The sequence below is a fragment of the Notolabrus celidotus genome, chromosome 10, assembly GCF_009762535.1.
Source record: "Notolabrus celidotus isolate fNotCel1 chromosome 10, fNotCel1.pri, whole genome shotgun sequence".
Lineage (NCBI taxonomy): Eukaryota > Metazoa > Chordata > Actinopteri > Labriformes > Labridae > Notolabrus > Notolabrus celidotus.
This window is the reverse complement of record NC_048281.1, coordinates 8,354,086-8,498,264: the sequence shown is the minus strand read 5'-3', so window position 1 is coordinate 8,498,264 and position 144,179 is coordinate 8,354,086. Positions and strand designations below refer to the sequence as shown.

Genomic DNA, 144,179 nt, shown 5'->3' with positions numbered 1-144,179 from the left:
TAATTCTGCGATAAGAATCAACTTTAACAGATCTCTGTGGATGCACTTCACTTCCTCAAACACTGCACAGTACATGGACACTAAAGTTTAAAGAATAGGCAGCATCATGAGTGACACCTTGTGTTCATGTGTGTTTGTCAGGTGGTGGATGTGCGCCTTGTGTCCGTGTTTGATGCCAGGGAGTTGGAGCTGGTGATTGCGGGCACTGCAGAGATCGACCTGGCAGACTGGAGGAACAACACAGAGTACAGAGGAGGTTTGTAGAAGCTGCAGGGAAGCATTGAGCCAGCAGAGCAGAGATGTAGATGAAAAGTGTTCATGGCACGCTGACAGCAAGGTGAGACAAAATTCAGCAAAGTCAAATGGAAACACTGGCTAATGTTCAAGTGATACTTTCATTCACAACTGCAGCCTGTGACTTCAACCATCAGGGCTCACTGCAGAACCACTTTGTTTTTTCCCTGGGAAACAAGACCACTGCAGAGTTTTCTTGATTCTTAGTTTAAAATGACACCAAATCAGATTTAAGGTTATTGTTAAAGGGATATTTCAGTGTTTTTGAAGTGGGGTTGTATGGGTTTTATATCTCTAGTAATTGTACTAGCCACAGTGGATGCTGCTCAGCTCTTTCCCTGTAATGAGAAACTGCAGGGAGAAACAGCACGCAACCTAGGCTACAGTTTGTGAAGGTGGGGTCATTTCTGCTCCTTTTGAAAGATTCTGACCCGAGTACTCATCTTGGTTTAGGTGCACACTCTACTGGGACTTTACTTTGCAGCCAGAAAGCTTGTTCGTTTTTGCACTATTTGTGGACACAACACAGACGTGCTCCACCTGCAGCGCATTGATCAGCTAATCTGACCTATAAGTGCATCACTGATTAATTGTCAATTTCTGACATTTTCTCATAATGTGAAGGAGGAAATGCCTATGATCACCCAGTGGACACGAACATGTCTGCAGAGTTTGTTCAGCTCAGTCTTCCCCTTCAGCAGCTAACACAGTGTATGTTGATCGCATAAACATGTTGTGCAGATCACGGGTTGTGTCACTGTGCAATAAATAAACAGTAAGAGTCAACACATACTTTGAAGACAAACTTGCATTCGGCCTTTCTGGTTTTTCCAGATTTAACTCCTGAACATTGAAGAAAGTCAGAAACAAACCTGGGCGTTAAGTTCGGCAGTGGACTCTGGTTGGTGAGCGTCGCAGACTGCAGCCCTGTCTGATCCACTGGTTTATCTTAATTCCCAAAAGTCCAGAAGTACTGTTGTTACCAAGTTTAACTCTTGACTGCAAGTAGTTTTCTTGGTTCCTCAGTTTACACACCTGCACGATATCAGTTAGATATCAGTTACATATTAGTTACATAATAGTTTAATATTACTTAAATTGTTAGCAGAGAAGTTTCTCCTCTTTCTCCTCTGGTGCATTGAATCATCTTTTCCCTGTAAACTCTGGCTAATAAAGGTGTCCACTTGTGGCCGCAGTAAACTGCATGACATTGGCGTGTTCAGAATCACTCAGTATTTAGTTTGGTTGCATTTATGTCTCTTTGAAGATGCAGACCTGAACACCTGATTAATGCGCTGGAGGAGCACGTGTGTTCGCGAATAGTGCAAAAACAAACAGGCTTTCTGTTGGCAAAGTAAAGTGCTGAAAAAAATTCCAGTAGAGCCTACACCTAAACCAAGATGAGTGCTCAGGTCGGAGTCTTTCAAAATTAACTAGATTATGTGGCAGAAATGACCCCGTCTGCAGAGAACTGTAGCCTAGCTTGCATGATGTTTCTCCCTGCAATTTCTCATTACAGGGGACAAGCTGAGAAGCCTCCATTGTGTTTAGTACAATTACTAGTGATTTAAAACGTATACAACCCCGCTTCAAAAACCCTGAAATATCCCTTTAAGTAGATTTCCAAACACTACACAATAAGTTTCTCTCGGTGTTTGGTGCATGATAATAAACTTAGACATACAACACAAATATAAAGCAAGTAAACAGGAGCCATATTGCTGTCAGAAAGCATTAGACAAATAACAGACACTGCAATAGTATGAAAGAATGTCATATAATGTATATATATCCATCCATTTGGGACTATGTGTCTGTTTTCTTAGTGTACTGAAAGACTTACTAGTTTTTGTATTAAGGTGCAATAGTTTACATGTAATATTGTAAATTTACATAGATAATTATCCTTAGGGTGTGTAATGAAGTTATGCAAAAGAGTCAGAAAAATATTTCCATGCACATAAATACATATTTATCTGCAGGAAATACAGATAACAAATGAAGTTAAAGGGAAAAACATGTGATGTAGATATCAGCAGGAGACACGAGAGGTCACTTTTACAGCAGACAGTGTAGCATCAACCAAGTTTAGATGTTTGGAGAAAGATTGTAAAATTAAATGAAATCATAATTCAGTTGAAGTGTTTTCAAACTACAAGCCTGTGTTTTTGAATCACAATCAGCTGATTCATCTTGTTTTCTTTACTGCATTCATCTCTATAATTGTGTCTGTTACTTTGAATACTTCTCATACAATACACAGAGAGTTCTGAGTTTGAGAATTCATTTCATTCAATATTTAACAAGTGTATCCGTCTGTGCTGTGATGCACTTTGTAATGAGTGTTTGAATCTTCAGGGAGGTCTGCTTTTTAATTATTGTAATAGATATTGTGTTCAGTACAAGCATGGAAGCGGCAGTGTCCAAACCATTTATAAGAGATCACATTAAAAGGCTTTTTAAAGGTCTGGCCAATCCCAGTTGAGAAGCCGCCAGCAGCAAGTAAGACAAGAGAACTCAATCTGACAATCGGCTATGACTCACTGCGAGGCTCTTTTAATAGATGGATCGACTGAGACGGACCAAACGGCTCTGGCCATTAAACATTAAACAGCAGAGCCCATTCAAAAATCACAGTGGAGATGTGAGGGAGAAGGGAGGTGGAGAGGAACAGAGGGGACGGACGGAGGCCTGATTTGTTATTCATCTGACTCATGCACCATCATCATCTATCTCCCCCCAGGTTACCATGACAACCACATAGTGATTCGCTGGTTCTGGGCAGCTGTGGAGAGGTTCAACAATGAGCAGAGGCTGAGACTACTGCAGGTATGGCACGTGGGTAACCGCATGCACACAGGCTGCCCCCGTGTGGAGGCCCGGGGAGCTGCAGGCACTGCAGAGTCGTGCTGAAGACTGCAGAGAGATGTTACTCTAATCTATCCATTATGTAGTCTGAGTGTTCAGTCGCACACAGTCGGCTGTTTTCATTAAAAACTTTTGATTTAAGGGAATTAAAAGTCCTAGATTTTTAAAGACTTACACACTACCAGTCAAAAGTTTGGAAACACCTTCTCATTCAAGGGTTTGAGTTTATTTTAATTATTTGAAACACTGTAGATTAATAGCAAAGACATCAAAACTATGAAAGAACATATATGGAATTATTTAATGAACAAAAAAGTGTTAAACAAAGCAGAATATGTTTTATATTTTAGATTCTGTAAAGTAGCCCCCTTTTTCCTTCATGACAGCTTTGCACACTCTTGGTATTCTCTCAGTCTGCTTCATGAAGTGGTCTCCTGGAATGGTTTCTAATTAACATGAGCCTTGTCAAGAGTTCATTTGTAGAATGACTTGCCTTCTTAATGTGTTTGAGACCATCAGTTGTGTTGTTCAGAGGTAGGGTTGGTATACAATGGATAGCACTGTTTGACTACTGCTGTAATCCATATAATGGCAAAACCAGATTATTTCGCAGTTTTGATGTCTTCAGTATTAATCTACAATGTTGAAAATAATTAAAATAAATAAAAACATAGAATGAGAAGGTGTGTCCAAACGTTTGACTGGTAGTGTATATTCTGAGGTCTAAATGATTAATAAGTGGAAAAAAAGTTTTGGAATAGTTTGCTGTAATCCATCAGCTGTAGTGGCTACAAAATAATCTGTGCAGGGACGTTCACCTGAGCAGTGTGTGTCAACACTGTGTTGTTCAAACCAGAAATAACCGTTACCTTACTCTCTTTCAAGCCTCCTGGACTCCATACAATAAAATATGACATTTTACCTCATAGATCCAGGAGGTTGCTGCTCTGCTGATTTGATCTGATGGTTTTTGTGTTATTTGAAGTTCAACTAATACTGAGGAGGGTCAAAACAGAAAAGTTGATCACTTTAATCTGTCAGCTGCTACACAGCTGTAATATTTACATGCTAACCTTTGTAGAGAAGTGCTTCTAGACAAAGTGTGTACACTAAAAGTGATTACATTAAGTGTCAACAACACAACTGAAAGGATCGTAAAGGCCCCAAACTGAAATGGGCCCCAACAGTCGTCCTAGCTTTTCTCCCTCAGAAAGCACCCCTGAGTATCTGTCATATTGTCAGACATATAGAATAACAATCTGAGTCTATTCGTTGCAAAAACAAACTCTTCAGAGGGTGTACTTTGATCTGGCACATTTGGTGAAGTGGTAGTTATTAAAGCACCTAACAGCTGCACTCAATCCTACTGATGCTCTTCCCCTAATGGCCTGAACCGTCTACTTATTTACACACAATACAAGTAAGCCCTGTACGAGTAAATACAGGGCTCGGGTTCATGATGGAGTTTCTTTGTTCAAATTCTCATCAAATATTTTTATAGATAATTCCATTATTTTCTGTTGCTGCTTTCAGATTTTCATGTGACTTGTATTCCCCTCTGTCCATAGTTTGTGACGGGCACCTCCAGTATTCCCTATGAGGGGTTTGCCTCTTTACGGGGCAGCAATGGACCTCGGAGATTCTGTGTGGAGAAGTGGGGAAAAATCACCTCTTTACCCAGGTAGGTTGTGATGTGGGATCAATATGAACTCTGAAGAACTGTACATCAATCTGTTCCCGATAGTTCTATATTCATCTTATTTTCCTGGGGTTACTCTGCCATTTTATTCTTTACCCTTCAAATATATATTTGTGAGCTTTTGGGAGTTAAATTAAGAATTACAACGTGAGACTAAACAGTGAGAGAGTGATGCCTCAGAGTGCACAGTGGGGAAAAAAGGTTATCTTTGCACTAAGCACAACCACTCTCTATCTTTGTTAAGGCTTCACAGTTTTCAAAATGCCCTCTGCTAACTAATGTGGCCAATATTTCAAAGAAATACTTTATAAATACATTTTGTATAAATCCTGTTGACCTACAATAAAATTCAGACCTTTGAATGCTTTGCATGTATTTAAGGCGTCATCCGGACCTGTTACATGTATCTATGTCTTAAGTCTGACCTGCACGCTTAGTCATGTTGTCTTCCATCTGGTAATCTTTCTGCGTGTGTTTGTGTCTCAACAGGGCTCACACCTGCTTTAATCGCCTGGACCTCCCCCCGTACCCGTCCTTCTCCATGCTCTATGAGAAGCTGGTCACTGCTGTGGAGGAGACCAGCACGTTCGGTTTGGAGTAACGTCATATCAGCTTTCACACAGGTTTACCTTTGGAGACAGAACAATCTGGAAATCCACCATTAAGACTTAAAAGAGACCTGGAAAAATAAAACTAATATCCTCAAAAGGCAACTAACCCCTCCTGTGGATAACTCTGCTGTGTTTTTAAGCTGGCTTTTTGTCACCCAGCATGCAAGCTTCAATCGATTCTCTGCCTTTCTCTCTCATATCAAACAGAAGCCGATGACATGAGCACGGTTTAGAAGAAAGGCAGAAAATCAGAGGTCGGTTTGAAAAGCTCTGTAGTACAATTTCTTGTTTTCATGGTTACCTTTGTTCATGGAGCCACATGTGTGCTTTATCTCTTCAGTTAATGGCCTTGTTTACTGGATTTCTAGCACCCCCCTCCTCCTCCTACTCCGGACTGCACCTCAGAGACAGCTGCTCAAAATCCACTAAGCTCCCTTCTCCCTCTCTGGACCTCTAAACTGTGTCCTCTCTGCACTGAGGCTGCGTCATTATGAACTATAATACACACACCGATCACCTTTGCACAAAACACACACAAATATGGAACATGCTCTTTTTTTTAAATGATGCAAACTTGTGTTTCCCTTAATATTTTTCTATCAGAATGGAAAGAAATTACATTTTAGATGTGACTTTTAGACGTTAGCTGGAGGAGGGGTTACACTAGTTTGCACAAATACATGATCACACACACAAACATAGAGAAGATATAAAAAAAAAACTTGTTTTAAGAGTGAAAAGATTCTTCTTGCACCGTTCTGATTCCTAAAAAAAGGAAAACTTCTAAAAACAAACTGTAGTGACGTTCATGGACAGTGTTAGCAACACGTTCTAATGATGGCAGGTTCTGGTCAGGACTGTTACCGTACATGATGCCACATCAGAGCTCTTAGGACTCATCTGAGACATAAAGCCATGTTTCTGCATTTACTCAACAAATAGTTTGCTTAATACATACAGTATTACAGCATTAGCATCGATGCTGTGATAGAACTTTCTTACAATGTAACTCTCACTACAGAATACAAATACATTCACTTACAGTTAAATAGAAGTGCAGGGTTCCTGTCGTTGAACAGTTCCACACATTCATCATGAGCAATAGAGGCATTTTCTCACACTGACAGATGAAGCCCGCTCATAACTCTGACACAGCGTCCTTCTCACTGATCTAATCGCCTCCCACCTCATGAAAGTGATGAATGTACCAAATAAGTGACTGAATGTATGAACCTCAAGCAACTGTGTTTTGCCCTTTGAGGAAGATTTGAAGAAGAGGAAACACAAAGTTTGAAGCAGAGGGGGAGGAAATCAAAGGTGACAGTTGCTTGAGAAACGGGGACGCGTTCCACTCTACGTTGGCACCGCGAACAGGCCTTGAGAAGAGCTGAAAGGACATAAGCCTGGAGTCACCCAGGTTGCTAGTTTCTGGTGCATTGGTGGGACCTTTTTTAGTGCCTCTTTGGTTTTCCTGACCGTGAAGTGAAATTTCATAAGGGAAGCTGTTTTATTTCCTGTACAAGTTTGACCAGATCCATGTGACCCACAAATCAAAGATGGAGAAGGAGCTGCTGTTAAATTCTCACACAGATATCAACTGCACGGGGCAGTAACGTGTGCTCTTATTACTAAACTACATTTATAGCAAAGAACTGGTAATTTTGTCCTCCGTGAATGACCTGTCCTGGTGTCAAAATTATGTTTAAGGAACAAGAATCAGCCATTAGGGCTCAGTGGATATCGTACTTTAGAACTATTGGCATACAAGTCCATGCCAGACAATAGTTTTGTCTTGAAAGCATGTGATAGAACATTTCTCTAACTCTTAAGTGCACGACCCAAACCCTGAGGACCCTCACACACTTTCTTACATGCACACAAACACACCCTCTAATACACATACTTCTTTTCTATGGGGTGCATGCAAGATTACACCTACTGTACAGAGTCCTGTTGGAGTTTGACCACAGGGGCTGGAATAGAGACAGAGAGCTTCACAGACTTTCCTATCCCAGCCCCCCCTCTCCCAGTCCAATACTGCATGCGGGATCTCCTCTGTCAGCTCTGTGAGCTGTGCTGGGGCAGAAACCCCTAGATGGCGTTGTGTACTAGCTCGATATTGCATGCTGAAATAGTGCAACACACTGTCCTTACTAGCTTTTTTTGCATGAGGATTTCGCTATCCATTCAGAAAAAGGGGTGAGGAAGCTGGTCAAGTTGTGTCACTTTGGTTGTGGCGCTCACTTGAGGCATGTGTCCTTATGCTTACCTGGCACTGTCATACCCTGAGTGTTATGCTCATGGGAGCAGGATGTAGGGAATAGGTGCTTTAGTCACTTAGTTTTTGCTCTGGAATCTGACAACGTGTGAATGCTGTAGTTTGTTTTCTCTATGACAGTGTAACGGCGAGTATTTCGGCAGCATGTTTCAAAGATGTTGTTACTTTCACATGTGCGTGTCTGCCTATCTTAGTAATAGGTTGATGGTTATGGTTCGTTGCTGGTGGATCAGTGATGAATCAATAGGGCTGTTTTGATTTTGTGAAATGTGAGAGCACATGTAAGTGTACCATGTGTGCGGTCCTGTTTGTCTCTTTGTATATAAATGTATATGTATGTCTGTCCTCGTGTGTGTGTATAAATATATATTTTGCACCGAATGTACCAAAGGTTTGGGGCTTGCAAAGTCAACCATTAGGCCTGCTCTCTGTTTCAGTCTAACACTCACATCCCACCTGTGGCTTCTGCCAAACCCTTACAGAGATCCCTCATGTTTGCTTGAAGGGCATATTCGTGGCATGAACAACAATGCTTCACATTAGGATAGAGCTCATTCACCTGGTCAGTGGGATGTTTTCTGCTGCAGAAGACGCAAAGATTGATGACTTGCTTCACTTTCAAATGAAGACAGCTGAACATCTCATTTTTCCTAGATCATTTCTGACAGGACCCGGCTCCAGTTTTCAGAATTCCACTCTATGCAAAGCTCCTGTATGTGTGTCTCCATCTCACCCCAATGATTGTAATAAAAGAGAAAATATGGCAAATTTTGATTAATGATACATGAGTCTTATTTGTCTTTTTCAGGACTTTTCTACCTAAAAAACAAGGCAGTGTATGTCACACATCGCGTAACTTAGTGTGTAAGGAATAACTCAACCAGTAAGTCACCAATATCCCTCACTGAAGAAACTATTCTCTCCTAAACCACATGCTTAGACCTCTTCAGGCTGTAAGAAAATGAAAAGTAGACTAAGAACAAGAAAGATCATAAAAATCTAAATGGAAAAATATAAGAAAAAAGTTATAGTATCCCTATAAATAATTTGTAGTTGAAAAGTTTCATTAGAGGTTGCCTTCATATGGATAAAATGCCAGGGTCATTGTTCCATCCTCCAGATGCTTTTCCAGATGTTTACACACCAACATGTGCATAATGGGTGGATTTATGTTGCAGCTCTTTTCTGCCAGCAAATGAAAAAATTAATAATACTTGTTATGATAACGGCCGGTTAAAGTAACATTATTACAACATGGTAAGAAAAAAAGTTTGATTTGATTCATAGAAAGTATATCAAGTTATGAAAAAAGGCATAGTAACTGATTCTGGATTTTGACTCATAAATATGTTAATGACACATTTTTATTATGATCTCAAGTCATTACTTGGTAGCTTAATAATTAAATGTTGACCTTTTTAATGAATCATCTCTGGGTAGTCATGATTGCAAACTGAAGCCTAAATTATGGGAGAAGTTTCCAAATGCATATTAATAACCTACCTTGAGTGTTGTTTCTTGTATTCATGACAACTTAGTATCAATTTTTAATCAGGAATTCACTGTCATAACTTTATCTGTCTTAAAACCTTCTTACATTATAGTCATAGGGAGTGAGTATTTACAGGTTAAACACCAGTTAAAACATGAGCTTAGGTGTAATCATTGACAAAAATACAGCGGTGAATCCAACACATGCCAGGGGTTGAGAAAAAACGAAACAAAATTAAAACTATTAGAAAAAGTGAAACATGAGGGAGATAAAAAAAAAAGGAATGAGTCAGCAGTTTCAGACTGTTTTAATTTGTTAATAGTTTAAGTCTTGTGGTTTAAAGAAGTTAGTTTTTATGTAGTGATGCATTTAATTAACTCAACTCAACTTTATTTATATAGCACCTTTCATAAATGCAGCCCAAAGTGCTTCACAAAGTAACAGAGAGACAGAAACAACAGCAATGGTAAAATTATAAAAGGCATGATTAAAAATAAAATTAAATCAATGCAGTAAAATTAATGGAATAGGTAACATTAGAAAGAAAAGTTAAAAATAAGGTAGTTAAAAAGATAAGATAAATACAATAAATACATTGGTGGAAAAAAGTTTTCGGACACCCTTAAAATTTTACAGTCTCAAATATTGCCATGAAATATTTGTGAAAAAATCATTTTTGTGTTTCAAGCATTAGGCAGACATAGACAAATAAAAATGATAATTTTTTTTATTGTTTACAAAAAAACTAAAAGCTGAATTATTGACAGTTCCAATATGTCAGTCCTCAACATTGTCGGTATCAAAGTTACCAAATAACAGAGAAGGTGTTCAAAACTGAACAAAAAAATAAATAAATCTGGCTGTGACTGTACTAAAATAAATTGCACTTGAAGACCTAAGAATGTGATTCTCAATACAATATTTCACAAATGCATGGGGTGTCCGAAAACTTTTTTCCACCACTGTAAATAACTAAATAAAATAAATATATGCTAAAGCAATGGTTATAATAATAATCCAGGGCTAAAATAAATTACCCCAAATTAAAAGCTAGATTAAAAAGAGAAGTCTTAAATTTCTGATGTCCAGAGGCAGAGTTCCATAATTAAATAAATACATTTAAATTGAGGTTTTCTGTTGTAAAATCTACTTGTGTTGTAAATGTATTTATGGATGTAAATTTGAGCCCTTTTAATATAAATATTAAAACTGTGAAATGCAGCACAGTCCATGGTACCAAACATCACAGCTGTTAAAACTATTGTTTCAAATAAACTCAACCCCTCACGTACCTCCCCTTTTTTCAAACCCAATCCCAGTGCGCATGCTCCAGGCAGTGACGTGTCCAGAAAGTGTCAAACAGAAGGATGTAAAAATGATCTAAAAGTCTTCAGAGAAACTTGAGGAGAGATGTAATGGTCACCAGCGTCTGCAGTCTGGATAACTTCCCCTCTGGAGTCACCTTTAGGGTCAGCTTCTTAAGACTAACAAGGCTTCTGTAGTTGAGTCACGGAAAATCGGTTTAACTCACTTTAGTACCCTCGTCATTGACCGTCGAGCTAACTGAGTTAGCGACGGTTGGGCTAACCGGAGTAAAGTAGCAGCCGTTATAATGTTAACCGGAGGAACCGTCACTAACATGTAGCTGATGTTAACCTGAGAGTGTTATCGTTAGTTAGGTTTCCAGGTTAGTTTCACCTCCTCCTCCCATAGTAACCTCAGTAGCTCTCAGCCCGGGCTCCAGCCGGTGTCAGATACCCGACAGAGAGAGGACCATGTCTCGGAGGAGGCTGGACAGTCGGAGCGGGCTGTCTGCGGGGCTCCTGGGAGAAGTCCAGACCCCGATCAGCACGGACCCCATCGAAGGTGTTTATGAAGTCACAGGAGAACTTGGAAGGTAAGGGTAACACTACAAAAACTCCCTTTTTATATAGAAAATAGCTTTACAGAGGGTCCTATAGAGGGTAATGGATCCTAGACTAGATCAAGACCAGAAGCCTTTGGATTTGCATTCTACCCAACACACTTTTACTGGGTACTGGATTTTTGCTCAGACTCGATATGTCGATAATTATACCGATATGCTGTTTTTTAATAGTAAAGGACATCTGGAACCATCTACCCGAGGAGATCAGGTCTGCTTAGTCAGTGAGCTCTTTTAAATCCCTTCTTAAAATATACTTTTATCACAGAGCCTTCACGGATTTTATCTGAATTTTATTTGACTTTACTTTATTTCAACCGTCTTAAGAAATATATTTTAAAATAATTGTATTCCTTTGAAGTTCTTTGAGGGGAATTTTTTCTTTTAAAATATGTTTTTTTTGCTGCCCATGTGAAGCACTTTGTAACTTGGTTTTTGAAAAGTGCTCTACAAATAAAATTATTATTATATTATTATTATTATCAAGTCTCTCCTGTGTTCCTCCCACTCTTACTGTGACAGCTCAAGAGACAGAACACAAGACAAACATGAATTAATAATTTACCATAAGTGATAAATGTATTCTTTGTAAATGTCTGTCTAACATGAGTCTGGTTCTGCTTGAGGTTTCTGCCTTGCTAAATGCTGCAAAGTGCTCTGCTTATGGTGGATTAAGATGAGATCAGACTGAGTCCTGTGTGTAAGAGGGGACTGGATCTTATCCTGTCTTGGGTACATAGAGTACGGTCTAGACCTGCTCTGTGTGTAAAAGCGTCCTTAGATAACGTTTGTTGTGATTTGGCGCTGTACAAATAAAGATTGATTGATTTGAAATATAGACATTCAGAAGTCTGGTGTTCACTGCTGTAATAGCTTTGTGGAATGACTGACGTGGAGGCTGCTGGGAGGTCTTTGCTGACACTTCTCTGTTCTCACTTTTCAGAAACTCTAGGTACCTTCCAGTTTGACGGTTCTTGAGATGCGTAGTTAAATTGTTAGTGTTGTCACCTTTGCTTTAAAAACACTGCAAGAAGCTGCTCTGTGGTCTGTAAACGACACTTCAAAATACTTCCATACAGCTGACAGTTCAAGCTCTTGTTAGTTCATGTACGCTGTAATGAGCCACATTATCAACGTATGTGTCAACGAAATGTTCATACCTGCTTATATGGATAATATTAAAGCTTTTATCCACTAATATCCATATCTTGTTGATACTTTTGCGTCCTTCCTTTATGTCATATTCTTATTGATCTTTAGGTATAAACCAGACTGAACACAGGTATAAAAAAATCAAAGTGTATTTGTGTTGTTATTTATTATTATTTTTTAAAATAATAATATAATAATATTGATATAGCACTAAAAGACACTAAAGGAGAAATGTGAGGAAGACAATGAAAAAGAATAAAAAACAATAACCTGCAGGGATGTGACAGTAAGAAGAAATGACAGAAAGGAAGATAAAACAGGTTCAAATAAAACAATGTTGGAAAACTAAAAACAACAAAATATTAAAGATTAAAACAATTTAAAGATCAGAAATATATCAAATATGACAATATAAAGAGAGAATGCACTCTGTTTTGAGGTTTAGCAGAATCCTTTCCTCATTTTATCTCTCCATCTTGTGTGTGCTTCTCTATAACAGTTAGAAATGATTAAATAAAGCTGGACTGATGTCTGAGAGTTTCTGCTGCTGTCTGCAGAGTTAAAGTTGTTAAAGGTCCCGTGAGGATTTTCCTGCTTGCGTCAGTTTCAAGGTGAATTTTGCTGATTTTGTCCTTCACATTTGTGATCAGTGTTTATTTACTTCTCTGAGAGTCTTAGCTGTGTGAATGTGAAATGAGTTGTCAGAAGAGTGCTGTTATCCACTTGGTCTGACACCTACCTGTGGTGTCAGACATTAAAGATGACCATACAGGAACAGTCACCGTTCTTGTAAATTATCCTGTTTGTTATTTTAGTTCCTACAGAGACATAGTTATTGATTTTAGGCTGCTTCACAACCAGCTAACATCTCATCACTAGAGTTTTAAATGATTCATTTTCACTCCTTGATATCGTAAATCAAGTAAAACGCAACATTATAATGATCCTTGTTTATAATTAGTTATCAGAGAAAGAAAGTTCTGCATCACAAGCATGTTAACACTAATGTTTCATAACCACATTAAAGTCCATCATTAATATCTGCAGAATGCTGGGCAGTGATCCAGACTGAGGGAAGTCTTATCAATGTGACAGTATGGAGCCTGACGGTGACTCACACATACCATCCATCAACACATTCAACTCAGTAATACATGATTACACAATGAAGTTTATGAGACACTCACGCCAACAAAACACTCATAACAACTAAACACTGAGATTCAAATGTTTATCTAAGCCAAGAGTTATTTGAACTAAAGTTTAAACAGAAACTTAATAATGAAAGAACTTTAAAATATCAGATCCACAATGAGAAACATTTAAAGACATCTGAAGAATAAAAGTTTGTTTTGAGGTTAGGGATGTCCCGATCAGCTTTTTTGGCCCCTGATCCAGAGCTGTTTTTTTAATGTTAAATATTTGCCAATATCGAGTCCCGATCGATACTTGTGTTTGCTTAGATTATGTTTGCACAAGAGATAAGAGAGTTGAGCTGCATGCTGTTTTTTCCTTTAACAAAAATAAGTAATTAAAAAAACCAACTAAAATATGTCTTATGTTTATTTCATTTAACTTAATCCAACTAGCATTGTTATAAAACTCTTAATCTGTTTTACAAGCTTTGCTGTATGAGACCCACCCAAGCGTGCCGGATACGACCCTGTTGGTGAAGCTTTCAGCCGTGTGTCTGCCCCCTGCTGGCTGGCAGTATAGGTCAAAAATCCGTCAGTCAAACTTTAAAAAATAAATACACGTCGTACGAATGTTTCTCACTGATTTCTCATCCGTATGCTGTGGTGATATGTAGTTAGTATTTGACTGTTTTGTGTTCAAGGCCTCTTTTTCTTGAAAAGTTTCTTTTCGTTAGTTATTAGAGTTTAAAAAACGGGGTTTTACTTCCGGGTTTCCTTTGATTCACAGCCGCCGTAGAGGGAAACTTCAAAGGACCCACAGCGTCTTGTGACGCTACGCTGTAGGGCGGAGCTTATTACAGTGGCTTCACAGGCTCTGGCTGCACAATGGCGGCGCCCAGGAGCGGGATTTTTTGGCTTCAGAACTGTAAAACGGGAAGAGGCGGAGCAACACTGTCCATTTTTATTTACAGTCTATGGACCCACCAAACTGGTGTGCTTCATTGCAGCACGCTGTAAATCAGAGGCTGCTCTGAACGCAACTCTCACGAGACAGTGCGTGATTCACAACGGCAGCATCCGGCTGTGAGACGGAAAATGTAAATATATTGAAACACGCCCGGTTGCACGCCACCAGCTACAGAGATGAGATCAGACTGAGTCCTGTCTGTAAGATGGGTACATAGAGTAAGGTCTAGACCTGCTCTGTTTGTAAAAGAGTCCTCAGATAACCTTTGTTGTGATTTGGTGCTTTATAAATAAATAAATAAATATAGATAGATAGATTGATTGATTGATTGATTGATTGATTGATTGATTGAAATATAGACATTCAGAAGTATGGTGTTCATTGCTGTAATAGCTTTGTGGAATAACTGACTGGAAGGTTAATGCTGACACTTCTTCACTCTCAGTTTTCAGAAACTCTAGGTGCTTTCAGTTTGACGGTTCTTGAGATGCACTGTTAAATTGTTTCAATAAAGGAGTGTTGTCACCTTTGCTTTACAAGGTACTTTGTGGTCTATAAACAACACTTCACAATACTTCCATACAGCTGACAGTTCAAGCTCTTGTTGGCTCATGTACGCTGTAATGGAGTGCACATGATTAATGTACTTTCTATTACAGTTGGTAAAGTTTAAAGAAAGCTGAAATGATGTCTGCAGAGTTACAGTTGTTAAAGGTTCTGCATGCCACTAGCTACGGAGTGTTATGCCAGTATAGAGAACGGCAGCTGCCGCTAGCCACAAGGTTGCTAATGCTAATGTAACAGACTGTCCTGTTTAATGTTTTGGCCTTTTTTAACCGTATGTCCCTGGAGAGTTACCGTAAGCTGCATAGAGCAGATGTTTTTCAGTTATGTGTCAGGCGGTGCTCATGTGAGTTCTACAATATATTTAAATCATGGCTTGAGTTCTTCATCAATGTCCCATTTATTATTTTGTCATTATGTATACACGATAGGGATGGGCATTTCAAGCCAACCACTATTCGATAATCATTGGCATTTATTTAACGATTATTTGAAGAATAACAGCTTCACAACACTCTATAGCCACCTTCTGGAGGGAATACCGTATTACAACCAGGCACCATAAAAGACGATGACAAATGTTACTTTTAAAATGAGAAAATATTCTTAGTAACTCTTCGATTTTTTGAAAGTGAACAAATTTTCATTGCCCATCCCTAATGCAGATCACCAATCGATTAAAAACGTCCAGATCAGCTCCGATCCGATAGTTGAAATCGGGGTAGGTCTTACATGTTATATTATTTTTGTTGTTGATGATTTCTTAAACTCAACAAACATGTTAAACCATTTGTTCTGAGCAGAAGAAACAGGAACAAAAACAGAAAACCAGGAACTAAACTTCATAGATTTCACCCAAAGTCAAAGAAGTACTGAAATAATGTGTGGTTGTGTTAGCAAGTGCGCATCCTGTCCATGCATCCATGCTTAAACAAAATACACAGAAACATCAGTTATATGAAATAGATATGGCTCCGACAGATTAGGAAACAAAAACATTGTTTTTCCTAGAAAGACACATGGTATCCTTCAGAGGAAAGAGTTCAAAGGTCAACAGGATTTGTGAGATGTATTGTAGAGGTCATGAGTCAGTCTCTCCAGGGGGAGCAGAGACGTGATCTGTTTATCCACACGGTGACTGAGAGGAGAGGCACAGATTTTTAATAAGGGAATAAAATAGTTATTAGCAAAGATTAAAGAGAGACTTTGATGTTCTTAATCCATCCAGATGAACATGAATCTAAACCTGAGTGATCTGATGTTTCTGTATTTTACTGAAATAAGTCATCCAAACAGCTGACTTCTCGTGGACTCTGGACTGTAGATCTAACTGCTTTAAACACACGAGCCGTGCAGTGCCAGGGGACCTGATGTGGTCGTGCTACAGTAGACCTTTGTCATGTGTTTGTCTGTGTGTGTATGTGTGTGTGTTTGAGAGCCATGGCAACAGCTGCTGGTTGATGATGATGCTGTCCTATGATTTCTGAGGTGTGTCTGAAGTAATGTGTCATGCAGCGGCGTGTACTCTACGACTGTACGACTGTACGACTGTACGAACAGGCCAGGAGGAAGGAAGTCGGCGCATGTGGAAACCTGACTTCAGAAAGGAGAACTGGCACAGACCACTTCTGTTAGCTTATGTGTGATTCGTCAAAACAGGAAGTTCTGTGGTGCAATATTTTCAAGAACATGAGAGGGGCGATTGTATGTATACTTTTGACCTTTAAAAGAATTTGTAGTAATCCTGAGCTTTAGCAAACAACATTCTCTTATTGATTAAAACACCTTTGACGTTGTGAAATCCTCGTATAACTGGGACTCTTTCATACTCTGCAACCATCCGTCCTGTTTATCAATTTATCAATCAGTTATGTTTATTATCGCCTTGTTTGAACAGATTGTAGCAATACCTGGAGTAAATGCGACCCGCTCTTTCTCTCTCTCACCCATGGATGCTCTCAGCCTCTCCTTCAGCGCCTACAGTGCTAAACTTAATCAAAAAATGGAGTGTGCTAACTTCAATGAACAACCAGCAACTCTCACAACAAAAAGATCCATCACAAAGCACAAAATGTCTTATCTAGTTCAGAGCGTCCAGCCAAATGGATTGTGACAAGTTGGAAAAACACATATATTCAAAAAGCTTCATTTATTTATTTTGTGTAGACAAAACTAATTAAGGTTTCTAGGTTTCTATTCTAGTCAGTGTGTTAACTTCCACTGGATCTGCTCCGATGCGTTCCGGCTGCGTCTCTGATCCGGCAGGTCGGAGCTCTCTTAATCAGATGCACAAGACTTCTATTTTTGCTGAATACCGGAGCACGACGTATCAATCTCAACAGATTTAGATGGAGCGGGACAGGAAGTCAGGCACCAAAACAAAAAGGGCTCCAACCTGCCGTATCCAACAGAGTGGATCCAGTGGAAGTTAAAGCTAGGGTTGGTAGTCACGGAAAACTAGCATGAATTTGAATGTAGCATTTCCTCAGGACTCCGTCTACTTTCAAAGAACAATATCCTTACAGCTTCAGAAAGAAGACTGTGGCTGATTATCTGTCGCTCTTCCAGTCTCCAGAAGTTGATGATTTATGATTTATATGAATATGATGATTTATAAAAGAAGCAGTGAGTTACTTTAATACATGAAGATGATTGTCTCTGTGAAGAGGAGTGTACCTGATCGGTTAGAACGAGTTGAACTTCGCCTGTTGTGGACAGAATAATGACATAATGAGGTTTATCCCTGCACGCTGCACGTGCCTCACAGAGCTCATACAGAGAGGAGAGGCTGTTAAAGGTGTGGTCTTTGTCTTTGTCACGCAGGGCAGCTGTAAGGAAATGAACTCTGTGGTGATGTGGGGACTTTTGGGAACCAGCAGTGTTAAAGTTTGAACATATCTCTCTCTGAAACTTTGACCACAGCTATTAGTTTTTATCATCTCTTGTAATCCGACAGCTTTATAGCTTTATGATTAAGACTGTCCACGACATGTCAGCTGGTTTCTTTAATATCTCATTGAGTGTGACAAGGAGCACGTACCTGTTTGCTTAGTTTGTAAATGACTTCTGAACACTTTATATATAAACATATTCAGTACACCAAATGTGACTGCATATTAATATGAGTTGTAATCATGATAGGTGGTCCCACAAGGGAGCAGAATATTTTAGTACCATTGTTCTATTCTTATAGAGAAACCCTCAGGGCCTGTAACCTTCACCTTCATGGCACCTTTGTTCTGGTGGTGGAGTTCTTACAGGGTCATTCCTCTTCTGTTGGAGTCATTATCAGGCCTGCTGGAGATGTGTTTCCATACGGTTTATTTGCTAACCTGTTGGTCATTTTGTTGCGGTATAACTTAGATAAACATTTATGGATAAACTACAGACAGAGTGTTAACATGGGTCATGAACATCATTGGTCCTGCAAACTTATAAAAGATCTCTGAGGTTTTGACTTCAGATTCAGCAGGTCTAGCCGCAGAGACATTTGGTTCTTTCCAGTCAGATGGACATTAATAATTCACTGGATAATTAAGTTATTGGAAAAGCATTGACACAAAGTTAAGTAGGAGTGTTTACAACAATCTCTGAAGTGCTGCAGTCTTTAAATATAATCCAGGGCCACAAACACCTGGGTCTGTGGTGATGTCATTTGTTGTCCTTTATTTTGAAAGTACTGCCAAAACGTCCGAACGCAAAGCTGTCAGTTTTAACATGTGTCCTCTCTCTGCTCCTCAGGGGGAAGTTTGCTGTGGTCAAGCGCTGCGTGGAGAAAGTCACGGGGAAGACGTTTGCTGCCAAGTTCCTCCGGAAGAGGCGGCGAGGTCGTGACTGCCGCGCAGAGATCATCCATGAGATGGCCGTCCTGGAGACGGCCCGTAACAACGCCCGAGTGGTCAACCTGCACGCTGCTTATGAGACAGACCACGACATCGTCTTAGTGCTGGAATAGTGAGTTATAACAGAACCAACAACACATTATTTGATCTGTCTCATTGTTTAAAGCACATCTCATCAGAATTCCATATTTCTATTTTTTTGTACTATTTAACTACTATTTTTATAATGTAAAAACTACCTCTGCTACTCACCACTGCACTTTATCATATTATTTTAGCCTGTACATATTAGTCAGGCCTATTTGTTGTTTCTTTGTATTTATAGCTAAGGTTATTGTTATTATATTTTTTATTTTATTTTTTATTGTAGTTGTTATTCTTATTCTTATTCCTATGCCTTGTACAAAGAGAGCACAGTTTACTAAAGTCAAATTCCTTGTGTGTTCAAGAATACTTGGCGAATAAAGCTGATTCTGATTCTGATTCTGATCAGATAGTCTCCTCACCCGGCTGAATGTTTCTAACACAAACAACCAAAAAGGTGCAACAAGCAGCAAGATCTTTGAAATACCTGTTTAGCCGGACCTCCCTCACACAGCCGGAGGAGCTTTCTCTTTTTTTACATAATCCTCATCATGTTGTTGTAAACGAAACTTGTAATAGCTTAGAGCCTTTTGTTTTGCTAACAAAAACCAGGTTTCCTTCCTTCCCATCATTCCTTGTCTCCACATTGAACTCATCATTTGTTTCTCCTAATGTAAAATGTGATTTAAAGTTGTGGGCAGCAGAAGGTGTCTGCGGTGTCACTGCAGGAGAAAGTAGTTTGAAAAATCCTAATTTAAAATAATCTAAATGAAAAACAGTATCTGAATTAACTCCAAGAAATCACATCACTATAAGAAAATAAACCCATGCTAAGTGTTTATATTGCAGATAAAACAGCAAACCAACAGCCTACTCATCAAAGTGATCATATTTTAAAACCTTTAATCAGGCGTTTGATGTGCATTTAAAGTCAAATCTGATAAAGCATATTTTTTTTGTATTTTTCCTGAATTTATGAACGTGTTTCAATACTTTAACAATTTTATTCACTCAGTAATCTTATATTTTATGCAGCGTAGGTATGAATCATGACTTTTAGATCATGTGACTTTTATCTCATCTTCAAAATATATTTCCTTCCATTGTTTTTCTGCAGCCTGATGCTGACTGCAGCAGGTCTGAAAGTTAAACTGAAACAACAGAAGGGAGGGAACGTGCTGGTAACGGTGTATTAGCTCGACGCCCAACCCGAGCAGAGATTAGAGATATAAAATATTTGAACGCCACAATAAGCCAAACCTCAAATGTGAGGCTGGTGGAGCGTCACTGTAGCAGAGTGTTAAGTGTTAAAGGCCAAAGTCTGTTTTTTCCAATCTTAGAGAGCTGAAAACTTTATTATGTAACACTCATTATTTCCAACAGGTTCATCAGGATCAGTCTGAAGCCTTAACGGCCCACTTCAGCACAATTATAAGCCTCATATTTAACAGTCAGTCTCCAAACGGGAACGTTTCCTTTACCTATTTTCAGATCATGTCGTCAGATGATGTGTATGTCTCCGTCTGGTTATCATTCATCTGGTTTCTCCACCATCACAACAGAAACCAGATCCCAGACCTCGATTGAAAACATGAAAACTGAGTAGTTGTCTTGAAGTGAATGTTGTGATTTCTAACCACACCTTTTAATACTTCAGTACAGCCTTAAATCCTTTCCTCTGAGCAACAATTCACTCTGTTGATCTAAGCCTGGACTCTTACAGAAATACATCATTAGGAAGTTGAATAACTTGAAAAGTGATAAACTCAGCTGAACTCAACATTAGGCGTCGTTTGAGTCTTTGTGTTCACTTTGGCTAACACACTTTCCTGCAGGTCTTGACTGTGAGTAAGCAGGGAGGAGGCTCCTTCTTGCTCAACCACAGTTTGCCCGGACATGTCAGCAGAGCAGCAGTGACCCTCTGGCATGGGTTGGCCACTGCAAACACCAAGCTACACTTATATTCATGTTTGTCTTGTTTAAAGTGCGCCCAGATAACCTGCAGTCATTGTCACAGCTGTATTTCATGCTTGTTTCAGGCTGTGGATGTGTGTCTGTGTGTTTACAGTGTGTGTGTTCTCTTTGTGCAGCGCTGCAGGTGGAGAGATATTCGACCACTGTGATTCTGACGAGCTGCTGCCCGAGGCCCAGATCACACGACTGATCAGACAAACACTGGAGGGAGTCCACTACCTCCACCAGAGCAACCTGGTGCACTTAGACCTAAAGGTGCACACATACACTCACTCACACACACACAGATACAGAGACATAGACATGTATGAGTGTAGCTGGAGTCAAGGGAGCTATTTTTACATGTTCACTCGCTTCACCACCAACTTCCCCCTTAAGTGCCTGCCTGTGTATTCCCTTTTTTTAGAGCAGTTGTGCTCAAAACCCCAGTTTCCTGTTTTCATGACACAGTTAGACTCAGAACGAGGATTATAGGAGGTAACTGAACCATCCGCCCTGGGCAAAGTGGGAAAACTCCACATCACAGCCACATAAAAACTAATACATCTTTCTTCTAGAAGCACAACTGTTACTCAGCATGCACACTGCTCTGGTATTTACAGCCCCTGAAGATGACATATTAGTGCATATGTGCAAAAATAAATCTTTTGTCTTTGTCTGACATGTCTTAAAACATGGAAATGAGCCTTTTGTTGTAGCTTTGGGAAGGGGATGAAAATCAAATGAAAGGCTCTTCAACATTTGATGGATGAGTGCAAACAAAGCCAGCATGTTCTGTATGTTCTCCTCTGGTACAGGATGATGCAACATTTAATAAAGGTGGTGTTTGCTCAGTGTGGTATGGTCAGTATATTTCAGCTCTTGAACAAATGATGGTAGAAAGGTAAACACCTGGCCTTGTGAGGATACATATGAGCGCTGTTCAAAGAGAGCATGAGAAAGCAGTTATATAATAAGTTCTGAGCTCAGGTTCAAAGGTCGTCTGATCTGTTCAGTCCCTCTGCTCTGTATGACGCTCACTTCATATTCCCTTTCTGTTTCAGCCTCAGAATATCCTCCTGACCAGCCTGGCCCCTCCAGGAGACATTAAGATTGTAGACTTCGGCCTGGCACGCAGACTGGGTGCGGTCGGGGAGCTCCGGGAGATTCTTGGCACGCCTGAGTATGTGGGTAAGGTGATGTTCCTAAAACATGCTTTGATACTTGGAGACATGAGACAGGATGTCAGCAGTGTGACCACATCAAAGTTAGACAAACCCTCCACAGGCTGTGATGAAGATGAAATGTCTTTGAAGTCCTCAGAGAAGAACTTTCACCAATTATCGCTCATTCAGGATCCACGAGACGTCTTTAACATCGTTCTCATTAACGTGCTTTTACCTGCATGAGTGGAGAGAGGCCTCGCCTGAACCTGATCTCACACAGACCTAGAAGCCTCCGCCTGTGTTGTCAAGCCGCTCCAACTTTTACTCCGTCAGCACCACCATGAGTTAAACCTGGTTGTTTATATAACAATAAGAAACTTGAGCAAAACAAAACAAAACAAAGATAGCATAAACGCTCAACCATCAATTCAAAAGTGGAGAAATGAAACAACTTAAAATGGATCGATCTGATCGTTCACTGAGAGAGTCCACTCACACTTTACCAGAGTCTCTGTGCTCTTTTGTTTTTGTAAAGGTTTCAGCAGCTACAAAAAGAAAGTCTCAAATCAAGCCTTCAGGTGTTCACAGCTCCTCAGACTTTAACTAGAGGGTGATCTTAGCAATGCTAATGACTTGAAAAGGTGAAAGATTTTTGCAAGTTCATAACGCCTGAACAACAGCTGACCTTTAAATCCCTGATAAACATACGTCCTGAAAGCTAAACATGAGACTTGTGTAGACTCAAACAGGAGTTTGTTGTCGTTGAGGTGAACTAGATTTGAATTAAATCTCTAAATCCATAATTGACAGGTACATTTCTGAGCAGGCACAGCCCTGACCTGAGGACACAACACTTCAAAACAACATTCAGATGATAACTGACTTTTTCTTTCTTCTTTCAGCTCCAGAGATCCTGAATTATGAGCCCATCACCACAGCCACAGATCTATGGTGAGTTCATTCTGACAAATCTGCTTCAGTGATGAGCAGCGGTTTACAGAGACATCTCTGTCAGGACTGTTTTCTGTGTTTGTGTCTGAAACAAAAAGCCACTACACAAACACACAGGTTTATTTGTACACACAGGTTAAGATGATCCCTTGTTATGCAAAGCCACAACCACAAAGTAGCTCTGTAGAGGCTAATGGCTGTTTACACTCTGAGAAGTTATTTTCTCGCCTTTCTTCTTCTGTTCTGTGGTTTTTAAACTCTGAGAACAGAAGTTCAGTCTGGTTTTAATAGAATAATGGAGTAAATAACTCTCGGTGTTGAAGCTCTGGTATTCATGTGCTCCTGTGTCTGTGTCCCTCTGTGGTGTGTCGTCCTCAGGAGTGTGGGCGTCATTGCCTACATGCTGGTGACAGGCGAGTCTCCGTTCGTCGGAGACGACAAGCAGGAGACGTACCTGAACGTGTCCCAGGTCAGCGTGGACTACAGCAGGGAGGCCTTCTCCAAGGTGTCCGAGCTGGCTGTGGACTTCATCCGCAAGCTCCTGGTCAAATCACCAGAGTGAGTAAAGACACGACAAACAGCTCAGAATAGAAACACAGTCCCATGATTTATTTTAAATGAGATCAAAAAGGAATGTTTGCACAGAGCTGCGAACAAAGAGATGAGAGATTCTTTTCCACAAGACGACCATCACGTAATGTTTTATTTCAGAGCAGCTCTGCTCAGTGTGAGGAATTCACTTAGATCAGCCTGCAGCTCTGAACTCTGTGATCTGTGACCATTAAGCAACTTTTCATTCCTCAAACAGGCTTTCTATCCCTATAAATACGCTGACATGTTTCAAAGACACCTCACCAGGTCATGCTGAAGCTGTTTTCCTGTCACGTGAAGGTTTTCTCTGTTTGTTGTGTGTAGAATTTTAACCTTTTCCAAAAATGTTTCTCTGATAAACCAGAATCTTAGTTTCTCTTGAGCTTCATTAAAAATTAAATAAAGAAGAGGGGAAGAATGACTTTCACTTTCTGGTCAGTGGTCCCTATCAGAATATTAGTTTGTAACACTTGTATTGTGACCAAGCGGCAACCTCGGGTCTCAAAATATGAAGCCCATGCGACAGTGTTATAAACTGCAATTCATCGAGGATCCACTTGAGGCTGGCTGCAGAAACACAGCACTCAGGAACAGATGAGTGACGTCACGCATACTACATCCATTATCTATACAGTCTATGATTGTGACATGAATGATTTCACAGTTGTTGTTTTCTGACTTCCACACAACCCTACTTGTTGAATTATTCCTCATTTTATTTGTCAAAGTAAAAATGGCTGTAGGTCTCTATTTTCTGACATTTTAAAGATCAAAAACTTGAGTGAGTAATTAAAAAGAATAACCAGCATATGAATGAATGATGAAACAGACAGCTGCAGCTCTCCTGTCCAGTCTTGTTGATATCAGTGTTGGAGTGTAAACAGTAAACGTTGTGTTTTGACCCCAGGGACAGGCCCAGCGCTGCAGAATGTATGAGCCACCCCTGGCTGTGGCAGCAGTTCTACGTGACTCCTGAGCCCACCACCACCCGCACCACCCAGAGGAGCTGTGGCACCAAGTGGGCGGCCCCGCCTGAAGATCCTGAAGACAAGGAGAACTTCCTGGAGTCTCCTCACACAAAAAGGTTTCGCTCTGAGGAGGAGACACCAGCTGGGGACTATGATGTTTGAGTTCCTGTAAAAAGGGGAAGACAGGGGGACACATCTCCCTCTGAGCTTTTAGATTCTTTTAAGCTTCCAGAAAACCAGCGTCCCGTCCCTCAGAAGTACCTATTTACTTAATTCCAAGATCGACCACACAGACCAAAGATGAGCGGCGACATCTTGAGATCTGTCGCTGTTAAAATGTGTGAAAATTGTACAGCACGTCTGAGCTAATACAGTGTGTGTAACCCTAAGTATTTAATACCTTTCTTTGTTAAGTCTCTGGTGTTTTCTCAGGGCTACTGAAGCCCGCTCTGTGTTCAGTGCAGCGCTATGCTGATGAAGGCTAGTGTCGAGTCATTCTAGGGAAATCTATGCAATACTTCTCTGCTGCGTTTTATCTTTTTGTGTAACTTGATAACATTCTGCCTTAAAGCTGCAGGGTAAGTGTTCTTAGTCACCAGCACAGCTTCCTGTGTAGCTGCACTCATGCTCCAGAAGAGATACATAGACTGTATTTATCACTGTCCGTGCGTACAAAGCACAACGAAGTCAGAAAAAAGGAGATGTGGAGATAAGCTCCACTGCAATGAGGAAGTGTGATCATGTTTTTTTTCATGTTGCGTTACAGAGAATAAGGGACCGTGGGACAGCAGCTTCACGTGTCTCTACTGCTGTCTCATCACAGCTAACTGTCTGCCGCAGAGAGGCTGAATTACACCAACATTACATTCCTAATAAGTTTCATTTATTCAAAAACATTCATCCTCTCTCTGTCTGCAGGAACACAAGGGTTTCATGGAGCTCAGGGTTTGACATGCATCTTATTTCAGTCACTCAGACTCCAACACAGCCTCCTTAAAACAGCTGACTGACTTACACCTTTAATAATGAGCTTGAATTTGGGTTTTAGAGGAAACTAATTGAAGCTGAAATCCTGTATCCCCAAACGTGGGCCCTAGTTTCACAGATCTTGACATAAAAAAAATGACTAATATTAATTTATAAGTGTGTTCTCTTGAAGGTCAACAGACTCTGTTGACAAATTCAACAACTTTGCTCGGCCACCACAGCCTTCGTTTGTGTTGTGTGACTTTGTTTTAACACACTAGTCGTAACTTTCAGCAGCACACAAACTGAAGGCAGATAAGAGCTGCTGTAGACTTTATAACCTGAGCTCTGTGAGGTTACAGGGATGTGTTTGTCAGCAGTGTTTGGTAGTGTTCAAGAGAGCCATGCAAAGTGGGGTTACAGTCCATTTTGTAACTGCTGGCTGAAGAAACTCACCACAGTCATTTCTAATTTTTGTACCTGTAAGATATTTTAGACGTAGGTTCAAAAGTACTGAAACAACCCTCTGACTGAAGGGCTGTGAGTGGACATGGCATTCACAGCTTCACAGTATGATAGAAACTTAAACCTGTAATGCCTCACAAACCTGATACAGTCATACCGTCGTTCACATGCCACACCCGCACTTACTCAAAGGATTTCCTCAGCGCGCTCTGAGTTCCTCTTCGTCAGCGGACAGAAATGAAACAGCTCTAGCACTTACTTCATGAGCACACATACGGAGCTGATAAGCAGCACGGGAGCTATTTCTGAAAGTCTGTTTGTTTGTGAGACCTTGAGAGGTTCTCTGTGTGTTCCAGTCCCTCGCCAAAGCCATGCAGTGTGCTTTCATTACAAAGCTGCTCTATTCCTCCGGGGTCAGGCTGCATGAAGTCACTCACTCCTGATGATCTGCTCTCAGGGCGTGCTGCTCGCTCTCTGCTCACTCTGCTTGTCTTAACGGTGTTCTTACAGGCCGATTATTATTATTATTATTATTATTATTATTATTTATGTGCTGGACGTATACTTTATATTTTATGTAAATAACGCTCACGTGTCTGGAGGAGGTGTGGAGGTGGTCACGCTGTTATTGGAGTGATAAAGGGAAAGCTTCAGAAGGTGAAAGGAAGGATCAGTTTTAAGGTGGTTACTCGGAAGTTGAGCTCATGTGGACATGGACGATGAGTCAGGTGGTTTAAGTAAGGAGGAAGATGATTAAACACTATAAATGAGTCAGGAATGTGTGTACAGGAAGTATTTCAAGGAATAGTTCAACAATTTTGGAAATAAAGGAATCAATGTTTCTATTTCTTTGCAGGGGAGTTCTAATATTTCTTGAACGTTGGGCCAAATGAGGAAGATAAAATCTTTGAATTGCTCCGGTAGATTGCTTCAGCCTGCAGCCATGAAACAGGCGGTGGTGCCATTAATCTCAGACAGTTCTTTGAGATGGTTTTGCCACTGATGGGCTCAGATTGTTCATAGACTGTCTGAAGACTGTGACAAAAAAATCTAGACCACTGTGTTGAGGAAAGACTCAAACTAAAACCACAACCAGCCTTGACCCCTCTTCACTGACAAACCAGACTCCACTTTTTATACCACAGTGCACTGAGTCACTGGTTTACTGCATTCAACAGATACTTACTTCTCTGTAACAGTAACCAGGTTCAGTGGCGGCAGACCAACAACTCCTGAGATCTGAGGAAAACCTAGTCGTTTTGTGAATGGAGTGTGGTGTCCTTGACGAGCGATGTATGGGCTGTTTCTGGTTTTAAAAAACATCTTTACACTTGAACAAAATGTCTCTATTAACATTATTTATTGAAGCAGAGCTGCAGACACTAAAAGTAATGATCAGAGTCCATTTGTGGCTAAAAGAAGCACATTAATGTGTTGACTTTGAAGAGGATGATTTGTCTTAAAAGGTCAATCAGCCTGTTTCTCTGCTGTTGGCTGAAACAACCTGCTGGAACAAAGTCAAACGTCTTAGTGGCTGTAAATCACGAAGAGCCCTGAAATATACATTTTTAAAAAGGGTCCAAGTTTAAAAGAAGTACTGGAAGCAGAGTCGTGATGTTGGCATATAGATATGTAGGATGAAGGCTTTTAGGCTGATGACGTTCAGATGGTGAAGTTTCAGATGAAGCGTGACAGATCATGTGAAACATGAGGTGCTGTCGAGTTGCAGGATTTACCACCTTTGTCTGAGTGAAACCCTCACCTCCTCTAACGTGCAGCGCTGGCATCTCTGATTGCTCTTAATCTCCAGTGAAACATTCCTCTCTCTGCTCCGAGGTGCCGAGCACAATGAGACCACATTGTGTTTGTGTTTGTTGTTGTCACCAGCTGGTACAATGGCCTTTGTGCGGGAGATGGGCGTCTCCAGCCACGACCATGCTCTCATCCTTATGCTGTCATCCTTAAAAACTGGAACACCACACTGTAAAAGATTTTCATCTCACAGAGTTTAATCTCATCGAGCTTTCAGTGTTTTCTTTACTGCGCGAAGGTAAATCTGCTTCATAGTGTAATGTATCTCTTAAGCTGGAAGAAAATAAGCTTGAAACTTCATCTCAGTCTCCTCTGCGTGTATACCTCTGCAAACAGGTGACAGCATCTTGAAATGATCTCGATTCAGGCTGAAATATCACAACTTGATGTGAGACTTGTACATTTCTGGAGCTCCACAGTGACACATTCTGTTCCCTGTTGCTGCAGCGCCTGTGAAAACAAGATTTAAGAGTTGTCGAGTCACTTCACCTCAATAGAAGATGGACTTGTTTTGCAGTGCAGTGATGTCAGGGATCTCACTTCGCAGGATGACGAAATGCACAAATGATTTGGGACAAAGTGCTGGCATTGTCTGCCTCCTTCCGTCACTTGAACACGACTTCTGCTGTGGTGTCCGTTTTGTCATTTTGTACAGCTATTGTGCTGTCATCTTCAGCAGCTAGTCACTCGGTGGCCTCTGTGTGTGTGTGTGTGTGTGTGTGTGTGTGTGTAAGTGTGTGTGAATGTGTGTGAGTGTGTCAGTGATCATTGTCTGGCACTCGGATGATGATCCTCTATAAAAACAGAGCACTAGGTAACATTCCTGTTTTTTCTGCGTGCCCACAGCGAGACTGAAGGAAACTGTAGTTTAAGTCAAATCCGACACAAGCACAAGCAAATAAATGTTCAAGAGATGTTTGTTTATTTTGCATTTTATATTTTTTTAATGTATGAGCGTTCCGATTGCATCTGAAATTACTAAAAAAAAAGACTTATTGTATTCTGATCAACTGCAGGCTAATATATATAAGCATCACAAAGCAAACTGAAGAGCTCATTAAAGGTTGTAGAAATACTTCATGGAGTGTTCGATGTCTTCTGTTGTTTTTCAAATGTGTATCTTTCTCCTCTCTGCTGCCCCTGCTGGAGCAAGGATGTAATAGCACTCAAAGGTCAATTCATGTTCGTTCATTTAGACATTTTAATTTTTCCACATATTTTGGGTCTTTGTTTTTAGAAACTTTTAAGATTGACGATTGATTTCTGCACAAGACAACAGCCGTCACACTGCTCTCCTCAAAGCCACCAGACTCCTCTCACAAAGTCACAGTCATTATACAGCCCACAGGACACACTGCTTCAATCTCTCAGATTATTTACGCTATCGAGCGTGACACGACCTTTAGTAATGGCTCTACTAGGGCTGCCAACTTTCTCTGAACTGGAAATGCAGAAAGTGTGTATATTCCCTTTAATCCTTACTGTATCATTATGTAACCTCATATGAATAAACCTCAAAGAAAACACAATTTGGCTCTTTACATCAAAAAACAGGCAAAAGAAAAATTAATGCAAAAGAGTAGTATGACTCACCAAATTTACTTTTTCCATGGATACTTTTTGCTGCTCTTGACTGACTCAAGCAGTCTTTTGTCCTTTTGCACAGCCTGAGTTTTTGCAGGACTTGGCGCATTTGCACTGTATACAACTGATGCGCGTGAGGGGGCCTGTGATTGGATGACAGGTGGTGTGAATGACACTTGATCTGCCACTGCTGTTTTATCTGATCCAGGATCTGTAGAGTGCAGTCTGCTGTATTTACAAGAGTTAATAGTCAATATACGGGACAATTGAGGTCCTGTATGAAACAAACCAATTTAGCCCAATATACGGGATGTCCCAGCTAATACAGGACAGTTGGTAACCCTAGGCCAGGGGTGTCCAAAGTACGACCCGGGGGCCAATTGCAGCCCAAGGTCCATTTATTTATGGCCCCAAGCTTCCATCTTAAATTGTGTTATTTATAGCAAAGAAATGAATCACAGTTTCTTTCTACAAACAAAACTAAAGTCAATCCAGAAACGTCTCAAAAAGCTTCATATGAACTACCTGTCTAAAGCCAAAGCTCTGGGAATTCTGCAAGACGGCAATAAAGAAGAAACACAAGAACTCTTAAAGTTGACAAGTTTTCAAATTAATGTTTTTATCATGATGTGAAAATGTTCTTGATGAACACTAAAACTTCAGAAGACACAAAAGAGGACACAAGACAAGATCAAATTATGAAATTGTGCAGAAAAGGCAAAATTTGGTGCATCAAAAATGTTCAGAACTCAGGAAAATAATTATTTTGTTCTTAAAATGTTGCCTGCTTGTCAGAAAGGTCTTAAAAACCACCTAAAAAAAGAAGTGTGATGAAATCTAGTTCATGATCCTGCCATAGGAAAATAATGATACAATACTTTTTCCCACATTGCCCGACCCTAATTAAAAACATTTTCCTCCAGAAGAAGATAACGTTTGCTCATGTGTACATGGCTTGTGGAGAACTGAGGACTACCTAGTTACTAATTTATTCAGACAAAATTTAAAATGATTGTTATTAAATAAATATTTCATATATAACTTTTGGGATTCCTAAGTCTCAGTAGGAGCCACTGGCCCTGAGGTATTCTGACAACATCATATGTGGCCCTCTTTGAAAGAAGTTTGGACACCCCTGCCCTAGGCTCTACACTCACCATCTTAAAACACATTATCCAAAACTCAACACAAATAACAGCACTTTACAGATCACCGACAGACCAGCGACTCCTGCGTTTGCAAGGTAAAAAGTCCTGTTTTTGTCATTGAGATTTGGTGGTGTTAGAGAAAAAGTATAGAGAAAAGAATCATACTTCACAAAGAGGTCTATGTCTTCAGGGATTATTGTAGTTTTACTGTCACACACTTTGGATAACAATCAGAGCTTGTCAAAGGCAAAAACAAGCATCTAAATCACACATGAGGATGATGTCACAGGGTTATTTGTACCAGACTAATATCAGAGTTCCTCTTTGACTCCTCGCAGGTGAACAGTTACATGAGAAGAAAGCACAGCGACGATGTAAACCAAATCACAAGCAGACGATTCAGAACAGTGCATGTTATCTTGGCAGTGCACCTTTAGAGAACAGTTCATCATCCGTCCTCGGCACAGACGCTCAGGCAGTTTTAAAAACTTAAACGGCACACAGCAAGTCGTAAACATAATGGAATGATTTGAAGTTACATTCAGCAGAGCGGGTTACAGCCATCATCAGCATAGTGCAAAGAAGCTTTGGAAGCTTACACACAGATCATACATAGAGGTACGACACGTGCTGCCACGTCGCCACAAAAACAGCAAGTATGCATATTTTTAAATATATTACAGAGTACAGTCTATAAGCTGTATCCAGGGGCGTGTCCAGACTGAGGACTGACAGAATATCAATTATTTACCTTCTCTGATCCACGTTTATCTAATTTGGCGAACATTAAATGATCATACAGAAAGTTACACGACAGAGCGAGGACATATTCTTGGCATCGTTTTTTAAACAGAAACAGAAACCTTCTTTTAAGCTCCTGTCTTGTGAAACATAAACAAATACAAGTGCAAAGTGTTTCTCTACTATTAAAGAACCAACTCAAGAAAACTGCTTCCTTTAAACACAAAGAAACCTAAGAGCAGCCTGTTGGAATAGAAGCCAAATAGTTGATTTTAACATGAAACCCGTCTCTTAAAAAGATGGGTGGCACCTCAGGTGGTGCACGCCATCCCTACCCGCCCCTCTGGACACGCCCCTGACTGTTATCCCACAAGTTTCTGACACCCTAATAAAAAAAAAAGGATTAAAAATAAAAGAGAATAAGAATAAGTATAATATCTTCTTTCATTTAAACACAACTCATTATAAAATTAGACACTGCTTTAAATGTTACAATTTTCTGGGTAATTTGGTTCAGAGACAAAACAGAAAGTTGGAATAAAGGTGACACACATGAAAATAAGTTGTTATCATGCAGAGTGTTCATGTCTGTGAAAAGAAAATGTCCAAAAGTGTTGTAGTTAAAATAATATTCAATGTTAAGCAACACAGGATTTCAAAATATCTGCAGAACTCAGCTTCTTTATCTTTAAGTGCCATTAAAGCTAAGGTTGGTAGTCACTGAAAACTAGCATGAATTTGAATGTAGCATTTCCTCAGGACTCCGTCTCGATATATTTTGGCTCCTGGTTGCAGGGATTGGTTGGTGTTTTCCCAGGTTAACTCCGGCTGTAGATGGCAGCTTTTTTTCACTCTTATTAAGAACACATTATGTATTGATTGCCATCAGGACATAAAGATCATTTTAACCAGTATAACAAAAAGTGGATCTTAATCTGACTACAAACCCCAGCTTTAAGACATTCAATTTACAATGACTAAATTATTCTCCAACTCTTCTGATAAACAATAATCACTTTGAGTGGCCTGTTCTGAGTTTATTCCCTGTAAAGTAGTCATAAATATCTGCTGTAAACATAAGACATTTTTCTGACATATCATGGAAAAAAAACAACCCAAAGAGAAAACAAGAAATAATAAAGTGAGTAAGCTCCAGTACTACAGTTGACTGTTTAGTTTTTTTAAGAGTGCAACATTTGGATAACAATGTTTAAGAAACAATCAACTTTGAGATCAGAATGATGTAACCACATTTTCTACTTCTGATCAGTTTGGATTCATAATCCAGCAACAAACTTACAATCAAGAATCTGTAATGAGGAGGCTCAGACATTCAGCCGTCTTAAAGTAGCTCCACATGAGTGCAGGTTTGAGGAGAATGTAAAAAGCTTCAGCCGAACAAACAAACATGAGGTTAAAATGAGTCACCGTGTTACTCTTCATCTTCACTTCATCGTTCTAACAGACACAACGTGGATCAGGTTTATGAACTGACAGCTCTGCAGAGACTCAAAGCTGGAGCCTGAATCAGGAGAAAGTTAAAGAAAGAAGAGAGTCCGTTTCATACCTGCAGGTTTCTCTCCTCAGATCCAATACGAGACACCAACTCCTCAGCTCTGTGGTCAGGAGTCTCCTCTACAGGGAGGTGGAGTCAAGGATGAAGCTGCAACTAATGTCATCTGAGAGAGGTGACCTAGTCTACACCCAGGACACTGACCCCTACTCACTGCATCAGACTGTCAGTTTCATACCTGCAAACAAATTTACATTTCTCTTGTATTAATGCTACAGTTATATTTTAGATTTTTTGATGATTAATATGCTGAAATGTGGTGTTATCCCACACAGTTTTCCATGAATAAATGCTCCTTCTGAAGGCTACATATTGACTACATCTCATCCTTCCTCAGGAGCACTCTGAATGGAGGGGTAGGGCTAGCTGGGGGGGATAAGGATGCAGCAAGATATCAGGGAATCATTCAAGCTGGGAACGAGTGCAGGTAGTTTTAGAAAGAAGAAGAAACCAGCCTCCGTCACATTCTGAACTCTGAGCCCTTCGAGTGGTTAAATGAGGTAAGAGCAGAGAAGAAGACAATCTGTGTGATCGATCTGAAGCACTCAGAGAGGTCAACTGAGACTTGTGTGCTCAGAACTCCTGGATGACCCTGAAGTGGTGCTCAATGGAGGGGGGCTCGTCCTCGAAGTGCAGCTTCTTACTGGGACAGGCTCCAAACTCCTCCAGGGTCTTGATGAAGAGTCCGTGCTCACGGCCAACCCAAGCCCTCATGGGATCACACACCTCATACGGGGTCACGTGGACGTGGATCGACACCCCGCTGGAGGCTAGTTCTTTCAGCACCTGCTTGTCGGTCACCCAGGTCTCGCTGCCACCTGGGTGCCCCCCATCCAGCCAGAACATGTCTGTGATGTGTTTAATGAAGTAGGACAGCTGGGGGTCTGCGCGGGCCCCGGGCAACTCGTACACCATCTGGTTCAGGACCACGCAGCCTTTGCTGAAGCCCACCAGGAAGAGGGAGAAGCCTGAGGGGATGCTGTCAGCGCCTCCCTGTGGCTGCAGGGGGTTTGGGAGGTCAGCTCGCTCCATGCCGTGGCTCAGCAGGGCCCTGAAGGCAGAACACTGGTCAGACCATCGACAATATAGAACAATGGAATCATTACAGATCCACTAAACTGAAGCTGAAACATCTGGAGCTCCCCCTGGTGATAGACTGCTGTCAACACAGGTATCATACAGTCGTCCTCCTCAGTGTAAAGTATGGGGCACCGTTTGTAAAGTTGTGCACATCGAAAATAACATTTCTCCACATTAAGCTCCAAAACATCTGCAAGTTTCACAACACGTTTTTAAGTTACGTTTTTATCACATTTAGAGCAATATTTGTTACTTTTTTCACATTTATTTTTCTCGGTACAAATATATTTAAGATAATAATAATACTGTTAAATCTAAATGCTAAATGTTCAACGTTAAATCTAAATGTTAAATATAAATATAAGTGTTAAATATAAATCTTAATGTTCAAAGTTAAATCTAAATGTTAGATATAAATCTAAATGTTAAATATAAATCTAAATGTTCAACGTTAAATCTAAATGTTAAATATAAATCTAAATGTTAAAATTAAATCTAAATGTTCAACGTTAAATCTAAATGTTTAATATGAATCTAAATGTTTAATATGAATCTAAATGTTAAATATAAATGTTAAATAAAAATGTTAAATAAAAATGTTAAATATAAATGTTAAATATAAATGTTAAATAAAAATGTTAAATATAAATGTTAAATATAAATGTTAAATGTTGCTCCTTGATCCTAAACATTTAGCTCATTTGCAAATTCACACTGCAACCTAGCCGAAATACTAAAACAAAAGCTTCATAAAGCGAAACAGACTTAGCAATTCAACATTTAGATTTTTATCTAATATTTATATTTAAATTTAACATTTAGATTTAGATTTAACATTTGGATTTAACAATGATTTTAACTTAATTTATTTTTCACAACAAAATTAAATGTGAAGAAGATCACAAATATTCCTCTGAATGTGATAAATAAGTGACTTTGTAATATTCACTCTACATTTTTATGACGTTTTGGAGCTACATGTGGAGAATTGTAGCTCTTCCTTTCAGTGTGCACAACTTTACAAACTGCGCCCCACAGTAAAAAGAGGACACGGGTCAAACTCAACTTACAGGGCGGAGACATTACTCTCACCCGACAGAGAATCATCAGGAGGAGCGGAGTGAATGATAACACCTCTTTGTCTGCAGAGTGAGTACAAAGAGCTGACATGTTTTCAAGATCAGATCAGACTTGTGTTTCTGCTGCCCCTGAGTTACAAAGTATAAGTTTAATAAATACATCAGATCAATTCACTCTGGTTCAACTCGTCAAAGATCAGAAGGAGGTAAGAATTCAAACCTGAGGTGGAGAAACGCTCCATGCTCAGAGGAGTATGAGAAGTGCTCCGGAGCTCCGAACATGTTGCTCTCCACAAAGTTGCGGTAGCAGCTGAACTTGTGGAGGTACATACGGGAGGATTTGACCACCCAGACATGGCGGTCGGGGAAGCGCTGGCCCAGAATGAGAGCAACCTGCTCCAGGCTCCAACGGAGCCACTGAGAGCCCTCCGGCTGCAGAGCCATCTCCTCCTGAAAGTTCTGCACAGACGACAAAGAAGAGAGACACTTTAAAGATGCACAGTGAGACAACACAAGAAGATTTATCCACATAATGGCTCTGTGTCTGTTTGTGTCTAAAGATATAATGCAACGTCAGCATGTTCATGATGTTAAGAGGACACAGCTTCAGGACATGGGTGCAGCTACTGTACATTCATCAGTTGGTTAGTGAACTAGATTGTTGTTGTTTTAAAGTCAGAGCAATAATTGGGTTTAAAATGACAGAAGATCCTAAATCATGAACCGAGCTGAGGCTAGCTCAGTGTGCAGGATACATCCTTAATCCAGGGAAACTGTGGCATTAATCTGGACGCTTAATAGTGGCATGTTATAAAAGTTTTTACTCAAACTGTCCACAAGAAAGAAGGCAACTTATTGTATAAACAGTGAAGCCCCCGGCCCCTGCTGGTCATTAGAAAGACTACACATTAAGGCCCCCACTGTGTTGGCTCCAGTTGGCAGAGCCGTACATTAAGCCTGTTCCTGAAACACAGTCTGGAGTCTGAGTATAAACACACCCAGCTGAGCACGAGGACGGAGCTGTGGAGAGTTTCTGGGCTTTAAATTCAAGATGAAAAAAAATCCCACACATGAGTTTGTCTTTGACACAAAGAATTCGTTCCATCAGCAGCATCTTCTCAGTGTGCTGTCAGACTGTGTGGTCCTCAACACAATGACCTCATTCATGTTATTTACATGGAGACATCAGCGTGACAGCATCCTGTGCATACGAACGACTGCTGGCCGACACCAGCAGCCTGTGGGAATATTAACACTTGCCTGGAAAGTTGCCTAATGAGTTGCAGACAAGGACAATGAAGAGATGGATTGAACTCTGGAGAGGGTTTAATACATGAAGACATTTAGGAGGATAAACAAATAAGAGGTATTTCATCTCTCTTGGTTTTTTAGTAAGTGTTCATACACTTTCTAAAATAAGAACGCTTTGCATCATCTGACGGCACAATGTGCAGCTGCTGCAGTTAAAGGAAAGACACTACAGGGACAGAACTCAGAGGAGTTTACTCATACGAGTTCAGGCCGCTTCTTTAGTTAAGATTTAATGTTAACAAGGTCAACAGTGAGTTCAGCTCTTAGCGCTCTCCTCTTTAAAACACCTTTGATGGCAGTCATCAGTGAAATGAAAGCCTAGCGTCCTCCTCCTCCTCCTCCTCCTCCTCCTCCTCCTCCTCCTCAGGAGCACATCACGGATGATGGTTAAAGGCAAGTTGCCATGAAGCCCAGCAGAGATGGGGGAGGGGTTTCCTTGTTTGTGGGTTAAGAATAGTCTTTGACGAACGTCTGAACGAAGCTCCTGAGATGAGTTAATAAAAATGTGACCGGTCCTCTAGTTTCATACACAACATGTTTACTTTGTTTAATTTAAAGAGCTGGTTTGACGCACAGTATCGAGGGTTCTTTGTATTATATATTAGACATATTAGACAATGACCTGTGTCATGATAATGTCACTAACACAGGCTGTTTGTATTCACAGTATCACTTATTAGAGCAGTTTTGATCCCCATTCATGTCCTGTTAGCACACAAGGATGTTTTTCTTTTGCTCTTCACAATAATAGGAGAAAAAGAACATTAGATTTCAATGCCATTCATATTTTAATTGCTCCTTCTTACATTTTACAATTTCTACAAGTAGAAAAACACTTTACATGTACAGTATGTTTCAGAACACGTGAATTTGGGGGGGAGGAATGAGTCCAATCCAACTCCGGCACACTATATAACTTGTAAAATATATTTACTGGTAATGTTTCTGTACTTCACCTTCAGAACCTGATGAAGGTACAGCACCATAACAATGCCAATCATGTATTTTTACAGGGAAGACCATGTTCCAGAGTTTGCCTGCAGTCATTCAAATTCAATTCAAAATTATAAAACTTGTCGGGTATTTGCTGCACCAAGGTGTTTTATTTCTAGAGATTTGTAGTCAAAGCATCTCTGCAGTGCTACAGAATGTGATTAAAATGCAGCCTTGTCACAGTTTTTACCTTCCAAGGAAATACAGATATTTAAAATGACTTTGGATCCCTAACTTTCCTCAAATCTCCCTGATCTTTTCATAAACAGCGGCTCACACTCACACTTATCTATGAAAACACAAACAGAAAGTTATCAGCTGAAAGAGTTTGTTCCACCCCGGCCTGATGCTGTAAAGTTTATTTGATAGACACCTTCAGACTTCTTACTGAGCTCAACCTTCTGTTTGTTGATGAAGGTTCATGCAGTACAAATACACTCAGCTTGATATCGGTGCAGGCTTCATGATTTAACAGCCTCTCACTGATCTCATGCTCTCATATGATTTTCTACACTCACAGAATTTGCTTATCACGCTGCTTCAGAAGTGCTGATGATACGTCTACTTTAAGTATGTTGTTACCCACGTACACAAACACACGCAGGTGGACCAGCAGCTCCAGTGGAGGGTGAGTTTATGAAGCAGAGGAGGCTCCGCTGAGCTGATAACCTTTCCTGACACCCACAAGGTGTCACATACTGTTTATCACCAATAAAACCTTTCACCAGGACCATCACCTTACACGTGTCACGTGGTATTTAACATACATGTGAGTGAGCCATGTGGCTGCTCAGGAAACACACACAGAGACAGAATAATGTAAAGCCTCTGAAGTAACCTCAAAGACCCAAAGCACCCAGCAACAAGACAGACTCTTACTTCTGCATTTTAACACCTACAACTTATATTTCACTATTCATGAATTCAATTTCTGATACAAACAAACCCACTCCTACCTGTGTGATGATCAGATAAGCATTAACTTACAAGTGTTTTAGCCAGGTATAATATCTAGAAAAGCAGTTCAGATCTCTGCATGTGATGTTAGCATGGAGGATCCTCATAAAAATTAATAAGTGATGTGTTGCTGTCAAACATAAACTTCTATTTTAATGCTCTTATCAACAGAAGTAGGATTTATTTTTCCACAGTTTATCCAACTTAAGTTGCATAAAAAATTTAGCAAGTTTATGTATAGATCTAAAGATACAACCTCACGCCCCCCTTGGGATCTCTAGCGACCCCCCTTGGGCGGCTCAGACCCCAGATAGGGAACCAATGATCTAATCTATGATGTGAAAATAAATCTGTGCAACAACTGTTCTCATGTGTGTGGTGTCTCCTCTGCAGATTTCACTTTGTCATATGAGTTGGTGAAATCCTTCAGAGTATATATAAAGCACATTTAATCCAGTTTAAAGCTTGTCATATAATTTGTTTTTTGACACATATCACTTGATTATATCAGTCCTTCACTCAGAGCTGTTGTAACAAGTAAATCTACATCAACAGTTCAAAATAAAGTGTATTTTATCCAAAATATAATGAATATTGTATAAAAATAAACATAAGGTGAATATGTAGGTTCGGGCCTGATATATAAAAAAAATATTACTCATATTAATAATCAAAAATGAATGTTTGAATGATATTGAGACTTCAAAAATATAGATTTATAGTCAAATTTGCTTCAGAGATTTCTTAAAGCTCCTCTGAGGATCTTAGTTGTTGTGCTAAATTTGCTGCCTCCTGTGAAATAAGCTGTTCATCTCTGAGCTTCATCTCGTCCTGTTCATATGGAAGTGTTTTCTGCACCTTTCAGTTTAGGGTGTTGTTCACTTCAGTCAGTCCTAACTCGGATTGTTTCTTAACCAGATAAATCCACTTACTAGGTCTTTAAACTAAAACGTAAACAAGTGAAAATGAGTTTGCATTTTCAATTTTGTATAATATGTTGAAGTAAACAAATCAAAGAGTGATCTACTTATTTCATGTTAAAAGGGCTTGTTATAGTGATCCTCAGCTGTCCACAGCATCAGCTAGAAACACCTGTCAGAGGATGCTTGGGGATGAAGAGACATGGATAATGTGTGAACTCTCTACAAGCTATCTCGTTATCCTGTGTGATTGAGTGTTCACTGTGTTGCTGAAAGGAAATATAACAACAAACCAGTGTTAGAAAATCTTGATTACCCAGCACAGACAGTTAAAAGTCTTTCTGGTGGCCCCTCGAGTTCACGTAAGACCACACACCTCACACCCCTCCCATCACTCTCACCTGAATGTCGCCATGAAAGAACACCACATGCTTGTTGTTGCTCTTCTCCTCCTTCACGGTGTGGTCGTCTGCAGCAGGCCGGAGGAGCAGCAGGTCGTTCACTCGGCTCGGCTGGTGTCCGGGCACCGCGAGCAGCTTCTGGAGCCTCCTCTGCGGGCTCTCTGTGCGTGCATCCCGGCTGGCTGCTGCTGCATGCATCCCCCGAGGCTCGGAGGAGGTGGTCGCTGCCACAGAGGTCATCTTGTTGGCCACAGACAAGAGAGTGAAACCCACAACAGCTTGGGCCACTAGCATGGACACTAATGTAATAAAATGTTGATTTGTTTTCTTGTAAAGTGAAGTTACATCATGCTGCTGCTGCTGCTGTCATCGAGCTAACATATCTGCTAGCTTACCAGCATCTTGCTATCAGCAGCGAACGAGCTAACTTTAAAACAAGCAGCTAATGTTGATATTTATTAATATTTGCCGCTGCGCATTGTATGCTTCTCGTATTTAGTCTCACGACGTTGCAGTGACGTGAAAAGCTCTGTAATTATGATTACATGCTGTCAGTTCTGCTTGTTGGTCACGAAGAGGCGCTGTTGTGTTTATGAAAGCGAATATTCAAGGTAGAGCTGATCATCTGCGCATGTCTGTTTTTCTGACACCAAAGATGCGTAAATGACGCCAAGCGATACACTGCTGTGTACTTCCGTTAAAAACAAGACCGTTTTAAACAACTCTATTTTACAAGACACGGGTTGAACATGATCATTTATTGGATAAATTACTTCTCAAAGCTGATAGGCAGCGACGAAACTATAAAATAATAACAATCTAAATTTAGATTACAGGTTACACCAAAATAATATGTTTTTTTTAATGCCTTAACGAGAGGTGTGCTGCAGCATCTGAGAGGCTGAATCATTATGAGTCATTTAATAGTGTTTTTTTTTTATAACTTTTTATTGAGTTCAAACTAAGAAAATTACAATACACAAAACTGTGCACAATACCCCCACCCAAAACCGCTATATAGTAGATCCAATACAAACATAGAGAATTGACTGCATAACATAATAGTAATAAAAATTACAATAATAATACTAATAGAAAATAAATAAAGTAAACACGTAGATAAAAATAAAATCTTAAAAGAAATGAGCAAATAGAAACAAAAAAAACAAACAGACGTGGAATTGAATCTAAATAGACAATGAACAGATACGTTCTCAGGTAATGTAAGATAAAGTAAAATGTTGCTTCTAGTCCACATGTGAGTTTAGGGTAACCAGTCATCAGAAGCCATGTCATGTTGTGTGTCCCACTATTGGGGTTGTAAGAAGGGTCTTCCACTCAGAAAAGTGCCCTCCCATCAGAAGTAGTTTCTTTAGGTCTAAAGGCAAATAGTCTAGGAATGGTGACCAAACCTTTAAAAACTGCTCATTGTTTCCTTTTATGACAGCATGTAGTCTTTCATGAGGGAGGGTGTTAAAATTATCCCTGTACCAGAGGGTAACACTTAATTTAATAGTGTTTTAATTTAAGAAGTTGGTGGAGATGCACAGATACATATATATAAAGCATTACACAAAAACTGTCACTTAGAATTATTTTTTGGACTTGGCTTTATGAAGACAGTAATTTGTGTAAAGACTGCTTGCAAGAAACTCTGCATTGGAAATAAGATGCTGTCAAGTCAGAGATATTTCCTTAAAATTGTGCAAAGTTTATGCAGCAAAAAAACACTAGCAAGATTTAAAATTATACTTATTACTTTGACTTGTGTGGACTCAAAGAAGAAACAATCTACTAAAATATTTTGGGTTAAGTTCAACATTATGCAAGAAGAACAACTGGAAAAAGACATTTTAATACATTTTGAATGCTATGTGAAGGACTATGACATTAGCACTCCTTTTCTGTTAATTTTAATGATAGGAAAATACCACATCAGTACGACAAAGTGGACGGACACTATTCATACTCTGGAGATGGGAAATGCATTAACATGCCACCACAATCAAAGACCTGAAGAATAAAAAATCTATCTTTAGGAAAGAAATATAGATCAAAAAAGTGCATTCAGACAGATCTAACTTCTTCAAAATTAAGAGTAAAATTAATTACTGTTCTATTTGCACCAATACAACAGCAGGACATGATTGCATACATGACATAACCTCAGGGGTAATAAGAAATGTAATTTTCTCTCATTAATTTATCATTTTTTCCTATTTAGGTCAGTCTGCCTATAACCATGTCACACATTCATTAATTAATTAAAACAATTAGATTTATATTATTTACTGGGGTCCCAGATGTCAGTGCTGCTTGTTTCCTTAAAACATATTACCCCAGTTGGCCTCATTTTATGTAACAATTTGTAAAATTTAAACAAATATTTAATAATGCACAATATGCAATGGTAACCTATAGGTGCCTTTTTTCCAAAGCTTAATTTATTCAGCAACTATGAATTAATGACACGTCAAAGACAAAACAGAGAAATGAACTTCAAATTAAGACAAAATAACAACAAAAATAAAGGGAAACATGAATCTTAAATGAAAAGATTGTCAGTCGTTTCAGTAAAGTTTGAAGCGGAGTGAATCCTCTTGACCTGAGCTTTCATCTTTAGCTACACATGCTAAAGTTCGGTAACAGCCTCAGAGTGATCTTGTGTATCAGTCCATGGTGTGTGCTGACAGCGGCTGCACTGAAGTGGTTTCTCAGGTTTTTGGTGTTCAGGTCCAGAAATCCGAACTTTGGTGCAACTTGGCACAAAACCAGAGAATGAGCTGCACGTGTCAGTTCTGAGAGAGGGCTGTCAGGTATGCCACGCTCACTGTGCAGATATCTCACCCACTCTAACATGTTGTTAAACTGCATGCTGCAGATGAATGTGAGGTTGGTTGGGTTTACGCTAAGTTGGACTTTGGTCAACATGTTCTGTAACTCTGCAAAAGTCAGCCACTGATAGAGAGACTGCTGCACACCACACGATTCACACACTATAAAGCAGTTTCAGTCTGGATATAAGGTGACTCCTTAAGGTAACTAAAATACGTACTTTAAGGCTCTCTCAGAGTGCACGACTTTGTTTTTCCATGATTAAGTTGAATGCATGAACTCTGAGCTGTACTTGTCGTCTTACACTTTGCAAACTTTGGGAACAAAAATCTTATTTTCAGATTCACAAGTAGTAGTGTTAGTAATGATGCGTTCAGGTGTTCTTTTAGTTTATTGTAGTAAGGGCCTGTTTAAAGCGAACTCCACAGTCTGTTTGGCCACCGCCACAATGATTCATTTGATATAATGAATGGTTCATGGTGTTCTATAAATTACAAAAAGTGCAAAAAAAAAATCGAATTATTGCCATTTATTGCAATTTATTCAAGGGACACACATGTCATTTAAATAAATAGATACATAAACAAATAAATCGATAAATAAATAAATACAAAATTCTGTTTTTACAGATGAAAGTGAATAACCTTCCCTGTATGGTCCTCATGAGTTAAAGCTTTAACAACAGCACAAGTAGAGAATCCAGGGACAAATATCTTTACAGCAGTGTATTGTCCTCCTGACTTCTGCAATACAATTATCATATTGCTAGCACCAAACATTGATATTTTCATGAAAAAGATGTGGCTTATTTCCCCTCTACTTTGACTCAGCACATCATTCATGAGTCCTGGTCGCGGCGCTTTCAGAGACATGTTGTTATCCTTAATTAATCAGCATGTGTCATTATATATTATAAGTTATTGACGATCATGAATCATGATATTATGATTGTAGTAGGGTGACAGTGAGTACAGTCACACAGCAGTTTATCTGGAGTTTGCTAACATTAGCTACCTCAAGCTTCTGACACCAGAGGCTGCAGCAGTGAAATCTCTGACTAGACTGAACCTCATTAACATTTGTCTTCATGCATGTAGATTAAGACAGTCATAATCTAATCTTCATTCTGTTCAGATATATGAAGGTTAATTGAGATTGTTTCTGTGAATGGCTTCTGTCCATCTTCTCTTCATACAGCGTTCTCCTGCAGCATCATGTCCTCCAGCTCTCTGGGCCGGAGGTTAGTGGCTTGTCTTCTGAATGTTTCTGAAGCTCGTAAGAAAGACCTGGTGGAGACTGTGGCCAAGGCAGCTTTATACAACACTGAAGGCAAGTGTTATTATACATCACTGTCACACTCGAGGACACATCAATCTTATTTATTTATTTATTTATTTAGATCATAAGCATCACAGATTAGATTAAAGTCTCCCTGAATAGAGAATGTCTCCATAGTTTCATCTCAAGCCACAAGACAAAAAGTCGATATAAACCAAATGACAGGTTTGTCATTGGAGCTTTAGTTTTGAGGCATATCTTCATTTGTTTTTGATTCTTTTTACATTAAATGTATGGATTTTCTCAGTGAAAGAGTCCTACTTAACATCAGCAGACCTCTAGCTCTCTGACGGATGAACAGATAATCTACAGTGACAGGAAGTGATGCTCGCTGCGGGTCCTGAGGTTCTGTACGGAGGTTAAAGTAATTTCATCATGAAGTCAGAGGGGTCGATTTTAAACAACTTTACCAGTGTTCAATATTTCATGAATTTATGTTTCTGTGTGTTTTTTAAAAATCTTTTCTTTTACATCGTGGAGTTTTCCTACATCACCTTAATGCTCCATCTGCCCAGACACACGTCCCCACCTGACCTCTGTGTCGCTGCAGTACAGGACTCTAAGGTGGACTAAAGTGACACATTATCCAGAGTTTGGTTTTACCTTTTATCCTTTTTCTAAGTTTTTTAAAAAAATTTGTCAATTTTCATTTTTATATATAAACCAATAACACAAATAAATAGAGAAAGACACTTCCTGTAAAAGCCCCTCTCTCAAGAATGATGTCATGTCAAAGTCCATCATTGTTCAAAAACCACTCATAAGAACGACCCGCTACAAAATCTGTAAGTCTCTCCCACTTTCTAGCAAAGTTTGCTTCTTTAAGTCAGAGAGAGAACGTCGTCTTTCCCAGTGTGAACACTTATTTAACTATTTCAATGCTGTCACAGAGAAAAGGAGGTTTTGTTTATTTCTTTGTAATTACCTTTTTACAATCAATCAATCAATCAAACAAACTTTATTTATATAGCACCAAATCACAACAAATGTTATATGAAGACTCTTTCCAAACAGAGCAGGTCTAGACCATACTCCATGTTCTATTATTAACAAAGACCCAACATCAAGACAGGATAAGATCCAGTCCCATCTTACAGACAGGACTCAGTCTGATCTCATCTTAATCCACAATGAGCAGAGCACTTTGCCGCATTTAGCAAGTTACAGCGGCAAGGACAAACTTCCTTTAACAGGCAGAAACCTCCAGCAGGACCAGACTCATGTTAGACACGAATCTGCTGAGACCGTGTTGGAGAGAGGGATAGAGGAGAATAAGAGAGAGAGAGATGAGACGGATAGTAGTACCACAGCAGCTGGACGTCTACGGCACGTCCACAGCAGCTGGACGTCTACGGCAGAAACTCAGAGGACGAAAAGTGTATTTTACACACACACCAATGTTTTTGTAACTACATCCTCTGTTATGTGTCAGTCTCGACTAAGAGACAGGACCTTCACAGCCCTGAGGAGACTGTATGAATCTTTGAACATGTTTAAAAACAGAAGTGAGTGTCATCCATGTGTGTGCTCTAACTGTGATCTCTTTCTGATGATTGTCCCTCAGGTGTCAGACGAGAGGGGACGACCGTGCTGAATATCTTTAATGACCATGACTACAACCGCTCTGTCATCACCATTGTGTCCAGCATCGACTCCATCAGTGAGTACCGAACCTCGAACTTGTGGTTGAAATATTATTCTGACATATTCCTGCTCCTGAGGGAGGAGCGGCGCCGCAGCAGTGATTCTACAGCAGGATTCAGTCTCTGTCCGCTGCTCACCAATCCTCTGAGAGGAGCGGAATCCTTTAATAAGCTTTGTCAGGGATTTAAACACAAAAAAAATCTGGATGAACAGTTTTGGGCATAGATCAGAGTGAAAAGTTGATCTTATTGAAGGCTTGTAGCAGACACCACCGTCTCACAAAGCAGACAAAGCTGTCGAGGATTTGAGTTATGTTTGTCCAGATGTGATTCTCAAGACAAACACAGAGGGTTAATTACCCAGAGGACTGAAACCTTGTATCTGCATCACATGTTCTGCACACGTAGCTCAATATTTATGCTGTAGGATACATAAAACATGATATCTGAGTGCTTTATATAAAAAGTTTTCACATATTTTGAGTAAGGTGAGAAAAAAACGCTACATTGCTTCAGCCTGCAGCTTCAAAACTAGCTTCACTGAACTGTCGGCTTGCTTTTGCAGCTGAAAGACTCAGATGGTTTTCCAAAGTGTCAGACAAAATGACTTCCTCCTTTCAGATCCTCTCTATGATGATGTTATCGAGTAAGATGCTTTCAACCCCTAAACAACAGCTGTTCACGCCCCCTCTTTACAGCCACCAAACCTCATTTACACAACCTTTCTCTGATGCTGCAAACCTTGAAGGTGCTGGTCTAACACTCCTCCACATGTTAGTGGTTATGCCTTTTATCTTGAAGAAGCTCTGAACCTGTTTGCAGATCATTTACGCATCAATCATATAAAATCATGACCCAGGTTTAAAGATATCAACCTTTAACTTCTCTCCTCTAACATCCTTGGCTTTGACCGTGTGTTTGATGCCATGTGTGTCGTGTTTCAGGGGAGTCCGTTCTGTCTGCGTGTGAGAGAGCCTGTGGGCTCATCGACATGCGTGCTCACTCCGGGGTCCACCCGTGTATGGGTGCTGTCGACCTCATCCCCATCTACCCGCTGGGGGAGGAGGTGGGGGTGGAGGACTGCGCTGAAGAGGCTCGAGGTGAGATGTCATTCTGTGTGTCAGTGTGTGTGTAAGAGAGTATGAGTGCACTCAGAAACATCTCCCTGTCAGATGAATTGATCCTGTATTGGATTTGTTCATCAGCTTTCAGCCCACATGTCATTACATCACAATCCAGCTGCTCTGTATTCAGTGCATCACCTGCTCAGGACATTGATTTATGAAGGAGTGGCAGGACGAGGCAGGGGGAAAAAAACAGGGAGATTTTATTTTATTTGTTTTTTATGTTATTTTAATGTATTTTATTTATTTGCATTTTTAAAAAAGGCTAAATAAATAAAGTCAATCTGTCAGTATTTGGACAAAGCATGTACAAAGTAGAATAATATTTATTTATTTTTGGGAATAAAGATTATTTAGTAAATTTAGTTAACAGGGAAGCAATAATCTCAAACTAAAATTGAGTCTACCTTCAAATGTACTCATATTTTTAACTTTTAAAATTTAAATCAGGTGATGTAATAACAAAATCTGATCCGATTTTTATAAATTCCTTGGTCGAAGAAGAAAATAAACTGGAGTATACATTTTTTTAATGAAGTCATTATGATGAGAATAATGTCAAATATTTGAGAATGAAGTCAAACTATCAGAATAAGTGGTTTAAGAAGAAATCAATCAGAGGATTTTTTTAAAAAATCGTCTTGGTTCTTGAAATTAAATTCAGCATTTTTTAAATCACATTTGGACTCCACTCTTAATATTTCTAACATAATATTAGTTAGATTAAAATAGGATATACTTTTGCATCACATCAAACACTTGCCAACCACATTACAATGCAGACAAATATCTAAACTAATCGATAGATAGAACTAGAAAGCTCACTGTGCTTTCCAGAGAAACGATTAAAGGGAGTGAATCAATACGTAGAAGACAAACGGAAGCAGAAAAATTGAAGGGTAAAGTTAAAATGAGTTAAAATAGTAATAATATGCACAGTGGAGCTCTAATAAAGTTATCTATCACCTTAAAAAGAATAAAGCAGAAACAGTTTCAGATGACTTCAGACAAAGTGGAGGCAGTATAGAGCAAAGATGCCTTCACAGTGAAACCTTGATCACCATTTGAACAAAGCCTCCACCTCAGAATGGTTAATTTACTATAGATGGATATAATATAGATACACTATAAATCAAACTCACGTACATAAATGTGCTTCAATTCAAACACTGAGAGATCATAAAAAACAGTTTCAAACAGTCAAATCTCATGATTGACACAGAGGAGAAATGTGTCATTGTGGCTCAAATATGCTGCTTCGTTATATTTTTATTTTTTTAGTTTAAGTTATATTTCTGGGCATTTTTGGCTTTAATGGACAGGACAGCTGAAGAGAGACAGGAAATGTGGAGAACAGAGAGTGGGGGAGGTAATGCAGTAAACCTCTGCAATGAGGGTTATAGGCTCTATACATGGGGCGCAGGCTTCGACTGCTTGGCCAACGGTGCCCCTCAATAGTTTTTTAATAGAAAATAATACAAATATCCTCCTTTTCTCATTTAGGTCTTATACCTGTAACTTAACTCTTTAACTTTAGAGTTGAAATATCTGCTTTAGTCTCTAAAGGCAAATATAAAAAGAGGTGTATTTCTGCTCCTGCCTGGCCTCATTACTCCTCCATTACCATCCAGTCTGTGCATGTCATCATGGAGGACGGTACTTCCATTATGTTCTAATAGCGTCAGTGGTTTGTTTGTATAATTTAAGTACACATACACCACAGAGGTTTAGAAAGAACTGTATGCATACAGTGTAATGAGTTCTCCAGCAGAGTATATTGAAATGTGTTTGATGATGATGATGATGTGACACCTTCAACTTCCCCGAGCTGTTGATTAGTTTCACAGCTTAGCAGATGACTTAACAGCCATGTTTCCAGCTAATAATGAGCAGTAACCCAGCATGAGGCCTGCATGCCTGATGTGTGCACTCTGTATGCTAATCTGTGGACCGTGATTGCAGATTAAGAGCTGGCTAACTCGCACACAGCTTCATATTTATGCATGTGCTTAATGAGAGGTCCATGTGTCCACACTCTGCCTCAGTCTGAGTTTCTCACAGAACCCCCCAGGGTGTGTTTGGTCTGCCACGCTCTCCCTGCTCTCGTGTTTCTGAAATGGTGTACATGTGATGGCATACGCTCCATTTGCTGGTTAGCTAACATGTCTGTATTGTTGCCGGGGCTCAGCTGTGGCTCAGGGACTCACAGAGCGGGTCCGGGGCACCAGTGCCTTCCTGTTTGGCTGGGCTGACTCCCCCCTCCAGAGGGGACTGGCACAGAGGAGGAGGGAGATGGGCTGGTTCAAGAAGACGACAGACTTGCAGGCGATCACACCCGACATGGGGCCACAGCTGCAGAGACGCTTCGGTCTCACAGGTGAGTCAAAGCTGGAGGAGGAGGAGTGTAAACAAAGTGAAGCCCCTTTCACACCTCCACTCCTGAAACTTTATAGAGACCTACTGAGCTCCAGGTCCTGATAACTTCAGGAACTTGTACCTCACAGGGAGATTTATCTGTCGGACACCCTGTCAAAACTCCTTACACAAAATACCACAAGACAAACACAACAATAGAAAACATGCTACAGACAAATGAGGAAAGCAGCTCGGAGTATAAAACAGAGGAAATCCTCTGAACCCGAATCATGCCATTACCCCACTCAGGATAAATCCTCAGCCTCTTTCACACATGCACTCCTGAGAGTTTCTAGTTATTCCACCTGGGCAGGTGGTGGGAGAGGATTTTAAAAGCACTCTTCTAAAGCCAGAGAGTAATGTTTACAACATGAGAGCAGACAAATCAACGGAGACCCACACTTTGATGAAAATCTTTGCATAATATCGATGCTCCGTGCAAACAGACAGATGTGCAAACATTTATGTCTTGTCTTCAAATGTTTCTCCTTCCTCATCCTCTGATGCTTTTCTTCATCCTGCTTTGTGTTGCTCTTCAAGTTTTGCACCGATCGCACGTTGCTGTTAATATTTCTGAATATTTCCTGCCGCACTCTCACATCAGCTCACCCTGACTTTTTGTGGACATCCTGAAAGTCAGTGGAAAGTCAGGGTCAAAATTTTGTCTGTTTTCTATCTCACATTTAGCTCAATCTGAAAACTTGGGAAACATTTAAGGAGTTTTGTGCATGTGTGAAAACAGCTTTCCAGACTTTCACCTGCTGCATTCACACATGTGCTCACCTTGACTTCTTCCAGGCATCTTCCTCACAGGCTGGCAGGGGAAAATTCCTTATAATTCCAGGGTGAAAAATGGAAAGTTCACTCATGCAGCACATCAAGATAAAGTCTGGAAATTTTCATGTTTTGCATGTGTGAAAGGTGCTGAGTATTTGAGCTTAGATGGAGGATTGAAATAATAATACAGTTCACTTTATTCTTTAAACATTGTGTGTTTCTCTCCTGCTGCGTGACCCTTCAGAGAAAACAGCTGCTCTGTAACTTCAAGAATCACACGACACAGCATTTTTAACAAGTGATTGATTGGTTATTTAAATCATAAATCATTCCTCCTGTCAATACCAACCCTGAACAATGCACATCACTTTTACAACAAACATAATGAGCAAAAACATCCTACAAGAACAAGACCAACACCAGTGTGTTTCATTATAAGGCAGGAGCAGCGGAGGTAAAAGCACGTGAGCACACACTGACCAGGAGGCTATTAAAGCACAAATTTTCATATGTGCAGGTAAGACGCTCAGAGAGCTTGTAGTGTGTGAGTTTGTTTAGGATTAATTATGCTAATGTGTTTTCTAAAATACAAAAGGTCATAAGGTCCAGAGAGTCTGTTTAAGAATAAAAAGAGAGGAGCTTCTTCTTTTGCAAAACCACCAGAAACTAGTCCTTAGAAAAAGTGTTTCTAAGTGAATCTGAAGATGATGAGTCAACCAGATGAAGATGGGTGTTTGGTTTTCAGGTCTTTGTTGTCAGATTGTTTTGTTTGTATTTTTACCTGCTTTTAAGAGGCCAAAGTGACAAAAAATAACTGTTTGAATGCAGAAAGAACACATATAGTCTCAGGTTTCTGTCATTAGCCTGCTGACTCGGCATCATCGCACATCTGTCCTGAACGTATGTGCGAGTCAGAGCCTGTCATAATCTGTTTGTAGTTAATGTGCATAAGTTTGAGTTTGTGGCTAGACGTCTGAAGTATCTTACGAGCTTATTCTAAAGACTTTTTCTCAATAAAGGAGTAGAGAGCGGGGATTACATGTAGCAAAAGGCCGAGGGCTGAAGTTAAACCCTCGGCTGATGCGGGGAGGTCTGAGCCTCCTCTGCTGAACTTTTGAACTCTGACTTTTCACACTGTAGCCACGATACAAACAGCTGATTCATCTCTTTATGAATCAATTTGCCGACCTGATGAGTGGATATTTTATTCAGACAGATCAGTTAATTTGTGATCTTTATAAAAATAATCAGCAATCATTGTCAGCATGGTGTTAAGATGCTTCTGTGTGACCTTCAGGGTAATCCATTGACGCCTCTGCAAATCTTTTTTGCAGACATTCACGAGTCCTCTAAGCTCCTTTCACACGTTAACTCCTGACATTTCCTAGATCGTTTCAGGACAGCATGACCCGGATATTTTTAGGAATATGTCTTCACACGTGTTCCTCACAGCGGAAGATGTCTGTCAGATTCACTCTCACAACCCTGAATACTCCATCTCTGTGGTTCCCAGACTGTTCCTTCAGAGCCCCTCCTCACTCCATGAAAATATTCCCATCGACACATAAGGATATAATATATGTTTACATCATCAGACACGTCCTGCTTCTTCACATTTATTTAGAACAAAGTCTGCAGCAGCTTTGAAACCTCAGTGTGTGACACCGACCAGAAAACCAACAAGCCACTTAAACAAAGGAAGCGGTTGAAAGAGAAACTTCTACACTTCAAATTTTTTATGTGTGGGTGGCCCTGTTCGTGAAGGTCAAGCCGAGGGCGAGCTATGACTCATCATAGTTTCTGGTCTTACTTTTAGAAGCAGTGATGTTGGTAGAGTCACATCAGCCTTATGTTCATCCAGCAGTTAATTTATTATATGATCCATCCTTTTTCAGCAGTTTACCTAATGCTTAATTAAAGTAATGCTACTCCTACGTGGATGTTGGGAGAAGTTTACAGGACAGCTTTTACAGAAGAAGAGTTATTACTTTGGGTCTCACTAAGTAAATCAAAGACAGAGGACGTCTAAGAGTTTGAAGTTGATCTTCTGTTTTTGCTGTTTTCCTTCAGGTGTCGGAGCCAGTCCGTACGTAATGAACTGCAACGTCACCATCGACACCCAGGACATCGCCATGGGACACAGCATTGCCATGGCAATCAGAGAGTCGACCCCTGGGGGCCTACCCGGGGTGCAGGTACTGGCTTTGCCACATGAGGGCAGTGTGGAAATCGCCTGTAACGTGGAAAGTGTAAAGGGGAGTCCACCTGGTCACATGACCACAAGTGAACAGTGGCCATGTTTCATAATTGATGGCCAGCCGTACTGTCACGCTCCAGCCTCCCTCATCACAGCGAGGGTCGCAGAGCTGGCAGGGAAGCAGGGGGTTACAGTAAAGGGCACGGCGCTGGTGGGGTTTACCCCCCGTGAGTGCAGGGGCCTCGCTGAGTTAGCTCTGTCTCAGGGGATCGCTGAGTTTTGGAAAGATCAGCACAGGATCCGAATGTGAAAAACAATTCGATTTATTAAACCTCAATAAATAATTCATCATGTTTGTTTGATGTTAATTAAATACTACAAGGACTGACCGAATGTGAAGCTCCGCCCCCTTCTGCTCAGTAAATTAACTCTGTGAAGCTCTCCATCTTAGTGCTGCATGCAGTTTAATATAACAGTGTCAGATACCTTCAATAATTTAAATGAAAAACGTTTTATTTGTTCACATAAAGATGACAGATTTGATTTGAATTATAACTTCTGATGCACGCTGACTTCATCAGCCACACATTTATTAGTTAAAGCTCAGATCAGGATGTTTTTAGCTGAATATGAAACAAACTGAAATTGATTCTGATGCCTCTTTTAGTTTTATAAATTAATATTTAATGCCATCGCAGTCAGATTTGAATTTTTACTTGCCCCCAAAGGATTGTAATCTTGGTTCAACTTTGAGTCAATTCTTTTCTGTATGTTTGGTGCATCAAATTAAAGCCTCAATTATTTTAGACATTGTTTTCATTCCAAGCTTACTTTAGCTCTCTTCTTGTTGTTGTCAAACCTAACCATTGGCACTATTAGCTAAGGGATGATCAAGTCTGAACAGGCAAACACACTGGAGGACTCCTTCCTTACATTTAGCTGATTTTAGAAAGCTCAATAAATCTAATTCTTTAATCGCAAAGCTAGCTCTTATTGGAAAACAGTGGACTCTGCTGTAGCATGCAGAAAAATCTACTTATGCTGTCACACCCGGATCGTTTTGAGAAGTAGTTCAGGGGGCATTTCCCTCCTCAGCCTGGGTTGTTACGACTTAAGGGAACAAAGCAATCTCACTCTGATGGGGGACAAAACCAGTGCGCTGAGATCTCCTAAGAGGAAGTCTCAGACTTCTTACAAAGCCTTCTTCTTCTTCTTCTTCTTCTTCTTCTTCTTCTTCTTCTTCTTCTTCTTCTTACGGCGTTCCAGCAGGCGGTACACTGTAGACAAATTACTGCTTGAGTCATCACACTCCAGCAGGAGGTGAAGTGGCGCTAATGCAGCTTACAGCTCATTTCAATTACAGCTCTGATAGGCTAATATTACTCACTGTCTCCATCCAGCTCATCATCAGCAGAAGAGCTGGTGCTAACCTCTTCTTTCACCAAGCTGGTCTCTTACCTTCACATCCAGCTGTCTGAGCCTCTTGGCCTTCATGCAGCACTGCTCAGCAGAGCAGAGAAAGCTCCTCTCATTCATGCGCTGCTGACTCACAGGGTTTGTATTTTTTGTGAGTGGTGCCCAACACTTGACAAATCTGCTCATCTGTCCAGTTGTTGATGAGGTGTGTGACCTCCTTGCTGCTTCAAATCAACAACAGCTCATTATGCTTGTAGGTTAAATGGCTGACGTGAGTTGGCTTCTTGAAGCCGGCCTAATGATGCAAAGTGTAACCAGCGTGTGTTGCATTTGTTTACCTACACAAGGAGGTAAACAGTGAGGCGGTGACATCATATTACTCAAGGACAGCCCTATGCTGATGTGTGCTGTGGCCTGATTTACAGTATTGCAGTGTGAACACAATAACACCAGAGGGGAAAAATACAACAATATATCAGCGTATCATCTGAATCAGAACAAAGCAAACAAGCCACAGGTGTGAAAGCACCCTGAAGATAGAGGATAAAATTCAATCTTATTCATACGTTTTTAACCTTTATTTAACCAGATAAGAACCCATTGAGATTAAGACCTCTTTTACGAGGGTGACCTGGACAAGAGGTCAGCAGCACACGTCTAAATAGATAGTACATTCAATAGTATGGAGCATAAATACAGACAGTATATAAAAACATTCAATAATTTAAAAGTGCAACTAATTTGCAAATAAAGTGCAGTTTGTGGTCAGAAAACATCATTTTTTCTAAAACACAGGCACTGTTCAGTGGTTTGTCTTTCTTTTTAGATGGAGCTAAAGGCTTCAGTGAGATAAGATCTGACAATTTCATGTCTGTCTGGAGTGTATTCCAAGCAGTAGGTACAGCAAAACTGAATGCTGTCTTATCGAACTCTTTCCGAACACGGGAAACACACATTTGTAAGATGTCACAGGAGCGCAAGGCATAGTGGCTTTAAGGTCTTTGTAGGTCCACACACAAATAAGCTGGGACCAAGCCAAGAAGAGATTTACAAGTCAGACGTAGCCAATGCGTGTGCCTGCGGACACTTAACCCTGTGGCCAGTCAGCTTTGACATAGTCAAGTTTGCAGTGATGAGTTAGGTGTGTGCAACCCGTGATGAACCTCAGAGCACAGTGATATACAGTGTTCAAAGACTGCAAACATTTAGCTCCCAAATACAACACATCACCGTAACCTCAGAGGCAAAAAGTTGCAGATACGAGAAGTTTCCTTGCCATGAAGGAGAAACAGGATCTATTTCTAAAGAAAAAACCTAGTTTCACTCTGAGTTTGGAGACCAAACTGGCAACATGAGCTTTAAACGAAAGCTCCCGATCAAAAAGAAAACCCAAGTATTTATACTTTGTGACAAGATCTATAGGTTTCCCTTGTGAAGTTACGACCAAGGGGACGTTTTCTGGGGACTCACTTGAGTTTGCGAAAAGCATTAGTTTGTTTTTTTTTTGAATTAATTAATATTGATTGGTTTATTGAGGAACATTTACAGAAAATGCATTTATTTGTTTATTGTTTTTTCAAAAAAAATGTTGAAAGAAAAATGTAATAAATAACTTTTCCCTCAAATATTTTTACTGGGTTTATTTTAGTGTGTGTGTGTGTGTGTGTGTGTGTGTGTGTGTGTGTGTGTGTGTGTGTGTGTGTGTGTGTGTGTGTGTGTGTGTGTGTGTATGTGTGTTATTGTGTCTGTGTGTGTCTGTGTGTGTTAGTGTGGGGGGGTTGAAGTTAAACTGGATCAAACATTTCTACACCTTCTGTAACACACCTGTCTGCTCAGTGCCTTCATAATCCAACACTTGAAGAGATTTGCTTTTTTATTTCTCTACCTAACCGAGAGCCAGACCATAAACCCTGGCATGCCGCCCCCCCAGAGTGAAATCTGAATTTTCATACGTGTGTGTATTTATGTGTGTGTTTTTGTGTATGTGTTTGTCATTTCCTGTTTGCAGCAAATGGGCCACTTGTGTTTACTGATGAATCTCTGCTGATGAGTCTTTTCCCATCATTTTCCCCCCGTCAGCTTTAGTATGCATGACTCTGTGGGAGAGTCACCATCTGTGTGTGTGAAACAGCTATTTTTATCACAAGTCACGGACTGAATCTTCTAGAAACATGCAGCCGCTCCATCGACAACTTACGCTGAAACAAGTTTTGAGCTGTATGAATATTTTATGGTGATATATCCTTCAGTGAGGTTTATTTCCTTTCAGATTCCACACACTGTGTAAGCCCTCCATGCCCTGAATTAACTATTTAATAACGTGAAGGAGAATCTGGCCGGAGGACAGGTCAGGAATTAACTGGGGCGAGATGATTCTACTCATTTCTTGCATAAGGCCAGAATAAAGCATTGAATAGCAGCATATTCATAGAGAAAGGATGTATAGATTTCAGTCATTAGGTATGATAACGATGGCTGCATAGATGTGGCACAAAGGCAGAGTCAGAGTGGGTTTTAAAAGACAGGAAATACTTTCAGAGAAGCTTAATTTTGAAGCATATGTGAGGGAAATTCAGAGCCGATATCCACCTAATCTACATATAGCGTAGAGTGGGTGCTAATCTGTTTAGCATTACGCACATATATCGTGGCAGTTAATCTTCCAGAGAGATTGGCATGTGTTTGCATCAGTGTTTGAATTTACTACCCTTTCATTATGTTGTGTGATTTTTCATTTTTCTGCGTTTTAAGTTATGTAAGGTTTCCCTTCAAGGCAGGAGCGTTGCAGTTTTTCATCAATGTGTGCGCGCTGCTGAGGATAAGCTCTCTTACTGCGCGATTATTCACCTTTTTGTATGTCATCCAGCTGAGGCTCTTAGTCACACACACACAAGCGATGCATCCATGCAGCTTCATCTCATACCCTACTCTCTGCCTCCCTTTCATACACACACACACACACACACACACACACACACACACACACATACACACACACACACAGCTTTCCCCTCCTCTCTGCCGTCTTCCTCTCTCTTCTGCATCCAACCACGCATGCATACGCACTCACTCTATGGATGGCACACACACACACACACACACACACACTAACACACACACACAGCCTGCCAGGCTTGGGAGCATCAAGGCCTAATCTAGGTCACAGCATAAGCCCAGAGGTATCCTGGTCTCCACACACACACAGACACACACACACACACACGCTTTCTGCACGCATGTTTTTTTGCATTTAAAATCCATTTTGACTCGACTAATTTTCCCTCAGCCAACTGTGGAAAAATTTTAATTTTGACAGCAGCGCACACCTCGTCTCAGTGAAGAGAAGATCTGAAGTAAAACCAATGAATTTCATGTTTTCCAAAAATCCCGTCCCCGTTTTCCTCTCCTTCCTCTCCTCTTCCAAATAACCTAATTTGTAACGGCTCTCATGATTGTCACAAGGCCATCATTTCCCTGATTAAGTGCACTTTGGTGATCTCTCTGCGGCAGATCACTGAGTAAACATCCATTTAAGCAACACTTGAAGCGAACACTGAAGCCTGAGCTAAATCGATGATTTTCTGTGTAGTCTGCCTGAGTAAAGACGCGCACTTTCCTTTGCATTCTGCTGCATTTTATGTGCATCTTCAGTGCGGAGGCGCCATAGGATCCCTTTGATCTGACTTCGCCTGACAGCGTACCATCCGAGATGCAACCGTGTGTCACAGCACAGAAATAGAGGAGCTTATTTCTTTACATCAGTCTCTCCAGCCTTCTATAAATATTCCAAAGCTCTCTGTTCTCTCTCTTTTCTTTTTTCTATCTTGCTGTTTTCTCTGTGCTTCCCCCTCCCTCTCGCTTATCTCCCCCCTTCTCTCTGTTTGTCCATTTTTACTGCACACTCTCTGCCTCCCACATCTTCCCTTTTTCCCTCTGTTCGTGTCGTATAATGTGGAAAAATGTGCCTCTGTTCTGTCTAGAGAGAGACAGAACCAAAACCCTTGTGTTGTACGGTTTGTTTTCTTTGGCTATTTAGCAGGCAGACAGAAAACAGCTCCTCTTCTCTTTCCTTACTTTCCTACCCCTCACATTTCCACCAGATAAGTAGTTTGATTGTTGAACGCAGCCCTTAATCACAGCTGCAACTGTGATTTGGATTTGAATCAGGGAGAAAAAGAGGGCGAGCAGATTTTCATCCAAAGCCACTGTCACTTTGATGCTGCTGTTCCCAAAATGTGAGCGCACAGCACAGTGCCATCCTCTCTAACCTATCAGTGTGGGAAGTAAGCGTGCCACCTATGAAGTCAGCAGTCCCCAACCCCCACCCTGAACACATGTTTAACATCCTCTGGGCACAGGCTGAGCACAGCACTGAGACACAGCTGAGAATTGAGGGAGAGAGAGGAAAAAGAGAGAGAGAGAGAGGGAGGGAGAGAGAGAGAGGAAGCAGTGAAGTGGAAATATGGGTGAGCATCAGAGAAAGACAGAAATAGAGCGATAAAGGAGTGAATTAGGCAGAGGCAGAGAGAGGAAGAGGAGGAGGAGAGTGTTTGAGTGAGGCAGCGATGCTTCGTGCAGACTGGCTTGTTTTCTGCTGAGCTCTCGTCGTGCGTGGATGTGAGAATCTCGTGGATTTGAGCCTCATTGGAATTCATTGCATCCGGATTTGAAGCAGCTGCACTCTGAGGATGTGACCGAGGCTCGATGTTTGGATCCATGTGGGCCTGTGACGTCTGCACCCCCCTGAGTGGCTACCTTCTTCTTCTTCTTCTTCTTCTTCTTCTTCTTCTTCTTCTTCTTCCTCTCCCCCATAAGGATGTCTCCGGCAGCTCTGACCCAGATTGTGGAGTGGTGGCTCCTTGCCGTGCACCCCTCCTCTTTGGGTGGTCTGTGAACGTGATGCTGCAGACGAGGCATGCTCTACGACTCGACCGAGAGTGCTCAGCCTGCTGACATCTGTCTCCGTGGTTACACACAGCGAAGAGAAGGGTAAGGATGCACTGCTCTGACCTGCATGCTGGAAATGTCAAGCTGCTGGTGGTGGTGTGAGCGTGTTTGTGTGGGGGGTGGGGGATGATTGTGTGCAAGTGCCTGTGTATTGTGTGTATACACAACAAATCACTACAACAATGTAGCTCCGTTACTCACAAACGTGCTCCTCTTCTCGGGTTTTGTATCTTTCTTCTCAGAGGCTTCAGACAGTGCCATATTGTGGCTGTGATGCTGAACTGTGTGTGCATGCACTATGCAGAATAGGCTCATGTTTAATGTATGACCTGCGAGATATCATGGTCAGCAACAAGTAACTGCGCTTCTCCCAAAGTGCCAAGAAAGTAGGTTAAGGATGACACAGGCAGAGGAGACCTGAATGAAAAATTTATAAAGTCTTTTTGGATTCTGGAAGCATTTGGCTTTCTCCTGCTTGAGAGGAAAAAGGACCTGCAGAGGGGAAGTGTTCTTTTTCATACCAGAAGAATGAAGCTGTTACTTTCAGATATACGTTCATCTGAATCCTATCTGAGCTATTCTAAATACACAAGTCCCCTTCTCCTCTCTGTTGTCACTACAGTCTAGTTTAGGTCAGCTAAGGTTAATTGAATTATATTTAAAATCCTTAAACAAGTAAATAAGTTACATCCCAGATCAGAACGTCTCCAAACACAAAACGAGGAGTGGGAGTCATTGTACTTAAAGGTCAGACACTTTGATCAGAGGTGAGTCAGAGGTCAGTGGGTCAGCACAGAGCAGAACCATCTCTGATCACTCATTGAGCCGGTCTCCTAAAGGTGAACTAAAGATGCTGACTTCAGTCCTTTTAACTGTGATTCTATAATTAGCGTCTTCTCTTTGATGCTGATAAAAGTAGCTCGAAGGAGACATTTTGAATTCCAGTTGGTTAATTAAGCTGAATATGTAAATTCATCAGAGTGGATTGTAAATGAAGGTAGTTGCTTTATATAAATTGCTAATAATGTCATGAGTATTGTGCTGCCTCAGGCCATGTGAAGCTGAAGAGGAAGCAGTTTGTACGCTGTGTTTTCAGACCACGTTAGTGTTTAAAACGCTACAACATCTCACTGAGGCATTTAGATATACCGAGGGAACGAGCCGGGGTACTACACTGAAAGTCAAAACTGAGTCACGTGATGGGCTGTGCAATGAATCGCAATTTCACTGCAATCACAATGAGAGCAAACACATCACAAAGTCTGGATTAGTCGCTGTGAATTCCAGATCATTGCTTTAAATTCAAGGATGAAGAAAAGCTTCCTCACTCAGTGTGTCTACATTTGAAGTCTTTATTGAAAGGCCGAGTTTTCACACTGTTGTCCTGTAGTCAGGTGAAGCTGCTGCTAGCTGTGAGCTCATATAGCATGATGTACCCTCAGATTGATTGGTGCTAGTTTAGTGGTGGGGAACTGCTTTTGGGTTTCAGGAGAGGACATGTTGCAAACACAAGCATAGTGTAACACATGAGGACAGCAAAAACACTCAGAAACTTTGAGCTATAGCTAATATGCATACTTTGATATTCGTTAATTGTCATCATTTTGGCAATATCTTCAATTTTAATCATGCATTGCATATTTTCTCATATATCGCAGGCCTACTCATATGCATGATGTTGATTCAGGAGAGGGTCTGTAGTTTGAGAGAGATATCAATCTTTAACTCCACAAACTGCTTCAAACACAGCCTGTTAAACTTCAGGTACCTGATTATACTCCCCTGTTTCCAGGCAGGTAGACAGATGCTGCAGTGATTGGTTTGGTTGGTTTGGTTGTGGATTAATTGAAAAGGAACAATATCATACATCATACCCTTTAAGACCGCTTCTGTTATAATGGTGCTGTTGATTAAATTAGATAGAGTTGTACTTCTGGCATCACTTCAGCACAAGGATTGCTGAAGTGTTCATCACTGTAATCAGGGCAGTGTAGAGGAACTTAACAGGGTTACAGAGACTCATATGTCAGAGTTTTATTGTGCTTGAAGAAATGAGTTACTCTGAGATCTTTAGGTTTAAATTTAGAAAAATGTGACAGCATAAATAATCAACCATGCACCTAATGGAAAGTGAATCATGCCATACTTTACTGTATTAAAACATATGGTATCACATGGTATAGTATGGTATCTTAAGGATTTACATTATATCGAATCATATTTCGTTTTACCGTATCATATTGTTTTGTTGCATTTCAAATCATATTGTATTTTTTCTATAGACATACATACATATTGTTCATATATCAAACCTTACTATATCATATCTTATCACATCACGCCTTATAGTATCACATGGTACAATATCTCATTTGGTATCGTACCATTTGGTATCGTAGCGTATCCTTTCTTATCCTATCCTATCATTTGCTATCTTATTATATCCTATCGAATCGAACCGAATCGAATCAAATCGTATCGTATAGTTTGGTATGGTATGGATTCCCATCCTATCCTACCCTATCCTATCAAATCGTATCGTATGTAATCCTATCCTTTCCCTTCCTATCCTATCCCATATATTATATCTATATTGTAACCTTTCATATAATATCTCATTGCATGTACAAGACAGTATTACTTAATATTGTATCGTATATAAAAATCTGGACAAATGTTTACTTTTTCATGCACTCAGAGCATTTTCTTTTTCCATTGTGCTCATCACAGGCTTTGAAAAATCCAATTTATAGTACTTTTATTATCTAGACTTAGCAAAGGAAAAAGCATGTCCAAAATCAGTATAAAAATAATACATATTGATAATAAGAAAGTATGGTTTTAGGCTCTGTAGAGTATCATTAAACCTAAAACTGTAAGACTCAAGTGTTTCCTTGAATGTCTAAGCTCCTTATCTTAGGAAGCTTGTTTGTGGTGCTCAACAGAAAGCTGCAGCAGAAAGGGTTAACAGCTGAAGTGTCTCAACAGAGAGCCCATGCAAATGTGACAGCTGACAATTATAATGAATAAATAAAAGTGACCAACTAGGCCCTGTCCCTCATGGCAACACAATCCGACCTGTCACTTTACTGTAATTGCTCCACTGACATGACAATCAGTTAGGAAGTAATAATTTGTTCATTCTTTTAATCTCTCCTTCATACAGCCTCACTTATCTCCTCCACATGCTTTCATACTCCGAGAAGGTTGCCTCATTCAGTGGGAGAGGAACCTCTTGAAGGTTTTATTGCAGGGACACGGCTGACCTGACCTCAATGTAGAAAAAACCCTTCAAACAGGAGAGGATGTACAGTAGCTCAGGGCCAGAGGATAGCCATTGTCTGCTGTTGCATCTCCTCCATGTTCGGTGCATTGAGGCAGATAGTCTAATGCATACGATTGGGGAGCTGGATGATAGTAATGTGCAGCAGCATAAAAGGGGTCAGCATTAGCCTAAAGGTTAAAGAAATGCTTGGACAGTGAGGCTTATTGCTCCATAGTGGTCAGGCAAACATGGCTAAGAGGTGAGTACTGCTCACTTCATGATGCCTCTGTGAGGAGTCACTTAGACCCGCTGTGATCAATATTTCTAACTGTCCTGAGACCTCAGCTTTTGTCTGGTCTGCATTTATATTTAAAGCTCCTGTGAGGAGTTATGATGCACTGACATCAACACTGTTGCCTCTCTATGACCTACAAAAGCAAACAAACCATCGTCAACATGATAAATGATTTTGAAATGGTAATGTTTGATGCATTTTAAATGCTGCCGCTGGGTCGGGGTCAGATGAAGTGAATTAGAGCACGCTGCAGAGATAGTCTTCTTTTACAATTTCACAGCAAAGATTCACATGAAGTGATACAGCTGACTATTAAAAGGCAGCAGGGTGAGATTTTTAGCGGAAACATCTTAAACATGTTCAGGACAAAGCTGGCAAAGAGCTTAGATGTATTGCTTCATCCACAGGGTGCGCCAGAATCAACACAACCCAAAAGTTTAACACAGGAGCTTTAAATTTTATGGGCTGTAGGAGTTCTGCTGCTCACTGGTTCCTACTTTGTTCTATTTGCACTGACTGTGCGCAAATATGTAAACCTACATGAAAATGAATCTTGATCTGACTCTGATTAGTAGGACCAAAAGTATGGAAAACAAGCTTTATTTTGAAGTAGTTTAACAAAAAACTGTCCTTGTCAGGCCAGAAAAATATATTTTTTACAGAAATTTCCACAGTGTGTATAAAAATATGACTGCTATTGTATCTAAATGTCTGAATATTGCTGTACAAAACAAAAACTGCAGGAAATGTAACTCAAACAAAAGCGTCTTGTGTCACTGTTCAAACTTTTGACTGTAATTTAAAGTAATGTACCAACAGCAGATTCTCCCGCTTACTGCTGTCATTTTTATAGAATCCTGCCGCATTTTTGTACCACAGAAATATATTAGAGATGGATATGCAGTTACTGTATTATTATAAATTAGCAGTGGCTACAATGTGATACCAAACCTCTGATTTAGTGTAAACTAAATTTGAATATATGTTGAAATAATTAAAGGACACTGCCCTTCACATCATACTAATTGCTGACTGTTACATTCAGCAAACTTTCTACCATTACCAAAAGAAAAGATATGTCCTGAAAGTGTGTAATATAAGCAGAAAATCCAATCTTCCCAACCTTTTTTTATGTGTGCTTCACTCTGCTGTAACATAAATAGAGTCCTTATATCCTCGTACTCTTAGTATTCTTTGTTGGCAGCATTGTGAGTTCTTATATGCAAAGTTTTGTCAGGTCTATGTGTTGTTTCAGATGATAAATTATTAAGCTTAAAGAGATTCAACCTGGTTTGATTCTGTGCTGTTTTATCCCTGAGATGGTTGAAGGGTGACTCTGCAGTTTGTGCTGCCATCTCATTTTTATTCCAGATATTGAGTTGAGCTGCTGCTTCCACAAGGCAGAAACAATGTCGACGAAGGTACCTTCAGGTCTCTGTTTGGTAGAACAGAATCTGAGTTTATAATGACCCATATAAAGCTGCAGCATCACCAAACTACAGTTACATTACTTTATGTATTATGTATCAGATGTGTTGCTTGGACTGGCTTTGATTTGTCTCTAGCACCAGCCTGTTTAAGCTCATTGCTCTTGAGTTAAGATGTGTGCATTTCAGTCAGGTCTGTGCCCCTCTTATCATCTTCACCATGAGCAGCAGTTAAAGTGAAACAGCTCAGAGAGAAACAACCAGACAAACAACAAACTGCAGAAGAGCCAAGAAACCAGCTAATGCAGAAAACTGACCAGAAAAACAGAATTATTCTAACAGGTTTCAGGAAGCAGCAGGAGCTACCATGGTTTACCTGATAAACTCAAACTTAACACAGCAAGCAGGCACGTTGCTTTGCTGTGCCTGCTTGTTATGTAAACTGTCCGTTATTTGTTGGTACGTAAGCTACTTAATTCAACAATCTCATTAGCAGCTGGTTACACTGCAGGTTGTCTGTTTATCTGCTGGTTTTTATGAGTTTATTCTCTGCTGTGGCAAAATACTGACAGACTTTGAGTCTACTTTTTGCACTGGCAGTTTAACTCTAGACAGCACATTTACCACTGTTTCTTATGCTTAAATAGTCTAATACAAAGCATGTTGACTCACATTAGATTAAACTCATGCACGTTGTAACGCTGTCTGTAAAAAAAAGCTGGAAATATTCCACAAATTAGACAAACATGCTCACAGTTATCATCACTTAGACATGTCTCAGGTGGAAAAGCTCAGGTGTAAATAATGAAAGGAGTCATGGCTGAATTCCAGTGAAGTGCTCTAGTTTTGGGGTCTTGCTGTTATGTTTGTTGGCTGCCTGTAACACATTCAGAGCTATCAGGAGAGTTTAAAAGAACAAAGTTAAACAGTTAATGGAATTAGTCACACCTGTGCTTTTTCTACTACGCCACAGAAACTGTCACAGCTTATTTTACTGCTCGTGGAGCGAAGTGCAACACAACACAACATCACGATATACCCAGTGACATGGGCAAGGTGGAGCTACTTGAAGTTGGAGCTACTTACAGCTCTGTGTCAGTTTTAGCTTTACATTTTTGAAGACAACATCAGGACCCTTAGCTGCTAAATTCTTCTTTATGTCAAGATTTAATGCTCAGAGCGTCGAGTACAATGGGTTTATTTGTGCCGTCTAAAAGATAACATCTGTCTTAGTTGTTATCTTTTAATGTATGACAGTTTTAGTATTTTTGGACATGCACAATTTGCCTTTTTTGGCACATTATCAGTCAGTTGACCGTCACATTGTGGATGGCATTTATTGCAGCATTGAAACCATGTGACATACAGATTCTGAAGGCATGCACATACCATGTCCTGTTAAATGTTCTCCTGAAACTGTCAATATTAACATCAGCATGCTCATCAGATGTGGGCTCCGGTCTTATCAGAGACATGTTAGAGCAGACAGAGAGAGAGCATATCTGATTAGCTGAATCATCCCCGGAATTAAATAAAGTTAATTTTAAGAAACAAAACTGTAATAAATAGCTCCTCATCAAAGATTAAACCTGACGTCTCCATACAAATTTGCTGCAGAACCAGATTAGAGAGTGGAAACGACAGAATGGTAACAACGTTTCTGTGAGTTTGAACCTTTTCAACATCAAGGACGCAGAAAAAATAGCTTTGTGCTAAAAATATCTGCGCCAAGGACTATTTATGGACGGAAGCTGAGAGGGATGCATAAAATCTCCATGTTTGCCAGACAAATTATAACCTTCTTCAATCCTGGCAGAGTTAGACGAGTTTAAGAGTTACACAATGAATCATTTCTAAAGTTGTTTACACTGTTTTTGTTTTTCTTTACATTTTAGTATTTTGTTTAGATCCATGAGTACTGCAGGGTCACAGAAATTTGAAAAGCTCTGTGACCTTGACGTAGATGATTTCAGATGATATGAATGGTTTGAATTCTCTTACTTTGATATATTATGTATGATGTTTTGGTTTTTTGCACATCCTCCGTGTTATGAAACTCATCTGTGGTCCAGACTAAAATATCGTTGTAGTAGATTGATTGTTTAGTATTTCATACAACCTTCATGGTTCCTGGAGGTTAAACACTAAATTTCCTGACTCAGCTTAATCTCCCTCTCTCTCTTTTCAAAAAGAGTTTTTCACTTTAATTAATTTAATGTAAGAATCCTGACAACTATTGGATGGATTGTTATGTATTATGTTGAAGCTCTACAATGACCCTGAAGAGTATAGTCTAAACTCATGGCTTTGTTGATTCCCTGATCAAATTATTCAGTCAATACCTCAACAAGTGCTTCATGGATATCTTATATTTCATGTAATTTTCCCCATTAGCCCTGTAGGAATCCTCCACATGTAATTTGTCACAGCAATTTTGATGGCCAATTTTTCTGACGCTGTGGTTTTCAACACATACCTGCAGAAATAACATTTACTGTGGCTGCTAGCTCTCACTGAAAAAATGCTAGCACTCACTGTAAAGTAGTTAGCATGAATTTGTTAACTTTAAGCACAGCTGTGCCTCAGCTCAGCCTCTCAGAGCTTCGGCCACTTTTACAGTAGAATTAAACTTTTTAAAGCCTCATACAAAAACAGTTTTAGGGATGTAGCTCATTTATTTATTCGCTCAAACTGTAGAGGAGGGGAATTTTTCGATTCAACATCAATTAAGATAGACTTCAGGGCAAAAGTAATACATACATTTGCTAAATTAGGGGCTATACTGAGTTGACTTACAAGTGGGCCTGCCTCATCTCCACTTTTTTGCCAGTTTCTTGGTGAATCAAAGTTTAAGTTGAGTTAGGATTCCCAAAATGAAAACATCCAATGCTTGGCTTCACACCCCTCTCCAGAAATCATTGGGTAATGCTACAGAGACTACGTCCATCATACTTTGTACAGTCTGTGCTTAAAACTAATCCAGGTCACTGGATGGAAGTTGACAGAAACAAACAGCTGTGAAAAACATGAGTGTACAAATGCAATGCAGTAGCCAGTGTTTGTATTTGTAGCCATGGTTCTTGGTATTATGACGTCAAGTTGACCAACTCCAAAAATATCTCCTGTTTCCTGAGCTGTAGTTCAGAGCTGAGGAGGCCTGATGTAGATTTTCCCTGCCTATAACTACTCTCTCCTTTAATTCTGAACCCACCTGAATGAAGGGGATGTCCTGGACTTGTGCTTTATAATACCGTGCACATTTACAGAGAGAACTGCTAAGAGTAAACATAATCAGCATGTTTTTTACCCTATTTTCAAAAGGAGAATGAAAAATGTGCCAGTTTTGATTTGAAGTTTGCAAACATAAGAAGCTAGATTTAATGTCATCGGGACAGAGAGGTCATAAAATATCAGTCATAAGAAAAATCTAACTTAATTTAATCATTCTGTGAGAAAAGCAGTTTATGAGCAGAAAAAAGAGGCCAAATAAACCATCACAGAGAAATGATCTGTTATAAGTCAGGTGGCTTCACATGGTATGAGTTATATTAGCAGAGATGCAGAGAGGGAGATAAAAGAAGGATGTTTTGAACACACTTATCCATCCCCAGCTGTAATAAGAGGCGAGTAAAAACCTCCCTCCTGAGGTCAATGATTACGAGTGTGAAAGTTCCTGCAGTTCCATTTCAAAGCTGCATCGTTACTCATTTCACATTTCAATTGAATGTAACAGTCACAAGACCGGCCTGCCCGTCTATCAGCAGGATGTGATTTAGAGGAGAAGTATGTATTCATTAAATACCCAGGGGGCAAAATCTGAGCGACGTCCTGTCCTAATTCACTCCAACATCAATGCCTGAGGCTGAGCTGCTGCCGTGATTATACTAATTTAGCCTCCCACCCACCCAAAGGAAGACGTGTAATTACACTGTTTACACTGCAGAGCTCTCCTCACCGAGATGTCCACGAGTAAACACAGAGGCTTGTTTTTCTTCTGCACTCCAGTCATCGTGACAGAAAAGTAGAATACATTTCAGACTGTGTTTGTGGAGAACATGAACTGCTCTTACAGAGCATCAGGATGTTTAAAGGCTCATAAATAGACTCTAATACAGACGGGGTAATCTGGATTTAATGTATAGAGTACAGAGCGGTATAACTTTAAAGGTTAAATCACCATCAGATACAGCTACAGCAGCTAAATGCTCAGATGAGAAGATAAGATACTGCAGACAACAAGTCAAACAGTGATAACGGCATGAGCTCATTTTATTTACAGCTAATGTAAAGAATCTGAAACTCCTCTGAGGTACTTTGTTTTGATGTTGGCGCCCCCTGTGGACAAAGTGATAACTCTTATCACAGGCTAGCTCTTCTAAAGATGTATAGGAATTGCTGATGGTCTTGTTTGCTTTTCCAGCTCACAAAAAGGTCTCTGCATTAATCTCAGTCTGTCTCGTAACTCCTCACACGAGCTTTAAGTTTGTTTATCAAATCATATCTCTCTGTTAGGCAGAACATTTAAATCTGTAATTGATTACAAGTCCTCCCTCTCTTTCACTAAATAACAAACAACATCAAAGTGTAGTAGGACCTGAGGCTGTGTGGAGCCACAGCGGCTTACAGGAAAAAAACAGCTTCCAATTCGACATATTAATACTCACCGCCAAAATATGATCAGTAAATTAAAGGAGAGATGATGCATACAAATATATCAACAGCAAATTCAGACAAATGGTCCAAACTTTTTAGATGTTTCTTATTTGTTTCTGTTTGAGAAGACACGATTAAATAAATGATAAATGCAGGGTTTGATCTTAAGAGTAGCATTAATATACCAGTAATGGCTTCACTAATATCAACGTATACAAATTTCAAGTTATTATGATATCGTACAGGTGTGACTGCCCTTTAGACACATTATTGACTCAACTTGGACTCGAGCACTGAGGATTTGGACTTGGACTCAGACTGGATCATTGACTACATTAGGAATTAGAAGGTTAGATTTTTAAGGCCCTGATAATTTATTCTGTTTAGAGTGAGCGTTGATATCTGTGTTCACCTGCATGTGTTTTGTTTAGTTCTACAGTTCCTGCAAGGATGTTGAAAGAAAAACCACTAATTGTGTGTTTTGCTGTCAAAGACTTTACAGTAATTGTAAACAAGAGCAGAGCGACATGTGTGGTGAAAAAGAACCATCGAGAGGAAGACAGGGACAAATGCAAATCTAAGCAGACATCTGTCCAGGATGCACTCAAGTAAAATGTTACAGTTAGCCCACTCAGACTGTTCATTTTGTTACTGTCTGCAGCTAACGTAATGTTAACAGTAAGGTATTTTTGCGTTTACTTGACACCTGCAGTGATTCCACCGCAGCAGAAACGATGATTGTGTCTCCCCATTAAGAGAGACACAGTACATATTTACGCATGACACACAGCGCTGTAATTTCAATGATAATTTAAATCTCCAGACATGCTTACTGGATTAGTCAGAATCTCATGTAAGTGAATGAAATGTGTTGTCTATACATCCAAAAGGTCAACAGATGACTGCTGTTAGCATCTCTTATTACATTACAGAGAATATTTCACCTCTCTTGCTCTCCACATGGACGTTCTGCAAACAGACTAAGCCCTCTGAGACACACAGGGATGAAACTACAAACTGATACCTGAACTGTTCCAAAACAAAGAATCATCTGCTCCCTGGCTCTGTATTCTTATATAGGATCTGTTAATATAGATTCATCATGACCTCCATCCAAGAGTGTTGTTTCAAACTGCAGCAGAGAAATCCCATCCTAATGTGCACTTACTACAAACAGACAGTAATGAAGTGTTAAAGCTCCTGTGAGGAGTTTTTAGCAGTTTTAGGAGCAGGTTCCTTTCCACAGAGCCCACAGTCTGCACCGCTGTACTATAGCACAGAACAGACAAACTAGTAATGACCATATGTGTTCTGTATTTCGTGAGGCTGCTCGAAATGCAGCTTTTGGAAGATGAAGAAGGAGAGAGTGGTTGTTACTTTGCACAAAATAATTTGTACTTTGAGATGATTTTGATTGTGAAAACTTGACAAATATAGGATCATACATCACAGGAGCTCCTTGTCCTTAAAGGCCACTGTCGCCTCACTGATAGGAGGGGGGAGCGAAGGAGCGTTTCAATCAAGAAAATAACCGCTAGATATCGCAAAATATTCCCATTTTGACACACTGTACCTTTAAGTCATGATTATTTTTTACTTTGATATACTTGTGTTATTTAGCTGCTGTGTGTATGTACATTTCTCAGCTTGAGCAGTTTTGTCTCTTTGTCTAAAACAAAATCACAATATGAAAAGTAGTACCTGTCCTTGGCTTAATCTTTAGTGTGATGGGCCTTTACTAGTTTACATTTTAATGCAACATTTCTTCGACAGCTTGCATTTAGAGGAACATTTCAGCCTCAGTTCTTTCATACTGACTTGTTTTGGCTTGAAGTTGACTTTCTTGTTGATTTGTAGACAATAGTTTAATTATCTCACTTCTTGAAGCTTCACTCACTGAGCCGTTTATCTCTGTGTCTCTATTGAGAGTGGAAGTCTTTCTTTCTTTCCCTGTTTGAGATTCATGATTGAATGAAACTGAAGAACACAATCTGAGCCCTGTTGGTGATTGTTAGATAAATACAGTGGAGAGATGTTGTCCAAAGAACCGCTCATCCCTGTGTTTGTTAACAAAGGATTAGGTCTAAGAATGGAGACCTTTGAGTGGACTCATAATGCAGAGCATCAACAGCTCTGTGTTTTATGTACAGTTTATTTGTATACAGGCATTTTCAGACGTCCAAAAGTAAATAGAAGAAGCTGATCTGTCGAAACAACAAATGACGCGTTAAACTTCCTCTTCCACATGAGAGCGTACAGAGCCTGAAGCACACAGCCTGAGTTAACAGAGAAGAATCATCTTATAGTACCTGACCTGGTCTACCTGGACCTCTAGACTATGTTGCATTTTATTTCAATTCAGATTTGTTTGACAAATTTGAACCACAGAGATCATCATCTTTGTTTTGTATGACAACAAACTTCCCTTCCTAAATGGATGATTGTTGTTTATTTTCCACATGAAGGTCACATGACTCACTCCAGCGTATCATGTGACTCAGCAGACTAAAGCAGCAGCATTAATCTGATGTGTAACATGGCTGCAGGCTGCAGCATCTTCTGCTGTTTCCTCTCTTCTCTTCCTGTATCACAGTGCGGCTGCAACGAGAGCTGACACACAAATAAACCATTTTATTTTTTCTTCTATGAGCCAGGTGATTAATGCAGAACGAGGAAAATGAACTAACAACTCCATCTACTGGCCAAATACTGAGAAACAACTCTGTGTTTGAAATATTCTTTGCTGGTGTAAAATATAAATCATAGACTGAGACAGATATGAATAGAGAATGTAAAGGGAGCTGTCACCGTGTTCTGAGTCCCAGATGAAAACAAAATCCAGCGTTGTACATTTAAGTTGAAGCTGTTTTGTTTGTGCAGAATGAAATCATACATTTAATTTTTTTGCAACGTCATGTGGGGATGAAAGCTGTCATTCAGCTTTATGTGAGAGTTGTAAGACACCCTGCACAGAGGTGACTCACACATTGGTGCAGGAGGCCTAGATGATGACAACTTAGACTATAATGTTCAGTGGAGCAAATCTTTGAGGTGCTTAGTGAGAGGCACAAGAACCTTTACAACAATAACAGTTTGTCTAAGTTTAGAGGCAAAAAAAGGCTGGTCATCAAGATGTGCAAAATTCCTAAGATTGTTTTATCTCCTCTATAGTGGCGGCAAACTTCAGCATTACTTTGATATGAATGGATAACTCGATTGAATTGTTGTCTGTCTGCAAGGGTTGACAAATAGACTATATGTAACTGTATTAACCATGCAATAGAAAAATGTCTTCCTTTTAAGAATAGAGATAAGAGATAAGATAAGATATTCCTTTATTTGTCCCACAATGGGGGAATTTAAAGTGTTACAGCAGCAAAGTAGACAATGCAAAACAGTACAAAGTAAACAAGAGCATATAAAGGAGCAATTATTTAAAAGTTATTTGCAATTACAATTAAGTAAGATAAGCATATCTTAAGAAGTATACACACAACTAAATAAGTCAATTTACATATATTTACAAAACCAGTGATGCAGTGAAAAATGTGCACAGACCAGTAACATAGGTTAAAAACAATGTACAGAACTGAGAAGATGAGTAGAAAAATGATATTGCATGTTAGGAGAGGGATGAGGTAATAATTGCACGTTACTGTCTTAGCACAGAAATAAAATAGATTTTTCACAGCAGAAAAAAACCCACAGGTGTAACTTACAACTTAAAGCTCCTGTGAGGAACTCTCAATTGTCAATTTAAATCTCTTGTCAATTTTGGAGTCTCCTGCTGTGGACGAAGTCATGTCTCTAATCACTTTGCTGGTCTTGTCCAGTTCATGCATGAGGAAGTTTTTCAAACAAATAATCATTGCATTCTGTCTATTAAACGTCAAACGTAACAGTGTAAATCTTTGCTATGAAAAAATGCAACGCTGTCACAGGCACTTCAAATACAAGAGTCTTTTCTTGTTTTTCCTCGAGTCCTTTTTAAGAATGTTCCTTTCAAAAATCTAGGTTATTGTCTTGGTTGTTATTGAAATCTTAGATCTTAAAAAGCTTTTACAGTTCACATTGAATTGAAAAGTGTGAAGAAGTAGAAAAGACTAGCTATCATTACACAGGAAACAGAGAGGATGTTCTCGAAAAATCAAAAACACAGATTGATGGAGAACCGGATATTAGGAAAAAAGGACTAAAAGAGAAAACAAAAGTGTCACTGTTAGCCTAAATGCCACACTGTTCACCATTAAGTGTGTAATAAATGTCATCTGGGTTAACATAGAACATCATTTTCATAGTTGGAGTAAAGTTATTAATCATTTGTGCTCCATCTGCATCTGTCCCCTTTAAAATGTCTGATAGATGCCCCAGCTCCCTTCCCAAGATGATATCTGACCAATCAGAACCTTTTTGGCAGACATGATTTAATAGATAGTTCATTATAATTCTTATTAAGTGATATTTGTTTTAAAAAAAAATGGTTAAAAAATGGTGCAAAAGACTGAGACAGAAAATATTCATCTCTCTAAGGCCTCGGATGAACTTTCATTGTCATATTTTGTTGAACTCCGCAGTAATTTCACATCCGAGTGCCTCACTTTGGCACCGATCTGAAGACGCCACTAGATGGCAGTGCTGACACATAGTTCACATCCTCTGGTGAAATAACCTGATAATGCTGTGGAAAGAAATAACCCCCAATATATGCATATTCCACAAATTATTTATCCTTTTGTATGATGTTATGAGTCATGTCATTTTTTAAATAAGGAAACTGAACAAAATCTCACTATTTTTGAGCAAGAGTTCAGAGCTGCTTTTCTTCACTGTGTCCATCCTGTCTAAGTTTAAAGCACAAAAAGCAAAATCAGATAAACCATGTAAAAATGAAGAGTCTGTGGCTTTATGTAGTGGAAAAACTGATTCATATTTGTGAAACACGAATATTTTATTTGTCCCTGACATAGAGAACTGTTCATTTTGCCAATCTATTAAATATCTTCATTAATTTTCAAATACTTAACAACTTTCCATGACTCATACTCTTTGTGGCAGAGTTATGAGACAGGAATCTTCAGACAAATCTACTTTTACATAAAGTTTAATTCAGAAAAGTATCTACAGAAAGTCACTTTCATGAAAACATAAACTGATGTCAACAGGTGACAGAACAGAGCAGACCTTGTAGAGTTTTGTAGCTTTTCTCCGCACAAATTGAGCCAAACAACGTGTTGTGCCAACTCTGCTAATTAGCTATTTTAACTGGATGGCAATATTTATTTAGTTTGTCAGACATTTGTATTAGATTATAAAATCAAGCACAAATGTTCTGTTTTTGAAGACTTTCTTCTTATAAATATGCAGAATACATCAATTACGCTAATATCATCCTAAGAACACTCAAGAGAACATTTAACTTTGACGTGTAGGTAGGATGAAAGTTAAAAAGTTACAGGCCTTTGTGTTATTCTGAAGCTTTGATTTCTGCATGCTGGAGGACTGATGTTTATGACTCATGTTACTCGGGTACTCTGAGGTAAGTGAGTCACAGACTTGTGGCTTTGAAGCTCGGCCCAAAACAGACTGAGAAACGAAAACAACTAGACTGATAAATTCAGGAAGTGAGGACTTTATTGTTTTGATTGACACTTCTGCCGTCCTCTTCACTTCCCTTCACAAACTAAAAAGAAATGTTCTTTTCTTCCTTTTAAACAAAGTTGGGATTTGTTAAGCATGGAGAAAATTAAAGATGACATATGGAAACTTTTTACCAAATAAATGTCAGGTTTATTAAATATTGTGTTTAAAATGTTGGCTTGTAAAAAACAAACACTGACTGCAGCTACAAAACATTTTCCTTCTCAGCTTAGTACCATTCAGACAGGTAAACACCCACAGGACAAGTCAAAAGGTAATGCTCTTATTAAAACATTAACAGCCTCTGAACTCTCGCTACCATAACAGCACGAGGGCATCTTAGAGGTTCTACAAAATACAGGTATTTGGTTTCAATATGACAGCTCACCCAAAGGCTCTGCGTAAATGTCACAAGGAGAGAGCTTGTAAACTCACAACCTGTCAGCTGAGGGGAAAACACGCATGTGGACGTTAATACAAAACTACAGTGTGTTAGGAGCGGGGAGGAGAGGCCGTGTCACGGTCCAAACAAGTAAACAAACTGAAAAAATGTCCTAAAAAATAGAGGAACAGATGTACTGTATCTTTGAAATCTTCAGTGGGATTATAAAATGCAAGATTAACAACAAACTAACTGTGTTTACTTCTCTCCCCTGCAGCTACGCCACCAAAGCTGATCCACAATAATAATCCCCAGCTGGAGAACAAACAGCATCTGGGCGAGGAGAGAAAGGAGCGGGAGAAGTCTCAGCAGGGAGAGCGGCAGATGGTTACACTGCAGCAGCACTTCTCCAGGTAACACCTTCACCACAACACCACCAGGCTGCAGACACAGACAGTTACACACTTGACTGGAGCCTGACTGACAGTGGATATTAAAATGCAAACACTGAATGAGATTAAGCACAACTTTATCGATCTTGCACATCAAGGTCTGTTTACACGACTTGGGAGAAGCATTGCTTATGTAAGAAAGAAAATAACAGTGTAAAGACTTTATGGCTTCAGTGGGAGATGTTAACAGATCTATACATTTTATTAAAACTACATGTGTGAAAATCTTTGCATGGAGTTGGAATGAAGTGCTCCTTATCTTCACCTTAAGTTCACATAAAGCTCTCCAGAGGAGTTTTTGGTTACTTATGAAACAGACTAAATTAGTATTGATGCCTCTTCTTGAGCTGAAAAGAAAGTTAATAAGACCATCATAGTGCCAATTTGTGACAGAAGTTCTCTCCAGACACTTAAAAAAAGAGCCGAGGCCTTGGGATGGATTTGCAGTTATCAAGGTAACTTCAGGGTGCACTCAGAGTTTTCAGTACTACGAATGTGGCTCACTTCTTATGGGATAGTTCACAATGGTATATAAGCTGTATCTAAAATTGCACCAGAGCAGTCTAAAATTGTGGAATGTTCCTTTAAGACAAACTGTGTTTATGAGTTATTAGAGGAGCAACGTCACTAGATGATGCAGTTAGTTTGAGTGGCTCCTGTTTTCTTGTTGACTCTCAGCCATGCGGCAAACCTCCAGCTGTGAGAAGTGAAGCCAAAGCAGGAGTGCTTAAAACTGCAGTTCCACAGGTGTCCACTTGAGGCTGGCTCCAGAATTACTGGAAACCACATACACACAAATCCAAACAGCAGGCCTCTACAGCAACAACAAACATGTTGACAGCCTGCTACAAAAAATGCTTTTGGTCTGAATAGTTAATTTAATTTACGATAATCACACACGGTACGGAGGGTGCATTTTCTCATAACTCAGCAGTTTCGAAGATATAAAGATTACAAGTTTTACATAATTAAAGGCACAACTGACTTGATTGGCAGGCAAGCACCCTGCAGCTGTTAGCGAATAGGCTCAAAGCCCGCCTCATCTCAGTTAGCTTGAGTTCAGCATTTCCAATATGGCACCCGCCGTCGATCAACTTCAAAACAGTGCTTCAGAAACAGATGGGTGACGTCACGGATTCTACGTTCATTTATCATACAGTCTATGCTCTCAACTCAACAGTAATGTTACATTTCATGTGGCTCCTGTTTGCTCATGTATGATCAGAAAGTGGCAGAACAATCAGGTTTTGTAAAGTTGACGTAGTTTATAATGAAAACAACGAGCATTGTGGAAACCAGAGACACGTGATTGTCCGGTTTTGGCTAGCTTTACCATCTACAACACTCAACATTTATCAGCTTTGATTCAATAACTGGATCCCAAACTGTACACACTTACTTATATCCAGTTTTAAATGTAGCTGTTTTTGTGCACAGCCATTTCTTCAGATGACCTTCTTATATCGATGATATAAAGTGATGTAGCATGAGTGATATTTGTAGTTTTGCAGAAAGCCGAAAATACTTTTCTGTTCCTTGTTTAATAGTATTTATGAAATACTTTTGCCCTTCATACAATCATCAGCTCTGCAGCACTCTAGTTAAGTTGATGCAGGGATTTTTCTTTGAGGCACTATACTACAAAAAGTTTCCTTACTATCACATCAGCCTATATCTTGTTGGATTAAAGCCAGCGGCAACGATTTAATGACCAAATCCTGCAGAGCAGCAACAAACACACATCCATCACAGGCCAAACACCAAATGTGATGAACTGCCGGGCCTCTGTGGTGACTTTCAACATTTTCATTAACTTAAGAGCCCTCTTCAAGTAGAGATTGTCTTTAAAGGAAAAAAAATTTCTCCGTTTTATTGAAGTAGCCGACACTTAAACTTGATAGGAAGTGTCAACCTCCTGCAGAGAGACCACTAATGTGTTGCCACTTTATTGATCTTCAGCCCAGCGTGCTATAAAGGGAAATAATAACCAAGCATTATGTCCAGCCAGCTGTTAGGCAGCTGACGGCCCCTCATGATCCGAGTTCGATCCCATCTGCATTTGCTCAGTGGGCTGTGAGATTACCCTGATGATATGTGACTGTGAATTAATTCACTCCTGTCATGCAGAAGATATCTGGACTGCTGCCCAATATTAAGGGAAATTTGAAATTAGAGTTTTTATCTCTCAGAGTGGTTAGCATAAATTGAAGGGTCAGTCAGCTGTGGAGCACAAACTTTACCAAAAAAAGTTTTAAAAGTAGACTTTCATAGACTGTTTAAAGTTTCCAAACATTTCACGTCTTATTTAACCCACCACAACCTTTTACTTTGTAGAACAAATCAAAATGCTCAGTAACAAAAACTTCCAAAGAGGAAACCCCTGTTTTTAGCACAGTTTAATGGTACTGAGCAAAAAAAACAGCAAGTTGGGTGAATGGGTCAACTTTGGAGAAAAACGAGCAAGAGGAAGCTCAATATTTGAAACATCCAACAGCGAAAAGCATCAGAGCATCTCCCCCCAAAGAATGGTGGAGAAGGATTACATTGCATAGTTGTTGTCCTTAACCAATACAGGGGCTGCAGCCTTCATTTCCTAGGCCGCAGCTGAGTAATGCTAGCTTGGGAAGTGGTGCTATGTGACGCCAGTGTAGGGGCAGGAACAGCTGGGATGTAAACAGATAATCTAAGACCAGGTAGTCTCAACTCAGTTCGGCCTGACCCTCTAAGCAGGCTACGAAGGCTGAGTCCAGGGTCCTTGCAGCCCCAGGATAGGGACACAGATAATGTGTGTAAAGGCAGAGCAGGTAAACAAATAATCATCCAAAGGTTGCACAACTCCCAGTCTTAATACAACTGACAGTAATATCCGACATTATGCAGATGATGTGACCCTGTGCTGGTCTGGTGACACTCTACAGACATACGCAGATTATAAAATGTATAAGCTGGTCATACTATTTGATTAATTGATACTATCAGGATACACGGAGAGGCTAATTTAAAACAAATGTATGACAATTGCATCTTTCATAAACGGCCCCCCACATCTTAATTTTAGTTTTGTACACAGGCAGCAGTAAAGGGTGGAAAACTGTCCTGTTTTGGTTTTTTTTTTTTCATCTACAACAAGCAGATAATGCTCAAAGACAGCTTTGGATTCTGGGGAACTCAGCCGACATCACCGCTCCTGTGAGGAGTTTTGAGCTAGTTATGAAACAGACTGTGATTTACACTGATGCCTCTTTATGAGCTTCAAAAGCAAACAAGACCATCAGCAACAAGATGGATTATTTCAATATAGTTTGTATTAATGTCTGAATCCCTGGCATGGGTTTGTGTCAGACAAAGCACCCTGCAGAAAAAAACTTTGAGTACATTTACAATGGCAGTTCTGGGTGAGTGGTACATTTGATGGTAAAAGAAAGGGAGCGGAAAATTGTCCACTAAGGCGACAAACTCAACAGATGGAAAGTTCCTCAAATTAGCTTTAAGCTGACATTTTTTACTCTTCCTTACTGCAGTGAGGCCAGTTTGAGACTGGTTTTAAATTAACTTATTACAACAGAGAAAGAAGAAAAGACTTTCATCATCACTAGTAAATGTGTGGTCATACTTCACAGCAGAATATTGTCTTAAAGGTGACATATCACGCTTTTTTCATCAATATATATTGGTCTAAGAGGTCCCCACAACATGCCTTTAAAGTTTATGCTCAAAAAACACTTTGAAATCAGATTTTGGCATGCCTGAAAAGCCCTCTTCATGAGTCCTCCTCAGAACACTCTGTTTTCTCTCTGACCACGCCCCCTCAGGAAGTGGATGTGCCCTCGGCTCTCCGGCACGTTGATCTAATGTTTACATGTTGGCTGAATATACACGGCTGCTCACAGACCCGCTTTACTTCAACCCTCTGAATCTGATCCAGAATCTGATCCTGACGGAGAGGCGCCTGTAGCAGGACCTTTCTGAAGGATTAGTCACAGATTTAGTGTTTCTTGTTGTTTTATTTATCAGCGTGTAGATGTGTGTCTTGATACACAGCTACGAACATGTAGCTATGTGGCTATGCTAACTAGCGCTAACACTTATCCATGATAAATAAAAATCATCCACTAGATCTTCAAATCTGCAGACGTGGGGAGTAAAACCGACCTCTACCAGAAAGGCAGCAGGGCCTTTCTGAAGGATTGGTCACAGATTTAGTGTTTCTTGTTGTTTTATTTGTCAGTGTGTCTTGGTACACAGCTACAGCTACAGCTAAAGCTACAGCTACAGCTATGAACATGTAGCTATGTTGCTATGCTAATTAGCGCTAGCACTTTTCCATGACAAATAAAAATCATCCACTAGATCTTCAAATCTGCAGACGTGGGGAGTAAAACCGACCTTTGTGTATATTAAGACAGCCTACAACTAGCATGCCTCCTTCCTAAGCTCCTTGTTAGCACACATGTGTGCAGGTAATGAAAAACGGAGGGGGGATTCAGTATTATTTTATACAGTCTATGGGCTGCACAAGCTCCGAGCTCTGACTCCGTGACAGACCGGATATTGTTGTTACGTAACAAAAACACGGAAGTCTGAAACGGCTCGTTTCACACACATTTATAGAAAGGTGTAAAAATCAGAACAGGGGCAGAAAGGATTTTTTTAATTCTCGGGGGGTTCGTAGACATGCCAGGGACACATATTTCAGGTAGAGAACCATTAAAAAGTCCATTTTGCATGATATGTCACCTTTAAGTCAATCAAACCAGCTTTAAGATGTCACTGCTGGATTCAAAAAAGAAAACAACTCAGCGCATAACACAAATCACCACCACGCTAAACTGTATTAACTATAGGTGTCACTAATGAATTAAAAAATGTAATCCTCCTCTCTCTTCCTTGTTTCCTGTCTCCGCTGTCCTGTCCTCAGAATGAAGGCACAAAAAGCCCAAAAATAATCTTTAACAAATAAAATGAAAACAAAAGTCTGCCTTTTAAACAAAAGATAAGATGTAACATGTCATCTCAGTACACTTTAAGGTTCCTGATTCGTCTACAAGGATGCACCTTTTGTTCCTGTTACATCGATGTGACATTTTTAAGCTTTTTATAGAAAACCCTGACTGTCAGTGTTCTGATATTCATTTTCTGGTGGCGTTTCTTTAAGCTGCAGTCTCTGAGGACGCCTAAGTGGTGCTTGTAAAGCTTTGGAGGATGCTGTGTGTCACATATTTTATTTAGAGGATAAAATTTAGAGAAAAAATTGAAATCTACTTCAATGTTTTTTTAATATTTCCCACATGAAGGATCTGGGTGGTTTTAATTTGGTTACATGGATCAATAACTGCTTTGAAACACTCTGAATCAAAACTAAATCATGTTTTTTGAATGCTGCTTGTTTTTCCCTCAAATATATTTTATAAAGTCTCTTTATGAATGAAAAGGTGTTTTTATCTAGCCTCATGTTTCATCGACCATGAATGAAGACCAAAATTAAGTAGTTTAACTCAAGTGTTGTAACAAAACTAAAACTCATCTGTTTACACAAAAACTATGTTTTAACGCAGATTTTCTTTCTGATTCATCATAAAATAAATGATAGATTAAGTATCAGTAAAGTTTCAACTCAAATCATTTATCCCAAATGAACAAAAACATGTAAATTAATGATTAAAAAACTGTTTTTGTACTGCAGTGATTAAAGTAATGATCAAACTACTAAACCTATTTTAGTGCTCGTTTGTAGGAATCTCATTTTAAATGAATGTGGAGATGTACAGTAGAAGCATGCTTTTTCCATAGCCTATGCTTTGTCCATTGATGTAAGTAAAGAGGTTGCTTTACTATATGTGGAGGAATCTAGGCCGTTCATTCATACATTCATACATTGTGTTGTGCCTGATGAACTCAAGGTCCTGATTTGAAAAGTGTAGCCTGTAGCAAAATGTCAGAGAGCAGCAGAAAACCCCTGTGGTATGAGGGAACAGGGTCATCTCCATCTAGTATCCATGCAAAGGCACTGAAGCAATGTTTCATACAGACTGTGAACATATGCACGGCTGCACATTTGACTCTGCATACACAAAGAGCATGCTGTGTTTAAACTGATCATGATAACAGGACAGAGTCTTCAGGAAGGAAACATCATGAACTGAAATGATTTCAGAGATTACACAGGAAAAACAATATTAACACTAAGTAAAAAGATATTTTAAAAGTGAGTTAGATTTGCTTGGCTAAACTCAAATTTAATTCCTCAAAGTATTGAATTGCATGTTTTAAATTGCATTGTGCATGTTCTGTGCATCATTTGGTAGGAAGGGCTTTGCAGACTGATGCAGGGCAGCAGAGGGAAAAGCAGAAGGTTGTACTGTTATAATATTTATGTTTCTTACTACTACTTTAATATGAAATGTTGGTTTGGTCATTTTTAGGAAGAAAACACGCGATTAAGCCAAAATAAGAAATAAGGGGTGGTTTTAACTGATGTCTTGATGCTGACTTGGGTCTCACGCAGGACTCCAGCCTTGGTCTTCTGAGTAAACGTCATTCCAAGTACTACACCCCTATGAACAGCTACTCTGGGCTAAGAGTGACTTATAAGCCCTTTTCATTTTGCCATTTAAAGGCACGATATTGACGCCTCTGTGACCTCTCACCTTCAGTTTAAATGTCACAGAGGTGTGATTGTGGAATTAAGTCGTCTACACATTCTGGCAGTATCGGAGGTAGTAACAAGCGGCAACCTCCGGTCTAAAAATATGAGTCCAATGCGGAAATGCTAAAAACTGCAGTTCATCGAGGATCCGCTTGAGGCTGGCTCCGGAAGTAACAGAAACCACATACACACCAATTAAAAAAAAACTGATCTTTACAGCAGAAATAAACATATTTACAGCCTGGTTCAAAAGACGAGTGCAGTCTGGGTAGCTCATTTCTTGATCGGCACACACTGTACGGGAGGGTGAATTATTTTTATAACGCGGTAATTTCGAAGATATTGAGATTACGACTCTTCCAATGAGAGGCAAGGCTGACTTGATTGACAGGCGGGAACACTGTAGCTGTTGGCTAGGTGGATCAAAGCCTGCTTCTTTGCGTCACATCGCTCAACAGCAGCAATATGGCTAACACAGACGATTGGCCTCAAAACAGCGCTTCAGAAACAGATGGGTGACGTCACAGATATCATATTACGTCCATATTTTGTGCAGTCTATGGGTAGTAACAGCAGCATCACAGAGGTGAGATGGGATCACTTTGAGCAGGCAGGGCAGAACAGCGCTGCGTGTGTGTCTGACTTTGTATGTGAAGCTCCCACTGTGTGCTTACCTCTCATGCTCTTGCTATACACTAATGCAATGTGAACTCACACACTGAGACAACACTATGACATGGTTGCAGGGTCAGTATGGCAGTACAAAGGCATGATGAAGGTGAAGCTTTGTTGCACACTTGCAAATAAAAAGTTAGAATATCTTACACAGATGCTAAAGGGTTAATATGTGCTATTGTATGAGACTGTAAGAGCTGTCAGAGATGTTTATTGACTATTTGAGAGATGAAATGGGACATTATTCTAGTGCTGTTAGTTAACATTAGCTCACTGTGTAGGAGGGTGAAGTGTTGAACAAACTTTATTTGTAACTTCTGCTGTCACATCAGGCAAAGAAACCTCTCATTAAAGTGATTCATTGGATTAAACTGTTTGATAAAAGCAGAATTAGAGTTGCTGTCTTTCAGGCATGTCTTCATTGTATGATGTGTGATTGAATCAAGTCGCTGTGTAGTTTCTGATTCTCAATTTTATCGGAACTTAACTAAACCAGTTTTTGTAATTAAAGGGGCGTTTAGCTCAAGCCTTTAAATGCAGTTTAAATCTGTCCCTGGTGAGTTTTTCATTGTGGCCAGCAACTTGTGGACAAATCCTCGTTCTTAAAGGTGACATATCATGCAAAATTGACTTTTTAATGGTTCTTTACCTGAAATATGTGTCCCTGGCATGTCTACAAACCCCCCGAGAATGAAAAAAATCCATTCTGCCCCTGTTTTGATTTCTACACCTTTCTGTAAATGTGTCTGAAACCAGCCGTTTCAGACTTCCGTGTTTTTGTTACGTAACAACAATATCCGGTCTGTCACGGAGTCAGAGCTCGGAGCTTGTTCAGCCCATAGACTGTATAAAATAATACTGAATCCCCCCTCCGTTTTTCATTACCTGCACAAATGTGTGCTAACAAGGAGCTTAGGAGGGAGGCTTGCTAGTTGTAGGCTGTCTTAATAAACACAAAGGTCGGTTTTACTCCCCACGTCTGCAGATTTGAAGATATAGTGGATGATTTTTATTTGTCATGGATAAGTGCTAGCGCTAATTAGCTTAGCCACATAGCTATATGTTCATAGCTGTAGCTGTAACTGTAGCTGTAGCTGTAGCTGTAGCTGTAGCTGTGTACCAAGACACACGTCGACATACTGACAAATAAAACAACAAGAAACACTAAATCTGTGACCAATCCTTCATAAAAGGTCCTGCTGCCTTTCTGGCAGAGGTCGGTTTTACTCCCCACGTCTGCAGATTTGAAGATCTAGTGGATGATTTTTATTTATCATGGATAAGTGTTAGCGCTAGTTAGCATAGCCTCATAGCTACATGTTCGTAGCTGTGTACCAAGACACACGTCGACATACTGATAAATAATCCGTCAGGATCAGATTCAGAGGGTTGAAGTAACGCGATCTCTGAGCAGCCGTGTATATTCAGCCAACATGTAAACATTAGATCAACGTGCTGGAGAGCCGAGGCACATCCACTTCCGGAGGGGGCGTGGTCAGAGGGAAAACAGAGTGTTCTGATGAGGAATGAAGAAAAGGACTTTTCAAGCATGCCAAAATCTGATTTCAAAGTGTTTTTTTGAGCATAAACTTTAAAGACATGTTTTGGGGACCTCTTAGACCAATATATATTGATGAAAAAAGCGTGATATGTCCCCTTTAATCGTTGAGTAAGAGCCAAACAAAAATTCATTCAGCAGCTCATCTGAAAAGAAGCTGAACACAGAGGAACAATTGGACCGCAGACATTTCTCCTGCCAAACTGCAGTCATGAGACCGGGATGGAGAGTACGAGGCCTTGTTAGAGTGAAGCCAGACAGGGTGGGAACTTGTTTTTCCCCTTTTTGAGAGCACTCAGCTGCACATTATGTCCCACACGGTCCACAGGGAGACCAACAGACCCATTTTCCATCGGCCAATCACAGACACAGAGCAGTGACTAACGCTGAGCTGAGGATGCAGAGGACCCGTGTGGTTCGCCTCACTTTAAATGACCAGCACTGGGGAGAGTCAGTAGGATAGCAGCATGGGGTGAGTGACTACTGAGGGGGGAAAAATGGAAGCAATGACTGAAATCTTCCTGAATTTTGAGAGGGAGCAGGTGGATGTGCATGAGTTGAAGGAGAGTAAACCTGATGAGCCCAAACTCTTCAGGAGCTGAAGTTCTTTAGTGAAAATGATCTGTTTTATTGCAGCAGTTGTTCAGAGTGATATTGAGGCTCAGGTGCTCTGAAATTTAACAAAACCATGCAGACTGTATTCTTTATGAGACATTATTCTCTTTATAAAAAGTTTGACCTTTAATGATACAACAGCCACAGCTTGCTTCCATGTGTAAAATTTAAGCACAACCGAGTGTTGGTCGTAAAAGATGATGGCACAACTTATTGGTTCAGTTCAGTTTGGCAGGGAGAACAAGAGAAAGAGACCGTATGACACAATTACATCAATAATTCTAAATAGTGTTGAGGAAACGGACTAGGTTGGTCAAAAAGGAGGATCTGTTTCTTCTGTGCCTCAGACAATTATGAGCAGAAAGATCATGTTAGCACTGAGCCTGTTTTTGGAGCTGATGTTGGGATTTCATTCAGAAAGATTATCCTGCTTATTTGTTTTAACTCCCATTAAGCTTAACGTTTCCATCGATTGAAAGCTGAACTGGACTTCTGCAGGAATACTGATGTTGACATTTCTGTCTTCATTCAGCTCTCCTTCTTGTTCTCTTTGAAGTTGAGACACCATTAAACATAAATAAGGCAAAATCAGCAACAGACAGCATGTTGCTCCACTTGACCCTCTCAGAGATGGTTTAAGGTCCAGTAGCTTCTCAGGCTGCTCTCACATCTGTGCCCACTAACTTATTTCCCCACTCTCAAGACCTGCCTGAGACCGCACTAACATTTTTACCACAGTGTCAACAGGCAGAAGGGGAATGTGACAGACTACTTTATGAAGATTGATTTGATATGACGTGTGATCAGGTTGTTATAGCTGTTTTGGGGTTTTTACCAATTAGAATCAAGTATGGAGCATCGTGAGTTTTTTCTATGCAATGTTTGTATTGTGAAGGCTGAAATGTTCAGCTTATACAATGGTAGAAACTTTGTGATTACATGTCGTGAAGAATATAGAGTTCTTCGAGTTGAAAAGGTAGAGTTGTTTGCAGATAGTTGTATATTTAGACATCGTGCACTTACACAAAACAGCACTTAGTCAAGACAGGGCAAGTTTGTCTAAAAAGCACATTTCAGCAACAAGGCAATTTAAAGTGCTTCACAGGAAACATTAAACATCAAGACAGAGAGCAGAATAAACATTTGAAAATCATTAAAACAACTTATCACATATCAGAGAAGTTAAAGTTAAAGCAGCAAAACCAGAATATTAAAATGTGTGATGACAAAGTTAGAGGGCAGTGTTGGATAATATAAACAGATATAAAAGTGATTTTTTTTGAGTCATTTAAGAAGAAGAAAACAACTGAGTGAGACGAGTGAGAGTTTCAACACACCTGACTGAGTTTGTTTTCAGATTTATGGAGCATTTGCTCTCTGTGAATCATTTGCTCCAGGTGTTTTCTGCTACATGAGAAATTTAAGTTCAATATTTACTCATAGCAATAGCAATAGCAAATGTATTTATAAAGCACATTTCATCACACGTAAGCTCAATGTGCTTTACAAAGAGAATTAAAAACATTAAAACATTAAACAAAAACAATAAAAACAGAAAAAGAAAAGATACACCAAACATACATCAAACACAGAATAATAATAATAATTCATAGAATTTATATAGCGCTTTTCTTAGTACTCAAGATGAAAACTAAAGAAAGAAAATAAAACACATAAATAAAAACAAACAAAACAGGGACAGAGGTGGGGCGGGGGGAGAGGTCATGTGTGGTATGCTTTTTGGAACAGGTAGGTCTTGAGGTGGTTTTTGAAAGAGAGGAGAGAGTCAGAGTTACGGATGTGTGGAGGGAGAGAGTTCCAGAGAGTGGGGGCAGCGATGGTAAAGGCTCTGTCCCCCAAGGTGCGGTACTTGGACTTGGTGATAGGGGACAGGAGGTTGGCATCTGAGGATCTGAGGCGGCGAGATGGGGAGTGGCGTTTGAGCAGGTCGGTCAAGTAAGAGGGGGCGAGGTTATTGAGGGCTTTGTAGGTGATGAGCAGGATCTTGAAGTGGATTCGGTGCTGAATGGGGAGCCAGTGGAGGTGCTGAAGGATGGGTGTGATGTGGGCTCTGGAGCGGGAGTGGGTGAGTAAACGGGCAGCTTAATTTTGGACATATTGAAGTTTTTTGAGGTCGGTGGAGGGGAGGCCGTAAAGAATGCTGTTGCAATAGTCCAGTCTGGGGGTTATGAAGGCGTGGATGAGGGTTTCTGCAGAAGTCGAAAAAACAACAAGTGTTGCTGCACATGCACAGTCATTATATCATTCACACGCTCTGGAAAATAAACATGTTTTAAAGTAGAGACAGCTGTGATGGACCTGAGGTCAGCAGGCAGTTTGTTCCAAAGAGAAAGACCACAGTAGCTGAAGGCTCCTTCACCAGACTTTGATTGAACTCTGGATACATATAAAAGATCTTCCACCTGTTGACCTAAAGATCCAGGTCAGGTTATACACTGTGCAAGTCAGATATGTACTGGGGAGCAGAACCATTGAGTACTTTATGGACTAGTAATATGATTTTGAAAGTGATTCTGTATTGAACGGGGAGCCAATGTAGTGTTTTGAGAACCAGGGTGATATGATCAAATTTTCTTGTGTGTGTCAGGATTCTGGCTGCTGTGTTCTGGATGAGCTGGAGCCGTCCTATGGATTGTTTGGACTCATCTTTAGGTTCTTTGTCAGTTCCTTACAGCAGTCTCTATTTGTGAGATGCATCCAGAAGTTAGATCGTAAGAGGCTAGCGTAGCCGTCACGAATCCAGTGGTCGTGCAGTGTGGTCTTCATCATGGTGGTTTTCCTTTTGGGAGCCAGACGTGACCATGACAGGATGAGAGGGTGGAAAAGAAGTTTTATGCTTCTATCTTTGTAGACTGGCTGCTTTTGTAGTCTGTTTAACTTTTAAAGGGTTGTCATTTTCTAGATTTCCATCATGCTGTGTTGAAGATTTGAAACGAAGGATTGAGACTATAAACCTGTTAAGAAAGTGTTTATTGAGGTATGAATAACGCAGAAGTAGTGACATTTTCTCATTTATAATATGACTTCTTTAAACAACGAGTCGTGCTGCCCCCTGCTGGTCATGATAAAAACTGCAGGTTTGTTTTGGCTTCACTTTGAAATCAAAAGGCGTCATCCACCAGTCGATGTGTGATTTGAACTCTCACCAAGGACTGTATTTCCTGCATGCTCATACCTCTAATCTCCACATGGATTACGCCTGTATTTATACACTTCACATTTCCTCATTATAAGGATTCACTTTCCCCCTTTTTGGCCTTTAAACTAAACTTCAGAACAGATATCTCCCTCCCACCACCCCCTCACCCGCTGCTTACATTTAGTCCGGGTTTGTTTCAGGTCAGTGGCGGTGACTTGGGGCAGGAATGCCAATGATGTGCTCGCAGTCAGCAACTTGTGCTAATGGCTGTGCTGCATGCATCAAACTGGGGTAAAAGCTGCTCAGAAAGTGACAGGGCAAAATGTCACTACATACAATATTATGAAGAACATGGTCAGTGTCCATCAAGCATGCACCGCTCGAGGGAAAACAATGACAGAATCACAAAGCTGGACAACACGCTGGTACAGTGAGAGCCATTTAAACTAATGTCAGCTGCAGGATTTGGACATTTGAAGCCTCATTAATGCGGCGTCTTAGATGTTGAAGGACAAGTTTACTTTCTGTGATACTAATAAGAAAACTTACACGCACATTTCTTCAGGAATTTGACTTTGTGAACAGTTTGAGGAAATTGTTGTTAATGAATGATGCTAAGGCATACTTTTCACATTAACGTTTGGCCCAGTTGAACCTGTAATAAACTTAAATAACTTAAAAGCCTCACTTCATTTCTCTCTGAATGTAGAAACGATAGAATGAAATGTGGACGAGTTTATTGCAGCACAAATTCAAAAGAAAAAGCTCACCCACCTTGAGTTCTCCCCTCTCTCTGCCTGGGGTTTTATCATCTTGTAGCTGGTTGTTCTGTTTTTCTCACCTGCAGCTTTGATTCACTCTTTCTGCTTTCATCAGTGTTAGGACACGACAGGAAGCTTCTTCATGTTTAAGGTTTCTAAAAACTCACCTTGCTCTCTCTGTCTCACACCAAACAGCAGAAATATAAGTTAGGTAAGGAGTCAGGAGATGGAACAAAGTATTCAGGGACTGAAGAGACAAGTTATTCTAAAGGTAGTGGTAACGACAGAAAAAGAAAGGACCAGGAGAGCTAAAGGAAGTGTGATTGACTTTGAGTCATCAAACGATGGAAACACAATGTAGGATGAAAGCTCATATTGCTCTGTGTCTGTAGAACGAGCAACAGCTTGCTAGGAGTTTTGTCAAATTTATTTTTTAGGAGAGGATTTTGGTCTTTCATCTTGCTCAGTCCCCTGCTGGCAAAGAAGGCAGCTCTTGCATGCTGAAGAAACTGTGTTCAATGTGAGATGTTGTCCTTTTTAAGGTCATATTTCACACAGCAGACAGATATTATAAAATCATTAAACAACTGAACTTTCAATTATTTATTGTTTATTATTTAATTAGGACAATGCACAATAATCATCAATAATGCATCAATGTAAATATGCCTGAATTAGCACAACAACTACATTTCATCCGTAGTCCTAAAGCCGTAATTGTAAAACTACTGAACATGTTACAAGACAGTTTGCAGCTGACTACACAAAATAACTCACAAACAGTTTAATATGAAAAATGGACACTTTTGTTACAGTACAATCTTTGTTTGTCAACCTTCTAACATCTAATAAATTTACTATGCAGTATAATGCATCTGTAAAACATATTTTTAATCTAGTTAAGTTGATATTCCCTCGTCTAGTAATGATTATATTCATACTTTAAAAACTGAAACTACAATTTCAAGTTAATGTGAATTTCACGATGAATGAAGTTTCTGACGGTGTTATTCTTGAAATTCAGTTATTCGGGGGTTAGGTTTTGGGTTTTTTTTGTAGATTTTTTAAGCAAACTTTCATCGGCAGGTTTGTGACTTATTTCTTTTCTCTAAAAGTTATTTAATTACAATATTTTTATATTATCATTTCCACTTGGTCAGTTTCTGTCATGAGTCAACATTCAATCCAATCCAGCTATATTTGAGTTATTTGGCTCGACCGTGAAAAGACACTGCAGGTCATCTCAGAGGAATCTGATCCGACGATCATTTTGACCTTTCACCTTCTCTATTGTCAGGTTCATCAGCTACAACATTCATTCAATTGTGTACCTTTGCATCCACTTATCAGCTTCATCACTGTGTCATCTGCAAAAATTACATTTTAATGCAGGCTTCACTAATCAGTGTTTGCTATGTATTATCATTACACAATTAGGCCAGTGATCTAGATGTAAATAAAAATGTACTCCCAACATTCAAATACAAAACAGAGACACTTGTAGGTGATTTGGTCAGAAATGAGTGGTTGACACTTTACCTCAGAGAAAATGTAACACTCAAATACAGCTATAATCATTTCTGATTCTTCAATCCTCTGGTTATTGATTTGACTCTTTCACAGTTAGAGCATTTTTTCTGCAACAGAAATGTATTTTACTTTTTGACTAAACTTCAATAACTATATAAATCATAATGGTCGATCTATTTAAATAGCCTTTAGCTTTCACTTCTCTGACCAGTTTCCTGTTTTGTTCTTGAACGCAGCATGGAGGAGACGGTGCGAACACTTCTACAGAACCAGGACTCACTGGAGGGGCCCAAAGTGGACCCGCTGGACCTCATGAAAGCTTACAAGGTGAGCTGACTGCAGGAACTAAACAGCAGTGTATATATAAGTGTACCTCCTCTATGTGCAGTCTTTATGTGGAAAGAAGCCTTCAAGACATGCATGCAATCACCTGACTAATGATCACTCCTAATTTGGTGGTCTGTGTAAGCTGACAGATTTCCAGTCCTTCTCTCTGCTCTCTTCATCTCTGCGGCCCTGCACCAGTACTGCTCTCTAAGCCTCTCTCAGCCCCACCACCTCCCCTGCTTCCACCTGTGGGCTCTGATTAGGAGGTTTAAGATGTTGACTCTTTGCTCCTCAAGTTTCTGCATGTAAAATAAATCTGCGAGGAGTGATGAGGTCAGAGCCTGGACGTTAAACACAAACAATGTTTTGCTGCTGCTGCAAGAAAGTTTCAAACACAACAATGTGAGTTAGAGGACAAAAAAAAGAGGAACATTTGCATTTATCTAAAAGAAACTGTCTGTATTGTGTCAGTCACCTTACGGATCAGTGACTGAAGCAAGAAGCTAAAACTGTTGCTGAGTTTTAAAACCTGCAAAGTTAAGCTGTTGTTGTTTTGGTTAGATCAACGTACTTGCCGTCATATTTCAGGGACCATTTGCTTCAAAGATTTGAAGTATGATTGCAACAGCAGAGGTATTTTAAGATGGTCATCAAGTTGTTTTTTTTTCCCATTTCATCTGGAGCCTGCTGTGTTTGAAGAACTTATTCTCAATTTCTTTGTGGCTTCAAGGCGTTTCTCTCTTTTCTGCTCTGTTTCAGGATAAACTCCTGGAGGAGATGTGGAAGCAGCAGGACAGTCTGGAGGGTCCCCCAGCCACAGCAACAGAGATGGCTGCCTCCTCGCCGGAGGCTGGCGGAGGGTCGGAGGAAGACTCAAAGGAAAGCAATCCTCTGCTCGAGCGACTCCGAGCCCTGGAGGTAAGAAGAACTGCACGGTCCACTTCTTACTCTCCCTCCCTTTACTGTTCCCATTCCCCCTCCCACTCAGTCTGCTCTCTGTGTCCTCCTCTTTATCTCTGGAGCGTCACGTAGATCGATGTACAGTATTCAGAGGACAACGTTCTGTTTGATGAGATGCATCACGCTGACATGTATGGAGACTCAGAATAAGTGGGCAGCTCAAGAACAGCAAAGTATGCTGTTTATGTAAAGACTTAACTTTTTTCTCGTTACATGATGGACTCAAAAGAGCTGTGAGCTTTTGTTCCTATTTATTTATGAAATGACGAGACAGGAACAGAAGCTATAGAAAGAGATGGTTGACGGAGCACAAGCAGTGACAGCTGAAGTAATGTTTTGGTTACGTAAGACAAATCTGGCAGTCAAGAAAGTTTGAAAAAATAATATAAAAAGTAACATTTTCAACAGCTCTAAAGAAGAACTGAGAAATTACGAAAAAAGAGAATGGAGAGAGATTGAAAATTAAGGCACATACTGTTGATTATGAGTGTGTGCATGTTTTGGGTTCTTGTATTGCAGACAGAGATTTTCATTTGCGTTATGTGACCAGTGCAACTTTCTGTGAATAATTGGGCGAGAAGTTAGGGAAGAGAGAAGTGAAATAATACCTGAAATACTGAGAAATATGAGCGAAAAATCTGAGAAATAAGATAAATTAAGGATACCTTATAGCTGTGATCATGATGGTCCTAAACTAATATGATATACATATATATAACTTTTTAAGTGCAGTTTGCTGCCTGTTCATATCACCATTATTTAGGTGTCTCTTGCTATAGCATGAGTCAGCATATTGTAGCCTGAAGACCACATTTGGCCTCCGTTCACTGATATAAAATGTTAAACTCTGACTTAAAAAATTTAGGATAAAGGTATTTAAAATGCTGCACCGTTATTTATTTATTTATTTATTTATTTATTTATTTATTTATTTATCTATCTATTTATTTATTCATTTATTAAAGCTGCTGTTAGGAACTTTTGTTTTGTATCGATTCTGGCGCCCCCTTGTGGACAAAGTGATACCTCTTATCTCTTGTGCTATACATGCAAAAGAAGTGTTTTCAACTAAAACCTCATCCTGTTGTGTTCAACAGTCAACTTTATCAGGCAATGGGATTATTTTCCATGAAAACAGTCAAATAAAGGCTGTTTCTGAAGCAAGATGTCCATCATCTGGTCTGACACCTACCCCCCCAGGGCGGTTTCAGGCATTAAAAATTACAAAAGAGAAGGTGCCAGTGTTGCTGCTGATGGACTTGTTTGCTATTGAAGGTCATAAAGAGGCATCAGTATAATTTTCAGTCTGTTTCTCAGCCATTTCAAAACTCCTCACAGGGCTTTTAAGTTGTGTTTTTGGGCATTGTTGCCTTTATTGGCTGGGAAAGATGGAGAGAGACAGGGAATGTGGGGAGTAGAGAGAGTGGGGGAGGACCTGCAGCAAATTGTAGAGGCCGGGAGTACAACCGCTGCATTGAGGACTGTAGCCTCTGTATGGGGGGCACACGCTTAGACTGCTAGACCAACTGCATCCCAAATGGCTGCATTATAACATAGGTAAGGGCTTGCACAGGGACAGTGGGTCATGAAACGTTTTTGTAACAGTATAATTTTTTTTTACATTAGCATTCAAGGTCAAAAGCATGAACTAGTTTCATCTACAGTCTTAAAAAAACAATGTCATGTGTCATTCAATGCTCCTGAGTCTCTGCAGCTTCATTAGAAAGCACCAGTGAGGCATGCAGATGACAAACAAGAACAATCAGGGTTCGGTCATGCTCGTATCCATCTGTGATTATTAGAGAAAATGAGACTCCATTATACTGAAGAGAAGCACCGAGGGCAGAGAACAAAAACAGCAGACGACAAAGGAGTTATTCATATCCAGGAGGTGATAATTAAAATGCTGACAGAGTAGTTAACATTTGAAGTCAGTGTTCCAGTGAATGTTCAGTCACACCTTCCTGCTGAAAGGTGATGGGACTCACCATCTGTTGAGAGGAGTTATTTTGATCCCACTGCTCTTTCAAATGCCGTGCCCCCTGCTATAACACGGTGTAAAGACAGGATGTAAAACCACAATCAGACAAATTCTGCATGTGAGAAACCTATGTATCGACAAATTTAATGATGTATGTTTTTCCAACACAAACTGCAATGCTGGTGCGTAAGTTGTATCAAACTGAAACCTCATGTTAGCATTATAGTGCAGTGTATCTGCATGTAACCTGAACACACCTCAGTGTCACCAGCAGGAAGTACAGAGTTGAGAGACTGTGATCATTTCACTCACTTCTGCAAAATCAGGTTAATAAACATGACTCATATCTCTTTAGGAGTGAGCTTCAAACCTAAAGATGTTCAATTATCATGGGTCAGGTAGGCAGGTGATGTCAAGTGAGAACTACAGACAGGGTTCCCACACGTCCTGGAAAACCTGGAAAACCTGAAAAACAGTTGACCAGTTTTCCAGTACTGGAAAACACCTGGAAAATGGGAGAAAAAGTAAAATGTCCTGGAAAATCACATATAGTCCTGGAGAATTATTCCAACATGGCTGCGTTTGACCTGACCCGATTAACAAAACACATCCCCGTTCATTGAAAGTTGAGTGCACGCTGTGCTGGAAAAGACAGCGACACTGCGCAACTTTTTTCAAATCTTTTCTCCTTCACTTCATAATCATGCATTCACAGAAAACGGGGGTATATTGTTTATGTTTTATGGTACATTTGGCTCAAATGTACTCTAGCTCAGTTGTTCTCAAAGTGGGGTCTTGGGACCCCTGGGGGTCTGCGAACCATAGCCTGGGGGGTCTGTGAAATAATTTGAATACATTTAGATTACATCATTACAAAACAGCATACACCATTGTTATGATACCATTTGGTGTCTGAAGGGATATGTGAGTCTTGTTACTGTTAATTTTCTGAAAGCGTTTAAGATCAATTACTTGAAAAGTATAAATGTTGTCATGTTGAGTCCACAAGGAATGAAATGACCCTCTGTTTTAAAGTATACAAGTGGTATTTACTTGATTCAAATTGAAGTGTTATCTGTTTATCACTATGCTACAGGTCTGAAGGTTTTACATTGATATATACAAATAGATAATATATACAATACAAATAGTTCCAAAGGCAACTAAGAGTGCAAATGGTAGTAAGCATGTTCTTTAGTGATGGGAAGTTCGGCTCTTTTCAGAGAGCCGGCTCTTTTAACTCGGCCCCCAAAGAAGAGCCGGCTCTTTTGACTTCCGAACGGCTCTTAATTTAGGATCTTTTGTAGCCATATATTTCACCATAATTTTGCAAAAACTAATGGTTTGTGTTGAAAACCCCTTTACGTACGGTGTTTTTATAAGAAGCCTTATAATTGCCCATTTGTGTGCATTTATTCTGTTACAAAATCATTCTCACCCTGATCCTAGGGTTATGATTAGGGTTAGGGTTGTGATTAGGGTTAGAGTTAGGGTTAGGGTTAGGGTTGTGGTTAGGGTTAGGGTTAGGGTTGTGATTAGGGTTAGGGTTAGGGTTGTGATTAGGGTTGGGGTTAGGGTTAGGGTTGGGGTTAGGGTTGGGGTTAGGGTTAGGGTTGTGATTAGGGTTAGGGTTAGGGTTGTGATTAGGGTTAGGGTTAGGGTTGTGATTAGGGTTGGGGTTAGGGTTGGGGTTAGGGTTGGGGTTAGGGTTAGGGTTGTGATTAGGGTTAGGGTTAGGGTTAGGGTTGTGATTAGGGTTAGGGTTGTGATTAGGGTTGGGGTTAGGGTTAGGGTTAGGGTTGTGATTAGGGTTAGGGCTGTGATTAGGGTTAGGGTTGGGGTTAGGGTTGTGATTAGGGTTAGGGTTTGGGTTAGGGTTAGGGTTGGGGTTAGGGTTAGGGTTGGGGTTAGGGTTGGGGTGAGGGATAGGGTTATGATTAGGGTTAGGGTTGGGGTTAGGGTTAGGGTTGGGGTTAGGGTTAGGGTTGGGGTTAGGGTTAGGGTTGTGATTTGGGTTAGGGTTGGGGTTAGGGTTAGGGTTGTGATTAGGGTTAGGGTTGGGGTGAGGGATAGGGTTATGATTAGGGTTAGGGTTAGGGTTAGGATTAGGATTAGGGTTAGGGTTAGGGTTAGGGTTAGGATTAGGATTAGGATTAGGGTTAGGTTTAGGGTTATGATTAGGGTTTAGGGTTAGGGTTAGGATTAGGGTTAGGGTTAGGGTTAGGGTTAGGATTAGGGTTAGGGTTAGGGTTATGATTATGATTAGGGTTAGGGTTAGGGTTAGGGTTAGGGTTATGATTAGGGTTAGGGTTAGGATAAGGGTTAGGGTTAGGATTAGGGTAAGGTTTATGATTAGGGTTAGGATTAGGGTTAGGATTAGGGTTAGGATTAGGGTTAGGTTTAGGGTTAGGGTTAGGATTAGGGTTAGGGTTAAGATAAGGGTCAGAGTTAGAGTTAAGATTAGGGTTAGGTTTAGAACCAGAACTTAACTTAAGCATACAGAACCAGAACCAAACTCAGGCAAACAGAACCAGAATCAAACTCAACCAGAACCGAACCAGAACCGAACCAGAATCGAACCAAAAGCGAACCAGAAGCGAACCAGAATCAAACCAGAACCAAACCAGAACCCTACCAGAACTGAACCAGAACCAAACCAGAACCAAACCAGAACCGAACCAAAACTGAACCAGACCCTAACCAGAACGGTACCAGAATTGAACCAGAACTGAACCGGAACCGAACAGAACCAGAACCGAACCAGAAACAAACCAGAACCGAACCAGAACCGAACCGTACCAGAACCCTACAAGAACCCTACCAGAACCAAACCAGAACCAAACCAGAACCGAACCAAAACTGAACCAGACCCTAACCAGAACGGTACCAGAATTGAACCAGAACCGAACCGGAACCGAACAGAACCAGAACCCTACAAGAACCCTACCAGAACCGAACCAGAATCGAACCAGAACTGAACCAGAATCGAACCAGAACAGAACTGAACCGGAACCGAACCGAACCAGAACCGAACCAGAACCGAACTGACCCAGAACCATACCAGACCCGAACCAGAACCGAACTCAAGCAAACTGAACCAAAACCAGAACCAAACTCAAGCAAACAGAACCAGAACCAACTCAGGTAAACAGAAACAGAACCAACTCAAGCAAACAGAACCAGAACCAGAACCAAACTCAAGAAAACATTATTAATGTCCTCAGGTTGGCATTGAGAAAAATCAGATGCCTCAGCTTGGATGGTCTGATCTGATTTCTCCTCAGTGAGTATTTGCCCGGTCTTCAAGAAGACTCTCTCTGAAGGAACAGATGAAGCCAGGATACACAGCCTCCCCTCCATCACCTGCATCCTATGTCCTCACATATGATTGGCCGCATGGCCGCCATGCTGACCAATCAAAACAAAGTTCTGCTGTGAGCAGAGCTGGGGCTGAGCACTGTGAGAGCTAAGCAGGGAAAGGAAAAAACTGGGAGCCGGCTCTCTCTTGATGCGAGCTGGCTCTTCTGATTCACTATAAAGCATCGGCTCTCAGAGCCGCAGCTTTTGATCATGACACATCACTAATGTGTTTAATCTGTGTTACAATTATGAGGGGGCCTTGGACAATTTTCTCACCTGTAAGGGGTCCCTGGCTCCAAAAAGTTTGAGAACCCCTGCTCTAGCTAGTAGGAGTGCAAACTCCTGATAGTGAAAACAAACGGGACAAAAAGAGCGACACAGCTGCACAGAAACTCCACGTTGTAGACATCGCTGATCATAATAGACATCGCCATGCAGGAAGACAGTTTCCATTTTTTTAAATCTCTGAGAGATCTTCAAATACAGAGTGCGTCTTTACACCGGTGAGATTTTTTCAGAGTTTACGGTAACTCAAATAAAATAACTTGACATTTGCTTTGTTTTATATCGACCACTTAGCAGGATGAATATCAGGATTAATATGGTATATTTTGAGTCTGAGTTGAGTTTAGAAACATTTGTGGCCATTTTTGTCATTCAGTTCTATTTAGGTCATTAAAGCACTGATCCTCTGATCATTATTATTAATATTTCTTTATTTCAGTAAAGCAGCTTCCTGATTCCTTTGCAGGCTCTTTTGTTTTTTTCTTAGCTAATTTTATATTTTTTGAGAAAAGAGAAAGCTGAGATGAGAGTTGCCCATCATTGTTACTTGGTTGCACTAATAAAGTGAAGTGCTGTACATCTGTGGTTGCATTATTCTATTATCAATTTGCCATCTTTTTTAAGTATGTAAAAGATGATTTCATTGATAGCCATACACTACATGTCTTTCAATGTAGACTTCCACTGAGAGGAACATATTAGACTATTTAGGAACTAAATTAGAAACTAAATTTAGACTGTCATACCAGCTTGATCATCAATGAAAATGTCCTGGAAATGTCCTGGAAAATGATCTCTGGAAAAGAGTGGGAACCCTGTACAGATGTGAGGATTGCAGGATGTTACACCTTTTGGTTTGCATGAAGCGTGTTGGATCACTGAGTCAATGTGCTTACGGTCGTAAAAAGAAATAACCAACCTGGTTAAGAAAGGAAAAAGTTAAGAGCTCAACACAGATATATTTTTAATGGTCCAATTTTCGTATTATTCTGCTTTAATTTTTCAAAATGATCCAACAATGAAATCCTTCTGGTTTGATGTGATTAATACACACTCAGGTCTGAAAAAAAGCACAGGAGGTTGATTCTCTGAAAGCAAATTGTTTGTGTCCAACATCATAATCTTTCTCTGTCCTAACCCAGGGGTTCCCGATATGTTGGTCGGGACCCCCTAGGGGATAGCGAGACACAGATGGGGGGTTGTGAGATGTCTTCCAGAATGTTTTTTTAATTTTGTTATTATTATTATTATTATTATTATTATTATTATTATTATTATTATTATTATTATTATTATTATTATTTTTATCATAATTATTATTATTATCATTATTATTATTATTATTATTATTTATTTATTTTTGTTTATTTTTGTTTATTTACCTTGTTTCCTTATGTTTATCTCACTTTTTGTTTGTACTGTTTGTATTATTATTATTATTTTTGTATTTTTATTTTTATTTTGTTGGTTTTGTATTACTTATATATAATTTGTTAACTTGTGATGAACAAAGAAATACTGAAAAATGCAACAAAAAAGTTGAATGACAAAAGTTAGCTAAAAATAGTAAATTTTACCAATTTATAGTAAGAAAAAATATCAACAAAAATAGTAGCTAACCCTGAAATAAAACCTTGACAATAGAAAACGTAATGAGTTTTCTGCCTTTCTTTTTGCCAGATGACTCCTAAGTTTAGGATTATTGAACAGTTAATTATCAAAGCGTCAGTAGTAGTACAGGTAACGAGTTCAAACAGGTGTAATTAATACAGGTAATGAGGGGAGAAGGAGGGCTTCTTAAAGACAAATAGGTCTGTGAGAGCCAGAGTTATTGCTGGTTGGTAGGTGATCAATTACTTATTTAATGCAATAAAATGAAAATTAATTATTTAAAAATCATACAATGTGATTTTCTGGATTTTCTTTTTAGATTCTGTCTCTCACAGTCTAAGTGTACCTACGATAAAAATTACAGACCTCTCCATTCTCTGTAAGTGGTAAAACTTGCTAAATCGGTGGTGTATCAAATACTTATTGTCCCCACTGTAAATCACTTTGTGGAACAGTGGGGGTCACAAGTCTTTGGCATCTATTTTTTGGGGGTCGCGGGCTGAAAAGTTTGGGAACCCCTGTCCTAACCATCAAATCTGAACCTGCAGACATGAAAACATTGTTTTTATTTTGATTTAGAGTGGTTTATGTTTTATTTCACAATGCAAAATGTCTAAAAAGAAAGCACATCCATAAACCTGCTCAGAAATTATGAGAAACGTACCTTACTTTTAATGCTAGAACTTTTATTATTGAAGAAAACTGAGCACAGGATCTAGGACAGCACATAAACTGAGTGATTATAAAAGTAGTATTTGTGTCTCGTCAATGAAATTCACAGCTAATGATTGCATGCAGCTCATGCAATCTATTCTTTACGGTGACTGCACAGGGTTTATTGATGCCTCCTTATAAAATCATGATAATTGTCCCCGGGTTTCAGTTATATCTGACTGGGACGCCCTCTGATTTCTGTAAATGGCTGAACTTGTTGCAGTGATTTTTATGATATATATGTTTCAATGGAGATAGTTTGGTAAGTAAGAAAACCTGCGTAACCACTGAGTCAGTAGTGGAACTACATCATCTTTCCTGTCTGCGTTGTTGACCCTTTCTGGGTGTATTTCGTGGTTTAATGCCTCTTCATGGCGGCTGCTTTTATTAATTCATATTTGTAATTAAACCTTAATGCTGAGGAACATTTGAAGACTTTACGCTCAAAACTACTTTCCAGTCATTTTCACACCCTCAGTTTCTTTCCGCACCGTGAAAAATGAGCACATTTGCTCTAAGATCCACAGATCAGAGCGAGGATGTGTGTAATAAAAGTAAACTGAGCTTGCTGTGCTTTCTGAGAAGTCAGTGACTCCTCTGAACTCTTCAAGCAAGAAGTAATATTCAGTGGAAGTTTACAGTTAAGCTGATTGATGCGACATTTGCTGCAGATCAAGCATGTTAACTGTGCAAAAACAAGGATGAGAGAGCACAGGGGTAAACACACTGACAAACACTAACATCCCCGCTACTGATTTATTCTTATACTCAGGATCCTTTTTCCAAATGTTTGCTTCGTGCAGATAAAAAAAAACAACCCCTACATTTTTTTAATTTTAGATTTTAATCACAAATACCTCTTTTGTTGACATGTGAAAACGTTATTTTAAATTAAACTGTGCTGTTTGATATGTTAGTCAATCAAGCTCCTTTGGATTATTTGATGTAAATGAACTTAAGGCTCGGGGCAGGACCACGACTAAACCACACCTTCAGTCTCCTGCCTTTTTATACTAGTCATCCAACTCCACTCTGTTTGTCTACAATTCTTCAACCCACCCTCATTCCCTGTGCTCCTCCTCATTATCCCCCCATCCTCATCCCTTCTTAGTCAATTCCATGTTTGCCTCTCCATATCTTTGTCCTCTTCCCGGCACAGTCTGAGTTGAGAACAGCTTGTGCAGAATCACACCTGAGACAGATCCCCCATCCTGGGTCTCCCTCTACCGAGCCTTCAGCACATCCTCCAGACCATCCTAACACACAGCATCCTTCCTATACCTTCATCACAACAAACATCCATCAGTCAAAATGCACACACACACTCCTGATTCTTCATTAAATATGGAAACACATGTCATTGTGGTGTGAATGTCTCTTTAAAAGCAAACGTTAGCTCACACAGCACGTACTTTTGTAGGCTCAAACATTTTAAAAAGTTCAAACTCATAACTCGGACCTCCCTGACCTTTACACACAGCGGCAACTACAAGCCTTCAGGCTGATCTGTGGCCTTTTAAACACTGTCCACAGATTTCTCTGTCGAAGAGACCGGGTGAGAACGATCAATGTCTCAGTGTGCTGTGCTGTTATCAGTTTTAGGATCCGATTCATTCAGCACTGAAAGTCATCAAACCTGTTCAAAGTACTGTGGTGGTTACGTTTGGCTGTAGCTTGTCCTCATTTTATTTCTCAGTGTATTTTCTGAGGATTTTAATAAACATATCATGATGGTGATAATAGTGTTTGAGGACACTAAAAGCCAGTTGTAGTTTAGGTGACAGTAATATTGGTTTTGTGTGTGTGTCCATGTGTGGGAAAGTTTGTTAACTTTGATGGGCATTAAAATAACAACTACAAAAATGCATCACATGATATTGATGTATGGCAACTCATGTATGAAATGCACCAAAAATTCAGCTTTGAGTAGTTCTCACATATAACGTGCAGAGGGCCTTAAAAGTACCACTAGAGTATCTCGACTGCAGAACACTGAAAAAGGCAGTTCTTAAAAACAAGGAAAATATCCATTAAGGTGGAAATTTTACTGAAATGATTCTATCTTTTTTAAATTATTATCATTGTTTTTATAGATATACTTTTATAGATCGGAGGTATAGAGGTTGAGGAAGCAAGATGGCAGCTTGAGCTGAGAGCTCTGTGTTACCTTGGCGCTCAACCTAATAATTTTCCTCCAAACAAGCAAAATAAGATTGTTTTTCTCGAAATTCAGTTTTTTACCAGAGGAGAACAAAGTGTTACTCGCATAGTTTGTTAAAACACATAAGAATATATTGTGTTCAAGATTTCTAAAGCTACTGCAGCCAGATGATGAACATGTCTCTTATCTTGTATGTGTTATTAATGATTTAAGGGCTGCATTATAAGTCTGTATATTTGGATCTATGACTTCAAATAAGTGAAGTTACACATTTGTTTGAAGAAACAAACATGTAAAATTATTTTCAATTTCATTTCAATTATTCATTAATTTTTTAAACAAAAGGCAGTATATTGTACACGTGATGTAAAAAAAACACACTATTGTGCTCAGTTAAATCTTCCAGACTTAAAGGGACAGTATGTTTTTTAAAGTGGGGTTGTATGAGGAACTTGTCAATAGTACGCAGTAGAGTTGAACACATCTGATGGGGGTTGATCAGCTCAGTTTCCGTATCAGTTCACCAGCTGGTTTCTTAACAGAGTGGTGGAGCTGGCTAAGATCCCCCGTGGCTTATACACTTACTATTGATTTTCGGGTTCTTCTGGAATAAGATTGGCTTGCTCGAAAATCAAAATAATTAACATTAGATAAATACATCTCTTGCAATTCTAATGAACAGGTTGTTTCTTTTATACGTATCTCAGTAATAAAGGGGAAAACCTTGAAGTTCAAGCTCTTTCTATTAGCTGATGGATTCATCGTGCAGGTTTCAGTGATGGGGCTGCAGACCCCTCAGCATCTTTACTCTCAGTCTGCATGAATCCTGCTCCTTCCTGTGATTCTCATCCTCTCTGTGAACCTGTTGTTCAGAGGAGTTGCCTCCAGCACTTAAGTGAAAACATGCTATCTTAGGTAGCCAAGTCTTTAAGATTTACTGGATTAATCATTTCAGTGGAAACTTGCCTTCTGAGTTCCCAGAATGGTTTGTGTTCCCTGCAGTGCAGAACCTCTGTCAGTAATTGAATTTACCCACAGTACCTCAAGTGAGCCTGACAGACACAGTGGACGACTGCAGGGTGGAGTTTGGATGCCTGAAATTTAAAGCATCATTCATTAAGAGCCATCTTTCTCCGACAGCGCTGCAGGGAGAAAGCCTCTTCATCCATCCATCTATCTATCTGTGTGTGTGCGTGTGTGTGTGTGTGTGTGTGTGTGTGTGTGTGTGTGTGTGTGTGTGTGTGTGTGTGTGTGTGTGTGTGTGTGTGTGTGTGTGTGTGTGTGTGTGTGTGTGTGTGTGTGTGTGTGTGTGTGTGTGTGTGTGTGTGTGTGTGTGTCTAAGGAGAGACAACACCATTAAAACATCACATTTATTATGCTGCACATTTGGCTTTTCAGGAGTTCCTGTGTTATTTTTCATGTGAAGATGACTGTGGGGTATAAAACCCGAAGTAATCTGTGTAATTCATGAAGTTTCTCTCTGTGTGTCTATTCAGGCGGAGAACTCTGCTCTGTCGATAGAGAATGACAATCAGAGGAAGCAGTATGAACGCTGTCTGGACGAGGTGAGTGTTCCTGCTCTCTCTGCACTTGGTCAATCAAACACTTCCTGAGACACTGAAGCTGCACAATGAACTTTGATTCTGAAATGATATTAATCTAATCTTTAATTAGAGGTTACCAGGATCTGTACTCGACTCAAGTTGCATCTTTGTGAACACTGGTCTGCGAACGCGAGCACTGACACTGATTTTGACTTGAAATATGCATCATGATACCATGTTTATTTTTCTCTCTATAAAGAAATGAAGAGAAACCACGTAGATGGATGGAGGAGAAAGTTATCTCGATAGGAGTTTAACTCTGGGGAAACACTCTCACTCTGTTTAGCTTTTTCAGGAGCAGATGTCAATCAAAACGAGATCATAATGCCCCAAAGAGTATTGATCCAAACTGATCCAGCAGCAAAATAGTCTGTTTTTAAACAGGATTATCAAACATTAATGAGCCTGATCCTCTCTATATATGTTTTGAGACTACCTTTTTGTAAGCCAGATCTCCGGAGGTTTCCAGTTTACTTAATAATTAAAGAAACTTGAAGCTGTATCAAAACAAGACAATATTCCCAAAGAGACTTCAGGGACACGCTTCGCATTCATCGATTTCTGAGGAAAGATAAAACTGAAGAAATCCCTGAACTGAAGAAAGTTAGATTGATATAAACCTCATGGTTCGACTTTTGGTGGCTTTAAAGTCACTGTGAGAAGTTTTTTTTTTAAGTTAGATTTTTGGGAACTTTTGCCTTTATTAGATAGGACCACTGAAGAGAGACAGGAAATGTTAGGAGTAGAGAGTGGGGGAAGACATGCAGGAGATGGTCGCGGCCGGAAGTCAAGCCTGGGACCTCTGTGATAAGGACTATGGCCTCTGTATGTGGGGCGCTTAGACCGCTAGGCCACCAGCGCCCGTCTGTGAGGAGTTTTAGACGGATCTTATTGGTCTAAATTTTGTAGTCCAAGCTTTTATTTACCATGTCAGTTGCACACTAGCCAGCAGTCATGTTAAAAACAGTGACATCTCCAAAATGAGTGCAGAGGGTGTGACTGAAAAGAGAACATTTGAATTTTTGCAATCTTAAATATTTACCTGCATTTATTAAAACATGAGGTTACTGTCGTAGAAAGGGAACATGGCTTCGGCTGCTCTCTCCCAATGCATCCTGGTACTTTTAGGTTCTGCCTGCACATCAGGAAAATAAAATAACTTACTTTTTTTAGCCAGCAAGCGAAAATCAAAGAATAGATTGCTTTAATTATCTACATTCACCGTTAACAATGAGCCCACCAAATCTAAAACTGTGACAAGTCCCTCTGATCCATTCAAATGATGGGACTGAATGAAATGACGGTTAGCTTCTTTCACTTCAACACACACACACACACACACACACACACACACACACACACACACACACACACACTCATAGAGTTGGTGAAGACCATGGAGGAGAGGCTAGAGGAGGGAGCGTCTCTAATTGAAGCAGACAGAAAACAGAGCTCTGGGCAATGTGAGATAAGAGCTGCAGGGCTGAATGTCAACGTTCAGGAGGACAGACTGCAGCACGTCTACCTGTTCCTCTTCTTTTTCTCTCCCTGACCACTCTTTGATTGTCTCCCCGTCTCATCCCCTGTCCTTCCTTCATCTCTCTCCAGCCAGCGAGTCTGCTCCACTTAACTTTTTTTTAGAAGCCTCCACTAATGGGCTTGTTACTATGGAGATTGCTGCCCATGAGAATTTAACATAATGGTTGAGGACAGAAAAAATTCCGACTCTCTGCTGTGGGATTCATTTCTCCTCTCCTGCTTTTCAGTCTTATTATGCACATTAATCTATTGGTGGGAAGCATTCAGAAGGCTTCCTGTCATGGTCTCAATGAGCTGAGGCGAGTGGTTTTGATAGAGAGATGAAAGAGTCGGAGGGAAATCATTTGGCTGCAGACAAAAGTGGAAACATGCTTATTATTCCAGAGTCAAGGTATAATGTGTGCTTCCACTTCTAAAATCAAAATAAAAGGGAACCAAGGTATTTTAGGTTGTGCTGCTCTGAATTTGCAATTAAAGCAAAACTTAAGATTTTGTAGATATTCACACAGAAAAGGTAATTAAGATTTAACAAGGAGATAAAATATTAATCGTATACAAAGAAACTCTTGAAAACGTTTCCTTGACAATATTTTGCTTTATTTGTGATCTGAGGATAAAGTTTGATATAATAACTTCAGGCAGCTGCTGTGTGATTCCTCCAAATCTGACTGTGATGCAACATGCAGTCAATTTGCCCCCCCTGCATTAAACAGGCGTCTGGATTCTCTCTGATGCTGTTTGCACGGGGTCACTTTCATTTACAGTCTAACTGCAGCTCCAAGCTTCACTAAAAGTTCTGCACTCTTAAAACATCGACCTGACTCATAAAGCATCCTTAACGTGTCTTTATTTCTCATGTCTCCTCTAGGTGGCCAACCAGGTGGTCCAGGCCCTCCTCACACAGAAGGTTTGTTTCTGTCTTAAAGATGCATCTTTGAACCAATCAGCAGTTAGAACGAGTCCCAGGATGAAGTTACTTATTCTTGGGGTTAAGGTGTTTCAGTAAGTGTTCCTGTGTCTGGTTAAACTGACATAAACCAGCACAGGCATGTAGACGTTAACCTGCAAGGAGGACTGAAGGCTGGTTGTGCTAGCTCTGCTAAAATTAGCCTCACTCAAGAAAGCAACTTAACATTTTAACCCGCAGACTCTGTGATCACGTTTAGCGGGGTAAAACAATGAATGCTCAGTTTCTCCTGTTTCTGTTTTTTTTTTTGTACCTTTAGGCTTTTCAGTTGTGTCTGGAGGCGATACAGATTACCCCTAGAGGGATTATAAAAAAGCGTTAAACTGAATTCCAGGAGAGGATTATTACGTGAGAGGGGTGTGACCAATCAGAGCAGAGCATTTCATGAGTGACGATGAGGAAGGAGTGTCTGCACCCTGTTTTCAACAGTCTCTTTTTTTGTTTGTACACCTTTAAATGAAACTCTACATCGTTTCCAGAGTTCTAAGTTCAGGGTGTTAAATGCTGAAGGAGTGTGCATGCTGAACATCGATCAGAATACATTATGATCACTGACAGGTGACGAGTAACAATGATTACCTGGTTATCTCTTTATAAAGGCTCCTGTCAGAATATGTGATGTGTCAGGCAGTGAGTGAAGATTTTCCTCTTAAAGTTGATTTGACATGTTGAAAGCAGGAAAAAAGGGAAAGTGTAAGTTTGTGAGCGACTCTGATAAGCACCAAACTGTGAGGGCTGGACGACTGAGTCACAGCATCTCCAAAACTGCAGCTCTTGTGTGAGGTGTTCCTGGTCTGCAGGGGTCATTACCATAAGTGGGCCAAGAGAGGATGATTAGCGACAGGGTCATGAGCTGGCTGGTGTAAATATGTAACGGCAGAGCCACTAGAGGAAAATGTGGGTGCTGGTTCTGACAGGAAGGTATCAGAGCACACAGTGCATCACAGTTTGTTGTGTATGAGGCTGCACAGCTGCAGACGGTCCACGTCTGGTGTAGTCAGAGCTGTTTTAGCCCTGAACTAAGGGCAGGTGATCATGTTGTGATGGCTGATTGGTGTATGAAATAATATAAAGATGCATAACTGACTTCTGCACCATTACTAATTTTGACCTCACTTGTATCCATGTCTCTTTGTCTGATGTGTTCCTGTCACTCCCTGCTGTTTGTTGATTTTTTTGTCCTCTTCTGGGTTTTCTAGGACCTGAAAGAGGAGTGTGTGAAGCTGCGGACTCGTGTGTTTGACTTGGAGCAGCAGAACCGCATACTGAGTGTGCTGTTTCAACAACGTGTCAAAATGTCCACGAATCCCGTCTCCCAAGTAAGAACACATGGCAGCATGGATACAAACACACACCGACAGACCTGCCCTGCCTCAAGGCTGAGTGAATTTTACATGAGCGTGGCTCTTCTTCTAAAGGTTACTCACTTAAAAAAAGGAGCACAGCGAGAGGAATACACCCAGAGCAGAGTTTGATTCAGAATTTTAGGATTACCAGTTTTACTATCAGATTGGGAGTTTATGATTTTGAATCAAGTCTCCCACAGATCTGATGCTTCTTCTCTTGTCTTTTATGTCTCGGCTCAAAGCCGTATCTTTGCATTAAGAAAAACTACAACAGCTTTCCTTGCATCAACAGTGACTTTCACTGTGACAGCAGCTTGTAAAGATGAATTTTCCTTCAGCCTTTCCCTCCTGTGGTCGTTTGATCCTCAGGTTTGTTTGTGTAACCTTGCTGACAGGCTGCATTCGGCCTCTTTGATCAGCGTCTGACGATAATGAGGCTGTGCTGCACAGTGATGCCTGAAGAGACACATTTGTAGCTGACGTAAATCCCTTAAAATCTGAAATATGTTGAACACGAGAAAGGTGAGCTGTGTCATACTTTTGATTTATAATGAAAACATTGATTTATTGATTTGTAAGTTTCTATACATACCGGTTCATGAGCAAACATTCATTTTTATTATAAATATAGAGGCTGAAGCAGGCTGGATCTCTCAGAATCCCAACAGCAAAGTTGTTTTTATCTTAACAGTCAGTTTTAAAAAATAAATAAACTATTGATAAAAGAACAAAATATGAAATTCCCTTTTCTGCTGAGTTGTACTTAAGCAATATGCTGCAACTCCTCCAAACTCCTGCATGAACCTCAACGCCAGCTGACCGTGCTGCTGTGAATTATTGATGCTGGATGAAGCTTCTGATGGACATCATCGAAGCTGTTCAGCTGTGGACTCTACCAACCTGATGGATCTTTGCCTTTTCAGTGAAACGTGTGTTTTAGTTAGTGGATGGAGAAGGATGTTGATACTGCAGCTCCAGCAGCCAATCCCTTCTGTGCCAACTCTGGCATCAAAAAACAACTCTAGCACAAGGTGTCAGACGTCAGCTAGCATCACTATTGCTTTGTGACTTCATCCATAATATTTAAGATACTTCGAAGTTTCAGGCTCATTTTGTTTTTCAACATTTGTTTTAACAGCAAAACTAAAATATGAAGTTTTAGGTGAAATCCTTGGCCACTTTAAAATCCACAATCTGGTTTAAATCAGTGCACATTGAATCCCTGTCACAAAAGAAGCACTCAGTACATCCTGTGTGTTCCTAGAAAAGAATAACAGTCCTGTCACTGTGATGCTGCTATACTGCAATCTGTGACAATTCAGCCCCTGAATTTAGACACGGAACGAGTGTCAGTATTTGACTGCAGGAGTGAAAATATGTTTGAAATTCATGGGGCTACATTCAAGAATATAAATTACCACAATGTCCACGTCTTTAGCCTGTGATAGCTCTCAGACAGTCTCCTATTTCTTAATGTATGTTGATGAAAATGCAGAATTCTATGTAAGAAAGGCAGACTCTGTAGCAGACGTATTCCAGTTATTCACATGTCATTTAATTATAGACGGAGTGTTGCAGAAACTTCTTCAAACTCTGGTTTGAAAGCTAAACTTTTCACGAGGCCAGTTAAAAGAATAATCTTGCTAAGTATTTCTTCGTGCTTTAGAATCAAAGGTTGCAAGTCCCCTGAAGTAAAGTTGGACTGACAGCTCAGAGATACTTTAGTGGTGCTCAAATGTAAAATGTAACCTGTTTGATTTCAGATTGATTTGTGCTCTCTCTCTTTCTTCCCTGTGTTAAACTCACAGTTTGTTATTTCACCAGTTTTCTGAACTCCTCCAAACTTTTCTGAAAGGCTGTAGTTGTGTTGATGTGACCCCTCTGTCTGCTGCAGAGTCATAATCTTTATGCAGACGAGGTGCTGCTTTGTTTCTGGAGGTCTTCTTGGTTTGTCGGGCTCTCAGCAGGACTTGTCTTCCTCTGACAGACTCTGGCTCTCTGTATTCAGGGGACCAGTGTGATATCACAGACAGATGGGGCAATTAACGCAAATGTTGAATAAGCTGAGTGGATGCTGTGGACTCTTTTCTCCAGCTTCATGAAAGCGGTCTTGGAAACTCTTGGAATTCCCAGACGGAGTCATTAAGTATGCCGCGAGCCCAGCAGAGCAGGAATCGCTGTCCTTCTTCTTTAACCTTTTCAGAAAAGGTTAAACCAATAGACTCGGCTAGAAAAGAGGAGCTTTCTTTGTGGGAGGACTGTACGAATCAGAGCAGAGATGTTCAGCTGCTGCTGCTGAAAACAAGTTAAATACATGCCGACATTTAACTCTGAGTTTCATGATGTGAGATGTCATTGTTTATTTACTGCTGATGTAAGATTTCTTCTTCCTATGTGTCTGGAGAAGTTGTATGCAAATCTGTGGTGACAGAAGATCCATGCATCAGTGGGAAGGACAGCAGTGATTACAGCTGGATAAAAATGTATGAGTCTGGGACAGTCTTAGAAATTAATAACACTGATTTTTTTGTCATATGTCTAGTTTAGTTAGTCTAATTTTCTAGGCTGGTAGTGTTCCTCGTAATTTGTCAACTGATGCAGGATGTTGGATTCTGCAGATGCTCTGTAACTGGTTTTGGCCGAATGCTTCAGTGATAGTTTTAATGTCATGATGTTGCTTGATGAAGCATTAACCAGCTGTTATTAATTAAAGAAAAGGCTCTTTGACATGCAGTCTAACTCTCCAAACCTCTGCTTAACATCACTTGAGTTTCCTGAGATTTAACACTCAGTAAAGCTGGGGGTTTTTTTCACACTCTGAAATTTGACATCTTTTTGGAAGAAAAATTCAAAACTGTACTGGGTAATTCTCATATCAAGGTGATGAAGCCAAAAAATTAAGTGAAAACAACATCAGAAAAATAAGATTGTGCGTTGAATGCTGCCTTTGATTCAGTAATGCAGCGTTGAGGGATCCAGGAGGCTAAATAAGTGGTGAATGATAATTATCTCGAGCCTGAAGCTTGAATATTAACTGCAGTTGTCATGTTTGTTTCCGAGTTAAGACACAAACAAAAGTTTGAGATAAAGCTTTGAATTTAAGTAATTCACTTCATTTTGGATCATGCTTTTCTGAGAAAAGTTACAGACTTGACGTCCTGCTGTGACTACCTGCTGAGCACCCGGACCACATTTTGGTTTTGGATTTGTCTAAGGCATGAATTTACAAAAGCTGCAAGTTTGCAGTGAAGTTAGGGAGATTACAGGTATGCAATTCATTTGTTCAACTAACCAGGTATCAAATTAGGTTAATCTCTGCCTAATCATGCTGGATGTTTAAGAGCTGCTTCACTTTGTTGAGCAGCAATCACTAACCCTCCCATAGTTTGAGTTGAGTTGGAGTTTGGTGTCGAATGCTGAAAACAGCTGCCTGATCAGATCCAAATCAGTAAAGCTGTGGGTCCTTAAATCAGAGTGATAAGTTATAAGACCTCAAATGATCCAGTAGATCTGAGAGAATAAAGAACCTGGTAATACTTCCTCTTTTGTCTCATCACTTTTTATGTAAAATCAAATAATTTGAGCCATTGTTGCTGAAATTTGTGATAACCAACACAAAGAAATGTCTATACACACTTTTGGTTTTTGTTACTACTTTATTTCTCAGACGTCATTACAGTAGAGGTAAAAACCTGGTTCTGTTTAACAGACTTGGTTCTGCATTTTCAAGAAACCTGCAAATTAAAAAAATTTAGCTCAACAATTCTGCTATCAAGTCTCATTGGCCCTATGAGGTTAGCTTTTATCTCGAGTCGAGTCATTCAAATCAATCACTTTGCACAAACACAAATCGCTTGTATGATAAAGTCTGTTTGTTTTGTTTTTTAAGTAATATTTTTTAGGCATTTTTTTCTGTATTGATAGGACAGCTGAAGAGAGACAAGAAACGTGGGGAGCAGAGAGCAGGGGAAGACATGCAGCAAATGGTCAGAGCTGAGAGTTGAACAAGCAACTTCTGCGATGAGGACCCAAGCCTCTGTATGTGGGGTGCGCTTAGACCGCTAGGCCACTGGTGCCCATAAAGTCTGTTAATTGAACTGAATTGTCAGCCAGCGTGTGTTAAACTACATAATAATGAATTCTGGAGGTCAATTTCATGCGATAAAGGCTGAACGTGCAAAGAGCTCTAAAGTTTGGCAACATTTTACCAAAGCAGAAGATAAAGAGAAAATGTAATGCAATATATGTTGCACATTTTTTTTTTTGGGAAAGAGGGGAGAAACAACCTGTGTGGCACTCAACTCTTTGGGTCTACCAAATCTGGCTGCTGCTATTCCTGAGACAATCATCCTCCTTGTCCGCTCAAAGAAGCTGAGATAATCCTGCCCAAACTTTAAAACAAGACCTGTTCACTCTTCAAATTAGTAATACAATGTTGAAATCCCGGTTGGCATTGGCAGGATTAAAGCTAGTAAGCTCACTAGACAAAGTGACATAAAGATACATCATGATGTGTTTAAGGTCGGGTCTGTAAATTGATTATTAGGCAAAAGTAAATAAACATCTTTATGTTGAGTTCGAATGGAACGTCAAGAAAAAGAAGACACTTAAATAAATTCAGCTCATTGGAGGAGAATTGTTTACAAATATAAGATAGATAATATACATATTTTTTAAAACATGTCTTCTCATCTGTAATATTTGATAAGTATGGATACTGCTTTGACAGAGACTCAGATCATTTAGGAGTCTAAGTTATGGTTTCAATATAATTTTGAGGGCAGCTTTAAATGACTGCATCTAGTTTTTACTTGAGACCATATGTTGCTTTAAGCCACTTCCTGCAGTGTCTTTCTGATCCCCCCTCTCAGGTGTGAGTGTCACTAAAACACCTTTTAAATCTACAGTGAGTCTAATATCCTCCTAACAGCAAACCTTCACTGGCTCTTAAAGGTGTTTATAGTGTCTTAAAAATCCTTCTGTGTGGATTACACTCTCTGTCACAGACGTGGTATGACTTCAGGTCATTGTTCCTCACTTCCACCCTGAGCCTCTCACCTGTCTCAGTGTTGAGTCCCTCTTCTGAGATGATGAGCAGCGTTATTACCACAATAACTGATCATGGCCTTTGTGCTTCTGCAAAGTTGGAGCAAAGAGGCGGAAACCCATCAGACTCAGCGCTCTGTCTCAGCTGCAGAGAGTCCTCGACTGAGATGAAACACGGGTCATATCACCGTCCCCATCAGTGATCAGTGGTGGAGGGTTTGAGATCGGAGACTTTCGCTCTGGCTGGGTGTCAATTTGTGAGATAACACAGAGGTGATTATGTACAAATTACTGAAATGGAAAATTTGTTTTTCACTCTGAGTTCTGCTTGTTAGGTTCCTTAATCACTGTGACAGCACACCTGTTCCCAGTCACTTCACCAACTGAGAGAGAGGTTACAGCGGGGATTTCATTACGCCTCACACAGAAGATAAAAGCAGAGAGAGGAGGAACAATCCTTCAGTCGGAGGAAATGTGAACAAAATTACAGAGGAGTGAGCAGAAAACATGAGCATGAATAAGGAAAGTGTTCACAGCCACCTGCTCTGCTGGAGGACACAAGTGTTTCAGAGGAAACCTTTCAATATTTTAACCAGAGCGTCTCAGTGTAGTGTGGAATAAACAGCAGAGCAAAATTAAGTCCCGCCCACTCCAGAGGGACAATTCATGACTCTCCACTGACTCTGATTTGGTGCCTTCTTTCCTATTCTATCTCTGAGTAAATGGTAGAAAAGTGCTGAAAAGATGCCCGGCGGTGGGACGCGATAACAACAGAGGAGAGAAGACACAACAAATTTTTAAAGATGCAAACATGGCTACAGAAAATTAGACGTGAGGTGTCACAGTTGAAGATCTATTGTTGTGGGTTACTCAGTAATCCTGCCAGACTGACTTAGAGCTGAGTTACTGGAGTCCTGGTTTTAAACTGTGTTAGGTTATTTTATGTTGATTCTATCAGATGATTAGTTATGTAAGTGTTTGAATTCTGGCCATCCAGTGGTATCAATCCTCCAAGAAAGTATGGTGAAAGGACGCTTAGATAAACTAACAATCAATATTTTTGTAGAGACAAAGACCGCTGAGTAATCCCAGGACACTCTGGAGACAAATAATTTCAGCTACCTATGTGGTATTGTTTGTATTTTAACATTTAGCTGCTCATTAAAGTGATCATTGTTTGTCCCTAAGGCGTGGATTTTAGATTCAGCTGTGTTGCTCTTTGTCTCTCTTTTTTAATTCAAAGTTACTGCTAATGAACAATTGGCTAAATTCTCTTCCAAAACACTGATTACCAAATGATAGCTTAGTCGCCAAAACCAGGCGTAACAGTCTCAAAGCACTCCTGTCGGGCTTGAGATGAATACTGAAAGCATAATTCTCTCACTTATCATGTGAACCATGTTGTGTCTGGATTTTATGCAAAGAGAAATAGTTTAAAGAATGGACGAAATCAGTGCTGCAAAGTAAACAGTCAACACAAACAGCAAAGTTACCATGTAACTAACTTCCTATCTTCAGCACAACTAACACTAACTTTACTTTCAAGGTCAAGTGTCTCGTCACTGTCCTTCTGGGACTAATAAAGTATTCTGAATCGGAATCACTGAGAATCAAGTTTACTTACACTACCAGTCAAAAGTTTGGACACACCTTCTCATTCAATAGTTTTTATTCATTTGAATTATTTTCAACATTGTAGATTAATACTGAAGACATCAAGACTATGAAATAATCTGGTTTTGCCATAATCTGGATTACAACAGTAGTCAAATAGGGCTATTCATTGTGTAGTAACCCTACCTCTGAACAACACAACTGATGGTCTCAAACACATTGAGAAGGCAAGTCATTCTACAAATGAGCTCTTAACAAGGCTCATGTTAATTAGAAACCATTCCAAGAGACCACTTCATGAAGCAGACTGAGAGAATACCAAGAGTGTGCAAAGCTGGAAAAAGGGGGCTACTTTACAGAATCTAAAATATAAAACATATTCTGCTTTGTTTAACACTTTTTTGTTCATTAAATAATTCCATATGTGTTCTTTCATAGTTTTGATGTCTTCAGTATTAATCTACAATTTTGAAAATAATTAAAATAAATACAAAACCTTGAATGAGAAGGTGTTTCCAAACTTCTGATTGGTGCTGTATGTTTGCAGAGATTAAGTGAAACATTAGAACAACTTCAACTTCGTGTGTGCAGTATTCCTCATCGTGTACATAATGGTCCTGGATGCTATCACCGTTCAGCTACAGTTGCAGCTTCTCATTTAACTAAACAAACATTGTGTCATGTTTATCAAACATATTCATCATCCCAAGACCCCTACGTCTTTTGTTTTTACAGATAACCTGAAAATAAACGTTTGAATAGGAAAGAAATGTGTAGGCATTTCCCACAAATTCCCATCACCTACCTTCTACCACTCGGCAATATCTTCCGCAAATTCGGCATACACTTCCACTGCTTCGCGGATGACACCCAGCTCTACCTCTCCAGCAAGCCCGACTCCACTCTCCCACCCTCCTCCCTCACCCTCTGCCTCTCTGAGATCAAGTCCTGGTTCACCTCCAACTTCCTTCAACTCAACAGCAATAAAACAGAACTCCTCCTTATAGGCACCAAATCCACCTTATCCAAAGCCGACAGTTTCTCCCTCTCCATCGACAGTTCAACAGTGTCCCCCTCCACCCAGAGTCTGGGTGTCATCCTCGACAGCTCACTTTCTTTCAACTCTCACATCAATAGCATAACCCGGTCTGCATATTTCCACCTCCGCAACATCAACCGTCTCCGCCCCTCTCTCACCCCTCACACCACTGCTATCCTGGTCCACAGTCTTGTCACCTCCCGTATCGATTATTGTAATTCACTCCTCTTCGGTGTCCCTCACAAATCCCTCCATAAACTTCAACTGGTCCAAAACTCTGCAGCCCGCATCATCACTAGAACCCCCTCCTTTCACCACATCACCCCCATCCTCCAGCAGCTCCACTGGCTACCGGTCAAACTCAGTATCAATTTCAAAATCCTCCTTTACACATTCAAGGCCGTCCACAACCTCTCCCCCCCGTATCTCTCTGATCTCCTCCACATCGTCACCCCCTCTCGCTCCCTCAGGTCTTCCTCCTCCCTCCACCTCTCTGTGCCCCCCGCCCGTCTCAGCACCATAGGGAGCAGAGCTTTCAGTCGCTCTGCTCCCCAACTCTGGAACTCACTCCCACCGGACATCCGAAACTCTGACTCACTACCCCTCTTCAAATCAAAACTCAAAACCCATCTGTTTCAAACTGCATTCCCCGCCTAATTTCCACTGCTTCATTTTTAACTTGGTGTTACTTTGCTTGTTGTTTTTCTTTATCTTATCGTGTTCTTTTATTTATTGTGTTTTTTATCTGTCTGTAAAGCGACCTTGAGTGCTTTGAAAGGCGCTTCTAAATAAAATGTATTATTATTATAAGAAGGGATAAAACGTCTGATACCAAACACGCTTTTCTTATCATGTTTGTTAAAGCTCCTGTGATGGGTTTTCAGCTGATTATTAAACAGACTGAAATTAAAACCTGGGCCTTTTTATGACGTACCAAAGCAGACAAGACCATGATTTTTAATGCTTGTAGCTGCTACAAAGGGTTCGACATGATGATCTGCAACTTCCCACAGCAACGATTGTCAGTGAGTGATATGTGATATGAATGCACGATGAGATATTTTTGTCAAGATAATACTTCCACATCTACAGGAAAATATCAGCAGAGAGATAAGACATACCAGTTTGTCCACAGGGGGCGCTAAGTATGTAGAAACAACAGGAGTGCCTCATAGGAGCTTTAAATTAAAGGTGTGATAGAACAGAAAGTGCATTGAAGTTGACATTGCTTTAAGTGTTATGTGTGTTCTTGGCTGGGCTTAGTGAACACAGACTGAAGTCAGGGCTGCATGGACATCAGCTGTGAAAAGCAAAACGCTGCAAAGTCTGTGATAGACAGAGTCCTATATCTGTCACTGACTCTCTCTTCCAGTCTTTTCCTCCCACGTCCCTGTGCGTCTGGTCCGTAAACATCGACTTTATCTCCCCGTTCTTTACCAAAGAGTCATTTGTCATAATATTATTGAAATGCAGCAGCAGAGCGACACCCGAGAGACCGAGGCCCTCGAGCTTCTCTAACAGCGGCAGGTGCTTCTCTCCTCAGATAAACTTTGTGTGAAGGCTGCAGAGAGAGAGAGAGAGAGAGAGAGAGAGAGAGAGAGAGAGAGAGAGAGAGAGAGAGAGAGAGAGAGAGAGAGAGAGAGAGAGATGGAGACAAACATACAATGAAGTTTAATTTATTTGCCCCTTTGAAGTTAATCAAACAGCTTTTCAACTTGTTTCTCTGTGAACTTGTACAACAGAAGCAAATAGATTTAGCCTTTTTGAAGTTTCTGATGGAATAAATGTTTTTGCTTTCAGCAGGCAGGAGATTTACAACATTTCAGCTCTGGTCTCTTTTACGTACTGTGAGGTTTATGCTGATATATCTAGTATGTACCAAGCTCCACGACTCCGTACTATATCCCCTTTCGGTTGTAATATGTGCAAAATGTAGTTTGGCATCTTGTTGCTGAATTATGTAAGGTCTTCCTGAAAAGGCATCATCTGGAGGGCATGTTGCTTTTAAACCTGTATCACTCATCATTAATGGAGCCTTCACAGATGTTTAAACTACTCATGCAATGGACACTTCTGCATCCCCATACCAGCATGGATGCTTGTTTTTGAACTGATAAGAAGCCGGGTGGTCCCTCTCTTCTTTAAATTGGACGATTCAGCATCCATGATTTCCAAAAAGAATGTCAAATTGTAATTCAAAAGATCACAGGACAGTTTTTGACTTCACCTCAGTCCATCTTAAATGGGCTCGGCTCAGAGGAGTCACTAAAGAGCCTCATGGATGCTAGCTAATACTCCAAACTTTACAACAATAGAACTCAAGTTTTAAAAAATGACCTTCCCATCACTGTGGTGATGTCAAGCTGCAGATGTAGCTTCATTTTGTTCATTAATAACTTCACAGACACATATTATACCTCAGATCTTTGATTACTGTGCAATAACTAACACCTTTAGTTTGGTTTCACTGATGTTACAACAATCCTCCCATCAGCACCTCACCATGCAGAGACACTAACTTGAGTGGCAGGTTCCTTTCCAACATCTTCACTCCTGCGCCTCTCTGTACTCTGACACCAAAGTTCACAGCAGAGCATCCAGTCAGAGCTCAGCCCAGCAGCAGAACACAGGGAAGGCAGAGCAGGTGAGGGAGGCATGAGGAATGTGAAACAGCAAGGTGTATATGAGCAGCCAACAATCAGAGGCCTGAGGATGAGGAGCAAAAGGATGAGATGGATATTGGTGTGTGTGATGGTGAACGAGCAGAGAGCAGTAAGGAGGTAACTGTTTCAGAGACTCAAGTGGAGAAAACTGTCCGAGGGGCGGTTGAGCGAGTGTAACCTTGCTTTGGGCGGCTCAGGGGGACACACGGACGAATTTTGATGAGATTGTGGAATTTAAAGTGAACTCAAAAGTCCATGAAAGCTAAAGTACGTTGTCCTTGTGTCGAAACGGTCTGTTGATCCGTGGCCTGTGTCAGTGGCACAACAGCCTGAAAGGGATTTACCAGTTTAGCATCTCATACAAGTGTTTTTAAAGGAATATTACAAAAAGGAGAGTGAAATATGAAATTCAATGTAAATGTTAGAGGTAAGAAAGCTTCTATTTACTCCTGTCTATCAATAATGGTCAACAAGTCCCATTTAAAGTGAAAGAATATGCACAGATCTCTAGCTTTGATTCACGTGAGGGATCAGATCAGACAGCTGCAAAGTTCTTGTTGACGTTCTGACCTCTGTGTGAAATCGTAGACCCCCTCCGCTCCACACTGTCCCCTCCTGAGCATGCATATCTGAGTGCTCTACATACACTGTATTGCTTTAAGTATACTTGATTATTAATTTAAAGGTGGATCTAATGGTTATCATGTAAGATTGGAGGGATAAGACAAAATGCACAGTCCCTCGTGACATCAAATACATCATCTGTAAAATTCTGGAGTACAGTTGAGTTTGCAGAAAATTCTCCAGGGCTGCCAGAGTTAGCGGTTCAATTTCCATCACCAACTCTAACATAATAATGCATGAAGTCATGGTGCTGTGAGGCAGCTGGGATAAAAGTATCAGCATGCAGTAACAGTGTACTGTACGCTCTGTGGGGAACCCTCATAAGCTGCAGACCTTCATGTTTCTGCATTATTCTGACTGAGAGGGCCGGACGGGTGCAGGGAGAGAATGATTTGTTCACACACGTCTCCCGGCCTGTCTCCCTGTGAGGGTGTTTCCAAGACTTGAAATGCATACAGGGATGATTTATGTACACAGTCTGAATGGATGGATGCATGAAGCTCTATCGTATATCTTAGAGGAGCAATCCCAGAATTTGAGAGATCTGGGAGCAGGCTGTTGTAATTCCTTCTAAATCTAAACGTGTCTTTTTATCAGAATGTTGAATTCAAGAAACTTAACAAGGACATTTTTCTTGCTGCATTCAAAGGTTCTTTTTGCGGATTCTGAGCAATTGAGTACTTGTTTTTAAATTTTTATATCTAAAAAGTATGTTTATCTGGACTTGTGGCTCTTAATAAGTCGAATGAGATACTCTGACTTAAAATTAGACAAATGTACTTACTTACTTATTTGAGTTCTACGGGCAAACAACTTCAAAACTTTATGCCTCCAGACTCCAAAACAGACCTTGTTGATAAAGAAATCAGAAGTTTCCTCTAAAATTGTGTTGTTCTTTGAAAACTACAGACAACAGATTGCTGATAGCATGAAGTGCAGTTTAATATGTTCAACAATGCGTGATCAATAGTTAAAGAAAACCCATTCAGTTCAGAAATTTTCCCAATGCCAAACATTTTTGATAAACTTACTTTTCCTTTTAGTTTCAGAATAGAGGTAGAGAAATCCTTTCACAGACCCTTTAAACTTTTTAATGAATGTTCTGCCTCTCAATTGAAAAACCTTTTTAGCGTCTGAATGAAAACATTAAAAAATCAGGATCACTGCAAAGACATGCCGGTGCAAGGTCCCCAATAGATCCCCAATATTCTACCAACTCTGTTTTAGTTTCATCCTGTTTGCAGCCAATATTTCAATCATAAGTATTTTGGTGCTGGTGCATTTAGGAGAGTTTCCTGTCACTGTTTAATAAAGTCATGTCCCTTTTTTTTGGAGATTTAAATTTTCTGAAAAGTCATTTCACAAAGATGGACAAAAAAAGTTTAAGAGGAAGGAAATATCTCCGAAGCCCTCAAAGTTGCCCTTGGCGATAAGTTCGCTGCCACTCTGACTGAGGGTTATGTTAAACTGTATCACTCGTGTCAAATCTCCGATACCCCTCGACATGCTGACTGTAATTAGTTCCAAGATTAATCCGCACAGCATGGTTGAATGTGGCCGTCTCCCATCGTGCTCGTGAAATAAAGGCTGGCACGGATAATCAAATAATAGGTGAATATCAATGAATGGACCAAATCACTTCAGTCCCCAGCTCCCTTATGCAATTATTTCCTATTCACATTAATTATTGCTAACAGATGACATTAATGACTTTGAGAGGAAGCTGGCCGTGGCAGCCCTGCAAACGATCAATGCTGTTTTAAATGGGGTCACAACACTTGGCACCTTTGGGTGTGTATGATTGGAAATGGCACCGAGTCCAAAAGTGTCTGAGGCCTGTGCCAGTTAACAGTGCAAGCAGTTTTCACCACAAGGATTCAGTCACAGGACAGATTCTGCACAAAGAAAAGGAAGTAGAGATACAAAAGGCTGGTCTTCATCGTGTTAGCATGACAAAAAGTCACACCGCCACTGAGGTCAGTGTTAGTCACAGTTAGAAACATGTCATCAATCAATGTATTTCCACCAGTGATTTAACTCTTTTTAACCCTGCTGGTATCTATTGAGTGCTCAGAGTCAGCAGATGCTCAGGTTGAGGTGTTGAAAAAAGTATTTAAAGGAAAAAGTGGTATCGTCACATCTGTATTGATTACGTATTTCTTTTACAGGAGGTCCAAAGGAATGGAAAGGCTGGTATCCCTGCAGGAAGGTGGCCCAGCCTGCTGAGTCTCACATGCCCTCGCAGCAGTGGCAGCGGCAGTGGCAGTGAGCTGTCATTATCCAGTGCTTGCAGTGAGTACTCCAGTGGCTCCCACACTTGGGCAGAGGGACGTGGATTCTCCAAGCAGGTGAGTTTTCTTCATGTTCCTTTAATGTTAGTATAAGGAATCATCAAAGTAGAGTTCTTGGTAACATAAATGTGTTATTTAGATGTGTCACTTCAATGACTGTAAATATCTCTTTATGCACAGTGTGCAAGCCGGGACAAACGGATGAGTACGGGTTCAGTGTCCAGCAATAATTCAGCACCCATGGAGCAGACAGAACTGGGGTGGAAGGAAGGACACATACTGAAAGGTCTGAAGCGTCTCCAAACGAGCTCTAAAGAGGCCTCGATTGCACCGGTACCACACTGCAAAGACTGCATGACTTTCAACGAGGGTATATACTCACTAGGTGTAAAGTGTGGCCAACAAGGGAGCACAACCAAACAGGTACCTCCTACCAGCACACCTGTCAAAGCCGGAGTGGGGATCGCCCTGGACTCTGATTATGCTGAGGATGATTCACCTAAAATACAAAGAACTGAATCCACTGAAACAAAAGAGCTTCTTTCCTTGGAGAAGTTGGAAGTCACAAGAGATGATGACAACAATTTTCAAGAAGATCCCATAAAACTTGCAAGGGATTCTGGTCTTTTCCCCTCGCCTGTTGCAGACAACTTCTTCTTTTTGGAAGGCCCAACAGTTAAACCTGGTGTGAGCCCGACAGAGAGCCTCACACACCTGGAGGATAAAAAGGACTCACTTGATAAACACAAGTCTTCAAGCCTGAAGTTAAGTGACAAAAACAATAACCAGGAGAGGTCTACTGACCGTAAATCCAGGCTTGATCAGGTCAAGAGACAAGAGGGCAGATTTTCAGCCAAGCAGGCCGAAGCAGGTACTAGCGATCTGAGTTCAACCATTCAGAATTGTGCAACAAGAGCTCTGAGCTGCATGAGTGCAGCCAGACAGCGCAGCTCCTCCATGGAGGTTCCTCACTGCAGGGATCAGGCGATTCAAGCAGGAGGTGAAAACCAGAATCACACAATCTCAGAATCTCCTCAGAGGAAGCTCAAACATCAGCCTTGTGACTCAGCAAGAAAAGCTTTCATTCTGCGGAGCAAGAGTGCAGACGCAGGACAGGAGCAACCCAAGCACACACATTCTCCTCTCCACCAAAAGCTTATCAAGGGTCACAGGCCCAAAGGACAGTCAAACGCACCTGTGCACAGTGTCCCCAGCAAAAGGTCGACTCTCAGTAAAACACATGGATCCAGCAAGGGAGCTCTTCCTAAAGCTGAGAAAGATGAGGACATATCATTATCAGCAAGTTCCAAGTCTCTGAAGAGTGTGCAGCAGTGCTCTCCCCTTGCTTCTCCTGTAAAACATTCAAAGATATTCAAACCTCCAGGAATCAATGAATGCTCCAAGAGCCCAACCAAACTACCTTTACAAGTGACCAGACCTCAATCAAGCAACGACGCCACAGAAGAAGGCATCTATGACAACTTGCCGTGCTCTCCGCGAAAACAACGCCGCCAAGACCAGCAATGTGATGTTTCTCGTCCAGAGCCAAGGTCCCCGTCTCCACCGCTACCTCCCGGTCGAACTACTTCTCTGGTTCTCAGACCTGGTTGTGACAGCTTACCCACAGCACACACATCTGCAGGACAGATTCAAAGCTCTACTACTGAGAAGACATCAAGCAGCACCAAGCTACAATCAAATCCGTTTCCTTCTACTCTTCAGCCTCAAAAATTCAATGAAAATCTACATGGCCCAGAAATGGGTGCTGAAAGTCTACCACTGAAAGATGTCTCTGCAAAGGGTTACCACACCGGCTCCGCTAAGATACAAGTTCCAGTTCAAGAGTCACAAGCTCCAGAGTCAGTCCAGTCAACTATGGACAGATGTGTTACTTGTCACTATGAAAATGGTCCTCCCCTGCCGAGTCAGAGCATCCTACAGAGATCCCAGCAGAGCATCAGTGAGCCTAAGCTTTCAGAAGTCCTGCCTCAGGCCTATTCTAATGTTTACTACCATGGGATTGTGAATAATCTTCAGAGCTCCACCTCCAGAGCTGTAAAAATGGCTCATCCAGGAAATGCAAAATCTCATGAGGTGATCCCAGGACAAGACAGCAACACCTTTCTTCTTTTTGGAAGACAGAGCAAAGATGATTCACACCCTGCTCCAAAAAGTATCCAGACCTTCCAGACTTTCACGTGTGATCCTCAGATGATGCACGACTGTGGCCCTCATGACAAAGCCCGCAGAAAGATTGAGACCCGCTGTAACTCGCTGGACTCTGAGCCCCCAGTTCAGCCTGTCCCGTCAGACAGTGGTGTGATGTTAGATTGGGGATTTGATGAGGAAGGCTGGCTGTTCAAACGCTCTGTGTCTGTGTCAACCAGGCCTCCTCTGAAGCCAGTGATGGGCATGAACGGGGCCAAGGCTCGTAGTCAGAGCTTTGGTGCTCGCTACATGGACAGACCGAGCTTCAACAGATCTGGAAAGGTCCGCACCCAGATCAAAACCCACTCAGGGAGCTCCTTGAACTCTCTCAATGATGTCCTTCCTGGAAGTATGAGTTGCTCCAGTAGCTACCATTGCCCAATGAACCGATCCCTTCTGAACAACTTCCTGATTGAAGAGGGTCTGGTGGTTCCCTCACATTTGGGGTCCTCTAGCGAAAGACTACAAAGTCTTAAACTCCAGCGAGAACAAGCCAGGCGCCTTCAGATTGAGCAACAGTTTTCAAGCGCCTTCGGTGAGCCAGTTTCTGAAGAGCCAGAGAGACAGAGCACCATAACCACAATCGAAGAGAAAGTGATGCTGGGAATAGAGGAGAACTTGCACAAGTCTCAGGAACAGGAGAGAAGCGTTGAAGTGAAGCAAAAGTCTGGGTCAAGCTTAGCTAATTGGTTTGGTTTTCGTAAGAGCAAGCTTCCTGCTCCAAGCAGCAAAAAGACGGAACCACCAAAAGTGAAGGAGGAAAAGAGAGAGCAGAAGATTACATCACTTCTTGGAGGAAAGCAGACGAAGTCAGACAAAAAGAGGGACAGAAGAAAAAGTGATGGAAAAGACTGGTAGGAAATCTTTTTTTCTCTGCTGCATTTAAAACAATTCCTGCACTTTTAAGATCCTCACTGTCATTGAAATTTCATCCCAACATCAAACCTTCAGTGCCTCTTCCAACAGATTTCATCATAACTCACTGCCAATGAATAATTTGACTGCCTCAGATGACTTTGTTCTTTTTTACCGAGTAGTCTAAGACAAATCTGTCAGTGTCCTGAGACCGATGGAGAAACATTTTAGGAAGAGGTTAGCTTCCAGTTTTTGATAGATACAGGACAATTTATCAGTCCAGTCACCCACAGCACATTGAGTCAATAACAGACTGTTTCAGTTTGTTGTGGTTTGTTGACAAACGGTTTTCTTTCAGCTCTGTGGGGAGACGAGAGTCTCATGATGCAGTGCGGGCGTGCATCTCAATGCCCTGTCCAGGAATTTCCCTGAGTGAGATGCAAGGACACACTGAAGCTATCGGAGACCCTAAGGTAAATAAAATGATGTCCTCAATCAAAACAGGAAGTTATGTGATTGGCATGCAGCTATGTTTGGATTTAGATGCAGAAATGTCTTCAGTCCACAGTGTGTGCAGCATGTTTGTGTCGTGACAGTTCTGTAAAGGCTCCATAAAGAGAAACTAAAAACAAAACAATAAGAAGCTGACAGAAAGTGATGTTATTAAACAACCGTATAAATGATAAAGTTGGACCAAATTAAAAACAGAAAACACAATTACATGACTGTCTTAATGAGCAAGGTGCTTCAGGCTAATTTTACTGACTGTCCCTCAAATTCTGTTTCTCATAGTTTCATCACTCCGGCCTTCATTATCAACCTTTAAATTTATCCCTGTGCTCATAACTTTACCCTTGAAGCAAATTTATTCAGCCAAAGGAGGTATCAAAAATTCAACAAGTGATTGCATCAAATGTTCAGAAGTATCAGGCAGACACTTTGTTGTTGAAAATGTTTGTTTTTTTTATGTAAAGTTTGAAACTGGTAACACCTTCAGTAGGGCTGCTCACATAAAACCTGACATCTCTCCTCTTAAACCTGAAAAACATGAGCATGTAGAGCACAAACAGAGCCATGCACTGGTCTAAAGAAAACAGTGATCTTAATGGTGTTAATGAGAAAGACACTGAGGGTGAATAAAGGCAGAGACAAAGGCCCATAAGCAGGATATAGAGAGGATTCATTAAAGAGTCTCATTACGACTCTGACTCAGTCAAGGTCAGGTGTTTACAGTCAACATGAGCCACACAGGGATTATATCTTTTGTTTGAAAAGGCACTGTAGAAAGAGTAAGCAATGACACAGCACATGAGACAAACCATTAAACCACATGAAGGTAACTTTGTGTCTGCACAAACTCAAAGATGCAGATGATGAACCTGAGAGCTGATGGAGAAAATGGATCCACTGTGAAGACACCCAACCAGGAGGCTGTAATAGGTGAGATTTTTTATCACCTGTTTTGTGATTGATTCTGCATTTTCTTGCGGGAACTGCATAAAGAAAGGTTCCCACTTTAAAGGGATAGTTCACCTCTTTTGAAGTGGGGTTGTTTGAGGTCAACAGTTTTCTGTCCTGGTCAGCTTGGCCCCTTTGTTGAAGCTAAGCTATCAACCGCTGCAGACAGGTCAACACTAAGAAGTGATTCATCCTATTTTAAGAAAGTCTGACCCAGACATTAATGTCTGTGTAAGAAAATGTCAGCGCTTCACTCTGCTGTCAAAGAGCACGTTTGTTTTTGCACTGTTCACAGCCGTGACATGTGTTCTTCCACCTGCAGAGCACTGATCAGCTGGTCAGGTCTATAATGTACAAGTCACTCAGCACACTGATGTATTATGAATGTTGATGTTTTTGCATAGAAGTTTGAGATGATTCTAAGCAACCAATACTAATCATTGGGATGCTGACACAGTAATGTGTAGAGTTTGTTATTTCAGCTCAGTGTTTCCCTTCAACAGCTGACAGTGTATTTCGATTAAGGTACATATCCTGCAGATCATGGGTTTTGCTGTAATGCATAAAAAAAATTAAAATGTGAGCCAAAAGCTTACTTTGAAGATGCACCTCCTTCTGAAAATTGAAGAAAGCGGATAAAACAGCAGTAGAACTCTGGATGGTGAGTGATACAGACTGCAGTCGTATGTGAGCCGCTGGTTTCCTCTGATTCAGTAAAGGTCCTGAAGTACTGTTGTTATTAAGTCCCACTCCTGACAGCAGGAGCTCTCTGGGTTCATTGGCTCACTGTTTGCACACCCGCACCACCAGGTAACTTAAGATCTCTCTGCTGTCCAGTTAGCTCAGAACTTTCTCCCCTCTCTCCTTCCTTTGAGTTTCATTCATCCTCTGTAAAATCTGGCTCATAAAGGTGTCCTCTGTGTCCACAGTAAACACCATGTCATCGTTGTTACTGTTGTAACTTTGACGCAGTCTCAATTTTTAGTTCGGGTCTGCTGGCTTCAAAAAAGAGAGACAAAATACAACCAAACAGCTGATCAGTGTGCCATAGGCATTGGAACAAGCATGTGTGATGCGCCCATGTCCAATGCAAAGACAAATGGGCTTGATGGTAAAGTAAAGTGTACGCTGACACTTAATTTAGTGTTTGGGTCTGCAGAGGTTGATCAGCTTCCATTTTGAACAGTTTCTCAACAAAGGGGCTAAGCTGACCAGCATCAACTGTGGCCAACACAATAACTATTGACTAGTACCTCACACAACCCCACCTCCAAAACACACTGTCCCTTTAATCTTGGTGACTGTGAAACTGAACCTAGGCTACTTAGCAGCATTGTTTGCTGTGTGGATGTAAGCATGCAAGCCTGAAGGTCTTGTCTGTGTTTACCATTTTACAGTTTGCAGACAGAAGTGAAGACCAAATATGACAGATGTGTGTAAGTCATAAACATGATGAATTTGCTGTCTGCAGTCAAACAAAAAGGCAAAATGCTGGATTTTGTCAGTGTGTGCTTCTCTGCCATGTTTCCGTTCTCTCTATGTTTTTCTTCTTCCTCTGCATTTCTTTGTTGTTTTCGGTGGTGATTATAATCAGAACCATTTCACCATGGTTATGTCTCACGCAGCGTTTACACTTTGATGGTGATATTGTAAATAGCCTTGACCGCTCATCTTCACAGACCCATGCACTGAAAATTTGCATGCACAGACTCATCCCATCAGGATGAACCTGTTCATCCATACGGCAGCCCGGGCTTCCTCCTGGATAGGCTTAGTGGAAAAATGGACACACTGATTTTGAACTCATTGACGTCCCCTTCACACATGAACTCCTGACATTTTGAAAATAACTTTAGGACACTCAGGGCCTGATATTTTCTGGAATTGGCTTTGAAATGTGAACCTCTCAGCAGGAGATTGTCTGCATCAGATGCACTATGTTTTGATAATTGAAGGGGCAGCTTGGGAGCGTGCAGGAGGATGAGAAGGGATTAGTAATAATGGCGACTTTTTCTGGGTTAATCAAGTAAAGGTATATCTCCTCAATTCAAACACAACAGTAGAAATCATAATAAAGACTAAAGAGGTGAGCAGTAAAGAGTTTGAACCAAATAATCTTGCCTAGTGTGAACAGCATAATCACTCAGCCCACTTGCTCATAGTGAGGACAGACAAAAGTCCCTTTGAAGTCCAGCTGAAGAGATTTAGCCGTGTCCGTTCACACATACAGCAGAATCTGAAAAACATTTGGTGTGTTTTAAGAATATCATGCTGTGAGATATTGAGTTAAATGTGGACCACAGTGCTGCAGGGAGATGGACTGGGTTGACCTTGCATTGACCTTCATCAGAGCTTAGCCTGTCCATGTTTTTAAAATTCCTGCAGCTACGTAAATCAGTAACTTATAAACAGATTTGGGAAAGGCTTGGACATTAAAATACAGCTTCACATCTCATATCTCTATAATGTGCATGTCTTTTGTACTTGATGTGCACTTAGTCTGCAGGGATTGAGGCAAGGCAAGGCAAGGCAAGGCAACTTTATTTGTATAGCACATTTCATACACAAGGGCAACTCAATGTGCTTTACATTAAAACATTAAAAGCATTGGAAACATTCAGAAAAGCATAAAAGAGCACAATTAAAATGACAAATATAATAAAACAAAAAAGAAAAGGAAAATTAGAAATATATTAAAAATTACATTAAAATTTTAATTTAAAGTGAGTTAAAATGAGCTAAGATAGGAAGGCAGTGGCAAATAAAAGTCTTATTTAAAAGAGGTGAGAGTTGGAGCAGACCTACAGCTTTCAGGGAGTGTGTTCCAGATATGTGGTGCATAATGACTAAACGCTGCTTCACCATGTTTCGTTCTGACTCTTGGTATTGAAAGCAGACCAGTACCTGATGACCTTAGAGGTCGAGGTGGTTCATAAAGTAGCAGGGCTTGCCTTCCAACTAGCAAAACTTTAGCTCTTCCAGGTTGCCGTGTGACGAATGACACCCATCCCCATTTGTGCACCATGGCTGGATTCAATCACACCAACACCCCGAACATTTTTCACTTTTAGTGTTTATCTGTGTTGAGCCAGACGTCTCTCCATTTTGAGTACAGCTGATTGTAGAGATAGGATGTATAGTCTGCACTATATGTTATTTTACTTTTTCAGGCACTAAAATTCAATAGAAAGCCATACATTATGATGTCGCTGATAATCTCTTTTAATATGTAGATCATGACGGCGCAATGCTTAGTATGAGTATATTCTGGTTATTAGCAGCACTTTGTCTCGGTGCAGGTTAACATCGTGGCTACACGTACTGACCAGTCCCAAATCAAACATTCTGCATATTGTTTACTTAAAAAGCTAGTCCTGCAGCATGTGTGCACCTTGCTGCTGCAGGTGAAGGTGTTTTCATTTTGAATCTAATGGTAAAGATGAGTCAGCCAGAGATCGACTATCCCATCAAGATCAGTTCTAGCTAACCTCACGTGTAAACAGTATGTAACAGCTGTTTGACGATGTGATTCACATGCTTCAAACTATCATCAGTTTTGGTTCAGGTCCGAAACTTTGAGTATCTTGAATATGTCAAAACACCGGAGCTCTGTGTGGCTCGATCGACATGCCGATCAATGACACTTCAGTTCAGATGTGATCTCTCTAGCTCGCTGCAACCCACACACAGAAACATTTTCCACTCCGTACCTTGTTAAAGCTAAAGGTGGCAGAGGGATGGAGAGTGGGCGAGCCGGGGGGAGAAACTTGGCAGGAAGTAAAACTTTATTTGGACCTTACTTCAGGGCGGTCACTTTGCTAAATTAAAAACAGCAGCAGATAAAAGTCTCCACATCACTTAGGTAGAGGACTGGCGACACACCTTACTGAAATTTCATTGACCAGTGTGACACCGTCGGCGAGCCACCGCAAATATCAAGCATGTTTGATACGGTTGGAGTCCTGCCCTCAGGGGTTAATCACCTCATTAAAATTTCAGCAGAGCAGCAGCAAAGCACGCTCATCCGAGCCACAACTGAGTCAATTAACTTTGCCTTCAGCTCTGAGCTGCATCGTAGCATCCAGACTCATTTGGCCCTCTGTTTTAAAGTTGACAAAGCACTTTTTGTTCTCCATCATCAGAATGACAAACAAAAACAAGGAAATTTAAGCTCAACCAAAATTAAATGATAACTCTAGTGCCACACTTTAATGTAGAAAAACACATTTTTAAAACCCTTTGGTTCTGAGTTTGGTGGGGTTTTAACTTTTTATGACCTTTTTAAAACTTTTTCCTAATCTTAAGTTTTAATTTGGAAGGTGAGCATGAATTTATGTTTTCACAAAGTGTACGTCTCCTTTGAAAGCTCAATGATGTTTGTTTAATTGTTGAAGAAAAGAAGACATATTTTAATATTTCTTCACTTCTAATGATTGTAACCTCTGCTGTTGGTGGAATTTTTTCTTTTTCACAGCGACAGAGAAGCTTTTTTTTTATGCAACAAGTACCACGCTTTTTTCTTTTACTTCTACTACTCAACTCTGTAGAGATCAGCAGCCTAGAGATGCTCTCACCAGCTCTGCTGGCATTGCCTTGATTGTAGGACAGGATGTTGCTCCACTTGACCCTCTCAGAGATGGTTAGGGTCCAGAAGCTCCTCTGGCTGCTCTCACATCTGTGCCCGCTAACTGTCGTTATTTCCCCACTCTCAAGACCAGCCTGAGACCACAATGACGTTTTTACCACAGTGTCAACAGGCAGAGAGGGAAGGTGAAAGACTCTTTTATAAGATAAGATATTACTTAATTGATCCCAGTGGGGAAATTCAGTTGTTGCAGCAACCCAGACATAAGTACAATCAAGAATACGTTTAAATAAGTCAAATTAAATAAGTAAAAATAAATATAGATGAATAAAATATACCAGATTTAAGATATATACAAATGTTACAAATGTTTTAAATAGTGGTAATTACAGGCAGTATTAAAAATGATTCAGTAGTGACCGGATGACATGGTGTGATTATGGTTTGGTTATGACAGATTAAGCAATATAATAAATAAATATGGGTATATAATATGACTGAGAGAATAGTATAAAAAGAGAATAATAAAAATGTACTATATAATAGTAGAATTTTACTTTTACTTTGTACAGTTTTTTATAGTTTTATGCTGATTGATTTAATATGAAGTGTGATCAGGTTTTCCCTGGCTTCACTTTTGCTGTTGAGAAATTAAGTATTTAAAACAGCTTGGTGATATTCATTTTTAAATAAACCAACATTTTAACTCTGGAACAGTAGATAACTCATCATTTGGTGGAACAAGCCTGCTCTCATGACTCATTGGTCTCATACCCTGATGGTTGGTGTTGTTATGCCACTCTTAATAAATAAATTCAAGTAGCTCGGCTTTGTATGCTTGCTTTTCTGTGTTTAAATTCAACAAACACTGAAACTAAATTTCTTCCATGAATGTAGAGGTACTGATAACACATATCCACATGCACTTTATTGTTATCATATTAAACTTGTACATATCATATCCTGTGTTTTCATATACTAGAATAAGATCATTAGCACAGAGTTGTCTTGTGACATCGAGCTCGTATTGATCAAGCGCAGTGGAGTCGAGAGAAGACACGAGGAGGACAAAAACACCAGCGTTCATGTTAAAGGCTTGTTGAAACCAATCAATGGCGAGGCGCTCTGCTTCTGTCTTTCCAGAGAAGGCCGTGTCACAGCAGTTCTTGTTAACTTCAACTTAAGAACAAACCGATCGATCATGTCTGTTCTATGTCCTCTCTATTCGATAATTTGTTCTTGTTTACAACGAGATAAAAATAACCATTTTCATCTTAAGTGCTGCTTCACTGACAGACAAAGACACTTATGGAAGCTGCCTCAGTCATATAACTGCTATGTGAATGTGTTCATTAATGCTTCTTTGCTGACTAACTTCTAGTATAACGTGATTCGTTAGTTTACATAAAGACAAGTATAGATGCATTTTGTTCCACTTCTCATAGAAATTGAGCTCTGTAGCTGATAAAAGAAACACAGAAAGTCAGGAAAACAAGCTTGTAGAAGCTCTGAACAGGGGTGTAAATTCTCCTGTGTGCATGTCTTAATTAATAAAAGGGAGCAGCTGCTGCCTGTGCTGCAGTGTTTGATTGCCTTCAGGTTCCTGCTACTGGGTTCATATTAAAAACACGAGCCTGCATGGCAACAGCTCGAGGAAATCTCTGCTTACTTTGGTTTTGTGTTCACTGGATGGACGGCTGTTTGAAAGATGGATAGAAACGCAGCTGAACTGAAGTGAAAGTGATAGATGTACACTACCAGTCAAAAGTTTGGACACGCCTTCTCATTCAATGGTTTTTATTTATTTTAATTATTTTCAACATTGTAGATTAATACTGAAGACATCAAAACTATGAAAGAATCTGGTTTTGCCATAATCTGGGTTACAACTACTCAAATAGGGCTATCCATTGTGTACTAACCCTACCTCTGAACAACACAACTGATGGTCTCAAATACATTAAGAAGGCACGTCTTTCTACAAATGAGCTCTTGACAAGGCTCATGTTAATTATACCATTCCAGGAGACCACTTCATGAAGCAGACTGAGAGAATACCAAGAGTGTGCAAAGCTGCCATGAAGAAAAAACTTTACAGAATCTAAAATATAAAACATATTCTGCTTTGTTTAACACTTTTTTGTTAATTAAATAATTCCATATATGTTCTTTCATAGTTTTGATGTCTTCAGTTTTAATCTACAGTGTTAAAATAAAAAAAATAAATACAAACCCTTGAATGAGAAGGTGTTTCCAAACTTTTAACTGGTGGTGTATCTCTTTGGTGATATGTAAATATGTAAGTACTGTTTTCTGAAAAAACTATCCTCTTTTAACAGCCAAACATCACTTACTAATTATTTTTGCTTAGTAAATGATCGAAGACTGTCTCAGCAGCGTGCTATGATAGCCTCTAGCGCCATCTCCCCCCTGGCTGTGGTTTTCAGTCATTCGAAATAAAACTTTGAAACACTCAGATTTCTTTCTGATGGTCTTGTTTGCCTTTGTAGATCACACAGAGGTCTCTGGATTAATTTATGTTTGTATTAACTAGTGAAAACTCCTTACAGAAGCTTTACTACTAAAGCTCAGAATAAAACACACAAAAGAACGGTGTGTTTGATCAATCTGGGCTCACAGAAGTTTATGAAAGACTCACAGTAAACAATCATGAACACTGACACTTTTCTGTTTCAGTCAGCACAAATCTGAATATGTCAACAAACATATTTCAAGTGGAAATTTATTTTGTGCCCGTGATATGAAAGCTCATTTGTCCTTCAAGCTGTGTGATATGTCTGATATATTGTTGATAATAAATACACATCTGAGGTGTATTTAAAGATCATGTCATGAGCCATTCTGTGCATTTCATATCCACAGTGTGATCGATGCATGCTCGGTGTAAACACATCCACTCAACAGCATCTGTAAAAAGCAGTGGTTCAAGTGGACTTTATCACATCAATGATGCATTAAAAAACATCATCCTGCCTCCTTCTTAGCTGGAATAAGACAGTAGGGAACCAGCAGTTGTGTTTTTTGACTCAAAGAAGAAACAATCAACAAATTAAAGAGTGCAAAAAAAGAAGAACAGACTAACCATCTGTTGCTTTGAAAAGAGCGTATAACAAGACGAGGATCATCTGCTTAGAAGAGCCGAACAGAGAGGATAATGTGGCAGGAATAACAAGGAGGCATGAGGGGAACAATCAAATGATGCAGCAGAGAAAATCTATTATTATTAATCGGTAAAGCTGCCTTCATTGGATAGTTAAAGCTTTTACTGATTCACATCCTCAGTTATGATTTTTGAACACTTGATCCATCAGAAGGAGAAATAGTTTGTTCTCTAAGAGAAAGATTTTCAGCCTGACTTTGCTTAGAGACTTTGGTTAAGAGCTACAGAGCAGAATAGATATATTTTCTAGGTTTCTTCAGCTCCACTTCAACCATGGTTACCCTGTTGTTTCCTCCTGTTGTGCTCCGTCTTCTTCTCCTCCTGCTCCCCTGAGCCACTTCAACTGTTCTCCTTGTGCCGCAGGCTCCGGCTGCAAGATGCGAACGTTGGACAGTGGAATTGGGACCATCCCCCTTCCTGAATCCTGTTCCTTCTTCTCCTCCATCCTGCACTTCCTTCCTAAATCCTCCTCTACCCCAGAGCCGTCCCTCAGTCCTCCCAGTGTTCCCGGTTCCTCCAGCGAGGACGTGTCTCCTTCCCCGTTACCCCGGTGGAGAATCCCCTCCAGCTTTAAGGACAGCAGCCTCACAGGGGTGCCGAGCTCCCTGTCCGACTCCTCTGTGACCCATATCCAGTCAGTGCCTTTCCCCACTGTGGCCTTCCTTCAGCCCATTCAACCCCAGTGTGAACCCTTCATGACCTCTGCCAGTGTGTGTGAGACCCAGAACAGGCTGCCCAGACCACCACCAGGTACGGTAACGACACAAATGCTCCAGACAGAAGCATGACGTGTTGGCTTCAGAAGTAAAGATGATGCTTGATGGATTTTCATCCTTTAAGAAACATGGATTTATTTTGTCTCATGCAAGAAAACGTTTGAGCTAAACTGTCTCGCTTCTGTATGTAAAGTTTGAATGAAGTGTAAGTCAGGTTCAGCAAACTCTCTTCATCACACAAAGGAAGCTTCAACTTGAGAGACGAGGAAACATAATCAAGGAGAGTTTGATATAAAGAAATAATGAAGTGGGCATGCAAAAGACATAGAAGAGATACGCATTTTGTTATACTCATGAGACTTTGAAGATGCAAACCGTGGAATCAAGGCAAGGCAAGTTTATTTATAAAGCACCATTCATACAAGAACAATTCAAAGTGCTTAACAGAGTTAAAAACAAAACAAAAACCAGAAAAGTTAGGGTATTTGTACCTGCTGTTTATTATTGTCTTGGTCCTTCAAATACCTTTAAACATCTTTAAAATGCAACTCACTGCAAAGATTTGAAAGGATAAGAAGAAATAAGAAATAAGCCTTATAAGTCCATCATACACAGTTGCTGTAGTGGTTAGTGTAGGGAATGAGGTCCTAAATTAAAAACGCTCAAATTTATGTAATTTTACAAAATTCATCAAGAATTGCTTTCTGCATAAACTGCAATTAAAAGCTTGAGATTTAAAAAAATTGGGAAGCGCAGTCAAAATTACCAGGGCCTTCCAAGCTCCATGCACACAGAGGCACACATTATGTAACTATGGATGCAAACACAGGACCAATCAGATCACTACGTTTGCATTTTGCACAGTTTTAGCCAGAAGACACCCCAACTTGAGCACATTAGAATATGTTTAGTCCAAGATTACTGCCTGAAGATTAAAGTCAACGAATAACTAAAACATGCAGCTTATTAGCTTTCCACTGTTAAACTGACATGATACGACAGACTGTTATCAGCTACTGCAATAGCCGATTACTTGAATCCGAGATTTTTTTTCATCAGGCTGATATTCATCAATTGAACAATACTGATACTCATACTGATTTATCAGATCAATTCAGTGTGATGCTGATGCATTAAGGTTGCTATCTTCTTTAAGGTCAGGCATTGACAGGTGTAATTGTGCTGCCTCTAAAACAGGATATAAAATATCTGCTTCACATGAATGGGCTGTTTGATGTGAAGAAATGTGCTGTTTGAGCCTCAGTACAGGTGGGGAATCTTTCTGACATCTGCCAGCTTCCTGCTGTTAGTAAAAAGAACAGCCAATGACTGCTGTGCTCGGGTTATTCTTCACTCATTCACCTTTTCTTGAGAGCATTTCAAGGACATGTTGGAGCTTCATTCACATGACAAAATACATTCACCAATGAGTCAATCTGTGTAAGTGCAATAGAAGAAACACATTTCTATATATATATCTGTGTTTAATAGAGTACTGAAAGCAGCAGTGATCAGAGTGTGTCATTGCAGTAACCTCAGTGTTTATCTCCACACCGTTAGTTTTCCTGCAGGAGGACACGGAGCTGACACGGCTGTGTTCAGTGTACCAGTCACACAGCATGTGCCAAAGAAAAACACTCATCCTCACTGTCAGGAGGAGCTGTGTCTGTTCTGTGTTGATGGTTTTAATGAGTCATGTTTTCAGTCTGAAGCCTGGAGGATTCTCGGCATGACACACAACTTTTATTTTAATCTGCACAGTTTAAAAGGGGACGCTGAGGAAGAGATGATTAATAAATAGGCTGAATCTCAGTTAAAGCAGCTGCGTCTCCCTTGATTGAGTACTGACGCTGTCTTGTTCTTAAAGAGTCATGTTGTGTTGTTGCTTTGAGACTTTCAAGCTTTTAATTCTTGTACAAAAACACAATTTTAAAGCAGATAGCAGCCTGGGATGACAACTGGTACCAGCAGATTTGATGCACTTAAGCTGGTTAGCTCGTAAAGGGATGAATTATCTCCAAGAAGTGTGTATATAAACCATGCCTTGATGTATTTCTAATGCTCCCTGCTCACATGTTCAGATATAAGAACCATGTTATCTATAAACCTGATGAATGAAAGCTGCCTGTGTCTCATGCATAAAGCAGGCTCAGGATAAATGGGTCAAGAAACATGGAAGTAAAGAAAAAGCCTTGTTTATGTTGCAGTTTAGAGCCTATAGAGCCTGTTGGTTGTAGTGTTTTAATTCATAATCTTTGAGTCATCTTTGGGCCACACAGTTCTGGAAACTAGAAACATTTTTGGGTTGTGAGCCATGTGAGCAAATCAAATGTGATTGTGAAGGTACCATCTTCTTATTAAACCCATCAAAGGTTTTAATAATACAACCATTACATGAACACACTTCAGTCGCTTTTAGGTGTTTTTGTAGGTTATTTTTAGTCTGACCTGGCAGCTTTTTGGAGACAGTGAAGACGCTTACCTTGCATCGACTCCAAGCTTTTTTATAGGAGATATATTTCTAAATTTTGTCTCTTCAGGGACACTTTGTCCTGGAAACTGAGCACTTTCAATCCCAGACTGTCACTCTGGCACTGGTAAATTTAAACTTTCTTTAAATAATGTTTTACTTGACTGAAGTTTAGGTGGCTGTTGCTTTAAAGTCAGAAATATAAATTAGTTATCTTTCCGGATGTCAGCCTGCGCCCCCTGAGTGTCACACAGATCTCCTGACTCTGTGAATCCAGACTGATAATCACGCTTGGTGTGAAGGTGTCAGATGTCAGTCTGTCGGTGTCACTCCGTTCTCTTCACTCCACATCCGACTGCTCTTCTTGACAGGTGAGAAAATTAAGTCTGACTGTAAGAAAACCTCTGAAATGAGTTCTGCTTTGTGCCGTTTCCAGGAGCAATGGAACCAAAGAAAATGACGTACATCAAGTCAAAAACACGAGCCCCGCCGAGCCAACAGAAGGAACAAACAAGACTTCAGCTTGCCAACTGTAAGACACAATGGAGCAGATTTAATTAATGAATGCAGTCATTACAGATATCAAGATGTTTTATGTTCTGTGCCCACACTAACTCTTTAAACTATTATAGAAATAACACAAAGAAGCCTCCCTATCACCGAGGATGTCAAACAGAAATGTATTTACAGTTCTGTGACTTAAATTTCTGACTGAACGGCAGAAATGTATTTATTCAAGACAGAGTTAATCTTCAAAGTGTTATCTTTTAATGTTTTAATTAACTTACAGTTTCAGTCTTGCAGAATAAACAATCCTGTATTCAACAAATAACACAATGAGAAAGTCTCCAAACACAAAGGTTAACATCATTTAATAATAATGAACAGGGTCAGAATTTGTTCACTGAGATGGGGCTGGTGTGTTTTGATTTCACTCTGAAGGGTTTTATTGACATTTGTGATGACAGTTCAAAGATCTCCTGCAGCTTCCTTTCATTGTAGAGATAAAGATTTGTCAGACAGCGTCAAACTTTGTCTTTTCAAACTGTCACTGCAGCTCCAAGCTATACAGATAGAGAAGTTAATATTATTCCATCTTGTTAAAACAGTGCAGGTTGCCTTAAAAGTACACATAATATACTCAAATAAACTAGCTGTGGGTGCGGATTTAGTCTGGTTAAGTCACACGCCCATATAGCGGTTGTCCCAGGTCTGACCCCAGCCTGTGGCCCCCTTTCCTGCGTGTTATTCTCTCTTACTCTGTACTCACACCCTCACGGTTTCCTGCTCTACCCACTGTCCCTTCCTCTCTAAAACAAAAAGGTGTCAAAGCCAAAAAATATTGCTTAAAAAATTTTAATTTAAAAGAAGAAAGAAAATCTATCTGTAGCTTTAATTCTATGCTAAACCAATTCCCATACCTAAGGGGAAAAGTTTCATGGCAGCTAAACACATGATTAAAACAAATTTCCCAAAATGACGATGCTCTTCAGTATGACTTAAGGCTGATTTATACTTCTGTGTTGAATCGACGGTGTAGCCTACGCCGGAGGTCCACGTAGCTCCCATACCTACACAGAGGCCTACACACATAGCTGACGTGCACCTCCTCCACAATGTAGCTACCCGTAGAATCAACACGGGCCACAAGCCCTGTGATTGGTCCGCTCGACGGCATTGTATTTCCTGCATTTACAGCACTTCAGGGATCCCCGCACATCGGCTACGCATCGGCCATGTATTTCATCTCCTCCTCTCTATTCTTCATGTAACCATGTCTGTATGATAAACGGCAACATGTATCAGCTGTACATTAACATAACACGTACTGAATCAATGTGGAAAAGTAAACAGACATCGTAGCGGGGCCTGAATCAGGCGACTGGCTATCAGCGAGACCACACTGCCCTCAAGTGTTTCCACTGAGAATTGCTGCGTGACACGAACACATCAACGTACAAGTATGTGGTGCTCATGTCCGCGTCAACCAATGCTGCGTAGGGGCAACGCAGAAGTATGAATCAGCCTTTAAACTGATAAATGTAGAAATCTCAGATAATATAGTCTTTAACGCTACTGTGAGGAACTTTCATTAGTTGTTGTTTTTGGCGCCCTCTGTGGACAAATAGGGTATGTCTTATGTCCTTGCTGAGATTGTTCGGTACGTGTCTAGTTAGTTTTTCTTACACAAGTGTAACCCTGAAGTCTTTTAACCTTCAAATATATCAGTGCGTTGGTTTGGCTTGGTGGGTAGAGCAGGCACCTCATGTACAGAGGCTACAGTCCTGTCCCACTGGTCCCAAGATGGACTCCCCATCCTGGGATAATTTGGAGCAAGTCATTCCCCCTCTCTCTCCACATGTTTCCTGTCTCCTTTAAGCTGTCCAGTCAAATAAATCCTAATAAATAACCTATGAAAATTTCAAAAGAAAAGCCAACAAATGTATCACTCATTGGGAAGCTTGGCAGTAGAAAATCATTAAAAGGCTCTTTCTACAGCGTTGAATTCTCTTGTCTAACACCTACCCCCTCATCGTGGTTGTATGCATTCAAATTATTACACATAAACACTCAGTCCTTTCATTGATGGTCTGGTTTGCTTTTGTAGGTCATAAAAAGGTGTTGATATTGATGTTGGTGTGTTTCATTACTGGATAAACACTCCTCACACAGGCTTTAAATTCTGTTAAAATCCACAAAAACTGCAACTTTAGGGGTTTTAGAGAAATAAAAACAAAGAAGTTGCTTTCTTTAAACATAACCATCTGTAAATGTGAAGCTTCCTCTCAAAAACCTGGAGTAATAAAATTACAATGTGATTTGACAGGTTGTGGAGGGAAACAATCACACTGAGTTTAACAAGTTTTCTCCTAACCTCGCTTTAAATAACATCAACCAACCATGACTATATGATACATAAACTCATTTCTGCCAGACTGTGTACCTTTCTTTTAATGGGAACTGTTTTATCTTGGTTCAGGTTTCACCATGCCGCAGGATGTAACTGTACTCTGCATTTCCCATTTCAGAGTCCGTGAAGCTGAATGAGTCGACCTGAAGCAGAGAGCTGGGCGATCAGCTGGATTTATCATTCGCACACACACGGAGGATCCCTAAATCCCACAGTTTGGACACTTTGTTGCTCTATCAGGATGAAATACTCACCACTGGACACTTTGTGAGTTTGGCACTGTTGGCTTCCACCTGTGCTCAGTGAAGGGCTGAGAAACTGAGTTTACTTTCAGGTGTTGTCATGAAGCTGCTGGCGGCCATTTTGGAGGTTTGCAGTGTGTTGGCATCAGCTGTGAGCAGCTGATTAATGTCTAAATGTAGCAGCTCTGCCATCTCTGGACTGGAGTTAAAAACACACATGGCATGTCTCTCCATGTGTCCACTTTGGAGGAGTAGCAGTCGAACTAACAGGACGGATTATTTTGGCTCAGTAATAACAGGTTAGCTGCTGTAGCACGGTCAAGGCTACCTGCATTCTTCATGATCTCACACAAGAACGCCTGTACTGCTCCCTTTAGTCTGAGATAGTGTGGCCAGCAGTCTTACTTTTACATTGTTATAACATTACTGCAAGCAAAGCTAACTGCTACAGTCAAACTAACTGCTTCAGTCAAGCGAGCAATACACGTTGAGCACAGAGCAGAGCGAACGACTGCAGTGAACTGCTGCCATCTTTACAAAGACGTTCCTCACAGTGACGTTGCAAACTTGACTCCTTTAACAACATTCACAGACATCTCTTACTTTTATTTTGGCTTGTACCTGTAACAGGATATAAAGGGTGCGTGGATTACTCAGATTTATCAACCAGATGACAAATCCTTCACTGCACAGACCTGCAAAGTGAAACCACTGAGTTTGTTTTCTTCACAGCTGCAGCATGACTAAAGTGATTCTGGTTTTGTTTATGAAATAAGAATCACAAAATATGGAAAAATCTTGGTCCTGTCCTGGAAAAAGTTGTAAGATTGAGTCAATGGAAGACAGGTTAAACTATTTAACTACAATCCTGAAGCATGAGACTCAACCTCTCCTCTCCAATGCCAAACCACCATTCTGTAATCCAACCACCCAGGCAGCATAATAACAATGTATGCTGTCACACAACCTCTGCATTGACACAAAATGTTACTAGTGAATGTAATTGATGTATTCGTCAATGTGGCCACTTAAAGGAGACAGAGTCCTGTTATGTTTCTGGTCACTTCACTAATCCAGTATTTAATCTTTCTTTATCTCTCTTTTAATGAGACTGTCTGCACAAAACCCCCGCTATGTTGATCATTTGTGCCGTTACAACAAGAAGAAAAAGATGAAGTCAGGCAACGTCACATGGGGGTATGTTTTTTGCTCAAACAATCACACGACAGTCACTCATGAGACCAGAACCACAAAGACTCCACATGCTGTTATTGAAGGGAAGCAATCATGCAACCTATGTGGTTTTATCTTGTAGGCCAAGTTGTTCAAAGGTAATCTGGATTAAAACGATACAACTTTTAAATGCTTTATTTTTTTAAACACAGGATCAGGTGACCCAGTTTATTTTTGTACCATCTTTCCAGAAACATCAGATCGAATTCACCCAATCCAAATACAGATTATTTTTACTAAATCAGGATTACTAGTGCTCCAAATGAGACTTTGCATTACATAATGTGTCCACAGGGGGCGCCAAAACCCACAGAAACGGAAAATCCCACTCAGCTGCTACAATTAAATATTTAATATTTGACATTAAGAGCTATTCGATTCAATATTTATGGGGACAAAGTCATATTTTTTATTCAACAGCCTTAATGTCTACTTGCAATAAAACATTCTGGTGTAAAATACATATTTTTGAAACGTATAAATCATTATCTTTATGACAAATATTGCAATGTTTCTCCACTTTAATATTTTCGTACATTTAGTTTTGTTGATGTTTTGGTTTAAGTTATTCTAATCCCATTCCAAAGTTTTATTAACCAAGACTGGATTACCTGATCCAACATGGTTATCCTTATCCCCTTTACTCAACTCAATTCAAAAATAATTTCAATCCGGTTTCCTTTGAACAACTGGGCCTGGGTCTCATCCTGGGATAAGAAACTCTGTGGAACTTTAGCTTTCTAGCTCCTCAACTCTGTGGACCAGCCCAAAGTAGTTTTGTCATTTGGTGAGGGGCAGTGAAAGCATGCTGTGCATTTGTGTGTCTGTTCAGCCAACCAAGCCAGAAGTTGCTAATCTGTGTAAGTGAAATTGATTTAAGAATCAAAACTGTAGTAACATTTAAATAACTTTGCACAAGAACAAAGCTTTTCAGCTGTGGTCACATTTGAAGAATGATGAATGAAAATCCTGCTGAGCAAACATTATGTAACCTGCAAACACGAGCTGTGAGTGAACATTTAACTCTGCTTTGATTTCATAACTCAACTACAACACGCTGAAAACTCACACTAAACTTTATAAACTAAGGACTCTCATCCTGAGGACGTTTTATGTACAGCACTTACTGATTGCCATTCATGAGCTCTATACCTGACTGAGTAATGTGATCTTTTTAAGTGTGCACTATCTTCTTTTGTTAATCGTCACAATGTTAATAATATTAACTTGCATGCTAACACCCTATGACTTATTCTTAACACAGAAATGCATCATGTGAAACGTTTTTCAATAATGTGGAGAGTTTCATTACAGGAGGAATATTACATGACGAGCATGCTGCACACATTCTGACTTTCAGCAGAGCTAATATTTCACTGTCACTGTATTTTTGACTCATATCTCTTCTTGTAATGAAACTCTTTGTGTTTTACTCGCAGTCCACATTTTCTATCCCACAGTTATGACATCAAGACAAAGCAGTGAGTTTTGCATGTAACCTTAGTTGAAGCACCCAGTAGGCACAGTGTAGACATTGTTGTGCTAGCTCAGGGAAAATGCCATTTACTGTCTCTGATAGACGCTGTGGATTCAATACATAAACCTCAACTCAAAAGCATTTCACTTCACCAGATTTCTCTGTAGCTGTTTTAGGATATTACCTGAACTCAATACTTTCCTCTGTCAGCTTTTGTCTGTACATTTTCCTGTAGAATATCTCACCCCGGTCACTCAGTTACTCTCTGAATAATGTATGCTGTGTCCTTCGTAGAGCTGTTTTCAGTGTTTCTTGAATGCATCCTGACATGTTTGACAGTTTTAGCTTCTTTGCGATGTTTTGACCCCTCACACCTTTGTCAGCTTCCGCCTTTCATGTGTAGATATTTGCCAAAACGCATATTGCCAAACACTGCTCTGAGCTAATTACACATATACAGAAAATGGATGCAACTAAACCTACATATCAAACTATAGCCATATTCTTTGCAACATTAGAGACAGTTTCACCTGATGTAGAGTACTGTAAAGTTGCACAACATCATCCTTCATGTCATCTTACTGTATTTACCTCCTCTTCAACTCACTTGCTACATGTGTATGTTGAAAGTAATGTTTGTAAAACTAGAGCGGCGTTCCTGCCGACAGCAACACGCAGGGGAACTAAATGTGAATATGTAGCGCGCAACAAGTGAGGCGAGGTGTTTATGGATCAGGGAACAGACTGGCTGTATCGATACGGGTAGATGGAGCATGGTGTCTGTGTTTAAAAAAAAGAGCTCACATAACAGAAGAGCGTCACTCTCACAAGAGTATTGTATTTTTTTAACATTTACTCTAACGCCCTGTATTTGTACTCTGCACTGATGAGTGTAATTTACCATTTATTGCACATATTCTTACTCACTCTTACAGTAATGCTCCTTCTTAATGTTTTTTATTTCAGAACCCAATAACAGTGATGTTTTTGTGTGACAGTCACCTTAGCAGTACAAACTGAGAGTTGTATATTACTGATATTCTTTGTTTTATGTAAAAGAAGAAGGAAAAATAAACTATTTCAATACTTACACGGCAGAAAGAGTGTTGTTTTGTTGTTTCTGACTCAATGTTTCAGCTCCCCACTGTGACTACATTCAGACAGCTTCCTCCTGTTTTAATGTGTCCACTCTATACTCCATCAGTGTCTGTGCTGGCCAGTATGAAAGATGGACAGCAACAGAGCAGTGTTTACTCTTTCCAAATCTGTAAAAACAAGCATTTTTTTATTTATTCAAAGTAAATAATTTGCAGACTACCCGCCGACATGTCACAGGCACCGGACCAGAGTTTCTCTAACTGGCAGCGAACTCTTGCCGCGCTGCCAAACAGCGCTGTCAGATGAAAACTAACAAACAAAAAGCAAGCAAACACATTGCTTACTCTGTTATACAGTTTATGCAGAACAAAACAACTGGAGATGGAAAAATTATCATGGCTGTTTCTGTGAGACCTTACAAATTAAAATAATTTAAAACTACTCCTGCAGCAGCAGATCTGTGTGACAGGAAACAAAATGCAGAGTTGAGTATGATTTTTTGGAAGCATAGTGAGGGGATTTAATCATTTGAAGAATACCAAAAAAAGTAGATGAAATAATGAATTAAATGCTGACTAACGACTGATTTTTACGCAAAAATTATTATTATGCATCACACTGTTTGCTCTACAAGAAGTGGTATAAATTTGGAGGGCTATGTTTAACAGAGAAGCAGCAGTGACTTACAATTTGAGCTTTTTTTCTATGAGAGTAAATGTGCACGATGTAGTACTTTTTACAGCCGAGTTGTGACCTAAGGTTAACCTCCACCTGAAGCACATTCACTGATACCACAATGAAGGGATTTGAACTCATATCTTCTCTTAGGTTTGCTGTATTATGATGAAGAAACATCCAGGGATGCGTAAGAAAAACATACGGATTAAATGTTTAAATTAAATTGAGTCTCACTTTCAGTGCTGTTGCCCTGCCTGCAACCCGTACTCTGGTGCTTGCTGGTCTTGGTCAAACCATATATTTTCATATGGTATCTTATGGTATTGTACCCTACATCATGGTATTATATTGAATTTATCATTCATCCATTGTCCATACCACTCATCATATTTGGGGTCTCAGGGAGGCTGGAGCCAATCCCGGCTGTCATTGAGCGAGAGGCAGGGTACAGCCTGGACACATCTCTGGCCAATCACAGGGCTGACATGTAGAGGCAAACAACCAGTCAAGCACACTCTCACACCTACAGGCAATTTAGAGACTCCAATTAACCTAACGAGCATGTTTTTGGACTAAAGGTGGAAACTGGAGTACCCAGAGATAGCCACACATCCAGACATGAACTCCTCATACTTGGAACTTTCTTATGAGCTTTCTTATGTTCAGCCCTGACTTGCATCATATCATATTGTATCCTATATTATTGTATCAGATTGTATTGGCTGTTATGGTATAGCATCAAATAGTATTGTATTGTATATTTCCATGATATGTTATCCCATCATATGGTAGATTATTGTGCTTTACATAATTGCATTGCACTGTGCTGTATCATATTATATTGTATCTTATATTATTGTATCATTATATCCTGTGGTAATACATTCTATTATTCTATTGTGTGCTTTCTTACGGTATCATATTGCATCATATCGTATTGAATTATATATTAAATCAGGGGTTCTCAAAGTATGGGTCGGATCCCCTGGGGGGTCGCGAAACATTAATGAGGGGTCCTGAGATGTCTTCTAGAATGTTTGTTTTTTTAAGTTTTCCAAAAATAGTACATTTTACCCATTATAGTAAAAAACAATATTGACAAAAATAGAAGCTAAACTTGAAATAAAACCTTGAAAATAGAAAATGTAATGAGTTTCCTGCCTTTCTTTTAGCCAGATGACTCCTAAGTTTAGGGTTAGCGAACAGTTAATCATCAAAAGCATCAGTAGCAGCAGGTTAATTCATAACAGCACAGGAAACACAGATACAGGCTCATATAGGTAGGCTTATTTTCTGCAGACCAGCTAAATGAAGCCACATTAAATCACTTTGAGGGACAGTGGGGGTTGCGAGTCTTTGATATCTATATTTTGGGGGTCATGGCCTGAAAAGTTTGGGAACCCCTGTAAAAGTAAAGTATGGTTTCATGCTGTTGTTGTTAACTATATTCCTCCGCTTTAAATCTAAGAAGCAAACAGCCTCTTCAGAAGTTCAGAAGGTTCCTTTGACCTTGTCTAGTTTGTGCTGTCAGAGTAAACACATTAAGGAGTTTCACCATCTTCAACACGACTCTCTTTTGATTTATAGACACTCATTTGATAACAAGACATGCATTAA

General features: G+C 40.2%; 5 protein-coding genes across 9 annotated transcripts in view; 4 read left to right on the top strand and 1 right to left on the bottom strand.

Moving 5' to 3' along the window:
* The window catches only part of hecw2a (HECT, C2 and WW domain containing E3 ubiquitin protein ligase 2a), a 45,506-nt gene extending 36,973 nt beyond the window's left edge, over positions 1–8,533 (top strand). For all 4 annotated transcript variants that reach the window (XM_034694577.1, XM_034694575.1, XM_034694574.1 and 1 more), the window contains 4 exons: positions 142–256; positions 3,038–3,123; positions 4,731–4,843; positions 5,351–8,533. In XM_034694577.1, coding sequence (XP_034550468.1) covers positions 142–256; positions 3,038–3,123; positions 4,731–4,843; positions 5,351–5,462 — 426 coding nt within the window. In that variant the 3' untranslated portion in view covers positions 5,463–8,533. The remainder of the gene's footprint in view (positions 1–141; positions 257–3,037; positions 3,124–4,730; positions 4,844–5,350) is intronic.
* A 2,029-nt stretch (positions 8,534–10,562) lies between these two features.
* stk17b (serine/threonine kinase 17b (apoptosis-inducing)) lies at positions 10,563–28,859 on the top strand. The gene is made up of 7 exons (XM_034694213.1): positions 10,563–11,139; positions 18,727–18,939; positions 21,002–21,140; positions 21,929–22,055; positions 22,933–22,981; positions 23,360–23,539; positions 24,480–28,859. Exons 1-7 carry the CDS (start codon positions 11,018–11,020, stop codon positions 24,700–24,702), a joined length of 1,053 nt encoding a protein of 350 aa, XP_034550104.1. The 5' UTR covers positions 10,563–11,017; the 3' UTR covers positions 24,703–28,859.
* Positions 28,860–30,692: 1,833 nt separating this feature from the next.
* c10h2orf69 (chromosome 10 C2orf69 homolog) lies at positions 30,693–40,222 on the bottom strand. The gene is made up of 3 exons (XM_034694217.1): positions 39,571–40,222; positions 35,209–35,447; positions 30,693–33,880 (listed from the first exon to the last, which is right to left on the bottom strand). Exons 1-3 carry the CDS (start codon positions 39,862–39,864, stop codon positions 33,403–33,405), a joined length of 1,011 nt encoding a protein of 336 aa, XP_034550108.1. The 5' UTR covers positions 39,865–40,222; the 3' UTR covers positions 30,693–33,402.
* On the top strand, positions 39,568–52,705 carry ftcdnl1 (formiminotransferase cyclodeaminase N-terminal like 1). 2 transcript variants are annotated; one of them, XM_034694216.1, is made up of 6 exons: positions 39,568–39,874; positions 43,603–43,734; positions 45,308–45,403; positions 46,331–46,486; positions 48,699–48,887; positions 51,773–52,705. In XM_034694216.1, the coding sequence occupies exons 2-6, from the start codon at positions 43,620–43,622 to the stop codon at positions 52,207–52,209; spliced, it is 993 nt and encodes a 330-aa protein (XP_034550107.1). In that variant the 5' UTR covers positions 39,568–39,874; positions 43,603–43,619; the 3' UTR covers positions 52,210–52,705. The 2 variants fall into 2 exon arrangements, with proteins under 2 accessions (XP_034550107.1, XP_034550106.1); XM_034694215.1 differs by lacking the exon at positions 39,568–39,874 and adding an exon at positions 42,191–42,386.
* A 21,210-nt stretch (positions 52,706–73,915) lies between these two features.
* On the top strand, positions 73,916–141,876 carry LOC117820269 (nck-associated protein 5-like). Its single transcript, XM_034693993.1, has 14 exons — positions 73,916–73,964; positions 74,199–74,334; positions 89,555–89,645; positions 90,405–90,563; positions 102,214–102,282; positions 104,729–104,767; positions 106,027–106,146; positions 119,328–119,507; positions 119,631–122,512; positions 122,872–122,986; positions 123,878–123,953; positions 132,101–132,487; positions 135,360–135,455; positions 137,953–141,876. Coding segments are annotated over exons 1-14 (4,401 nt in total). The 3' UTR covers positions 137,955–141,876.
* The last annotated feature ends 2,303 nt before the right edge of the window (positions 141,877–144,179 follow it).

What these genes read in the sequence shown, in the direction of transcription:
- c10h2orf69 (XM_034694217.1), bottom strand. Translation starts at nt 39,864, where the DNA reads ATGCTAGTGGCCCAAGCTGTTGTGGGTTTCACTCTCTTGTCTGTGGCC. An exon ending in TCTTTCATGGCGACATTCAG is followed by an intron (nt 35,448 to 39,570) that starts GTGAGAGTGATG and finishes TCGTCTGTGCAG; the next exon opens with AACTTTCAGGAGGAGATGGC. An exon ending in GGAGCGTTTCTCCACCTCAG is followed by an intron (nt 33,881 to 35,208) that starts GTTTGAATTCTT and finishes TTCTGCCTTCAG; the next exon opens with GGCCCTGCTGAGCCACGGCA.
- stk17b (XM_034694213.1), top strand. Translation starts at nt 11,018, where the DNA reads ATGTCTCGGAGGAGGCTGGACAGTCGGAGCGGGCTGTCTGCGGGGCTC. An exon ending in TGGTGCACTTAGACCTAAAG is followed by an intron (nt 21,141 to 21,928) that starts GTGCACACATAC and finishes TTTCTGTTTCAG; the next exon opens with CCTCAGAATATCCTCCTGAC. An exon ending in ACCACAGCCACAGATCTATG is followed by an intron (nt 22,982 to 23,359) that starts GTGAGTTCATTC and finishes TGTCGTCCTCAG; the next exon opens with GAGTGTGGGCGTCATTGCCT.
- ftcdnl1 (XM_034694216.1), top strand. Translation starts at nt 43,620, where the DNA reads ATGTCCTCCAGCTCTCTGGGCCGGAGGTTAGTGGCTTGTCTTCTGAAT. An exon ending in GTCCAGCATCGACTCCATCA is followed by an intron (nt 45,404 to 46,330) that starts GTGAGTACCGAA and finishes GTCGTGTTTCAG; the next exon opens with GGGAGTCCGTTCTGTCTGCG. An exon ending in GAGACGCTTCGGTCTCACAG is followed by an intron (nt 48,888 to 51,772) that starts GTGAGTCAAAGC and finishes GTTTTCCTTCAG; the next exon opens with GTGTCGGAGCCAGTCCGTAC.
- LOC117820269 (XM_034693993.1), top strand. Translation starts at nt 73,916, where the DNA reads ATGACAGCTCACCCAAAGGCTCTGCGTAAATGTCACAAGGAGAGAGCT. An exon ending in AAAAGTGATGGAAAAGACTG is followed by an intron (nt 122,513 to 122,871) that starts GTAGGAAATCTT and finishes GTTTTCTTTCAG; the next exon opens with CTCTGTGGGGAGACGAGAGT. An exon ending in AAGCTATCGGAGACCCTAAG is followed by an intron (nt 122,987 to 123,877) that starts GTAAATAAAATG and finishes ACAAACTCAAAG; the next exon opens with ATGCAGATGATGAACCTGAG.